The sequence below is a fragment of the Bicyclus anynana genome, chromosome 14 (assembly GCF_947172395.1).
Source record: "Bicyclus anynana chromosome 14, ilBicAnyn1.1, whole genome shotgun sequence".
NCBI classification, from domain to species: Eukaryota; Metazoa; Arthropoda; class Insecta; order Lepidoptera; family Nymphalidae; genus Bicyclus; species Bicyclus anynana.
The window spans coordinates 2,353,697-2,456,296 of record NC_069096.1 but is presented as its reverse complement, the minus strand read 5'-3'; the positions used below and the strand labels follow the sequence as shown (position 1 = coordinate 2,456,296).

Genomic DNA, 102,600 nt, shown 5'->3' with positions numbered 1-102,600 from the left:
TACGTATGAGACGCATCGAATCAAATAGATTTTTAATTTTACGGTAGATAAATCCGTTCGATGCGATCCGTATGATGCGTATTAGTGGACGCTCTTGAATGACATTCTATAAAATGAATACTAAAATCCGATCTGTGGACGCCTGCCATTAGCAGGTAACTTATAATCAGATTTTAGAAATAATTGTTGTAAAATATTTACAGTATTGTTAAAATCAGCGGGGATAGCCCAGTGGTTAATATGACCTTTTCCTTGGATTCCGAGGGCGTTGGTTTAAATATTAATTCTGAGAGAAGACTCTTGCTCAACAGTGAGCTGAATATGAGTTGTTAATGATGAATGATTGTTAAAATTAGTAATACCTACCCATTGCTTGTGATTTCAAAACTGTGTAAGATATTTCTCTTTTAAAACTATTCTATGTGATATTATTTAGTAGGTAGATTGATTTATATAAGTACATACTCAATTACCTAATAAGATTGTAATTTTAGATAATATTATTTAAAAATATAAGTCTTTATATTCGATTAATCCTAAAATCAGTTTTTACACAAAGAATATTTGCTATATTTTTTTATAAATATGACCAATATTCCCATTCCCCTCCTAGTCTACTAGTCGGTAAAGACTGTACTAAGAGTGGGTACGACAATAGACCAACGGGGTGAGGATTGAACCACCACCACTCGGTAATGAGTCCAACCGCTCTTACCGTTGAGCTATTGAGGCTTTTTAATTTTGACAAAATCTCAATAAATCATAGGCGCCATATTGAGACTCATTTATATTTCGGGTAAAACGTGTTCTAATCATAAAAAAATACTGATTTTGTAATCAAACAATGAAAGCTTGGGTAGACATAAACCCGGGGAAACCCCGCACGCTTAGTTGACCTCGTAATATCGTACATATTACCAGGCCCTGTAGCCAAGTAGCACGTCGATTCTCTTTCTACGATCGCAAACGCTTCGAAAACTAGAAAAATGTACCTATGCGAATGACAGATGTTCACGTGAACTGTCGATAGCAAAAGTCATTCCCATACATTTTTCTAGTTTTCGAAGCTTTTTGCGACGTCATAATATATTAAGTAATAAATCGAGCTTTAAAAAAGTAATTTATTAAAGTAAATACCTACTATTGATATAATTTTTAATTTTTTTATTTAATTGATTTTTTATTAGTAGTAAAATATTTAAAAAAAAATACTCCTTTTTGCAAACTATATTTTGTAAAACACGTGAGACATTACAGTGAGATTAGCTAATAATAATGCTAACTAAGTAAGTTTTAGCTATTAGGTTTATTATTCATTTTATTTGTATAATCATAAGTTGATCAGTTTTCCTTTACTGAAATGATCGATTTTCCTACATCTTTTGATTAAAAAAGACTCGTTTTATGAAGATTGACACCAATTCCGATCGCGAGTCATTCCGTCTCGAGAATGTCAAGGACTCATCGGCGTCAGAACTCCTGCTACTGTATTACGTAATGATATTGTAATCTAAATCATCGCGACTTATTCATATTAGTTATTTAATTTGAAGGACTCGAATCAGTAGCGATATTCTATAACTATGGTTCTAAAACAATAGTTTTAGAATATCTTTCTTTGTCTAAAATAATTCTATAGACAGGCAGCGATAAATACAAGTTCTATACGTGAATCATTGTAACAATCGTCAATATACTTAACGGTTCTCCCCATTGCTTGTAATGTGTCACAGTCCTCATCATAACGAATTAGTAGTCCATGAATTTTTTGAAAAAATTCGTTTGATAGCTAGGTAATTAAAAGAAGGTGTAAATGAATTTTGGATATAAATGATATAGCTGGAATACCAACCAATCCCAAATTTTGTTATTATCTGTTTTCAACATTGCTTCATATTCACTGAATGTTTTGACAAATAGGTAACTTATCATAAACCATAAGAAACGCTTTAATGATGCTACAGTAAACAATAGGGTTTAAGTATAGGTATAATCTGAAAGAAGAACGACAGAGAAGCATCTGTTTTACAGAAAGCATAATTATTTTCAAAAATAGTACCTAATAAAAATGCGATTGCGACGATCGTAATGGGTTATTATCATTATCTGTAATACAGGTAGTAGTTTATTATTTTGTGTTCAGAGGCAATTACATCGTATTTATTTACTGCATTATTTTATTGATAGCTGTAATTAAGAGTACTTAGTTTAAATGTCTAAACGCTTATTTTTTAATTAAGTATTTATTTGTTTTTAATTCTTACAATATTTTATTACGTGCTGGCCATAGCAAATGTATTGTTAGAAAAAAAATGTATAGTGAGATTAATTTTAAGTTAATATTTAATTCACAATGTTTAATTTATTTTTGTACCTATTTAGGCTACTTGGATACCTTTATATGAAGGTAAAGGTATAAGACTGAATAAGTGGGTATAGATATGTATTTTATATTAATTATGGCTTTAATTTTGTGTATTTGTTAATTAAATAAGATAATTAAAAAAACTTCAAATCACTTTCATTTTTATTGGAGGGAGATGGAGATTTTTCTAAATCAAAATTAATTAATTTCAAGTATCTTACAAGCAAGTGGTTTCAAAAGGAAACGTCAAGGTTGACTATTTGTAATGACTCTACCACCGGTTTTGGCAGGTCCTGCGGAGAAGAGCGGGCAGGAAGCCTTATCACAGTTTTTTCTAACAAATAAAATACTAAACTGATCAAGAGCAAGCCATAAAAAGATCACAACAAACTAGTTTGTGACGTAGAAAAAAACCACAACAAATTAAGTAAGGCATTCTTTCCTTTCCTACATCCAATTACATTATTGAACATAATTACATACTAACACCTCCACACTAGTTATTAAGTTGCCTATACAATCATTAATTATATTAAATGCCACAATTACGCTAGTTTATTACAACACCATATAAGGAAATAGGTAATTTTGTATCTTCACTATAAATACAAAATACGTATGTATATGAATGAAGTGGCAACGGATTACCGATGAATACTCAAGTTACTCGATAAATATGCTAAGCAGGCGAGCATTACACTGAATAAATACATACTAAAGGGAAATTACGGTTGGTAATATAACTTGGGGATGCCCTCATGCGTCCTAAGGTTTTATCTAGGGTTATATTATATAGTAGGAAAACTTTTTACTCCTTTAACGTAATGTAATCAAAAAATGTAATGTACTCAAAAAATGCTGGAATGGCGACCCCGCACTAGTAAGCGCAGTGTTGGTCGACCCCCCACTAGTTGGACTGACGACATCAAGCGAGTCGCAGGGATTCGCTGGATGCAGGCGGCTCAGTATCGTGATGTTTGGAAGTCCCTACAAAAGGCCTATGTCCTGCAGTGAACGTTCATTGGCTGATATGATGATGATGATGTTGATGATGACTCAAAAAATACAAATCAACCCACGACCAAAGGTTTAATAAAGATATGTCACTAGTGCGTCTAAACTGAGGCGAACAAAAGCGGCTAAATTTCATTGAGCCGCGTAAACAACGAAAGTTAATTAACCAAATAATACCTACATATTGATACAATGTCAAATTGTGTAATCAGGAACTTAAAAAATTTAATATACATAAATATATAATGGAATAAAATACAAAATTACGCATTTGTGCGCTCAGTAGAGTAGCTAATTTCGAAACACTTTTTGTGGAGATTTTGTAGGCAGGTAACAAAACAATTAATTCCTACAGGTCGTCATTGTTTATTGTCCTAGGTTACAATGCACATACATTGTATAAACATCTGGTCTGACCATTCCAAACCACGTATAAACCCAGATCCTGAGTAGCATGGTGGGTCTAAGCTCCATATACCCTCTCCTATAAGGAAAACCCGTGGCACTAATATTTGACCAACTATCTCGTAAAGAGAACTAATAGAGAACATTCAACCAATGGCGGTGCAACCGGAAATAACGCTTTCTCTTTTATTGCGTTAGTATGACGTCACGGATAGCAGCGACATTGATTGTACTATCATTTTGTGAGAGGAAACAACTCGAGCAGGTACAGGACTTGTGACCTTAGGCGTAGGTTTAAGGGATCCTTTTAGAATGCATAAACACCGACGACTCTCAACGACAACTCAACGAGTTGCGAAGCTGAAGTGGCATTGGGCGGGGCACATAGTTCGAAGAGCCAATGGACGTTGGGATCCCAAAGTGCTGGAATGGAAACCCCACACCAGTAAGCGCAGTGTTGGTAGACCCCAGGTTGATTGATGACATCAAGCGAGTCGCAGGAATTCGCTGGATGTAGATGGCTCAGTATCGTGATGTTTGGAAGTCCCTAAAAAGGGCCTATGTCCTGCAGTGGACGTCCATCCGCTGATATGATGATGATGATGATGAAACACTCACTTCCCCTGACTGACATGTTCTCCATGCCCACACTAAACAATTATGATCTATAATTACAATATCAGCAGAACTCCTGAAAGCGGGTGGAAAACCGATACTTAAGGTCCTTCAGCGGTTGTTTAATTCCGTCATTCACGAGGGTACAACACCTAAGGCGTGGCACAGGAGCGTGGTGGTTCTGTTCTTCAAAAAAGGTGACAATACCTTACTGAAGAATTACAGACCCATCTCGTTGTTGAGTCATGTCTACAAGTTGTTCTCGAGAGTCATCACGAATCGTCTCGCCCGTAGGTTTGATGACTTCCAGCCTCCCGAACAAGCTGGTTTCCGAGCAGGCTTTAGTACCATAGACCACATTCATACGCTGCGGCAGGTTATACAGAATACCGAAGAGTATAACCAGCCACTTTGCTTAGCGTTTGTGGACTATGAGAAAGCCTTCGATTCGGTGGAAACTTGGGCTGTGCTGAGGTCTTTGCAGAGATGCCGGATCGACTACAGGTACATTCAAGCGTTGAAGTGTTTGTATGAAAGCGCCACCATGTCAGTCCGTATACAGGATCAGACTACGAGGCCAATCCAACTGCAGCGAGGAGTGCGGCAGGGAGATGTGATCTCCCCAAAGCTATTTACCGCTGCATTGGAAGATGTCTTTAAGCTTCTGGACTGGAACGGATTTGGCATCAACATCAATGGTGAGTACATCACTCAACTACGTTTTGCCGATGATGTAGTAATTATGGCAGAGACTCTGGAGGACCTTAGTACCATGCTCAACGACCTCAGCAGGGTTTCTCAACGTGTGGGCCTAAAAATGAACATGAGCAAGACGAAGATCATGACTAATACTCATGTACCGCTCCACCCAGTTATTGTTGAGGACTCTGCGCTCGAAATTGTAGACGAATATATATACCTAGGACACACAGTCCAGTTAGGTAGGTCCAATTTTGAGAAAGAGGTGAATCGCCGAATCCAGCTCGGCTGGGCAGCGTTCGGGAAACTCCGCGACATCTTTTCGTCCGAAATTCCTCAGTGCTTGAAGACGAAAGTCTTCGATCAGTGCGTGTTGCCAGTGATGACATACGGATCCGAGACTTGGTCGCTGACTATGGGCCTTATTAGAAGGCTCAAAGTCACTCAGCGGGCGATGGAGCGAGCTATGCTTGGAGTTTCTCTGCGTGATCGAATCAGGAATGAGGAGATCCGCAGACGAACCAAAGTCACTGACATAGCTCAGCGAGTCGCGAAGCTGAAGTGGCAATGGGCGGGCCACATAGTTCGAAGAGCCGATGGACGTTGGGGCCCCAAGGTGCTGGAATGGCGACCCCGCACCGGAAAGCGCAGTGTTGGGCGACCCCCCACTAGGTGGACCGAGGATATTAAGCGGGTTGCAGGGAGCCGCTGGATGCTGGCGGCTCGAGATCGTTGTGCTTGGAGGTCCATGCAAGAGGCCTATGTCCAGCAGTGGACGTCTATCGGCTGATAAGGTAAGGTAAGGTAAGGTAATTACAATATAATACATTATTAATAATTACATCACAAACAATTATTGCACAAAATCATTAACGCGATTAGCAGCGTGACGGTGCTCACGCTGCCTTACAAAGAACTAAACTCAAGTCATCAGGTTGTTCGGTTGAAAGATATTTGTACCATCACTGTTGCAGCAGTTTCAAATATTACCTCTTTTTATTATAATATAACTAATTAATGTTAATATCATCCGGACACGTGAAATTCGTAACGTTGATACGAAAGAATTGGGATTGCGACAGCACCGCCGCCATTTGACGATATTTTGTCTATTTTCTCTTCACTGGTCGCATGTTCCAATGGCAATTAGGTAACAACAGGTAACATCACATCGAATAAAAATAAAAAACGAGATTTGAGTTAAATTTATTTAAGTCTACTTAATTACATATTAATCAACATAGCTTACGAACTACACAAAAGGATGGGCAAAGTTATTTGATGAGCAATTCTAGAATGTTCTGGTCGTAGTCCTGAAGGCGCAGACGGCGCGGGCTCTCCGCTTGAGCGCTGCCCATTTTGCCCAACAACCAAAATGTCTCCATAGAACCTTTACCCTGGAAAAAGAAGAACACACTAACAAAACTCCGAAGAGGTGATGTTTGAACATTATACCCTAAGGCCGACATTGGAGCATCGTGGTAGATCCAAATATCGTATTTTTTTTTAATTTTATGAATTTACACCTTAGCAAGTTCGTTGATGACACTCCCATGATATGCGCGCGACGGGGGGGAAAGACTGCACTGGTGTGAAATAGTTCGTCCAGGGAAGTAAGGTGTATCAGTCGCGGTTTTTCATTCATCGCTACAAGCCCCCCGGCCCGTGCGGACCATTGTTAGTGTTACGAACGAACTTGCCAAGCTATAGTAGGTAATAGCGGAGTTTTTTGACCGTTCTCAGGGAAAGGTTCAGGGAAGTACCTACTAGTAACTTCTCCAAGCAGCATTGTTGTGGTCCAGTCTGATAGACATGGTCTAATAGGGATGATGACTAAGTCTGAATATAGTGATTGTTATGATACATTCAGGTAAACAAGGTCAATGTTAACTAATTTATACATAAAAAGGAAAGATTGTCTGGATATTCACAAAATACATGAGATTATAAAATATCAAAATCTATTAAAAATCTTTTATCGTAATTAGATGAAAATTCATACAGTTTTACATTTTCCTTACATTAAATGTGACAATTTTTAATAAATGAACTATAAACATAAACGCACAAATAACAAAGATTTTTTATTAGTAATTTTATTTGAACGCACATACAAATCTAACGATCATTACATTTCCTACGTCATTAGTTCGTGCCATTTTGTATGGAGTGTCTTTCAGGGATCCGCGGCAGCGCCGCAAATCTTACCCTTTAAATCCCTGTAGCTCCAAAACTAATGATGGCAGATAGCCTGTTCCTTAAACAAAATTGCTTTACTATAAGCATACTCTTAATTTATATACAATTTAAAAAACTGTCATCATCCCTATTACAGGCATAACGCTTACACCCTCGCAATGGACACAGGGCAGCACTTTATAGGAATTGCTCCTCGCATGCCCTGCTAAGAGATGCTCTGTTTTTAGACGATGACTTTCTACTTAGGTGGGCTTTCTCTATGGTCCATTAATTATTTATTACTATAAGTTGATCAATAGTAGTCCAAACATAATATATAAATAATTATTATGTTTGGACAATACAAACAACAATACTTAGCCCGAAAGTAAGCGTAGCTAGTGATACGGGTACTAAGATAACTGATAAATATACAACTATACATGTACATTGTACACATCCAAATCGAACCTAAGGTCTTGGTTACAGACAGCATGCACTTCATAGAAGCAAAACGCTGCCTATCCAGAGGCCACATTACGATAGTCTACTGAAGTAGAAATTTTCAGTTTTGTGCAATTTGTAAGCACAGTGCCTACCCTAGTTATAAGTCCTGTACACGTCATTGGCTCCAGAAGGTACGGTCACTGTGTGTAAAGCTAATGAGGCTTCTACTCACGGGCACTTCGACGACGCCTCTTGACTCCACCACGTACTTGCCAATCTCGTCGAGAGCTTCCTTCGTAGTCTGCGATATGTGTATTCTCATTGCTGCAGGACAAAAAAATACCTAATAGAACAATATAATTACCTATATACATACTTTGGCATCTCTGAGAACCCTAGAGTTCTTGGATTTGATCTCTTCTTTCTGGTGGTTCTAGGCATACAATACAAGTTACTGGGTTATAGTTATTATTTTGTTAGGGGTCATGTTAAAATAGTCTCAATAGGTTAAAGGTCCGAACTCAGCTAAAATAACCGTTATTAGTTTTTCTTCCACAAGAAAGCTACTATGAACCGTCAAGGATTTCCCTTGACTGTCCTTCGTCTTCATTACCAGTCCCTTAGTATTAAGGTCCCTTAGTATTACCAGTCCCTTAGTATTAAGTATTAAGTCCCTTAGTTTTAGTCACAACCCGATTGGGTGGAAAATTCTCATCAATACAAATTTATCAAGTCCAAACACAAGGTTAAACTCGCAGAACATCGGGAGTGTAACGAACGAATTTGCCAAGCTATACTCACGGAACACTTCGTACTATGTCGATCCGATCGAATTACTCACTCGCGCCTGTGTGAGTGTGTCTTGTGATTGTTCTCACCTTCGCCCGTGCTCTCCATCCGGCTGGCGGTGTTGATGGTGTCACCGAACAGGCAGTAGCGCGGCATGGTGGCGCCCACCACGCCGGCCACGCACGGGCCCGTATTGACGCCGGCGCGGATGCGCAGCGGCTCGGCGGGCCGGTGCGGCACGCGCGCGCCCTGCACGCAGCGCAGGAGCGATAGCGACATGTCCGCTATCTCCGACGCGTGGCGGTTGCCTGCGCCAAGAGACTCTTTTGTTTTAGAAAAAAAGAAACATGTGCGTCTCGGCAAGCTCGACTGAAGTGATAACTTAAACCTGATGCCGTATGCGTAAAGAAAAGAGAAGCCAGACAGAGCGGCACCGTAACGCGTAACAATTACCAAGCGGATTACCCTCCCATAAGAAGTTACCTATCACTTCAAAAAAAATTTTTTACATGCAACTTTCTTAAAAAAAAGAAAACCCAATATACCTGGATTGCCACTAAAATAGTCATAAAGGTAGTATTTCGTTTTGGCGTATCATGGAAAGTAATAGAATCGCTAATGTTTCAGGTAGTATGCAGTACCTGAAACATTTAAAAAAAAATTTTTAAAAGAAAAAAAAAGAAAAAAGAAATTCATGGGTATGAATTTACAATTTGCGATATATTTTAATTGAATTTAGCAATGTTTTAATAGTTGTTCTGCCATTCTGGGCTAATACAAATCCACCAATCATAAAAATCAGTCCAAACGGTCTCGAATCCCGAATTCTTTTCATATTCATCATCATCATCATCATCATTATCAGGACGTCCACTGTTGGACATAGGCCTATTGTATGGACTTCCAAACAAAACGGTCTCGAGCCGCCAGCATCCAGCGGCTCCCTGCAACCCACTTGATGTCTTCGGTACACCTAGTGAGGGGTCGACTAACACTGCGCTTTCCGGTGCGGGGTCGCCATTCCAGCACTTTGGGACCCCAACGCCTTCAGCTTCGCGACTCGCTGAGCTATATTAATGATTTTAGTTCGTCTGCGGATCTCCTCATTTCTGATTCGATCACGCAGAGAAACCCCATCGCCCGCTGAGTGACGTTGAGCCTTCTAATAAGGCCCATAGCGTTGTCTTTTCATATACGTAAAAGATTTAATCTCAAAACGAAAGCTGCATTACCGTTTCTCTGAGGCAGCCCCGACACCACCATGTACGCGTCGCCGATTGTCTCCACCTTGTACACGTTGTACTGCTTTATTGTGTCATCGAACATCCTGAAAACGATACGTATACATATAGGTTCATCACCATCATTAACACCCCATATTCGGCTCACTGTGCAGCACGAGTCATAATGAGAGAAGTCAGGCTAAAGGTCCACCACGCTGGCACAATGCGGATTGGCAGACTTAACACGCGCAGAGAATTAAGAAAATTCTCAGGTATGCAGGTTTTCTCACCATTTTATACCCGACTACGGCGAAGCCAAAACGAAGGGTAACAATTTTATCTATGGATGTATGTACCTATGTATGTATGTATTAAAAAATCATTAAAACAACTTAAAAAACATGCTTTTTCATAATTTGTTTAAATTATTTTTTTTCTGTGAATACATTACTACCTATACTATAAGTATTAAGCACAGTTATTCCAATATTTGCACTATAATTTTGAGAATTTACTCCGATATTTTTTAAATTTGGCGGCCGATTTCAGTCTCTACTTTCATTAGCCAAACTCTAACATCAATCATCATTATTTATGTTATTGTAGACGCGAGGTATCAGAGTTTGTATAAACAAGAGGATATTTGATCACTTGTGGTTAGTTGTTTGTGAGGCAGCGTAGACATCGTCATGCTGCCAGTCGCGTTAGTGACTTTGTGCAATAACGTTTTGTGTTGTAATTATTATTTGAGTTTTGTGTTATAATTATTGTTTATCGTAACCGCATCGATCGCCCCCGTGGGATCCGCGCGCGTGACAGAAGTGAAATGAAAATACTAAAGACCAACTCACATCACATATTTTATTTCCTTATAATGTTACAATGTTATCCTACAATGTTATCCTATTCCTAAACTCATCATTAATCTAACCATTCTAGCCTACTCACAATAATAACTTGAGCAATAGCCCACCAATTCAAATCTCTGTGCTGACCACGATCGTAACAGAAACTGCGTTAAGTAACATGTATTTGATTTACACAACAGCCAAACTTCCACCAAAAACTCATCAGGAGTCCTAGATAGTAAAAAGCCCCAAGACCACACACGGATCCCTTATATAGATTTTTAAATATTAATAACAAAAGATGAATGAAATTCTCTGTTTCAATTTCTGTTTTGAATAATTACAATTTATTTTTAATTTTTCAAGTAGGTTTAATAGATACTTTCCGAAAACCATGACAGAAGCAGATAGCTCTTCTGCTTCTCCGCCATAGCTACTCGTATTGATGCTACAAATAATACATTACCTGTAAAGCATGTTGAGCATATTGATAATCTCCATGGGCGTGCTGTTGGCAGCGATGCTGGTGAAGCCGACGATGTCACTGAAGTATATCGTGACCGCATCGAACGCCTCCGCCGGCACCGTGCGCTCCGCGCGCAGTCGCCGCAGCACCGGCATGGGAAGCATGCGCGACAGAAGCAGATCGCTCTTCTGCTTCTCCGCCATTAGCTGTTGGGTGCTGTTCTCTATGGATTCTGTAAATATCTGAAAATCATTATTGTTTTACTAAATTAGCTTTGTAACTTCCGCTAGTTACTTAATGCTAAAGCGCTTTAAAGATGCATGGGTACGGTGACAGTCGCCTGTATGACATTCATAATACGTTCTACTATCGTGAATCGCGGCAAACTTTCAAGAGTGAAACGAACAACTGTTACCCGCACCATCCTACATGAAACGAAGTCTAAGTTTGACAAGAATGACGTCCTGTGTTCGATCCCCTAGGTAGGCTGATTGAGGTTTTCCTAATTGGTCCAGGTCTGGCTAGTGGTAGGCTTCAGCCGTGGCTACTTACCACCCTACCAGCAGAGACGTATCACCAAATGACTGAGCGTTCCAGTAAGATGTCGTGTAAAAACCGAAAGGGGTGTGGATTGGCCCGCTTCCATCTTAGGTTGCATCTTTACTTACCATCAGGTGAGATTGTAGTCAAGGGCTACCTTGTAAGGAAAAAAAAATATTAACCAGCGAATAAATAAATACACAACTGACCTGCAACGTATACATAATGTGCCGAAGAAGCATCAACAGCACCGGCGAAGCTAGCAGCACCACGCTAAATATCGCCACACCCAACGCGAGCGTCTGACGAGCGGCCCACACTTCGGAACTCGCAGACTCTCTGGAAAAGTTTCCGATATCTGACGTCATCCGACCTCGTAAGTCTAGCGTCTTCAAGAGTTACGAGGTTGATGGACCTTGTACCACACCACATAAAGTTCTAGTATGAGGTCAAAAAACCTCGTACCGCACCAGAGGAAAGTACAAAAAAAACAGTGCCGCAGCGAACGTTTTAACTCAATCTCGGGGGCGCCTGGACTACACTCAGGCCAAAATATCCTTCCCGAAATGCCTTCTAAGCCGAGGTCCGAGTCACAGAGGAGACGCCCTTAGAGAGTCGTTTCGCTCTGCTTCTGCCTTCGAGCGATGCTCCTGGGCTTGCCCAAACCCCCCGGTGACTATGTTTCTGAAACTGAATTCTCACCTGACAATAGCCCATAAATGCGTTTTTATATCCTTCAATTTCTCTAAGGAGATGGTTGTGTCTGCTATATATTTTTCGGAGACCTCCCTCGATTTATTGCTATTGATTTCACTCGAGTTCAGTGATGTGATGTTTGATGTTTTGTAACTGAAATTAATATTGTTTCATTGCTTATTTTATTTTGTTAAAGTTATATTTGTGCTTTCAACCGTTTTGCGGCTGTAAAATACATTTATCTTCGTACGAGTTTAAAGTATGAAGCTTTTTACTACAACGCACACATAGAGTTTGGCTAATGAAACGAGATATTGAAATCGCCCGGCAAATAAAAAAAAATTGGAGGACATTTTCAAAATTATAGTGCAAATATTGAAATTACTCAGTTTGATACTTGCAATTTTTTTTGCATCTCTACTTTATCAAGTGGGCTAACTACTTAACCTTTATACAGAAAATATATAATTTATTCGGAAAATCTAAGACGATAGATAGAAGTCGGAATACCTGCGATTAACACCAAAAGTGTAAATAACTTACTATTCATATAACTCCCTCATCACATTTACATCTTCCTCCGCCTCCAAGAACTGAAGAGTGGACTGCAGATGTTCAAGCACTGACCCCATGTGATGTTGGAGTGGAAACAGCACGTGGAGGTCAGTGTCCATCAATTTCAAAATAACTATCGTGACCGACATCTCGTCCATAGTTTTCACTAGTTCGTAACACGCTAGGAATTTCCTGAAAACTACAATCACTTACAATTGTTGTTCTGGTCTCAAGTATCAAGCTTTTTTTATTTAACTAAACGTCTCGAAATATATTAAAACGAAGGCATATTTCGCTCATTTGCAACAAGATAGACACAACTCAAAATTTATGATAATTGAGTTATTGATACAGCTATGTAGAAAATTCGATTTTCTATTTGCTGCAAAAACATCATTTATCTAAGGTCTTTTATTATAAAAGGGGCGCAAATTCTTTTTATAGTGTCGTTATAGCGCTGTCTCTTTAACTCTCGCGGCTCGCGACAACAGTGACACATGTTCAGTTGTGAATGAGGCAAAATAGCGGCCGGTTACACGGTACTCATGAAGGAGGACATCTTTTGAATAAGAACGTTCTTACAGGTAAGTTCAACACATTTTATTGATAAATGTTTTTAAGCATTTCGTCACAATATCTAATATGCCTTTCATGCATATAAATATTTATAATATCTGTACAGACGTATTTTGTGTTATAATATTACTGCAGAAAACATTATTATTACAACTAATAATAACAGTAATTATGTCGTTTTTGATAATAAGCAAAACATTTCATTCGTTGAAATTATAAATATGTTTGTTATTAAGCCATTATTGTATAAAATTAACAGTGAGTTTTTAATTAAATTTTAATAATAAATTGTTATGCGTCGTTTTAGTTAATAATAAAAATGTAATTTTCAGACAGACAATGTCGTTTCCAAGAAACTCGACAGGTAAAAAAATCCTAGCGTTGCACGATAAAAGAAACACAACCAATGAAGAAGTTGTACAGAAATCAGTGAGTACCTTTTTCATTGTATTTATTTATGTTTTAAGTACTTACTACACAATAGTAATAGTAATTCATCACAGTAATTTACAATTTCCTTACTGGAACGGTATTGTAGCCTGTAGTAATGGGACTGTAGGATACAATATCTTTAACTAAAACTTGAAATTCACATAATTTTTAGTAATATTCAGATAACGAAGAGAATAACGATGATTTGTCGTCCAGCTCATTATCAGACAGACTCTCATGATGATACTTATTGTGAGGGTTAGTGTTTTATATACTTGAAGTGATTTAAATAAGTAGTTTTTTAACCTATTATTACAGAATTTAATTGCAATTCCATCAACTTCATCACAAAATATTCCAAGTCCAAGCTAAAATAGAAAGAAAACATAAGCAAAATGAAGTTAGTTGGCAGAGAAATGTAATTAAAAAGCTAAACTGTTCGAAGACGTTTGTCTTCAGGCTATTGGCCAATTATATATTCGCTGATGATAACTGAGGTACACAAAACAAGCACCCAAAACTGGACGACGTCATAAAGGGAGACAGCATACGAAATTATATAAAGGCTATACCAAAAATAGAGTCCCATTAAACGAGAGTCAATACAACAAGGGTTTTCATAGACGGAAGTAAGAAAATAAGTGATATTCACAGTAATTATGTTGAAGCACAAAAGCAAAAGAATGGGAATTATGTTAAATTTTATAAAATATTTACCCAGGAATATACCATTTATACGGATGATAAAGAAAATAGAAAAGATGACCACGAGAACCATTTGAAAGAAAAACAATTATGTTGAGAATAAAAAGCTTAAGCAAGTTAAATGTTTTAAATTTTACCATTTGTGATTTAAAAACTAACAAGGTAGAATGATATGTTTGGGACGAGTCGAATGCCAACAGAGGAGTTTATGACTTAGGAACTTGTGTCTCTTTACTTTGTGCCATTCCTGTAATAATAACAATAGTTAGATGTAAGCCAATTCTTGATTTTACAGATTTAATACTTTAAACTACTATGTTTTTGATTTTCTTTATTCCAAACGTCAATAAATATTTCTTTCTATATCGGCATTTTTTGTGATAATTACTAACTATCGACTCCAAAAGAAGAAAATTTTATCGTGTATAGCGTCATAAGCCTACATAATTAAAAAAAAATATTTTGTTTATCTGCAATAATGACACTAGTGATACCTGGTGTCACAAAAACCTTCGTATCACTTTTAATAAATATGAAACTTAAAGTTTTATACTTTTATTATATAAAATGATAATCACATTGTCATGTTTAATCTATAAAAACAACAAAACTTAAGATTTTCTGCCGTAAATCGAATTATAAACATTGAAAATGCTCTCCTGTAAAACAGTAGTTTTTGAGAAATGTCAATGTTGTTGCAAATGAGCGATTTCATCATTGTTAAAATGCGTGCACGTAGTGGTCGCGAACATCGACTGTTTGCAACTACTATGTGCCGCACAAATGCAGGTAAACGGTCACCAATAGTAAGAATGACACAGACGTATAATAAGCACTTCAAAATCATAGACATTTTTGCCAGTCGAGTAGGTACTTTTAAAAAGTTGGTCATCGGTACACATAAAAGCGATTAATAATTTTGCTATTTATTTATATATTTTAATTTTTATTGTAATTGTGTCATTTCTTTTTTTGATTTTTTATTTTCTTTTCTTTGTATTTCTTAGATAATTTAATTTGAAAATCATTTTTATCAGCCCCATCTACATTTTGTATAATTACTTATGGATAGAGATGTGGGTTGTGTATGTAAACTATTTGTTTTTAAATTTACTTTAAGTTTTGTAAGATATTGTACGCAACTGTTTTCGATCCTAAATAAATAAAATAAAAAAAAAATAAAAATTGTTTTTCATGGTAGTTGAGAGTGCAAAAAAATATGTCACGAGGATTATAGCAAAACAAAAATACTACGTATAATCATTTATTATCATCATTAAAAGCCATTGGACGTCCACTGCTGGACATCTTCTTCTTTTTCTTTCCTAGGCCACTGCTGGACATATATCTTGCATGGACTTCAAAGCACAACGGTCTTGAGCCGCCAGCATCCAGCGACTCCCTGCAACCCGACCAACACTTAATTATAATAATTACTAGCGGACGCCTGCGACTTCGTCCGCGTGGAAATCAATGTAAACTTTCAAGCCCTATTTCACCACTTTAGGGGTTGAATTTAAAAAAAAATTAAATATATTTTTTTTATGATTTATAACCAAATTTTTAAAAGTGTACCTCTTATTTCACCCCCTTCTTATTTTAATTTCGCATTAAAAAGTATAGTCCTATAACCTTCTCCGTATTATGGTCTTAAACTGTCAAATTTCATTTGAAAAAGAAAAACACGGACAGTCAGACAGACAGACAGACAAAAAATCGAAAAAAAAATTATAATGCCCTTCAACAAAAATTTTCAAAATATCGTCAATGTACAGAATGTACAAAATGTACAGAATTCGTATTATAAGTATAGATTCTAGATGGCGCTGTCGTCCGTTATGCCACGCTAACTTTTGTTGTTACAAATGGTATAAGTAAAATCTCAAATTGTGAATAAATGTATATAATTCGACCAGTTTTATTTAAGTAGATATATATATAGAATGTAGATATAAAAAACTAAAAGCCTACCTCCATAACGGCGATTTTGTAGATCTTACATTTCTCATCATATAGTTGAGCAGCATATTATTTATTTGTTGGTAGATAGAAATCCTTCTCATTGATTCACTTTTCTTATTCCTGTAATAAATAGGTACAATGTATTAATAAATTTATTATATTTTAAAATCTCTGCTGTTGTTACTGATCTCCCCTAATTATAACTTGGCAACTTCGTAACACTCCCGATGGTCTGCGTGGGCCGGGAGGGTAGTAGTGATGGTCCGCGTGGGCCGGGAGGGTGGTAGCGATGCACCACGCGCACGACTTCATACTCGAGCAGTCCTTTCCAGTGCCCCGAGCGCACGACTTTACACCCCTCCCGTCACCCGCATATCATGGGAGTGTCATAAACGAACTCGCCAAGCTATAATAATATTTATATTTCTATTAATCAATTTAATAGTAAATTAAATTTAAATTATACCAAGAAGTCTTTATATATTGTTGATTAATTATGTAATATACCTAATTTAGAAGATGAATAATGCTGGATAACTTACAATTCATTCAATACTTCCTCCCTAAAGTCGCTGCATGTAATTTGAAAACATATTTTCGTAATTAGAGTTTAATATTACTCATATAATAATATGAATAAAATCTACTAAGCTATAAATCTATAAATATTTCTTCAACTGCCTTTACGTATATTAATCGGGACCTTAGATATTGGATAGAATGATTTTCTTCTACAATATTTAATAGGTCCCGACTGTTTTCTAATTGCTTTCTACACTTCTGGACTGAGCTTGTTTTTTTCTTTTCAGTTTTTTTATACTTTATACAGTCGGGTTTTTTTATTTGTTTAATTAATTTATTTATTTCACACTTTTTAGTTACGATAGATGGTTAATTTCGGATTTATTTATTACGTTTATTACAAAGTACGATAATTTATACGTCCAACCGAGGTTAAGCAAAAATTTAAAAAAATCTACAGAACGCTTGGTGGGCGAATCCGACTTAGCCGATTTTTATAATCAATATATTTAATTTAGTCTATTTATAACTTCACTCCACAAACCTGCTCGCACCTATAGTCATCCGCTTCGCGTATTTTGTACAGACAACTAATAAATAACGTTTTTCTAATTGTAGTTTTTTTTAAACATGGACATGATATACCATTTTAGAATCCTCACAAAAAGTTCTTGAATTTGATACCCATATTGCAATATTAGAAAAAAAAAATTTTTCGAATCTATAGCGTCTCACAGTCTTGTTATTTTTTTTTAGTTTCACCTATCTAAGAACACTTGGGTTATTGAGACAAATTTAACAATATCCTAATTACGTAAATCCGTTCAGTGGTTTGGAAGATATGAGGTAATAAATAATATTACATACTTACATACAAACATACATACAAGATACGCGCGAAAAACATAACCCTTCTTGCAGTCGGGTAAAAAGTACCTGTATAGCATTTTGCACTAATAACTCATAAAAAACAGCCGTTTTTAAGTCGCACGAGCGCGCACTGAGGGATTCGTACAATATTGAGAATGATTTATAATACTGAAAGTTTTCTTAAGCTATGAAAGCACTGAACATTGTTCTAACGAAATGATAAATTGGTTTGAGGAACAAACTTAACCTACTGAAGAACTAAAGATGTTCTATTTTATTTAATACTTGTAGACTCCCGCGAAAAAAAACTTTTATTGTTGGCACATGACCATTTCTTACTAGATATAATGTTTTGTTTTACTTATTATATCTTGAACTATTCGACAGGATTAGATTAGGCACCGTTTTCGCTCCCATGCGGTATGATTTTATTTCCGATACTCCCAACATTTATCGTCTTGCAACCCATTTACGCAAACTCCTCTTTCTATCTTCCTCATGAATATATAGGTGAAAACCGCATGAAAATCCGTTTAATTAATTTCGAGTTGCATCAGCCAATGGACACTGCTGGACATAGGCCTCTTGCATTGACTTCCAATCAATACGGTCTCGAGACGTTAGTGGCTACAACCCGCTTAATGTCTTCAATCCACCTAGACGGGGTCGATCAACATTGCGCTTTCCGGTGCGGGGTTGCCGTTCCAGCACCTTGTGACCCCAATGTCAATCGGCACTTCGAACTATGTGCCCTGCCCATTGCCAGCTTCGCGACTCGCTGAGCTACGTCAATGACTTTGGTTCTTCTGCGGATCTCCTCATTCCTGATTCGATCTTTGAGCCTTCCTATGAGCCACAATTAGCGATCCTCGGATCCGTAAGTCATCACTGGCAATACGCACTATTCGAAAACTTTCGTCTTCAGGCACTGAGGAATGTTGGATGTAACAAATCTTAGTGTATGTATTAATTAATTGACCTTATTTACCCAATAATAAAAATAAATTTATCATCCCTGCTTACTTACTGCAATCGAATTAAATTCAATAGTAGGGAACCGAAGATTTTATTAGGGAACCTTGAAAATAAAAACACATAGTTCCTATTCTCTAGGCTGTATCAAGGGTTGCCTAGGTAACGCTAGATAAAACACTGTCCATGTGGGCGCTGAAGTGGGTCGTACAGCCCATTCATAGAAAGCATTTCTCTATAAGTCGGCGTCTCATATTTCTCTGAATAGTGGAAAATAAAAGAAAGCTCTCTGCCCACTCTATCAAAAAATGTTGGAACTATGAAAAACTTTCGAAACAAAATTTGTCACCGCTTGCTCTGGCATTTTTATAACACGATTGTTAAAGTATATTTATTTTGAACCTGTAGAAAATCACAAAAAAAATAATTTCGTGACCTTTGATATTGAATAACTTGAATACGACATTTTCAGCGTGGTGGACTATTCGCCTAACCCCTCTCATTCTGAGAGGAGACTCAAGCTTCAGTAGTGGGCTGAATATGAGTTGATAACGACGAAGAATACAATCCCAGAGCTATGGGTAATACTCCCGAGCATCCTGTATATTCCTTTGCAAGATGTGATACGACTGATATATCTACACTGTGTTCAGAAAATTTACACCAATGGGTTTTACGGGACCATAAATAGAGCGAAGTACTCACTATAATGACATTTTCAGTAGATCAGGCACGAGGGACTGATTGTCACCCACCCACCGGTCCGTTGCGGCAAATATTTGCTCGAGCGTGCCCCTGGAATTGAAATAAACCCAAAAATAGATAGGTTATTTGCTTTTAGAACAGCGCACACTAAAGGACTGTGTATTAAAGGATCTTAACGATATCCGATAGGGCGCTGTCCAATAGGGATGATGACAGTTTTTTAAATTGTATATAAATTAAGAGTATACTAATAGCAAAGCAATTTTGTAAAAGCAACAGGGTATCTGCGATCATTACTTTCGGAGCTACAGGGATTTAAAGGGTCAGATTTGCGGCGCTGCCGCGGATCCCTGAAAAAAGCTCCATACAAAATGGCACGATTTAGTGACGTCGTTGGCTCGCTGATCGTTAGGTTTGTATGGGCGTTCAAACAAAATTACTAATATTGTTATTTGTGCGTTTATGTTTATAGTTCATTTATAGAAAAATGTTACATTTAATGTAAGGAAGCTAAAACTGTATGAATTTTCATCTAATTACGATAAAAAAAATTAATAGATTTTGAAATTTTATAATCTTATTTATTTTGCAAATATCCAGACAATCTTTGTTTTTTATGTATAAATTAGTTAACATTGACCTTATTTACCCGAATCTATCATAAAAATCAATATATTCAAACCTAGTCATCCTCCCCATTGTTTGTACATTAGTAGCAAACGCGTTTTCACCTGCGCGGTTATTGAGTATGCTAGTCGATCAGCATTGCTATTCTGTATCCTCTTCACCTTCATCTCTCCCTGTCTAACACGATACTATAGACAGAGAGCGATAAATAAAAATTAGCATGTGTAATTGGAATATTTGCTTTGAGTATGCTTATACAGGAGCATACTTAAAAATAGCATGCTTATTGCTACCAAATGTAAACTGATGATAAGCATGCTCGAATGGAGCATACTTAATAGCACGTTTTAGCATGCTATTTTATAGCATGTGTAACAGTAGGTACCTTTAGTATTTTAGTAATACATAAGTACCTACAACTACCTTTTTGGTTCAGTGGTTGTCCTATGTGGCTTCCGATCACGAGGTGCTTGGTTTGAACCCCGAAACGAGCTGTGAAACTCAACTTTCTGTAAATTTTTTGAACCCGGAGTGGGGAATTTGGTGATATTACGACTTCATCCCCGTGCCGGAGAACACGTTAAACTATCAGCCCTTGTCATTATCACTAACATGTATAGCTCCCATGATATGCGGGCAACGGGGGGAAAAGTTTGCGCGGGTGTGAATTCGAGTGCGCGGGGCATCGCTACCTCCCTCCCGGCCCGCGCGGACCATCGGGAATGTTACGAACGAAATTGCTATAATAATGATCGTTAAAATAGTTTAACATTTTTATCTTCAGCCCGCCAACCCGCATAGAACAGCGTGGTGTGTTTTTTAAAAGAAAAGAGACCCTCAAATTTATCTTGCCAACCCGGGTCTCGAACCCGCAAGATCCGAACGAAAAGCTAACCATTGAATCATCGAGGCAGTAAGTCCATTACATAAATATTTTAATTGAAGCCCTCAAAGATGGTCGAGGAAATAATAATTTGCTTGCAAAAGTCCTAAATAAAAGTTCATTTATTAAATGGTATTGGAACGGCGAACTCCAATTTTGTTTCAAAGAAGAAAATAAAAATAATTTGTCACATAAAAAGGGAAACGTTTTTCTTTGAAACGTGATTGAAATTTTTTATCTGTGGGCCTATTTACTTATTTTTTTCTATATTATCAATCTAGTAAAATAAACATAATATCAAATCAATTGTGAAACGTTATCTATCTACTGTATGATATCCATCAGTAGGCACAGGATAACATTTGTTACATAAGTTGAAATCGAAATAAAAGCACAACCTGAAATAATTAAACTGTATTCCAAATATTTTATTAGGTACCCTATTTCAATTTTTTTTTATTTTTTTTTTTTGAGATTAAAATATACATATATCTCAATAAATGAGTTTTTATATGTTATCTAATGTATATATAATTAAAAATCTAACACATAGAAACAATTTCGTAGATATCAACTAACAAACGTCAAATTAGTGAATTAGACTGCTACTAGTCTATTCTCTATTTTGGTCTTTATTATCAACCTGTTAACCCTTGCATGTAATCTCACCTGATGGTAAGTGATGATGCAATCTAAGATGGAAGTGGGTTAACTTGTTAGGAGTTGGGTGAAAATCCACACCCCTTTCGGTTTCTACACGACATGGTACCGGATCGCTAAATCTCTTGGCAGTACGTATTTGCGCGTATATTAACTAGCCACGGCCTAAACCTCCCACCAGCCAGACCTGGGCCAATTAAGACCAGGTCTTGTAAATTCACTGCGTATACCACTGCGCCACGGAGGCCATAAAATCTGTACCAAATAACAAAGTCTATTCCGATAATAATAGGAAGTTCGCGGGTGAAAAAGCGGGGAGTCTTGTAGTTCGACATAAACTTGCAATAAAAGTTGTAAGGTTGCCTGGTAGAGATCACTAATAAAGCTGCCTTTTGTATTCTACTCTATTCATACTGAGTTTAATGTTTTACTTATTCTTTTATTGTGGTGTAAATATAAAGTGTACGTAAGTCACATAAACATAATTCTAAGAATAATAAATAATGAAATAATAAGATTTTTTTTCTCCACATTATGATAATATGCACATAATTATGAGAATATAATTGTGTTAGGTTGTAATTAGATAATGAGACAATGTGGGGACTAAGGCACGCAGTGGGTAAAAAATCTTTTCTTCAATCAGTTGAAAGACACCAGGCCCTATCCCCGCACCAAAAGGTACTGTTTGTTTTAGCCACTTTGATATATTATTAAATTCTAGCTGTGTTTGGTACATAGGTGGGGTATATAGTCCTTGAGCCCACACGTAAAATATTTATTCGTTTACTTGTAATATTCATGGCAATTTGTTATCGGACGTGCCGAAGTTTGTAACGTAAGCGTCCACTGATCCGCATCGAATATGGATCGGATTTTATGTACCGTTTGATGCGATGCGTCCCATGCGTACGATGCGGATATGAGGACGCCTACCAATAGGCGCCATGAATTTCCTTGTGAATGAAATGAATGTATTTAGTCCCCTTTTTTATATTTAATTAAAAAAATCAATATTTTATTCACAACTCTTTTTTTATCCCGAAAATAAAAAAAAATATATGCTAAAACTAAAAATGTGATTCACGCGTATAAAGTCAACATCCAACATCGTAACAAACATCCATCCGAATACGGACCATGCGTATCGGGCTCATTGCATCGAACAGATTTTATCCTTATAAACGGAAGTATTCTTTGTTTAGAAAGTCATACAGTTGCGTCCACTGATCCACATCGTACGTATCGCATCGAACGGAATACGGGGATATTATATAGCCTATAGCCTTCCTCGATAAATGGGCTATCTAACACTGAAAGAATTTTTCAAATCGGACCAGTAGTTCCTGAGATTAACGCGTTCAATTAAACAAACAAACAAACTCTTCAGCTTTATAATATTACTAGCGGACGCCCGCGACTTCGTCCGCGTGGAAATCAATGTAAACTTTTAAGCCCTAATTCACCACTTTAAGGGTTGAATATTAAAGATTCTAGATGGCGCTGTCATCCGTTATGCCACGCTAACGTTTGTTGTTTCAAATGGTATAAGTAAAATCTCAAATTGCGAATAAATGTATAGAATTCGACCAGTTTTTTTATAAGTATAGATAAAATTAAAACTCCGTTTTGATCCGATGCGATACGTACGATGCGGATCTGTGGACGCCTGCCATTATTGAGTACCCAAACACTTACAACGCTTTTTTGTTTCAATATATGTATTAAATACAGTTTGTTTGTACATCATTCGCTTTGTGCATACATCAGTATAAATCTCAGTTAAGCAACTTACTTATTCAGGACGTTTGCTGACACGGGCTCAGACAAGTGCCGGGACACGGAGAGGCGCTCGCGCTCTATCGCAAGGATCATCTCCCCCAGGGAGAGTGTTCTGTTTACCTACAACAAACGTCACTTGTTGAATATTTAACTAACCCTCAGTTATTTATAGTACGAGATCCGGCATAAACAATTTATACACTCATCTGTTATTTATTTGGGTGAAATAAATGACAGAAAATATTCACATTGACACATCGAAAATAAAACTGCCGCCTGATACATGTTTGAATTTTTAATTAAATTTATTTAATCTACTTTCCGTTAATAAAAAAATAGTAGGTACACTAGTTAAAAGATCAGCTATCTAGTTGCCTAATATGTCAAATAAAAGCTTATTTTATTCTTAATTTTACTATGATAAGTTACCTTTGATCTAGTTCGTTTGCTAGATTTTCTATGAAAAATGTATCTGGCCGCAATTTAATTGTGCAACCTATTTGCAATGTGAAACTGTGAATATTATCTATCATTTAATTCTTACCTAATAAATAGCAGATGAGGGTATATATTTCTTAAGCCGGATCATAAACCATTTGTAACAAATATGCCATTAATTTTATATTATACACACAAACACACACAATATAGATTGACACACAAAGATATAATCCATCGATGCTAATCCGTTCTATTTGAATACGAAAGTCTGTCTTTTAACATTTCACGGCTAAATTCCTGAACCCATTTAAATGATAAATTTTGCTGAATAATAAATGGTTCCTCATAGCAGAAAGTATGCTACTGTGGTGGTCACACACACATAGATTGTAAATGAAAAATGCTACTTAAGCATTTTCGTAATTATGACGAAGTCAATACGGGCGGTTTGTCGCCAGTCGTTACCTAACCGTTGTAACTGATAGTCAATATAAGTGTTTTATCAGTTGAGCCTACTATTATTTATCACCCATAACCGCTACCCGGGACACGACATACCTTACTCAAACCCCAATATATAAGTATCCAAATAGTACTAAAGTGATACAAAAGTGGTGACCCGACTCGGTTTTATTAGCGGTTATTTTGCACGGGTAGCAACACGTAACGACTCACACATTGGAATTTAAAATGGCTCAACCAGAGGTGTCAGTTTCCGGCGTGTCTGTATCGGCGAGAATTCCTGAATTTTGGACGGATTTGCCGCGACACTGGTTCATACAGGCGGAGGCAGTGCTACACCCGCAGAAGATGTCTGACGAGGCAAAATTTCAGTTTGTCATATCGAAATTAGGAAAAGACGTTATACAACAAGTGACAGACATATTAGTCAAACAGCCGGAAAATGGTAAATATGATACATTAAAAACAAGATTACTTGACATTTATGAGGAGTCAGAAAATAGAAAGGTACAAAAATTGATATCTGAAATGGAGCTTGGCGACCAGAAGCCATCGCAGTTGCTGAGGAAAATGCAAGAGCTGGCAAGTGGCAAAGTTACAGATGAAACCCTTACCATCCTTTGGCAAAACCATTTGCCGGGATGGGTGAGAGGAATACTCACGGCATCAGGTTTAAGCGATATTAACGCTTTGGCCAGAATGGCAGACAAGGTGACAGAAAATGCAATGCCTATACAGGGGGTGGCCGCAGTACGGAGTGCAAGGAGTGATTCTCCAGATGTCATAGCGGAGATCCACAAGCTGGGCGAACGACTAAGAAAAATTGAAAATTCCCAGCGTAGCGGTGGGAGAAGCCGATCACGGTCACACGGCGCGCCACGTACGCGCAACACTAGCGGTAGCAGGAAGAGGACACCGGCAGATCCAGACTGGCTTTGCTACTACCACTATAAGTTTAGAGCCCGAGCACACAAATGTGTTCAACCGTGTACGTGGAAGACATCGAACCAGCCTACTGGCAGTGCGGAAAACTAGCTTCGGTCCTGTCTGCGGCGGGAGGCTGTGACCCGTTGATAAATTACCGCTTGTGTATAACTGACGAAAACAGTAAATTACGTTTTTTAATAGATAGTGGTGCTAATGTGTCAGTGTTACCCCGGTGGGCAGTGCGCGAGAAAAATAGAGCGTGCGAGGACTATAGACTGTATGCCGCGAACGGTACACCTATTAAGACATTTGGGTTGCATAGTTTAGTATTAAATTTAAAGTTAAGGAGAGCATTTCGGTGGACATTTATAGTTGCTGACGTTAGACAGCCTATAATAGGAGCCGATTTTTTAACTAAGTATAAGTTAGTGGTAGATTTTAGTAAACGGTAGTTTTATCTTAGGGAAAAATTCATGGTTCCTTTGGGATTTGTGAAAATATAATTTCCTGCGAACGAAGTCCCGACACGGGCGTGCTGTAGATAATGATCAAATGTTCCTTTTTGGGATAACAAGCAAATCCGTGTATCAACTCTGTAGTGTTTGTGTATATATACACCGGTAGTGGAGAGTATATAACACCACACTAAACGATATCATATATACAAGTAATATATACAAGTATAGTGCAAGTGTCAAACCTCTATACTTTTCGTCATCGTCGGTATAAGTCTGTGAACGTCTACTGCTGGACATAAACCTCTAGAAGGACTTCCAAACTCCCAAAGAAAGCCGCAAGCTCTCAGCGGTTCGCATAATGTCATTGATCCACCTAGTGGTCACCCAACACTGCCCTTACCGGTGTGGGTCGCCATTCCGGCACCTTGAGACCGCAATTTCTATTAGATTTTCGAACTGCTACAACTAAAAATCTGCTAAATATCTTCATACACACTTTACAACACAAATACAGCAGGCTAATTCACTAACTGACGTATATTAGTTAACATTACTCGTACGAAATTGAGATTATATGTAACAAATGTCATCCGGTGCCTACTGAAAACCCTTGGTGGATATCATACAGTAGGTAGATGACATTTCTCAGCTGATTCGATGTTCATTTTAATAGGTTGTTACTAAATGGACCGAGGACATCAAGTGGATTACAAGGAACCGCTGGATGCCGGCGGCTCGAGACCGTGGTGTCATTTCCATTCTATATATATATCTTCGGTTGATAATGATAATGATGATGAATAACCACCAAATTAGTGAATGAGCCAGCCAAAAATTAACATAATAACAAACTTTTTATTCCTCTACGGAGCATTCGTGAGAAATGTTGGCACGACGTTATCAAATTGCAAAGTTTTGTAATATCAAGCATTCCGATCTCGCGGCATCTTTCAGCGCAAATAATCTAATTATGTATTCTGATCTGATCTTTGCAAATTCCGTTTAACATAAAAATCGCTTTCAATATTATAATAGAACAGAACGCCTGTTTATGGTTAGGTCTACAAATCCGCACCGTACGTATCGGACGCATCGTATAGTACGGATTGCACGAATCTACCGTAAAATAAAAAATACGTTTGATGCGATGCGAATACGTGAGATTGTGTCAATCGGTGAGTTTGTAGTCAAGAGCTAACTTGTAGAGAATAAAAAAAAACTGAAATTTTATGAACAGTTCATGGTTCATGGTGTTTCAATCAACCCCCGTTTTGTTATATGTATCTTGGTTCAAACCTAAAAAAGTATAAAACGAGGTAGCCGTACAAAATTGAAAGTATCGGCGTGCAAAGAAATTTTCAGTGTTGCTTTTCCGGCTTTTCTTATCTCGGTGCATACTATTTGCTTTAAATTTTCAAAGGTAATTTTCATTTTACTGACGAATTAAGAAAGTAATATTAACTTACTGTTAGAAAACGAAAGTCTTCGAGCAGTGCTTGTTACCAGTGATGACCTATGGATTTGAGACTTGGTCGCTAACTATGGGTCTTATAAGAAGGCTCAGAGTCACTCATCGGGCGATGGAGCGAGCTATGCTTGGAGTTTCTCTGCGTGATAGAAATGAGTATCCACAGAAGAATCAAAGTCACCGACATAGCTAAGCGAGTCATGAAGTTGAAGAGGCAACGGGAAGGGCGCATATATCGAAGATCGAGCGACGGACGATGAGGTCTCAAGGAGATGAAATAGCGACACCGTACCAGAAAGCGCAGTGTTGGTTGACCCCCCTAGATGGACCGAGGACATCAAGCAGGTTCCAGAGAGCCATTGGATGCTAGCGGCCCGAGACCGTGATATTTGAAGGTCTATACAAGAGACCTATGTCCAGCAGTGGATGTCCATCGACTGATAATGATGATGCAATCTAAGATGGAAGCGGGCTAACTTGTTGGGAAAAATTAAAATCCGCACCCCTTTCAGTTTCTACGCGACATCGTACCGGAACGCTAAATCGCTTGGCGGCACGTCTTCCCACCAGCCAGCCCCACAAGCCTCCCGCCAATTAAGAAAATCTCAATCAGCCCAGCCGGTGATCGAACCCAGGACCTCCGTCTTGTAAATCCACCGCGCATATCACTGCGCAAAAAATGTTATAAAAAAAAACCAAATTAATTTTCATAACATAGTTAACCACAAGTTAATTAGATTTACTTGTCGGATTTATTTTTCTTTTTCTTGTGATCTCGGAGTTCTTGATAAATTACATAATTCTATTTAAATTCGAAATCTTCCATCTCTTTGAGATTAACATAAATTGATAGTAATCGTTTTAATTCTGTCGTACCTTTTCCATGGCAACTTTGAAAAGTTGAAAAGCTTTAGATTAATCCGTATAATGAATACGGGTTTTAATCATGCTACGTGCGTAAGAAAAGTTGAAAACTTTAGGCTCTTTGCACACGGGTCGTAAGCGTAGACGTCTCGTAAACGTATCGTTGAGAATTTTTTTTCTATAAAACTCATCATTTCACTTCACTTTTGACGATATTTCTGCTGATTTTTTTCTACACCTTTCCTATTAGTGAATGATTGTTTAGAACACGGAATACTCACAAGTTACAACCACTTTCAAGAACCTTATAACTTTATCAGAACCCCTTTTTAGAGATCTTCATATATAAATCTTTATGCCACTGTCATGTAATATTTTTTTGTTGTATATTGTTGTCTTTTACAGCACGAGTGATACAATTGCTAATTACGTGCAATGACACATAATACTTTTCTACAACCATGATAAGAAAATAAATAAAAGATATAACAAAACTTGCTAAATAATTTATAATTATTGGCGTTGGACATGGCCTTCTCGATTTTTTATTAGCGTGGCCTTTTAATTTTTGTAACCAATGCCATGGAGCTATATAAAAATTTAAAAAAAAAAAGAATTGTAGCACGGTTAACCCGTGTGGTAATGAACATTCAAACTACCTGTAGGAATTAAAAGCTTTGTGATATGGTTTGGGGGTTTATAACTATATTACAAAAAGGGAGTAAAAATAAGTATTTTCTCATCTTTCTTTTTTATCCAAGTCCGCTACGCCGGTACCGTAATAACAATATACGAGTAAATCTCATAAGATACTCTCCAATAATGCTTCGTCTGCGCTCTGCGGACTTGTTTGAAAATATATTATGTAGGTATAAGTATTGGTATTCTTCTCGTCTTACGTAGGTACTCGTATGTCTCACGATACGCTTATGGTACGACGCCGTGTGCGAGGGGCCTTAGATTAGTCTTCAGAAATGTTATGCAGAGTACCTATACCCCTTAATGGCTAAAAACTCGAGATAAAACTTTACGATTTTAATTAAAAGCCTGCAAGCCAGGTACGTGGATAATTGAAACTTTTTATGCCAATTTGCTGCCAAGAGGTAGGTGTTATTGTATTAAAAATCCGAGTTAACAATCTTGCCAAGTTTCCCAACGCTCGTGCCACGGTTAACACCATTTACAAAACAATACTATACTAGGTAAGAAGTTTCAGATTTCATCCGAAAGCGAAATGAACAATTAATCTTAGAAACACCTGTGTGTTTTGTTTACCTGGTATCTCAACACATACAATATGTTAATAATATATTTGACATAATAAATATATTTAAACAATACACACATCCCTCAAATAAATTAATTCGTAGGCTACGGCATAGCATAGTAGTTATGGGTGCTATGATAGCAGATTATATCATAAATAATTTATTTACTACATATATAAACACTTATAAAATTGTATGCAAACAAAATGTATTTAAAGGCAGCGCCGCAAAATTGACCCTTTAAATCCCTGTAGCTCCGAAAGTAATGATCGCAGATACCCTGTTACTTCTACAAAATTGCTTCACCATTACGAGTAGCCTTTTTGTTATTCTTTACAAGTTAGTGAGTATGCAAACTTTTAATTTATATGAAATTTAAAAAAACCGGCTAAGTGCGTGTCGGGCCACACGCAGTGAGGGTTCCGTGTAATTTTTTCACGTATCCGTAAACAACCGTTTAGCTGGTAGACACTTGAATCTAACGAAAACCAGCACGTAAAATGTTAATATTTTAGAAACGGATCTCTTAATCGAAAAATAGTGATAGAAGGCCTTTCATAACTTTTAAAGACCTATCCAATTGTATAAGTAAAACGAGTAAAAAAAATCATCCCCATTTTACATGTAGGAGAGGTACCCTAAAAAATATTTTTCAAGATTTTAGTTTTATGACATCGTTCATATTTTTAATGTTCATACTGAAGCTAAATTAAAGCTTTTTAATAGTAAAAGTCTCTGCGCTAAACGGACGGATGGACGGACAGACGGACATGGCGAAACTGTAAGGATTTCTTGTGGACTACAGAACTCTAAAAACTGTCATCATAATCATAATCATATTTTAAGTTTTCGACTAATTATCACCATTATTAAATCTTGACATAACTTGACGCGTTCTTAAGTGCTTGTAAACTAATTTACATAAATTAATATTGACTTTGACTTTAACTTCATGTTGATAAGATGAGAGTCATATGCCATATACAAATTCAAATTCAAAATTCATTTATTTCAATTAGGCTTAATGTACAAGCACTTTCGAAACGTCAGGTGATAATATTATTAAATAACTAGCTGCGCCCCGCGGTGTTACCCGCGAAAAATAAGTACACGTACAGGTAATTTAATTTAAACTGTAAACTTAAAAATGGTGTAGGTTTTCATTTAAAGCGTACGTTACAGTCTTTTTTATTAATTTTATTAACCCATAGCTCTGTCGTTTATTAAAAATTACAACACAGAAACTTTCGCCTTTATAGAGTGACTAGCGGCCCGGTACGTGCTTCGCTACGTATAAAGTGAAATAAAATAAACAAATCGGAACATCAAATTCATTTATTTAATCAAAAAAATATTTTATTTAAAATCGAAATCAATTGCTAGCTATTTACAACACACTTAATCCAAAACATTTGGATAAACAATATTTTTTGTTTTTCCATTTTGAGCATAAATAAACAAACGGCTGGGGGTACCGACTCTGGAACAGGCAACATATAACTGGCCATGTGAAAAACAATGTTCCTCCAAATTCACACCACAAACGTGAAGTGTTTGACCTTGGGCCTTGTTGATGGACATCGCAAATGATAAACGCACAGGATATTGTAAACGTTTGAACTCAAAAGGCATATCAGTTGGAATCATAGGTATACGCGGTATCAAAACAACTTCTCCTTTTGATTTACCAGTTAAGATCGTAGCTTCAATCAAATTTGGCAATAACTTTTTCACTGCCAATCTTGTTCCGTTACACAGTTTTGGTGGATTAATATTTCGCAATAATATAATCGAAGAACCAACTTTCAGATTCAAGCAATGCGGTGGCATACCAGCCGGCTCCAATGAATTTAAAAATTCAATTGGATAATTCATTGCCTCATCTTGATTCATAACACTGTCAATTGATTTATATTTCGTGACTACGCCTGGCAGTTTCGCTTGAATTTGAAAATTAATTGCATTGACATGAATGTTTTTCGGTGCTAAAATGGCGCGTTCTGTCAACCAATCATGATTTCTGTAATTCTGAACAATATTCGGAAAAACACATTCAATCAATTCATCTATCGATTGCGCAATTGTACAAAAATTGTTCGGTACAGCGATCAATCCGTTGGTTCTGTCGATTTGTATTTTGCCGTCACCAATTTCTAACAATTGTTTTGAGAACTCATGGGCAGCTGGATCATTTTGTAGGTGAACACGCATATTAATGTTTAGTGTCAATTTTTGTAGATATCTCCAAAGAACTGATGACTTCAAGCAGGCATTTATTTCATCAGCAGGAGTTGATCGAGGAATGACAGGCAATGTTTGACGAAAATCCCCTGAAAGTAATATCAAAGCACCACCAAAAAGCTGTTGATTACCACGTAAATCTTGCATTGTTCGATTGAATGCTTCTAGTGATTTTTTATTCGCCATTGTACACTCATCCCATAAAATAATTGACGTTAATCGCAGAACTTTTGCCATAGCAGAATTTCTCGATATATTGCAAGTTGGAGTTTCAATCACCTGTACATTCAATGGCAATTTTAATGCAGAGTGTGCGGTCCGACCACCTTCTAATAATGTAGCAGCAATTCCCGAAGATGCAAGTGCTAGTGCAATTTTCTGATCTGATCGAATAGTCGCTAAAATCAATGATATAACGAACGTTTTACCTGTGCCACCAGGTGCATCCAAAAAATATAATCCACCTGCATTATTGGAAACGGCTTGCATGATTGTATCATATACATGTTTTTGCTGAATATTTAATTTGGTTATATTCGATTGTACAAATAAACGCAAATCATTACAGTTGAATTCCTGCTCACGTTGCAATTCACGATCAAACAAATCATGCATGGGACGATTTGGTGCGGTCATACCCAATTGTACTAATGCTTTATTTGCAATCGTTAGACATATATCTTCAATTATTATCAAAGCTTCGTTGCACATTTCCAAGGTAATCAACAAATCAGGATTTCTTGCATGATGACGCATACGAATTAAAATATCTTCTGCCATATAATTTTTATATTTGTTCCATAATTCAAGTGGATTTGATGGCATACATGTCGATAATATAATGGCAAATAGCATTCGTATTTGTTGTGGATGAGCTGACGTAGATGCATCATTAAGTGTTGAATCCCAATGTGCATCATCCTCCAACAAATGCAAGAGTTGACATGCTTCACGATATGTTTGACACAAATGACCGTCGACTGTCCTTAATTCTTGAAATGATTTTGGGCCATTGACGTTAACTAATAGCAATCGCAAATAAAAACACTCAGCATTGTTTGGATGTACTGTATACATTCTCCCAATTGCATCTTTTTTGAAAATGCCTGAATGCCCATCGACTGCTGTTCCTTGTTTACGTCTTTGAAATTTTTTTGAAGACACATTCCATGTATAGTACTGAGGCACTTCGGAATATAACAAATTTCTAGCAAATGTATCAGTTTCGCATAATTTGAAAAAAGCTGTCAACGTAGTCGCTGGTGGGTGTGCTGCTCTTTCCAATGCATTTGCTTCATTAAAATAAATACGTTGGCCATTCTCAAGATGCACAGCTAAGTGAACAACCACAGGATGTCTTTCGTGCATTGGAAACGACAGAATCCTCCAGACAGCTTCATTACTACTAATATAGCGCCCCAGTTGATACTGAGTAATTTCATCATTTCTATTATCACCAGCTACACCGAAAACAGCCATATCGCTCCCTTTATTTACATACTTGCAAATATATTTAATGGATTTGACTGAATTACAATACTCCACATTTATATGAGCCTTGAATATTTTCGATAATAATGGACAATACGGAACCACCCAACGATTATCAACTTCAACGTCCTGGTTACGCATTCTAATGGTTGCCGTTTTGCCATTATCATTAGGTGATCTACGTCTATACAACGGATATCCGTCATTGCCCGTTATTGTGTCTGAAGTCAATTGTCTTGGGTATCGTTTCGAACACTTTCCATCAATCATACATGGCGAATTCATATTTAGTTCACCGCACGGACCATGTATCATGTTTTTAACGACAACATCAAATAACTCAGGATCAACAGTTTGATCAGGAATTTCACCTGATATAACGTTATCGATTTGATCCGGAGTTATTTTATTTACCAGCCAAATTAATATATGTGCGTGCGGCAATCCCCTTTTTTGCCATTCGATGGAGTACATATGGCAACGCACCTCTCCAAATACACGTAATTTCACAATTAAATCCATAAGTGCTTTCAATTTTCGCCGAAAAACACGTGCTGTAATGTCATGACGATCAGTTGTCGACTGGCCTTCAAATAAATTGTTCTTGATGTCATCCCACTGCGGATTACATGTAAATGTAATGAACAGATCCGGTCGACCGTATTTTCGTACATAAGACATTGCGTCTTGTGCATATTCGTTCATATGCCGTGGGCTACCAATATACGAAGATGGCAATATAGTTAAACGTCCGATGTCATTAACATTAGCATCATTCGCTATCGCATCTTGCAAATGAATATATTCTTCGGATCTTAATTTTGCTTGGTTGAAACGAATATAATTAAGACGTTCAGTCTCTATTTTGGCATACATATCAACGATGTACTGATGATATAGTTTACCACATTTTAAGATATAATTTTGTTCTTGTGGACGAATCATCAATCGATACGAATAAAAATTCATGGCACTAACTTTTTTCTGTATATGTAGACCTGAAAATAATTACAAAATGTGACTTTAGAAAGTTGTAGAAATGAAATGTCAACACACTAAAAATAGGTCAATTATTTACCTGTTCGTGGATCAATCATTGGTATATTGATATGGTAACCATCGTCACCTTTCCAATGCAATATTGGGTACTGTAATGCATCGTAACTACGATGAAGTTCCGAAACACGTTGCAATTGCTCATTTCTACGATGAAGTACAATATCACGGGATTGAAACTGATCACCAAGAATTACAATTGCAACCTCATCAATTGTTGGTGCATTAAATCGCCTTGCATGCTCTCCAAAAGGTGTTCTATCAGCTCTTATTACGATTTTGTGATTATCAGTTGGCATACGATCGAGAGCAATTTTAAACAATTGAACTAATGCGTTATGCTGATGGAAAAACCTTTGTAGCTCACGAATAATTTCTCGTCTTGTATTCGAAACAATTGCACAACGTTGATCCAATTCACGATTTTCATCACCAATAAAATAAATTTGCAAAAATTGATGATCAGCGTCGGGGTATGGCAATAACGAACCAGCTTGATGATAAATCTGGCCCTGAATCTGTAACATGTATACAATTTTAGGTAAATCTTATATCAGTTTTTTTTTAAATATACTTTATGCTTCAGATTGATACAAACATGGAATAATCCTGTTGAAGTATTTACCTTAAACGTCGGCATAAAATTATCTCTAATAATTTTAGTTGCACCAAAAGAAGTCATTTGAAATGCCGAATTGTATTGTTGAATATGACTCAGAAAGTGCTTCGACGCTTGCGATGTCCCAAAAATAAATGAATACAATGGTTCGGGTGGAGTTTCTAATGCTGGCAATCTCACTTTGCCATTAGCACAACACATGCCGGGCGTTTCACCTGGAAAGTTAGCCGCATCACAATGTGGACATATTGCGTCCATCATTCCAATGTATCCATACATACTATAATCAATCTGACTGTTGTAATTAAAAGCAGCACGCATCATTTCAGCCAAAACAGCACGACGTATTCGTGATGGCCGTGCAAGATTCAGTACAGGTACTGGGTTAACAAATCCATTGCGTGCATTACGTTCACGCTGCGATGCATTAGCTTGTGCGCGTTCATCTGCAGTCTGTGATCGTCTTAGTAATGCCACATCATTTGCATTACGCGTTCGCCGACCTATATTTGCTCGTCTGGCTGGTGGCATTTTTCCCGTATGCACATATGTTTTCGCTTAAAAATCGAAAAAAAAAATTAGAACAAAAAAAAAACAAATTCCCAAGAAGCTGTCGCATATGATGCCATGTGAAATCATATACGGCAACTTAGAAAAGTACACATAAATTCAGGACTCACCGTTTGTATGAATGCACTGCAAATGCAATTATGTGAAAAGAAATTTATCGCTGATAATATGATTTAATCAAACCACGTCCAAAATGAATTGACGGCATGAATGACATAACAACGTGCTTGTCCTGTCAACAAAACTTCAAAAAAGTTTCTGTGAAAAAACTTTCTATTGAATTCATTTATGACAAAAAATGTGACAAATGAGGAACGGCTCGACCGATTTTATGCAAACTTCACATAAACCATCTACTAAATATGCCGACCAAATCCTAAGCATTTGGTTTGGATAGGTGAGCCCGTTCTTGAGTTATGGAATTACAACGAAAAGTGGCATTGATTTTTATATATATAGATGTCATGGTGTGATTCGAGACGTTTAGTAACAATGTAAATTTCTTTTTCCGACACAATTGTTTATACCTTGTCCCATAGGAACTGTATAGTTTTCCGGGATTTAAGCATTCTCAAAGTAATTTCAGCAGTAAAAAGCAGCCTATGTATTAATCCAGAGTAAAATCTAGTCCCATTCCAAATTTCAGCCAAATCGCTTCAGTAGCGGCAGCGTAAACAACGAACAAACATACTTACACAAACTTTCGCCTTTATAATATTAGTGTGATAGTGTGATGTGATTAGTGTGATTAGTGTGATACTGTGATAGTGTGATACTGTCATATAATATTAGTGTGATGGTGATAATAAATAGTTGGTCGAAAACATAAAATTTAAGTAACGAGGGTTCCAAATGATCCGAGAAGAGCCCACAACAAACTCAGCCAGGGTTTATTTATTTCATCACCGGTATATCACCGTTTTACAAATCTATCTAGAACTAAATACATACTCGTATAGTGCAATTCAATACCAAGCTTTTTTAACCTCTAGGATTATATAAGCTTGTATTTAATAAAAACTTTGAACTTATTGAGCTAACATAACCAGAGCTTAGTAAACGTACCTCGCTGTCTAGGAACAGTGAGGAGTCGATGGTCTGCGCCAGCTGCGCCATGATGGTGCAGTTCTGCAGCACCAGCGCAGCGTGCGGCACGAAGCAAAGCACTACCATTTGCAGCAAGAATACACGACGACCACGTCTGGGGAATGAGAAAGTTTATCAAGTACCGGCCAATTGCGAGTCGGACTCGCGCACAAAGGGTTCCATACCATCCTTCTTCCTCATCATCATCATCATGAACCTCAGACCAATTATTGTATAGGACCTGCCTCGCTAAACGTTACTTTCTGTCAAAGTATATGATCAACGATTTAATGCGATTATAGAAGCTGTCTGTATAGTATCGATGTTTAATAGTTGTAATCGTGTTCGTCGGTTAAAGAGCTCCGTAAAAATACCTTTTTGTGTAATAGAATTGTGTAATAAACGGGCAAAAACTTCTAGTTTAGTACAAAATATATATCAAATCTAAGCTCATTTTCTTCAGAAAATGACAGACAATTTTGTTCATGACCATGAGTGCGATACATGTCCTTCTATATTTGGTCTGAGTCATAAACCCATATTCGCTGCTGAGTTCAAATCTCCTCGCAGAATGAGAGGGGTTAGGCCAATAGTCCACCACCCTGGCCCAATGCGGATTGGCAGACTTCACACACGCAGAGAATGAAGATAATTCTCTGGTATGCAGGTTTCCTCACGATGTTTTCCTTCACCGATTGAGACACGTGATATTTAATTTCTTAAAATGCACACAACTGAAAAGTTGTAGGTGCATGCCCTGGACCGGATTCGAACCCACACCCTCCGGAATCGCAGGCAGAGGTCATATCTACTGGGCTATCACTATGTTTGTTTGGATGTTTGTTAATCTTTAACGCCGCTACTACTGAAGCGATTTGGCTGAAATTTGGAATGAAAATAGACTTTACTCTAGATTAACACATGGACTTTTTAACCCGTTCGTCAATCAAAAATGAATGGTTTCCTCGGGGTTTGTAAAAAACAGAATTCCACACGGACTAAATCGAAGTTATAAAGGGCAAAAAATCACGTTTGTTATATGGGAGCCCCCTTAAATATACATTTTGTTTTATTTTTCACAACGATTTTATACTATTCAATAGATATTTAAGCTACGTTCCTACAAAATCACCGCAAAAAATAATCTGAATTTAATTATTAATTGATTATGAAACACGGCTAAAACTCACGTGATATTAAGTCGGAGTATGCCGGAGAGTTTGGATCGTGTTGCGATGCAAGAACCAGCTCATGACTAAGGGCCCCGTATGGGTTCGAAACTAGTCGGGCATACTCCGACCTAATATTTCGTGAGTTTTAGCCGTGTTTCATAATCAATAAATATGAATTTAACTACACCACTGAGCATGTGTGTGCTCAGTGTAGTTAAATTCAGATTATTTTTTGCACAGTTTTGTGTTTATTTACATTAATATTTATGTATATATATTCGTAATTAAAATAACTGAATTAGGTGAACGAAATTTCCCATACTGTGGCATTTAGGGTCACTACAGTTTGTTATTTTTTAAGACCATTTACAGATCGCATAATTTGTATATTTGATTTATAACCAACGTAACCCATGTTTAAAGCAAATAAATAAATTATTATAGTAATAGTTTTATTTTTTGAGGTTTCAAAACAGTAAAGTTATGCTAGTTCTAGACTAGACTAGACGGCCTCCGTGGCGCAGTGGTTTGCGCGGTGGATTTACAAAACGGAGGTCCTGGGTTCGATCCCCAGCTGGGCAGATTGAGAATTTCTTAATTTGTCCATGTCTGGCTGGTGGGAGGCTTCGGCCGTGGCTAGTTACCACCCTACTGGCAAAGACGTACCGCTAAGCGATTTAGCGTTCCGGTACGATACCGTGTAGAAACCGAAAGGGGTGTGGATTTCCATCCTCCTCCTAACAAGTTAGTCCGCTTTCATCTTAGACTGCATCATCACTTACCATCAGGTGAGATTGTAGTCAAGGGCTAACTTGTAAAGAATAAAAGAATAAAAAAAAAAAGTTCTACAAACAGATAATAATTAACAAAATAATTAACTAAAAAATTTTTGTTAATTATTTTGTTAATTATTATCTGTTCAAAAATTAAAAATTAAAAATAATTAACAAAAAAATTTAACCGACTTCAAAGATGCATTACTCTAAAAAGCGAAAAATAACGTCGTACCTATGTCCTTTCTATTGATCGTTTTGATGACGGTGCCAAAAACAAAATAAACTGTAAGAGACTATATAAAAGGATACCCCCAAACCTATATAAAATATTGAACAGTGTTTATAACAGCAAACACAAGCCAATTAAAGTGACAATGTGCAATTGGAGGCAGTAGCCACAACAATCAACACAACCACATAGCAACTAACTAGCGACAACATGACCACAAACATTCAATAATGACCACAAAACAACTACTGGAAGCTGTGAAACTATCCAATGTTAGTCCACTTACTGTCGCTGCAATGTGGTAAAGTTGTCAGTTGTAAATTTACTTATGATCCAGTAAACTTAGGCTTTAGGTATAAATCTCGTGATATTCAGCCGAATATATTTGTACAAACTTGTATTTAATCATATGAAAATTTGTGTCAAAATCTATACTTATATGTAGGGTGTCTTCGTCTATTAAAACTTGAGGACAAAATTAACAAAAATCATTTTTTTTTGCATTTATATACCATCAACTAGCTGACGCCGCGCGGTTTCACCCGCGTGGTTCCCGTTTCCGTTGGAGTGCGGAGATAATATAAAGCCTATAGCCTTTCTCGATAAATGGGCTATCTAACACTGCAAGAATTTTTCAAATTGGACCAATAGTTCCTGAGATTAGTGCGTTCAAGTAAACAAGCTCTTCAGCTTTATAATATTAGTATAGATTCTATAGGTTTTTGCTATTTGTATACATTTACTTGCAGACCCGGTCAAGCTTCGCTTTGACTTAAGTGCACTTTATCCCTATCCCTATCCTAACCCTACTCTACCCCTACTCTACACCTACCCTAACTCTACTCTACCCTACCCCTGCCTTACCGCTACCCTAACTCTACCCCTATCCCTAGAAGTGGGAGTAATAAAAAAAATGTTATTAAAAAAATAATTGACCTTACCATTACCATGTAGGTTTTGAGATAACATAAATAATACCAAAATACAAATATATACAAAGATTCAGCTGGGAATCTCGAATTCCGTGGTAAACTTACTAATTATTTCAATGGATCAGATCAGTTACGATATGCCACTTGTAGATCACGTTTAACGTAACTAAACTTGTTTAACTAAATATCTTTGGCGTACCTAATAGACTAAACTCACGTGCATAATTAATTTTGCATTTCTACGAGAACGGAAACCAAAATAAATGTAATGAACTCTATTTAAATGGACTAAAGTGTATTTTGCAATGTAACAAATTAACCAGCGAAATGTGCACGTACACATAAACGCAATTAAGGGATCCCTGTCTACAATGATTTATGGGTTCCGCATACAGCTGCAAATAAACTATTACTAGGTTAGCGCGCTCCATTGCTGCATTAGACATTGGATGCAGTTGATCATCATTCATTCTCTACAAATATTAATATTAAAGTTCTTATCTCTTGTTACTTTAATACAAAAAACAACTAGCAGATGTACCGTCGTTTCACCCGCATATTTGGCGTTCCCATGGGAATACGGGGATAAATATACACAGGGTCAATGGAAACGTATAGCGATCCCTTTAAGGGGTGATAGTAGGAATCATTAGCTATCAAATTGAATTGGGTTACATGAGGCAAAGATGTACCGATTTGGAAAAAAAAAAGCTTTTCCTTTTTTTTTCACGAAATGTGGGTAAACGCTACTTCAAAGTAGATTTAATGGTTGTTTTTGATGTTTTTTGTTTGCTAACACCATAATACGTAATAATAATATAAAAAAATATAAATGCCATACCATTTGTAAATGAATTGGATTACATCATAGATTTACGAGTCGGTATAATTCATTCTGTTATCGCCGTTTAGTGTTGGAAATAGTAGTCTGTGACGAATATGACGTCGCTCGAACTCGTGTTGGCTTCAATGTGCTCGTGGCGTTCGAGCCGTCCACATCTCTTGTTGTGTAATTCTTTATGTGTTACTTGGGATAGGCGGGGAGAGTGACTTGAGTGGAAAAGGGGAGTGTTTGTATACAGTAAAAGGCGCCTTTAACCCTACTCACATCGTTCACAAGTACGTGACTCCACTCAAGGTCATTCTCTGCCATTCTAGGGTCTTAGTTTGGTTACAGTTTGATTTGTTAATTAAGTTGTCCTGACAAGTGTTGTGAATCATAACCTTTGTTCGACATTAGTTTTCTTATATTTGCAATCACCTTTGAGTCCACTAAAAATTCTATGGATTACATGGGGCAGGACAGACATCACATCTAGGTGAGATGCCAGTGGCAAATCAAATATCTACGAAATTTGATTTGCCACTGACTCAATCATAAGTTTCTTCTAACTCAATCATAAGAAATACTAAATACGTAAATATTTACGAAGTTATTTAACATACTTATGAGTTTAGATATCCAAAATAGTTTTCTCCGCATGTTTGGTCCATGTGTCGACGAAATGAGGTCATAAACGTCAAAGAGGTCATCGAAGCGTGCCTGAACTTGATGACATTAATATATTATTTTGAATAAGGCACCTCGTGCACTAAGCGACCACGAGCACGACCTGTGGCCACAACGACAAAGACAAGTTAACTTAAGGACAACGAAAAGTTAAGGATTTCTCATCAAATTTAATTTAAAAATCATGTTTTGTGATTGATTCAGTAAATAACACGTCACAATGTTCCTTGTATGTACTACAAAATGTAATTGTCAAAGTAATTATTAACTTATATTTTTGTCAAAAGCTTCGTTTGTAAGGGATTTGTTATAGTGACGTCATGTTGAAATATATACTATCAAGGCTGACAGACGTTTTGGCTCCTAGTGTCAAAACATATTTAAAAACTAAAATTTTCATGTAATCACGTCCCAAAAGAATATGAAAAAAAATCAATCTAGTAGAACGATAATGAACTATTTAAGACCGTTTAAAAAATGAGTCAACTACCCTATTGGCCGCTTTACGACCGATCGTGGTCGTCGCCTCAAATCTGACCACAGCCAAATCGTACCTTTTGCGAACGATCACGACGCGACACGAATACTCATGGTCGTAACCGCCTAGTGCGTGAAAGCCCTTAATACACAATGAATAAATTCATAAGCTCATCGAGTTATTCAACCAACATTATCAGCCAATTTTAACGGCCCATTGCAGGGACTCGCTCTTTATAACCGACTTAAAAAAAGAGGTTCTGTGTTTGGCTGTATATGTATATCCAAATTTTCCGTCATTTGAGGACGTATTTTGAAAATTCTTTTTTTTTTGGGAGGGGTATTATACTTCCAGGGTGGTCCCTATCCTGGATAGGTCGAGGGAAACTCGTCCAAAAATCGTAGAGACGACTTGTGCGTTTGTTAATACACTTGTAGTGGTGGGGAGTGAAGGTTCCGTTACACTCTCCGACGGTTCATTAATGTCATCTTCATTAGACTCGTCTTCTTGTAAGCAAATCGAACTAATGCTATCTTGTTCCAAGTTTCACTCAACCCCTCTCCGCGCGCGCAATGCCTGCAGCAGGGCGTCGCGCAGCCGCTTCGCAGTTTGGATCGTGCCGCGATGCAAGAACCAGCTCATGACTAAGGGCCCCGTATGGGTTCGAAACTAGTCGGGCATACTCCGACGTAATATCACGTGTTTCGTAATCAATTAATATGAAAAAGAAAATCTTGGAAATTTTGGATGAAATACACTTCCAATAACTTTTATCTCTGTTTATTTTTACAAAAATATTCTCTGAATTCAGTCTGCCCTTGCGTTATCTCTGATATTAAATTGTGGCACTGAATTGCTCGAACGAAATGTTTCACGTCGGATCTTTTTTGTAAAAGTCATATTTCGAGTCAAATACATTATCTTTTATAAACCTATAAAAGGTGTTTTTGTATCGTCAGAGCAGGTACATTTTATATATTTTCTCACTTTCCAAACGTATCATAAAATTTGTCTGTTGTGTAAAAAAAGGTATACAATAAACCGAGTCAGATTTTTTTTCTAAGATTCCGTTTGACAAAAAGGTTTACGGCATTTTATCTTGTGAAAATATGTTGGATACACAAAAGTACGTTAAAACGAAACGAAATCAGGCAAAATTTAATATATTATAGGCAACTATCACCCAGCGGTCGATGGAGCGAGCTATGCTTGTAGTTTGTCTGCGTAATCGAATCAGAATTGAGGAGATCCGCAGATGAACCAAAGTCACTGACGTAGCTCAGCGAGTCGCGAAGCTGAAGTGGCAATGGACAGGCCATATAGTTCGAAGAGCCGATGGACGTTGGGTCCCAAGGTGCTGGAATGGCGACTCCGCACCGGAAAGCGCAGTGTTGGTCGACCCCCCACTAGGTGGACCGAAGCCATCAAGCGGATTGCAGCTGCTGGATGCTGGCGACTCGAGACCGTTTTGTTTAGAAGTCCATGCAAGAGGCCTATGTCCAGCAGTGGGCGCCCATCGGCTGATAATGATGATGATAAGGCAACTGTAGGGTATACAGGATGGCTTAGGATATGGGTTTGGGAAGTCATTCATCATTATAATATTTAACAGCCATCTAAAGGGCCAGGCCTTGCTCCGCATACGAGATAAGATATGGTGATAAAGTTTGACTATTAACGATCACTATCAGATGTTAACTACAGTATTTTGCCCAAACTTACCTATGGCCCACAAACATGGTCATTAACAAAGAAAACTGCAATTCAAATAAATGTTGCACAACGGAAAAAGGAAAGAGCATTATTCAATATTCGTCTTATAGATAAATATGAGTACACAAAACAAGAAATCAAAAAGAAACTTCAAACAAAAGACGCAATAACCATGGAAAATATATGGAATAGGGAGGGCATATAATGTGAAGGAAGGATAACAGGTGGGTTAGAGAAATTAATGCTTCGTGCCCAACTTATAATAAGAAAAGAAGAGGAAAACCATCATGTAAACGACGAGACGACCTAGTAGTATGGGTCCTTTAAGGGACCAAGAGACGAATGCAAAACTGAGGAAGAGTTACGTGTCTCAAACGGTGAAGGAAAACATCGTGAGGAAACCTGCATGCCAGAGAATTGCTCAATTCTCTGCGTGTGTGAAGTCTGCCAATCCGCATTGCGCCAGCGTGGTGGACTATTGGCCTAACCTCTCTCTGTTTGAGAGGAGACTCGAGCTCAGCAGTGTGCCGTATATATAAATAAATAAATAACCAGTCTAAAAAATAAAATAAAAAATCAAGTGTTAATGATAATGAACCAACGACTTAACATGCTCTTCGAGACACGGAGGCACGGAGCCACCAACTTCCCAACTCCGGGCTTGGAATTTGCACTGAAAATTTCTAGGAAGGATATTTCAGGAGTTTTCTCCCTAAAATTATTACGTTTGTGTAACCCAGTAGTGTGCTTTAATTAATATACAACCCCTCCTTCCTTCATTGTGTTATCTTTAACGTAACACGGGTAGCACGAGCCCACTCCCACGAAACGGCTTTGATCTTCATAATTATGTTTTCTTCACGTTTGCGTACTTAAGACATAATTATGTATATTGTATATACATTTTAAAGATGCTTATATTATAAATGTTTTGTATTACGTAACGTGTTTATGTGTTGTTTATATGTTATTTCTTACACCTAGGCGAACGCCGTGGCATTATTTTATGCCACGGCGTTCGCATAAAATACCAACAACACGAGAGTAAGCATAGGATGCTTACTCTCGTGTTGATGATGTTACGAATTGTGATGATGCTACGAATTGTTTTCCTGTGAGTCAGAAAGTACTACAACAATATTTTATACTAGAGATCAACTCATGGCACTAGCGCATAAAAACTGAGGCGGACAAATGTGCATAATTATTGTCTTAATTTCATTTAGTCGATTATTAAACAACGAAAGTTATTTTTTTAATTCTTTACAAGTTACCCCTTGACTACAATCTCACCTGATGGTAAGAGATGATGCAATCTAAGATGGAAGCGGGCTAACTTGTTAGGAGGAGGATCAAAATCAAAATCAAAATCAAAAATCATTTATTTCAAGTAGGCTCAGTTTACAAGCACTTTTGACACGTCAGTTGACTATTTGTAAAGATTCTACCACCGGTTCGGAAGGCAGGTTCTGCTGAGAAGATACCGGCAAGAAACTCAACAGTTGCTCTTTTGAAAAAGTCATACAGTAATATAATTTACAATTGATAACAATTACAATTTCTTATAGTTTTATTTCCTGTGTGAAGGTGGAAGCTGATCCAATGGCCTCCAAGCGCTTTTATCTTTAAGGAACTCATCAATGTTGTAGTAACCTCGACTAAGTAAATGTTTTTTAACACATTGCTTAAAGCTATGCATTGGCAGGTCCATCACAGTCTTGGGGATCTTGTTATAGAAGAGTACACCCAAACCTACAAAAGATTTTTTTACTCTTTGGAGACGATATGCAGAAATAACTAACTTATGCCCGTGTCTAGTAAGACGTGGGTTTAAATCTTCTTTTCGTTTGTACAAATTAATATTTTGTCTTACATAGACTATACTGTTATATATATATTGACAGGCTACTGTTAGTATACCTATTTCTTTAAACTTTTGACGAAGGGACTCGCGTGATTTTAATTGATATATTGCTCGAATTGCTCTTTTTTGAAGTACAAATATAGATTGTATATCGGCAGCCTTGCCCCACAATAAAATTCCGTAAGACATTACGCTGTGAAAGTACGCAAAATAAACTAGCCTAGCTGTATCAACATCAGTGAACTGTCTTATTTTTCTCACTGCAAATGCCGCTGAGCTGAGTTTACCAGACAGTTTTTCTATATGAGCACCCCACTGAAGTTTACAATCCAAGGTCACTCCCAGGAAAACTGTGGAACTCTCAATTTCCAGTGTTTCACCATCGATCATTATAGACTTTTCTAATTTTATTACATTTGGCAATGAAAACTCAATACATTTAGTTTTCTTGGCATTCAAAAGTAGATTATTTGCAGTGAACCAATGCGACACATGCGACATGGCACGGTTTACGTCGTCAGAGTTATCTTTATTTCTGTCCGTCTTAAAAATTAAGGATGTGTCATCAGCAAACAGTACAATCTCACATATGCCGCTGACATGGAATGGTAAATCGTTTATGTACACTAGGAATAAAAAAGGACCCAGAATTGAACCCTGTGGGACGCCCATTTTGGTAGTGGAACCGTGCGACTTTATATCATTTATGCATACCTTTTGTGTTCTATCACTGAGATAAGAGGCAATGAGATCGAGCGCAACACTTTTGATGCCATAGTGGCTTAACTTGAGTAAAAGAGTGTTATGGTCAACACAATCGAACGCCTTGGACAGATCACAGAACACACCAATAGCATTCTTAGAACTTTCCCATGCTTCATAAATATGTTTTAAAAGTTTAGCCCCTGCATCAGTAGTATTGCGACCTTTTGTAAAACCATACTGTTCAGGATGAAACAAGTTATTTAAATTAAAATGACATAAAAGTTGATTTAATATGATTTTTTCAAAGACCTTGCTAAGTGTTGGCAATATTGTAATCGGTCTATAATTATTAAGATCTGATTTGTCTCCTGATTTAAAAAGTGGTATCAATTTGCCATGCTTCATTAGGTTCGGAAAAATACCTAAGTCCACACATTCATTAAAAATAATGGCTAAGTGGGGAGCAATGACATCAATTATATTAGATATTACTTTCACTGACATGCCCCACAGATCTCCAGTTCTTTTTAATTTTAACAAATTGAAAGATTTTTTAATGTCAGATACAGTGATATGGTGAAATTCAAAAAGATCGTTGCACTCTTTAACATTGCCTCTTAATAGTCTCTGAGCTTCCGTAGCAGACGAATCCAGTGAATCTGTTAACAAGATAGGAACATTCTGGAAAAAATCTTCAAAGGCATTAACAACCTCGTTATCAGTGTTTACCTTTTTGTCATTGACAATTAATTTAAAACTCGTATCACGCGGTTTGATTTTTCCTGATTCTCTATTAATTATATTCCAGGTGGTTTGTATCTTGTTCTCAGACTCAATTATTTTCTGTTTGATGTGTAACGATTTCGCAAGAATACAAACACGTTTGAAAATTTTTGAGTAACTTTTTACATAATCTAAATAAGTTCGCGTTTGAGTATATTGTTTTTCCTCGTACAACTCGTACAGTTTGTCTCTACTTTTGTAAATGCCTAGCCCATTCGCTAAACTTTAATTTTTGGCTAGCATTAATGCGTTTGAAGTTAAAAATTTTACTAAACTCTCTGTCTATTGTCTTGAAAAGTGTACCAAAGATCAAGTCTGGATGACTATTTTCAAATGCAAGACTTGGAATTTTAGAAATAATTGTGTTTTTGAATCGCTCTAATTTACCTTCAGTTATTGGCCTATACTTTACCCATTGATTGTTATTGGTTTTATTATTTAAAATAGTAATTATTTGACCACTATGATCAGAGCTTAATTTATTTATTATCTTCTTTCTCTCAAGCACACAATTATAAAATATATTATCTAGACAGGTACCTGAAGTTGCGGTTATCCTAGTAGGTTCGTTAAAAGCGTGTGTCAAATCAAAACATTTGAATAAGTTAAGAAATCTAACAGACTTTGAGTTTTCTGTTAGAATATCAACATTAAAATCGCCGCAAATCAGTATTTGTTTGGAAGATGTGCACAATGATGTGGATGAAAATCCACACCCCTTTCGGTTTCTACACGTCATCGTACCAGAACTCTAAATCGCTTGGCGGTACGTCTTTGTCGGTAGGGTGGTAACTAGCCACGGCCAAAGCCTCCCACCAGCCAGACCTGGACCAATTAAGATAACCTCAATCGACCTAGCTGAGGGTCGAACCCAGGACCTCCGTCTTGTAAATCCACCGCGCATACCACTGCGCCACGGAGGTCGTCAATTTAAACACATTATACCTAAATATTGTATACAATGTCGAGTTGTGTGTTCAGGGAGTGTAACAACTACATATACATAAATGTACAATGTAAGTAAACACGAAATAAGTGCATGTGAGTAACTAAATTCGGATCACTTTTTGCGATGAATTTTTAGGCACATAACATATCTATAGTATAAAATAATCATTGCCTGCAGGCCAATTCACTACTTTGACGTATGTTAGTGAACATATTATACGACAGCCAACTAGCTAACGGCTTGACAGCAGATAAAACTGATCGCGTGTTGGTCACGATGTGCAATTGTGCATGACATGCCGATCGCGACTAATACACGGTCAGTTTTATCGGCTGTCAAGCCGTTAGCGCTGCAGGCATGTGAGCTTACTTGATCGTCAGTGAGCCGACTTTAAGTAATTTAGTTAAAAGCAAACTTCCTGATTTATTTTTAGTGCCTACCTGTTTAGGTAGTTAATAATATCTTTAGAAAAAAGATATGAGAAATGGACAAAAAGGATTTTAGAATAGTGAAAATGGATTCCTAGGGATGGCAAGAGGAATAAGGGACGGTAGGTGAAACGTTGGGAGTAGGATTTTAAAAAGGTCGCCGGTCCCGAATGGATGTGAATGGCGAGGGACAGAGAAAAGTGGAAATCGATAGGGGAGGCCTATGTCGAAGGACATACTGCTTATTAATTAGGAATTATGTATATATAAATGTAAATGTAACAAAGGCTTGATTTATTTATTTTATTTATTTATCTCTGAATGCTTGTTACTAGTAGACTAACCACTTTAACGCCCCGGGACATACGTATCCCGGTAATCAATCAATCCTTAAACGCCCGTGGGTCGTACGAATGCCCAGTAGATTTAGCGCGGCAATACTTTTGTCGCTGTAAATTTTATTTAAATCATAATCATTGATTGTCAAAAATATTAAAATTATAGAATTAAATGTTTTTTTATTGTATTTTATCTCACAAAGATTATTTTATTCATAAGATGATGAGCACTTATCTGACACAAAAACTCTTTGTTAAGATTTTAAAAAGTACCGTTCGTTTTTAGACGGATGATTTTGACGTTTTTAGAAATTATATTACAACACATGTGCGTAATGAGATAGATTACGATATAAAAATTGGTGAAATAAGAGACACTTTACAAGCAAATGTGTGTTATAAACATAATATTTTACTTGAACAAAATCTCAATCAAATTTCAAATTAAACTAATTTCTGTTATTTTCAAAAGAAAATTAACGTTATATTTGCTTTGCTTTTGATTGAAACTGGTCTGTCTTATCTACTAAATAATACAATTCGCAATTGTAATTGTTTACTTAATCATTCCGCCATCTTGGAAAATCGTGACTGAGTTAAATAACAGACTGTTTCTCTATAGAAATAGTCTGATATGATTCCTGTGAATTGATGTATTAAAAACCCGATTGTTTTGTTCTGCACAAGTACGAGTAGGTATTAGATTTTCAGGAGAAACGCACTATTTCCGTTTCCGTTTAATCCCAGTAGTAAAAAGGCTTTATGATAAATATAGCCGACGCCCCGCGGTTTAACCCGTGTAGTTCCCGTCCCCGTGAGAATATGCGGATAAAATATAGCCTATGATACTCACAAATTACGTGGCTTTCTAATAATAATAATTTATTTGCTAAAACATGAGTAACAACAGATACAATGAATATAATTCAAAATTATTAATGGTCCAAACATGTTTTGCCACAAATTAAGCACACACAATTAATACAATATAAATGCTCAATTTATTGTTATATGCTACATGTAAATTTGATTGAAAATAAAATTACTATAACCATACCAATACTGAAATTCTAAAGTATTAAAAATAATAAAATACTGAATTAAAGTTTATGTCAAAAAAAATTTGAAAATATATTATATTAGTCAAATTGATTTTAATTTAATAAAGTCATTCAATTCGTAAATACTGTTTTGGCTGAGTGCATTAAAAATATGTTTTTTAAAATCTCTGTTTAGTGGTAAAAGAATTTTCAAAATCGTTTCAGTAGATCCAGATAATAAAGAGATTACATTATTAGTGTATTAGTGATCTAATGTAGTAAAAAGAGCAAGTATATATATATATATGCTAATAGTAGAGCAATTTTATGACCTTTCGGAGATACAGGACGTTTTTGCGGCGTTGCCACAGATCGCTAAAAAAACACGCCCCATACTAGTGTTATTGAGTGACGTCACAGCGACGAAAAATCGTTAACTGGTATGGGTACAAACAAAATTAATATCTTTGTTATTTGTGCGTTTATGTTTATACTTCTCATAATAAAAAATGTCACATTGATTACAGGGACTCTAAAACAATACGATTTTATATCTAATTTTATTTTAAAATTTTCAATTATTTTTAAAATTTTAGAACCTTATTTATTTTACAAATATCACCGCAATTTTCGTTATGTATTAATTAGTTATTACTTAATTTCCCGAATGACTCGTAAAAATCGAATATACCTACATATCAGCGGCGAACAGTTCAAGCAAGCCAGTTCCCGACAGGTTACCTTTACAATCCATGCATATTCATTGTTGTGCTGTATCTAGATATAAGAGAAACCGGAGTTTGTATCACGCTATATGAATTTCCTTTTCTTTGGGACGGATTACCTTTATCTAAATTCCATCCTTCGCCACTGCTACATATATTCAAAGGTAGTCAAATACCCAATTATGAAGTCCATGCGGTAGAAGTCTCGAGCGTCGCTATCCATATCCCACTCAGAACAATTTGGTCAGAGGCATAATACATGGAGCGGGAAACAATGTTGGCTAATTGTACCTACTAGTTGAAATTCACATCGCGTTTTGCAACGAAATAGCCATAGCCATGAGACGTGACAGCCTAGTGGATATGACCTCTATTGGCCTAACCTCTCTCATTCAGAGAGGAGACTCGAGCTCAGCAGTGAACCGTATATGGGTTGATAACGACGATCCGCCGGTTGTTTCAATAATTTGTTATTATTGAAAGGGATAATATAGCACCCGACCGCCAGATATGACAATTTTATTCTTTACAAGTTAGCCCTTGACTACAATCACCTGATGGTAAGTAATGATATGATGGTAGCTAAGATGGTAGCGGGCTAACTTGTTAGGAGGAGGATGAAAATCCACACCCCCTTCGATTTCTACACGACATCGTACCGGAACGCTAAATCGCTTGGCGGTACGTGTTTGTCGGTAAGGTGGTAACTAGCCACGGCCGAAAGCCTCCCACCAGTCAGACCTGGACCAATTAAGGGAACCTCAATCGACCCAGCCGGGGATCGAACCCAGGACCTCCGTCTTGTAAATCCACCGCGCATACCACTGCGCCACGGAGACCGTCGATGTCGGGCCATCGGAATATCGGAATGTCTTCCGTCTTCAATAAAACTACTGCAGTTAACTTTATATCCCAGCTAGACTAGAATATAGTGACCCATCTGGCGCCAAATGACTTTTCTACAGCATGCGACTTACAATAATAATAATTCAGCACCCTAAAGGCACAACAAGAAAATTGGGTCGCTATAGACCCCTAAACTTTAATCTTTTAACAGTGTTTTACGAAAGTTGCCAAGTGGGGACTGAGGACATAATCCCGTGGGAACCATGGCATAAAAAGTAGCCTTTATGTTGCTGAATAACAACCCCTATTTAACTCAGTGGAGTATAATGGAGTAGGGTAGTGTAAGGTAGGGATAGGGAAGAAGTGCAAATAAATAAATTAATAAGTCAAAGCGAAACTTGAGCGGGTCCGCTAGTAATGACATAAAATTGTTTGTAAAACCCCCGAATGTCATAAAGTTTTCGCCCGTAAATCACCTTTCATACAAGTAAAAACTAAATCAGAATCGCGTCATCCGTTCAGGAGCTATGGTGCCACAGACAGAGATACATACATACAGACATACAGACAGACAAGTCAAACTTATAACACCCGAAGGTTAAAAAAATACAAATTTGAAAACGTATGCTATTTTCACTTTATAGTGACTATTACTGGATCAGACAGCAAATTCTTCTAAAGCAAGAAATTGTGTTGGTATTTTCTGCAAGGTAAAGTGAATGAGACAAGTGCTAACATTTTTGTTACCATTAACACTTACTTTCTTCCTGTAAAATACAGAGCTTGTGTTTCTTCCAAGATATTTTCAGTGAAAATCCTCAGCCCGGAGTTGGAAAATTGATTGGTACGCCCGTACCTTGGAGAACACTTTAAATTGTCGGTCCTAAGCTAAGAGTCTAGCTAAGTTACAACTCAATTCTCTTTCTACGAACCATAACGCTTCGAAAGCTAAAAAGTGTGAAAGAAATGTGCGATAGATATGTTGATCACGTGACATATCACTGTAGAACGAATGACGATGACGAAAATGAAAATCATTCCAATATCTATACTAATGTTATAAAGCTGAAGAGTTTGTTTGATTGAACGCGCTAATCTCAGGAACTACTGGACCGATTTGAAAAATTATTTCAGTGGTAGATAGCCCATTTATCGAGTAAGGCTATAGGCTATATATTATCCCCATTTGTACAGGAACGGGAACCACGCGAGTGAAACCGCGCGGCGTCAGCTAGTTTTTTTATAATATTAGAAGCGTTAGAAAGAGAATTGATGTTTTACTTGCCTACATCACTGACCAGCCCCTGCATTCTGTATAGTTACAGCGACGGGACATCGCTCGTTTCCATGGCAATGTCGTTGTTATTGACATTTAATTTTTGGCATCCCATAAAAATAAAGTTCTAATTGTATTATAACTTGTTTTAGGCCAATATTACATCGACGAGTATAAAGAACAAGAATCGATCTCCAGAGCTATCACACTCGCGGATTGCGAGCTCGCAACGTATATGTTACAGGCGCGCAACGAATACGCCGCGCATCTGCAGCGAATTCGTTGCGGACGCTTTTGTACTGTCTCGTACAAACGCCAGTCCATCCCAGTGTTGAAATCGTATTTGTACGATTTTTTGGCTCTTGTACTATGTCGTCGTCATCAACCCATATTCGGCTGCTGAGCTCGAGTCTCCTCTCAGAATGAGAGGGGTAAGGCCAATAGTCCAACACGCTGGCCCAATGCGGATTGGCAGACTTCACACACGCAGAGAATTAAGATAATTCTCTGCTATGCAGGTTTCCTCACGATGTTTTCCTTCACCGTGAAGGTGACACGTGATATTTAATTTCTTAAAATGCACACAACTGCAAAGTTGGAGGTGCAAGCCCCGGACCGGGTTCGAACCCACACCCATCCACTGGGCTATCACGGTACATGTACTATATACTATGTACGGTCGAGTAATTGAAATCGTAAGCAAAACGATCTTTTCAAATCTTAGGCCCATCATCATCATAACTAAAAATATTAACTAGTCGACGAAAAATAAACCTGTGTTAGTTTGGTAACAAAAATACAAACAATATAAACAATAGTTTTTTTAGCCAGAAATCTGTATTTTTTAAATAACTTTTAATAAATAAAACAGCAGTATGTAAGCATGAAGAGAATAAAATTTCAATTGCTAAATTCAACCCAAACAAAAACCAGGTCCAGCTAAATAAAAACCGTTATAAAATAAAAATAACATTGAGCGCTTCTGCCATTAAATTCCGTTCAACTATTTGTATAGTCCGTCCATCCGGTAAAAACAACCAAATTTTCATACTTGTATTATTGTACGATATATTATTGTGTCAACAGAAAACCAACTGAGGTCACCCTTGTTTGCACTCGGTTCAACTCTCGACACAAAAATAACTCGGAAAATAAATACTGTCGTGAGAGATGCTCGAGGATTTCCCACATTTTCTAACTGAAAAATGTGTGTACAACCACTTGAAAATTGGTTAAATTTAGTTTTTCATTCAATTTTCTTTTTCATATTTACTTTTTTGCTGAAAATTCTGTAATGCAGGTAATTTGAAAGATAAATAATTAATATTATAAAGTTAATTATACAATAAATAAATATTATAAAGCTGAAGAGTTTGTTTGTTTGATTGAACGCGCTAATCTCAGGAATTACTGGTCCGATTTGAAAAATTCTTTCAGTGTTAGATAGCCCATTTATCGAGGAAGGCTATAGCCTATATATTATCTCCGTACTCTTACGGGAACGGGAACCACGCGGGTGAAACCGAGTGGCGTCAGCTAAATACAAATAACTAGCGAACGCCCGCGACTTTGTCCACGTGGAACTCAGTTTTTTACGAATCTCGCGGGAACCATTGATTTTTCCGGGATGAAAAGTAGCCAGTACTAAATCAAAGTAGTAATCCAGTAATAAACAGTAGTAATCCAGAGTAAAATCTATTTCCATTTCAAATTTCAGCCAAATCGCTTCAGTAGCCGCAGCGTAAAGGAGAAACAAACATACTTACACACTTACAACCACACAAACTTTTGCTTTTATAATATTAGTGTGATAATAAATCTTAGCAACAATAAAGCATATTTATTAAATACTAGCGGATGCCCGCAACTTCATCCCTCGGAACCATGAATTTTTCCATGATGAAAAATAGCCTATGTGTTAATCCTGAGTAAAATCAGTAGTTGCGGCGTTAAAGAGTAACAAACATCCATAAAAACTTTCGCGTTTATAATATTACTCGTGGACGAAATAGGCAACATTTCTTTTCTTACACTAGGCCCCATTGAAATGCGTTAGAATTAATAGTTTTTTAATTATATAAAAGAAGTATTTATATGTAAAAATAAAATATAAAAGCCGCGCTTTTCTACCAAAGAAATTATTATTACTACACAATGATTTTAGCCGTATACACACAGGTCCAGTTGCCTCGCGAGGCAACGTCTCCAACAGTGGAATTCATAGATGTTGTAGGGGCACCCCCAGGGATCATTCATCCGCTGAGTGACAAATTCTCAAACAAATAGAGGTTAAATTCGACACTCAGCGGCTGAATGATCCCCTGAATGATTTTTATTTTTTTTATAAAATTAATGAAATTGTTGACTTTTACTCAAGTCGGCTTAAATATCTTGATCTGAAATTTAAATTCAAAATACTTCAAGTAATTCTGCAACGTAAGATATGAAGTAAATCTATGAATATTGATACATAATGGCCACTGATCGAAAATATATATATACCGTTTCATGTATTATATATATGATATATATATATATATATAATACATGAAACGGTGTACTTATTTTTCAAATTTTAAAAATGTTTTGTTAATTTTTTAATTTCTTATTTTAATCAAAACAATATGAAAGACCAATGTCTGAAGAAGTTTTGTGATTTTTTTCAGATTTTTTAACGATGTAAGTAAGTATTTACATAATATAACAATTTACATTACGCTCCACGGCCCGCGTGATGCATAGTAAGCAAGAAAATACCGATAATCAATTTCATAGATTTTTATAAATAAAATAAGCAATATGTACAAAATGTTGTAAACATTATAATTATCTTTATGTAATAGCTATAAATTGTCATATTATGTTGTGTACGCTATAAATTAATATTGTACCATACCACATAAACGATAATGATACTTAAAATAATGATAAATAAAGAAATTCGTGTGAAATTATTCTCAAACCATTCCAACATACTCAAAAACACACAACGTAATGTTCGAGTTTTCACTTCTGCCGTTGTTTCGTTGCAACGCAAAACGCTAAGTGTGGGCCCGGCTAAATTCTAGTACATATTTTCATACTTATACCCACATATTTCATGAGGGAAAAGTAAATGAACTGGGAAAACTCTCTGTTATTGTATAATAAATTATCCTCGCAACAATTACGAGATAGCTCGAGGCTCGTAAGCTGTTGTTTTATGTAAAATTGAATGAATCCTACATGATTAACACGCAGATATGCTGTCTGCCAGATTGCTATCAGCTTTAACATTTCGAAAACAATTTTGTCGGCTCGTAGGTAAGGAATTAATTTATTACTAGCGGACGCCCGCGACTTCAACCGCGTAATTAATTTTTCACAAATCCCCTGGAACCATAAATTTTCCAGGATGAAAAGTAGCCTATGTGTTAATCCAGAGCAAAATCTATTTCCGTTCCAAATCTCAGCCAAATCGCTTTAGAAGCTGCAATGTAAAAGAGGAACAAACATACTTACACACTTACACACAAACTTTCGCCTTTATAGTATTAGTGTGATTAGTGTCATAGTGTGATAGGCTTGCGCTTGACTACAATAAGCCGGATGGAAAGCATTAATGCGGTCTAAATTGGAGCGAGATTACCTAGAAGATTGCCTATTCACTCTTCCTTTGAAGGTGTTTTATTATAAGTGTCCGGAAACACAAACGCCGGAAGGGTTTTTTTCAAATTTTTGCTGTACGAATTTGTAAACATTTCGTACGAGTTGCCTGGACATCCACAATATATGATGCTTACAACTGGCACGCTGCGGAAACACAAAAATTATTACAGCGGCGTTGTCAACTGCACTATGACAGTGCGGCGACTGAAGTTGTTTGCTAATTAACATAGTTTTAACCAAAAAATTAATTAAAATATAGAGCCTCCGGCCGCGCGTATGCCCGTGCGTATGGCTAAGCCTATAACCACGTGCGCTCTCTAGCCGCGCAACTGTCCTCCAGCTGTGACTTCGCCTACCCGGGCATTGACTGGAACGCCACCCACCCCAACCAACTAGTGGTTAAGGCTTACAGTTACATCCCCGATACCAACGCTGATTGTAGATCTAGACGCCCAAAAAACGTCCTTTACGATCTTGACGATAACATAACGAACGACAATGCTTCCCAGGCAACACAAACACAAGCTACACAGCGTCTTCGCCGGCGAAGACGAGGTCCCCGATATCTGACGTCACCCAGACGTGGGCTTTTTAACTCACGATCTCGGGGGCGCCCGGACTGATACACTCAGGCCTAACACCGAACCGAACGGCCCTCTAAGCCGAGGTTCGAGTCTCCGAGAGAGGAGACGCCCTCAGAGAGTCGTTCCGTCCATCTACTCTGCTTCTGCCTTCGGGCCCCATCAGGCGATGCTTCTGCGCTCGCCCAAACCCCCCGGTGACACCACTGAGGTCCCATAAGGAGTCTACGGCACTTACACAATCAGAAAAAAAAAGCTTTGACTAGGGATTTCAATCATGTATAGATACTCGTATTGTATACCAACTACGTATCACGTACAACGATTCGGCCATGTTTTCTTCTAACATCATTGACTACGAAAAAGGAAAAGTTGTCATAAACTTACCCTAAACCTTTTGACGTGACAACGTCTTATAATTCGATGGAGTTGCAAACTCGAAAAACGATGACGTCATGCGTCGTTCCCTCGCTCTAGGGTTGCCAACTTTTTTTTACAAGAAATAAAGTATATTCTGGTATATGAAGTTTATTATACAGAATTTTAGAATAACGAACAATTTCTTTTGATAAATGCAACCATTCCACCAGTATTTTTTTATGACGTTGTCACGTTCATCTATCGTCAGTAAACCGACTCTATAGACAACCGATTTTTTAATACAAAAAAGGGGGCAACCTTTTTTGTATACTGTTGATCAGTTCAGTGTATTAGTACTATACTTACATGGAAGCAGGGTTGATGTGGAGGCATCCCAACTTCACGGAGACCAGCGGTGGGCCGTTTCTGTCGGAGGGCGTGGTGCAATGCGACCAGTTGTCCACTTTCAGCGCGTGTGACGTCATTGTTGCGCTGTCAAAGAATACATTTTAAAATAATATTATATAACGTTAGTTACGATTTTTAAAATTCTTTCACCAATGGGAAGCATAATGTATGAGCGAGTATCTTAAACTAAACCTTATCCACGTATTTCCACAAGAATGGGAACTACGCGAAAGATCGAGGTACCACTTTACTTGTCTAGTAATCAAAAACGAACTTTTGTTTTAAGGAGTTCCTATGGACTGAGACTTTTCGACTTCATCATCAAACCATGATAACCATGGTACCATATTAGAGAATAGTTACAGTAGACACGCAAGTAGCAAAAATCATGACTTAGGCTGCCTGTCCACCAGAGCGGAGCGAGGCTGCGGAGCGAAGTGAGACACTAATGCGAAGAGGTATGTATTAAAAACCCCATGTCCGCTCAGTGCCTGCGTCATTAGCTTGTCGACTTTACCATGTTTCCTATTTTTAGCGGACTCAGAAGTGATTACAAAATAAGTATACTAATGTCGAACAAAGGTTATAATTCACAACATTTGTCAGGACAATTTAATTAACAAATCAAAGTGTTACCAAATTAAGACCCTAGAATGGCAGAGAATGATCTTGAGTAAATTCACGCACTTGTGAACGATGTGTGTAGGGTTAAATACGCCTTTGACAGATATCTAACACTCCCCGTTTCCACTTAAGTCACTCTCCCCGCCTATCCTAAGCAACCCATAAAGAATTACACAACAAGAGATGTGGACGGCTCGAACGCCACGAGCATACTGAAGCTGTCCGTACCGCAAACCGTTGCAACACGGCGATAACATATTGAACCATTTTTGAAGATCTTGAATGAGGTCTGGGGTCTAATGCCCTTTTTCTTTTTCATTTTAATCTGTGAAAATAAAATAAAAGCTTGGGAAAAACTGAATGATACATTTATCATATCAAACTAGAGATAGAGTGTGAAATATGTTTCACGCATTTGGATCCGTATTTTAGCGTTAGAATAAACGCGAAAATTGCGAACTTTTTGCAACTGTTGTGAAAAACATAGGAAACATTGTCATGTCTACGTTTCACTAAACGCATTGTAAATATGGAAATACGCAAACGATCGGCACATTTTGGCATTCGCGGCCATTTGCAATGTGCTTGCATACGTTAATTTATTGCTCGTGAAAATTTACTGGAATATTCGTATTAACATAATTGGGATGACTTTTTAAATTATACGTTTAAAATAAATTAAAGGTAAAAAAGGGACTTTTTTGGGGACTTTTAACATAAAAACTTATGGAATTTTTAAAACATTTAATCGCGATTTTAGTATTTATGTATGACAGTTTGTATGGCACGATAACGTTTGCCGAGACAGCAAGCATATATAAATATAAACAAAAGTGCGTCTCGGGTCATGCACAGTGTAGGGTTCCGTAGATTAAATTAGCACAAAAATACCGATAATGATACCCCACACAATGGGATAGACAATAAAAAATTTACTTTGCATGTAACGAACCCCAAAAATTCGTATTTTTTTATACCATTTTATAGACGTAATTAATATACATACACATACCAAATTTCAGCTTTCTACTTTTAATAGACACTGAGTTATCTGACAACTTTATCTTTTTAATTAGTACAACGGAATTATTATGCAAGATTTCCAGTTACGTTTTTTAAGCTCTACTCTATATATTCTTCAAATAGCAATTGCTACTCAGCTGTAATAGTTTTTCTTGTAATTTCATTATAATATATCCTGCTCTTGTGAAAATTTTCACGTATCTATAAATAAGCGTTTAGCCGGTAGAGGACGGAGACACTTGACTCTAACAAAAATTAGCTGTTATTTTACTAATACCGGCCCTTTAGACGTAGAGAGAGAAAGTAATAGACGCCTTCATAGCATCCGTCGCATAATTTCAAAAGAAAAGAAATCAACTTATGTATGGACTCTGTAAAGAAACGAGACAAAGCGATTCGGTGCTAAGACTAGAGGTCGTTATTCCGGACCTTGAGGTTGTCTGAAAAGATGTCAGATGGGTCAAGGTCATGTGTTGTGTTGAGGAAATCACGTCCAAATCAATCTCAAGGCAATCTTATCATTATCAACGATGTCTCATACTAGAGACTATAACAGCCTTTCTTGATGAGTACTGTTTACCAACAAACAAATTAAAAATGTGGGTATAAATCACCAGTCATTTACACCTAATAATAATGAAATTGTCCTGAAATTAATGAAAATAAATTTCATTAATAAGCTTAGAACAATTAGATATGGTTAACATATGTTATATAACATTTTATGAACAAACTATACTTAATTTAAAATAAATAAGTTATGAAATGACATACGTTTTTAACTCCATTTCTAATTTTTTTGTTGGTTAACAGTACTCATTAAGCTTGTAGTAATATTGCCAAGCCAGCGGCGTATTCATTATTATTTAAAACCGTTCTGAAAGTACCACGGGAAAGGACCGTCTGAAAATCCTAATCCTTTATGATTTAAACGGCCTGAGTTAATGCATGTGTTGGCACCGCCTTCGAAGTGCTCAGAAGGTAGCACATACGATGTTATTTTTCGCCTTTTAGATTATTTTTGTGATTATGAAGTCTGTTGAATTTTTTTGGCAATAAGGTTTTATTTTTCTGTTTTTAGTTGTCCTAGTGAACGAAAGCGCCACAGTACGGGCAACTTCGTTATTTTCATTTTAACACAAAATTACTGAACCGATTTTCATGAAAATTAAATGGGACCAATCCGGAAGTATACTCTTTTAAACAAAAAAAGAAATTTCTCAATTGGTTGAGAAACGACGAAGTAAACATCAGAGGTTAAAAAACATACGCGTCTTAAAAAGATTTGATTGGAATTTATATCCCCATCTCGCGCAACTTATGAACCCGCGGTAGTTTACATGCATAGTAAAGGGCCCTACTCACACATCTGCCGCAGGGGCAATCTAGGGTGCACGGCGGTTGTGGCGATATCGGGAGTATCTCTACACACTTGCCTGCCGTGCAGTGTTCCAGAATAAGCCGAGCTGAGCACACGTATTGAGAATGACAGCCATATTATCAAAAGATTGGAGTAGCTTTGGCGTTTTCTGTGGTGCTACCTCAAAAAAAAAGTAAAAGGTGATACTGGGTGAAGAAATGGCTACAGAAAAGAAATGAGTTATGCCACATGAATATTATAAAAGAACTGGAAGTAGATGACTTCAATAACTTTTTACGGATGGATTTTGACTCTTTTGAAGAGATTTTTGCAATGGTGGCACCATTTATAGAAAAAAAAATACATTGATGCGGAATGCCTTTTTGATTCTACGGTGTTTGTACGTGCACTCCGTGTGACAGCTACTGACAAACTGACTGAGAAATTGCCCCAATCGCGCCACACACGCACCGACGGCAGGGACGACCTAGGGATATAGGATAGTCCCGCGCCCCTGTCGCCCTGCCGCAGGGCCTTCCTCCCAAATTGCCCCGGCATGCCTACACACATCACAATTAAGGATGCAATTAAGGGTCATCCCCACTCCTACACTCTAGATTGCCCCTGAGGCAGATGTGTGAGTAGGGCCTTTTAGTATGCATTTGACAAATTGCCAGCATTTCCTCACTGGGAGCTATTTTACCGCGTTCAGGAATTTGCAAATAAAGTTGGTACACGACTGAACGATCAACGAAGTTACGCGAGGCATTTCAGAACGAAATACGCACCTACGGTCATTTTAGGGTTCCGTAGACAATACGAAACTGCTTCAATCGTCCAGTGATTAAGCCTATGCAGGTGGGCATTCCCCTTTCAAATAGTAAACATGGCTAATAAACGAAATTCCTTTAATGTTGTTTCATAGAGTTTTCACTGTAGCTCTAAAATGGAAGTCAATTTTCAAAAATAATTCTGTTTCACTAAATGCCTCGTAAAGTACGGAAGGCAGGAACATGCAAAACAATGCATTTTGGCAGCCACGACCATTGGCAATGAACCTACCTACGTTATTTATGCCTTTGACAATTTGCAAGAATATATTTTATACTTGCTTTAATTAATTTAACATCTGCATAATTCGGAACGAGTTCTGTAGCAAGATGTTAATGTATTTCATTGGTATCATCTCCTCTGGCTATGCTTATGAATTAATATAATACCTACCGGTATAGGTCCCGACAATCAAGTTGAACCATAACGACAGTTGTCTACGAAAAACAAGTTATAGAAAAGGGTTAAACGAATGCTCCGTTGTTGCCCAGAAAATAATAAAAACTTGAAGCTATTAACTTAACTAAAACGTTGGTGTGGTAATGGTTATTATAATAAGAAAATTTTAATATAAAAAAAAGTTAAGTTGGTATCTACTTCTAGATGTCGTTGAGTGTTGGAATTTTCACGTTTACTTTCTGTTAGACTTACCTATGTACAACTGTTGATACAGATTTTTTCTTAGCTTTCATTGTATTATTTAAAGAATCGGTTTATTATTATTTTTTTATATTTAAAAATAATAGTAAACATCACAACACAATTCTTCTTGCTCTCTTTAAAGTTGTTTGCAGTCAAGTCATTTTCTTAAAATAAAAATAATAATAAATGGTGAATCAAATAATAGTTTAAAAAATTAAGATGTCAAAGAACTGAAAATTACGTAGGTACGTGATATTAATGGAGACAACGTTGCCATGGTTACGCTCTAACACCTGCAAATATGTTACTGTGTATAATTCAACTTACAGGCCGCGACCTACACCTACTCTTTCCACTAGATTGATGAGATATACGAGTAACTACGTCAAACACATTACTGTAATCGCTTCGCTCTGAATCGGCTCGATCATTTTTCGTTATTTATATCCCCATTTCGAACAGCATTTGGAACCAACGTAGCTAGCAACATAATAAGTATGCATCTGACAAATTGCCAGTATTTCAGCATTGGAAGATATTATTTTGGATTTCTGTATGCAGACATTTGCAAATACATGGGGCATTTTGAAATGAAATGACGCTCTGTTTATAGATTCGTAGACATTATGGACCCCTTTAAGTTTAAGGTTAGGTAAGGTAAGGTAACTAATTAGGTTCATTTATAGTTTTGCCATGTCCGTCTGTCTATCTCTATGTCGGTATGTGACTTTACTCAAATATTATTATAATAGAAAGCTGTAAATTATCAAAAATATAAATTTTATTCAAGCCCAAATTGAAAAAAACCTTGTATAATAAGATTTGGAATAAAAAATACTAGCGGACTCGGTCAAGCTTCGATTTAACCTATTTGCACATCTTCCCTAACCCTACCTTACCTCACCCTACCCCTATCCTAAAATAACCGATACGCTACCCTACCCCTCTTTTAAATAAGTATCGAATCGTTTGTATGAGAGTACAGAAAAGTGTTGTTTATAGACATTTTGTATAATTTTGTATAATACTAACGAATACATAAAAAAAAAAATAAAGAAATACAACCGACTTCAAAATAATAAAAATGTTTTTACTAAACTAAAACGCCAAAAATAACATCGTATGTGCTACCTTCTCAGTTTGCTCAGTTCGATCAGTTCAAAGGCGGTACCAAGGTAGTGCAGTTTTTATTAAAGCCGTTTCTGAAAGGACTGTCTGAAAATCCTAAATCTAGCTCCTAAGCCTAAAAGCAGCGGCGTCGGCTTATCAATTCCGACGAATTGATAACCTCCTCCTTTTTTTGAAGTCGGTTAATAACCAAGAATCATCTAATTTGTCGTTCGATAGTTATGGGCACACATACATTTCGAAGATCCATTTTCATTTAAAAATATCTTCATTTTAATAAAGCCACTTCCCGCCGTCAGTATCTCAGATCAGACTACCCAGTGGATTTTAATGCGGTTTTCATCGGATACATTCGGATAGAGTGATTCAAAATGAGATTATACGTATAGTTTAACATTATTATCCACACGGAAGAAGTCTCGGACCTCTATAAATAAATAAATAGGTTTATGAGTAAACTATGCCAAATAAAAGCTCCTAGTATAAAGAACCTAGTAGAAGGTCGGACATGCGAACATTTCATAAAATAAAGGATTCCTTGTTAACTATACGGAACCTCGAAAAAATAATAAAGCGCTTATTCCTTTTGCATAACACCCTCCATTTACTTCTACAACTTTAATAGATTTCTGGTGTAAGTGTTTACTTATAAAACGTTATGCCATTCCACAGTTTATTCAAGTTGCATTGAAAGTTGTATAACCTCCCATTCTCAACGGCTTATCGGTTTTAGCACATACGAGTAAACAACCACATCTCGGGAGAATATCCAGAATGAGATTCAAATGAAATTGCCGTAATTTGAATTGCAAAATGTTCACATTGTTTCAACACTAGCTGACCCTTAGCCCCCATTCGCACAAGCGTTTTTTAACGGGCGTTAAAAAAGCGTTCAAATATAGTATGAATTTAAATCAATGGTAGGTACTCAACCTTTTTCTCAAAGGGGCCACAAACACGTGTTAGTCATGGTTTCGCGGGCCTCAAAAAATAAATAAACTATTTCTTAGGTTTTCGCATTAGCAATGATAATAGGTTAAATAATACATTTTTTTTTCTCTGCAGTAAAGTACCAATTTGGTACTTCAAAAAATTACGATCTAGCCTACTTATGTGACTTATTAGTAATTTAACTTTAACCTAAACTTCTAATATATTATTATTATAGTAAGATAATGTCCAATAACTTAATCTTAGTCTTTTACTAACTATTACGTCTTTAGGTCACTTTGTTCACGTGATCTTCCATGTAGCACTTAACACTACACTATCACTAGTCACGAAACACTATGACATATTTAAAAAAAATATATATAATAGGGTTTTATAAATTGTATATAAATTAAGAGTATGCTAATAGTATCATCTCTGAAACCAACTACGCGCAGGTAATAGATTACAGTGCACATTTAAAACAAAACAACGTCAACGTCAAGCTATTACTAACGTTGGAAATAGACCTTCATTTAACCTCATACTATGTTTGAACGCTTTTTTAACGCCCGTTAAAAAAACGCTCGTGCGAATGGGGGCTTACGGCTTCACTTGCATAATATCATTGATTTTACTTGATTAGGTGAATACATACTCCTAATGTGATGTGCTTTCTTGAGACAGAGTTTTAAATCCCGCTTCAGTTAAAATTCAACTGGTAAATAAATACAGTACAATACAATTGTTGTCTAAATTAATTTAGATCGCAATTTAACTAGGCAACCTATTTGCAATGTGTCAATGTTAATATTCTCTATCATTTATTTCTTATCCCAAGTAGACGTGAGTATATATTTCAATCAAGCCGTCATACACATCGTGACCAACACACGATGGTAGTTATTAAACGTTAAGAAAGCTATCTGTCTCTTCCTCTCTTCCTGAAACCTCCTTATTAAGTATATTTATCATCCGCTACCTCTCCTTCTCACACACAACGAACTTCTGAGTACCAAAACGGAGCATCAAACCGCCAATGCTCTTGGACAATCTTCCGTACACACCAACCTCAAGATATGGTGGAACGGTGAACGTTGAGACATAAATAGTGAGTTATTCCTGTCTGTTCCCGTCCAATATTCCAATTAGATCCCTTACAGTCCTGTCTACAGCTATCGCAGTATTTTTGGCGTTAAATAACCACCACAAAATAAGTTTTACAGAACGTCAACCCGGTAGCGCTGCAGACACGTGGGTATACCGTATCGTGGGTGGCTAGCATTAAGTAACTCCCGGAAAAATCCATGGTTACCGCGGGATTTGTGAAAAATTTAATTCCACGAGATAAAATCGCGGGCGCCCGCTAGTTTTTTTATATAGATATTCAAGCTAAATTACAGCTTTCTAATAGAAATAGTATTTAAGTTAAACCGCGGAGGGACATACAGGCGTACCTAACGAAACTATAAGGATTCTTTGTTGACTACAGAACCCTAAAAAGGAAGTTTATAAACGGAAGCAAAAAATATTCTCATCTCCGTCTGATGTTATTTTTAGTACCTACGTATAGGTATACCGTATCGTGGGTGGCCAGCATTAAGAGTGTGCAATATGTAATTTGGTGGTTACAAATGTTTCTGGATCTCAGATTTTGGAAAAGTTAGGAGCCTGATATTTGGGTAAATGATATTTCAAAGTGTTAGCTTCGTTATGACCATACAAAATACACAATTTGTAAAACTGTTCTCGATAGTTTATTTTTTTGAAAAATACATGTTTTGCTCACACTTTGCTTTCAATCTCAGGAAAAGCAAACTTATTTTCTTAAATTTTTGTTTTGTATAGAAAATTAGGTATATATCTTGAACATGGCCATTTTGTTTTTCGTTATGTTGTTTAATTTACTTGCAATTAGGTAAAAATGGTTTTGGCGCTCACGTCATAAAAATTGCGTCGCGCGTCAATCGCTCCGTGCTTTTCACTCACGTGAAAGTCATAATTCGGCGTCTCGTTTGCGCTTCGAATTTTATCCATATCGCACCGACGTGCTGCGCGCTCTTAAGTAACTCGATACCACCTCGTAACAGTTCAAGATAACATCAATAAATTGAAACAACGCCCTTTTTAATCTGCCCACTTGCTAATAACAAAGGGACGTAAATAACCTATTAAATAACACGGCGCAAGACAACGGCTGCTCGTAAATAAAATTAGTTATTTAATCTATGGTTCCCTCAGACTATGTATCATGAATCCACGAGGCTAAGGCTCAAGAAAAACAGTTAAGAAAGTTAGATTGTTTTTAGATATAGTAAACGCTTAAGATAATGTTATTATGTTAAAAAAAGTTGGCTTTATTAAAAAAATACATAAAATAATTGAACCGACTTCAAAATCAGAAAATGAAACAAAAAGAGAAAAATAGCATCGTACGTTTTGATGACTTCGAAGGCGGCGCCAACACAGCGATGCAATTTCTAAAGCCGTTTAAATCGTAAAGTTTTATGATTTTTAGACGGTTCTTTAACGTGGTTGTTTCAGAACAGCTTTAATTAATAAGTCACTGGCTTGACACCGCCTTGAAAGTGATCAGAAGGTAGCACGTACGATGTTGTTTTTCTTCACTTAGTTAATTTTCTAATTTTGAAATCGGTTAAATTTTTTTAAGATTTTTTTTTTACATTTTTAGTGATAGGTAGGTATAACCTAAAGCTATAACCTAAACTAGCTTCAGGAGTATAACTGAAAGTATACTCTTTCAAACAAAAAAATAATTTTTAAAATTGGTTAATAAATGAAGAAGTTATGAGTGGATAGCATAGGGGATGAAAGTTTGTAAACTTTGTTAATTTTGCGGCAATTTGGAATGAAAATAGATTTTACTCTGGATTAACACAAAGGCTACTTTTCATCCCGGAAAATCCATGGTTCCCGCGGGATTTGTGAAAAATTTAATTCCCGCTAGTTTTTAATATAGATACTCAAGCTAAATTACAGCTTTCTAATAGAAATAGTATTTGAGTTAAACCGCGGACGGACATATAGACGTACCTAACGAAACTATAAGGGTTCTTTGTTGACTACAGAACCCTAAAAAGGAAGTTTATAAACGGAAGCAGGGCGTGCGGTGTGACAGGGCTTATTATTATCTTTTTATTAGTTCTTTTCTAATTAACGAAGAAACTGAAAAGTTTCTTTACAAAGAATAAAAAAAGAAACTTGACCCTTGACTACAATGTCACCTGATGGTAAGTGATGATGCAATCTAAGATGGAAGCGGGCTAATCTGTTAGGATGCGGATGAAACTCCACACCCCTCTCGTTTTCTACCCGACATCGTACCGCAACGCTAAATCAATTGGCGGTACGTCTTTGGTAACTAGCGGAAGCCTCCAACCAGCCAGACCTGGACCAATTAAGAAAACCTCAATCGGCCCAGCCGGGGACTGAACCCAGGACCTCCCTTGTAAATCCATTGCACATACCACTGCGCCACGGAGGCCGTCATAAGAAACTTAAGTTAAGTTGTTAAAACTTAAGTTTAAATTTAAGTTATTTCACGAGGTCGGGTTTTTTTTTTATAATTATAATTTTCTTAGGACAGTGTATACCTACAGTTTTTACCGTCTTGTTCAACTGTAAAGATATCATACCTCTGAGTCAACGCATTCAAAAGATACGACTGTTTTCTTATAGGAAAAGAATCAAAACATATAAAGTACTTACGGTTGACCTACTAGTATAATAATAAAATTTCACAAAAGCAATATCTTATAGATTTTGTGCTTCTATAAACTTAGTTACTTTGTGGAAAACAGAATTCCAACGGCAAAGTTATGTTTGCCCTGAATCTAGTTTATATTTTCGTTAGCAATTTTCAGCTCAGTGCATCTACACGGGGTCACATTATATTTAACTAGCGGTCGCCCGCGACTTCGTCCCCGTGGAATTAAGTTTTTCAAATTTTCTAAACGCCAATTAACCCTGTCGTCTTTTTTGTGACGTCACAATGTTACTTGATGTACTAAACGTCAAACTAATTTTTTAAATAATATTTTTGTCAAACGCTCGGTTTGATAAAGGATTTGTTATTGTGACGTCATGAAACAGTTAAATTAAAATATTCATTAACTCTATACTAGATTGAAAAAAATTATCATAGTTTTTAAGACATGATTACATATAATAATTAATTTAAATTTTTAAATATTTTTTTTACAAAGCGCTGTCGGCCATGATGGTCTATAGGTTCTCAACGTGGGTGTAATGCCCACGCATGGCCAATGATGGCTACGTGTGGAAGTTTATTTCAGGATATAGAGATTTTTAGGAAGACATTAGACACACAAAAGGGTAATGGTCAGATTATAATAATATACCTTGTCTATTGATCTCAAAAGATCTCTTTATCAAAAAGTAGATGAACAACAGCGACCAAAAAACGTCCCCATTCAATGAGTGCCAAACACAACTTCTTGGCACTCAATTCAAGTAGTCGCATTGGCAAGTTGAACCTTAAGGTTGAACATTAAGGTTGAATTTGCTCTGAATTTGGGATTTTATTAATATTCGACTATATTCAAAGGCATAAAAGGTATAATTTTCTTTACCAATAATTCTAAAACTGTCAAAGCAAAATTGGCCAGTTTTTAAGTAAAATTTTCTACATGATTGTGCGTCCTTTTATTATAAGAGATCAATGAACTTATCTAAAAAAGACGACTCCCAAAATAACATGATTATAACGAGTGTGAAAATTCACGTAAATTAGATGAAAATTTCAACTGACGAGTATTTTTATTTTAATTTAGAATTTAATTTTTAAATCGATTTATTTAGAGATTATGAAACTGGGTGATTCAGATGAAGAAATATTCTCTAAAGTGCTGTGGGCAAAATATTGTTGAAAATACACTACTAGAATTCATTTATATATGAAAAAGAATGATATGTAGGTAGTAATAATGTCATATTTCAAGATGGAGGTTGAAGCTACAACGGTGTTGTAATTTATAACATGAAAATTTTACAAGCTAAACAAAGACTTGGTTCCCCTTGGAATGCTTTTGAAAAGTCGAGCACCTTTTCTTTGAACCGCTCCATGCCGGGCGGCACTTGCGTCTTTGATGAGCTCAAATGATCAAGTCGCTTATTGAAGCAGAAGACAGAAAGAAGTACCTACTGAACAAACTATAGACTAGTGGCCTCATTAAAATTCGTTCAGTGTTGCCACTAAGCTACAGTTACCACAACCTTATGCAAAACCATCCTGATATCTGTCCATCTTATTTATGGGCGTAAGTTCGCAGTGGTATGCGCGATAGACTTATTGGCTCCTGGGTTTCGATCCCCGGCTGGGCCGATTAAGGTTTTCTTAATTGGTCCAGATCTGGCTGGTAGGAGGCTTCGGCCGTGGTTAATTACCACCCTACCGGCAAAGACGTACCGCCAAGATTTAGCGTTCCGGTAATATGGCGTGTAGAAACCGAAAGGGGTGTGGATTTTCAGATCCTCCTCCTAACAAGTTAGCCCGATTTCATCTTAGATTGCATCATCACTTACCATCAGGTGAAATTGTCGTCAAGGACTAACTTGTAAAAAAAAAGAATTACTTCAGTAAGTGGTACAAATTGAGTGAATGAAATGGTCAATGACGTCCAAAATCGCTAAACTAAACAATCCTGTCCAATTACGCCCTCAGGGTACGAAATGTCGTAAAAATTGCGGTAATCGTCAAGCGAAAAAAATCTGCCACCAGAGCTATTGCCTGCCGTCTTATGCCATATTGATTGAGATCACACTAATATTATAAAGGCGAAAGTTTGTGTGTAAGTGTGTAAGTATGTTACACACTTTCACACTTACACACAAACGCAAACATATATGGTAATCTGGATTAACACATAGACTATTTTTCATCCCGGAAAAAATCATAGTTCCCGCGAGATTTGCGAAAAACTGAATCTGAACGTAGCCTAGAGAGTGCAGCAATAAATTCACCCTTGGATGATTTTACACACAAAGTTATTGGCCACATACCGTCTATCCAAGCGTGACCAAACAATTTGTGGCTTTCAGATTTTATCTGTTTTCAATGCTTCTTTAGATTTCATACTATTGAATAAAATTTAATTAAAATGAATCTGCCCACCGTACTTATTAGAAGTGGTTGCTAATACTTATGGTGGTTTGTATGGCCTGTCAAACTTCTGGCCTGACTATCATATGTTCTTAGTCAATGACGTCCAACTATAAAATATATAAAGTAGATTTTATCTGAATTTAGGGATGAGGAGATCCGCAGAAGAACCAAAGTCACTGATATAGCTCAGCGAGTGGCGAAGCTGAAATGGCAATGGGCAGTGCACATAGTTCGAAGGGTCGAAGGACGATGGGGTCCCAAGGTTGGTATGGCGACCCTGCACCGGAAAGCGTAGTGTTGGTCGACCACACTAGATGGACTGAGGACATCAAGCGCGTTGCAGGGAGCGCGCTGATTGCTGACTCGAGTCCGTTTTGTTTGGAAGTCCATGAAAGAGGCCTATGTCCAACAGTGGACGTCCATCGGCTGTTGATAATGGTGATGAAGATTTTAGCACATTATAGCAATCTGACAAACTCTCATTGTAAAATTTAGCCTCTAAGTTTCGCATTGCGTTCAATCAGAATTCGACTCGAATTCGGAATAATTTAGATGTAGGAAACTTGGATCGGATTCCCATTAATATTTTACAGTACGTCTGTATTAGATAGAATAGAGAGCCTGTAATACCCAGATCTTTGTGATTGTATATAATCTAAATGTATGTTTGTTTTACTAGGTACCATGTATCTAAACGTAAGAATTTAGGTGTTACGGTAGATGACTATGGAATTAGGACTCTTGTAAGCTGCTCTCCCAAAGACACCACAGTCCCAACTCCATAGCTGCCTACTGTACTAATTATGGTACTAAACAAAAACACCACACCCACACACCACAGACTTTGCTTGTAAGAGCAAGAGCTGAAACTTTCTGCTTTATTAAAATAACGAAGGTCTGATCATACTGGCTTTAAATCTATAACTAGCGGGAACCTTAGATATTCCCGGGATGAATAATAGCCTAATAATAATATATATGTAAAATACCTATATATCCATTAAAAATGTATGTATTTATTATAAAATTATATGTTGTATGTAATTATGTATTGAAATAATAGTATAATATTTTTGATTAGGTCTATAGTTTAACTCATTTTAGTTCTTTTTGGTTATTAATTATTAAGTTTATTTTTCAGTTTAATGTCATTGTAGGTATTAGTTTAGATCATAAGGTTGTGTTGGCTGTGTTCGTGGCGTTACCCAATCTGTGGTTCCAACTGAAAATCAGCGCTACGTGTCCAAATTCAAATGGTCACGTAGCAATATGTTGAGCTGGGGCCATTTTCTGGGTTATGCCACACGTCGCAAGGTATTGTCCTGGATATCATGGTGTACTGGAGATATTGTGATGTGTGGCATAATTTCGAAATAATCGCATTTTTCTTTCTTTCTTTCTTCTTTCTATGTGTTAATCCAGAGTAAAATCTATTTATATCCAAAATTCAGCTAAATCGCTTCAGTAGCCCTGCCTAAAGGAGGCACAAACTTACACACTTACAAACACACGAACTTGCGCCTTTATAATATTACTAGCTGACGCCGCGCGGTTTCACCCGCATGGTTCCCGTTCCCGTAGGAATACGGGGATAAATGAGCAATCTAACACTGAAAGAATTTTTCATATCGGACCAGTAGTTGATTCTTGAGCAAGCTTTAAATAAGCATGCTCATTATTAGCAATGTCGCGATACACATGCTAATAAATAGCAACTGCTCAATAGTAGCATGCTTTCGTGCTTGAAATGAGCGTGTGTAACAGTAGCATAGACACTCGGCGCCATTAAAGCGCTTCAGTTGTTTGACAGCTATTACACCGTCTGCCTATTTTATTAGTCTATGGAGTCATTCATGTTTTTTCTTGAATGGTACTCCATGCCAAGTATATTTTGTAAAAAGAAAATATACACATCTCGTATAGTTTTTCAATTAGAAGCAAGAAATGTCAAATTTATAACTGAACCGCAACACTTAAAACTGTAACACCACCTTAATAAAAGAGAAACGCGTAAAATAAATAATTAAAAACGTAGGTACTTACTTAATTACATATTTGGTACACCGATAAACTATGCACTAAACTTTGATTAATTTTAGGACCTTATAAATTTTATATCTGTTTTTCTTTTTTAGAATTAATTATCTACGCACTGATAACTGAAACAAAATGTTGTGTTAGCGTTGAATTACATTAAAAATATCGCATAAGCAATCTCTAATCGCCTGACACAATTGTTCGATTTACGAATTCGTTCCCATAGACAAGAGTGGTTGAGTTTTACGCGCGCCTGAGGCAAAGGTCCCGGCTAAACTGCCTAACGGAGCAGTTTCAGAGACTTCGTAGCGCAGCCTCCGACACTGCGTGTAGGTTTGCGTTGAAACGAGCTTTCAGTAATCAAACATTGCGACGCACAAAGGGAATTTCTACTGAGCTACGAGTATGAGGAGTATTTGTATATAGATTGTGGCTTGTAATACTGTAAACTGTTAACATTTACAATTACACACTTTATTTAAAGACTAGCTGACGACATGGTTCCCGTTCCCGTTGAAATACGAGGATAAAATTTAGCCTTCCTCGATAAATGGGCTATCTAACACAGAAAGAATTTTTTAAATCGGACCAGTAGTTCCTGAGATTAGCGAGTTCAATCAAACAAATAAACAAACAAATTCCTCAGTTTTAAAATTTTAGTATAGATTCACACGAACGAGAGGAAATATTATATATAAATCCATCATCATATTCAACCTATATAAAACTCTTTAAAAGAGAGGGGATATTGATCTAGAGGTGATAATAATAAATTGTTTAAAGATAATAACAAAACTAGCCACGGCCGAAGGCTCCCACCAGCCAAACCTGGACCATTTAAGAAAATCTTAATCGGCCCAGCCGTCTTGTAAATCAGCGCATACCACTGCGCCATGGAGGCTATCAAACTTCCAAACACCACGGTCTCGAGTCGCCAGCATCCAGCGGCTCCCTGCAACCTACTTAGTGTCCTCGGTCCATCGAGACCTCAGACTAATTGCATGAGGACTAGTATCGCACTCAAATTCACGAACAAAACTGTCTGTCATATTCTGTGGAAAACGAGCTTAGATTTGGCATCTATCTTTTACTAAACTAGAAGATTTTGCCCGTCTTTTACACCAATTAACTACACAAAGAGGTATTTTTACAGAGCTTTTTCACTGATGGAACACGATTACAACTATGAAACATCGATTCTATAGAGACAGTTTTCATAATCGCATTAAATCGTTGATCATACCTACTTTGACAGAAAAGTGACGTCTAGCGAGGCAGGTCCTTATCTAATTAGTCTGAGATGGAGACCAACACTGCGCCAGAGTAAATGACTGCGCTTGTTGTCGAGTCGCCATTCCAGCACCTTGGGAGTTGGGACCCCAATGTCCATTGGCTTTTCTACCGTAGCTTTGTGTTTTGTGGGTTCCGATAGTATTAATTAAGTATTTGGTTATATTTATCAAGTATTTTCCTATGCATCCACTATTAAAAAGTTATCACCAACCATTAATTCAAGCTGTCTTATCAAGTTAATGCGCCCATAAAATATAACAGAAACATGTAACAAACTAAAATTATCATAAACTGGAATACCTACGTGAAAATAATTAACTATGTAAAACTGAAATATTTTTTTTCAATTATGTTTTAAAGCAAATAAATAATTTGAATTTAGAGATCCGTTTGTAGAATATTAAGGTTAAATGTGCTAATTTTTATTTGAGTCGAGTTTCCCCCTTTAGGCGTGGGCTGCTTTAAATGGTAGTTTATGGGGACGTTTAAAAATGCACAGAAGTAGTACCTACCTTTTTTTATTTTCTACAAGTTAGCCTTTGACAACAATCTCATCTGGTGAGATTGAGACTTCCTCATTTCTCTTATTTGCGATTTGGTAAGATTTACACCTAAACACATCACATAGAAAATTTAAACCTTTAATTTTAAAAAAAAGTTTAAACCGTCAAAGAGAACTGCTACACGAACGGTGTTTCGAGCAAAAAGCTAATAAGCGATATTTGTCTGCTTTGAAATATTACGACCAGCTTTTGTGAAGTACTTGACCCAACTTGAACGTTTCTAATTGCCCGCCTCTACTGCATAGTTTAGAAACTAGAACAAAAATACTATTTCAATTTCATAGTGGTTCAAATACAATGTTTTGTACTGCGATTGTGAAGGTCCACTTCTAGACCTCTAAAGGTCTCTAAAGCAATTTGTATCTTCTATCCGTAAATAAATCTATCGATCTGCTTATAAATTATAAATAATAAAGGCCCAAAACACAGAGCGTGTGTACCTAAGTTAGTTCCGCGTCGAGCACTTGGGCGGTAGGTACTAATATGCAACGTTTAGCGCACAGTGGGGTACACGCAAGTCTTTAGATAAAACCAAACTTTTTAAAATGTTTAGGACACGGCGATGAAAGATAGTTCTGGGACAAATGAATTTTTACTGACCATTTGTAGTATTGTTTAGGTATTTGAATAAATATTTTTATTATTATATTTTATCGTTTTGAACAGAGAAAATTAGGGATGAATTCGAGACCTTCGAGTCATTACAGAATCGCGCTAACTGAATGGTATAGTTGTTATCACTGGCAGCTATGCCCTTTATTTGGGAAGTCTGGAATATACTTAGTATTATTGCTCGACTACAAACATTGTAGTAATAAAAATAATCTGAATCAAGATTTATCAAAATTATACCCCTAAAGGATAAAAAAGGGTTGAAGTCTTGTTTAATATAAATCGTACATGTTTGAGTTATATATTAATGATTAGTGGACTATTTATTATATATATATATATATATATATATATTAGCGAAAATATTAATAGAAGATGGTGAAATAGGGGTTGAAGGCTAGCATCGAGTATCACGCGGACGAAGTCCCGGGCGTTCGCTAGTTAATATAAAATAATGTGCTCGTTTGTAGGCTGACACGAGGAAATTAACTATTCCTACTTGTTTTTTTATTACATAATACTATGTTATCACGTTCGCCACGAAATACAATTTATTGAAAATAATTTAATTATTTCTATTATGCGAGTAGTACTCGTAGATAAAGATTCAATAAAAGTATACCAAACGAAACTTGTTTTGAAAACAATAATCAACATCATCACAACCCATGATCGGCTCAACAATACAATGCCACAGACAGACAAACATATAGACAGACACATCAAACTTTGTCAGCCCCAATTCCAACGCCGATTGTATATCTAGCCACCCAAAAGACGTCATTTACTATCCTGACGATGACATAACGAACGACAATGCTTCACAGGCAACACGAACACAAGCTACACAGGTCCTGGATATCTGACGTCACCCAGACGTGGGCTTTTTAACTCACGATCTCGCGGGCGCCTGGACTGATACACTCGAGCCAAAACACCCTTTCCGAACCCTCGAAGCCAAGGTGCGAATATACACGAGACGCCCATAATCGTTCCGCCCATCTACTCAGCTTCTGCCTTCGGGCCCCATTGGGCGATGCTTCTGCGCTCACCTAAACCCTTCGGTGACGCCGTTAAGGAGCCTACGGCACTTACACAATCAGTAAAAACAGTCAAACTTTTTACATCCAAGGCTAAAAAGCCTAAAATAGTGTTATAATTTAACTAGAATAGATAACATAACTGGTTATATCATAAAGGTTTATAAGGCAATGTTTAATAGACGCTTGTACCATTAAAAACGTTCGCGCTAGTGCCGAACGCAAGATGGCAGTTTTTAAATTGTTGTCCTTTTTAATTATAGTGGGCACAGCATTGTGCCAAAGCCAAGGTCCCAAAGTTAGACTAGCGAACGGCGTCCTGCAAGGTACATGGAGGGAATCCACAAAAGGGAGGAAATTTGCCAGCTTCTTCGGTGTACCCTACGCACAACCTCCTGTTGGAGAGAATAGGTTTAGGGTAAGTACACTAGAATGTACATTATCAATCCATATTTGGTTCACTACTGACCACGAGTCTCCTCTCAGAATTATAGCGATTAGGCCAATAGTCTACCATGCTGGCCACACACTAGAGAATAAAGTATTTTTTCGGATATGCAGGTTTCCTTACGATGTTTTTCCTTCACCGTTTGAGAAACGTGATATTTAATTTCTTAAAATGCACATAACTGAAAAGTCATATCATCATCATGCTGAGTTGCATATTTTAAAGCCCAACCTAGCTAAGGCTAGGGCTAGGTGACAGGAGAGAGGATATGTGGAGCTAGGGCAGACCATGCTGCACCAACGCAAGTTGACTGGTTTGGCAGGACAATGTTAAATAAATTAATGAATCACATTGAATAAATAAATGCAGAATACACAAGTGTGCAAAGGCGGCCTTTTTGCTAAATCAATCACCCTTGGTTGATATGATTAATTGTGAAAATATTTATTGAGCGCCGTGTGAAAGAAAATGAAACCAAAAACGTATTTTTGTCTGTCCGTCTTTTTGTTATCACACCGAAACTACTAGATGAATTCAGGTTAAATTAAAAAAAGAAAGTTCCTACGATGAGGTAGGAAGTAGATTTTTTAGGGACTTGAGTTTTTAAACTCTTAAGTAGAATAATATAACATATAAATTATATTTTATCGGTGCCTTTGGGAGAGATCTCTTCTCTCCCAAAGACACCGATGAAAGCTAAAATGTCTACTTAGCTGGTCTTTAGAAAGTAGTTCGTTTTCACTCATAATTTTTTTGTTAGGAGGTATCTACTATAAATATTGAAATGTTGTCTGTGTCTTGTATTTTTGGTTTTCTAAGATTTTCACTACATTCAATTCCAACAAAACACAATGAAATACTATTTTTTCATACAATTGGAGCTAAAATGTTGCTTATGATTTTGTCTAGGAGCCGCAAGCCTTGAAACCCTGGCCAGGAGTATGGAACGCTTCGAACCTTCTTTCCCCGTGTCTTCAATACGATCCCATCCAAGATGGAATCATAGGTAGTTATTATTATCCTACTTCCTACTTATATTATCCTATCCTACTAATATTATAAACGCGAAATTTTGTATGCATGTTTGGATGTTTGTTACTCTTTTTCGCCGCTACTACTGAAGCGATTTGGCTAAAACTTGGAATGGAAATAGATTTTACTCTGGATTAGAGAGACAAATATCTTAGCATTCCATGGATTCACCGTGCAGGTGCCGGGTCCATACTCCTACTTTTTATCCCGAAAAAATTCCATGGTTTCCCGAGATTTGCGAAAACTAATGATTTTGATGATATAAATATTTGTTACTCTTTCACGCCTCGACGACTGAACCGAATTACCTGATATTTGGTATTAAGATATATTATACTATTGATAAACACATTGACTACTTTTTATCCCAGAAAAATCCATGGCTCCCGAGAGATTTGTCAAAAGCTAAATTCCACGCGGACGAAGTCGCGGGCGCTATCTAATCTAATAATATTATCCAGAGAAAATCCATTTCCATTCTAAATTTCAGCCTTTCGCCTTTATAATATTAGTATGATTAAGTCAACGGTGTATTGGGGAAACGACTCTCGACTTCGGCTCGAAGCTTAAATAAAACCTCAAGCGAATATTCCGCTGTAGCACTAAAAGCCAAGCCGTGGATAACCATGAAGAACGAACACGCGATGCTGCATTATTCAGAGTATTCGCATTTTACACAATACTAATTGACGCCGTGCGGTTTCACCCGCGTGGTTCCCGTTCCCGTAGGAATACGTTGATAATTTATAGCCTATAGCCTTCCTCGATAAATGGGCTATCTAACACTGAAAGAATTTTTCAAATCGGTCCAGTAGTTCCTGAGACTAGCGCGTTCAATGAAACAAACAAACTCTTGTATTTTCCCGTATTCCTACGGGAACAGGAACCACGCGGGTATAACCGCGTCAGCTATTGGTTCAATAAGTTTGTTCATCATTAAACTCTTTTCCAGGTAGTGAAGACTGTCTCTTTGTGAATGTCCACACGCCCACACCATGCGATGATGCTCTGCTGCCCGTGGTGATCTTCATCCACGGCGGAGCCTTCATGTACGGCGCCGGGGGACAGTACGATGGAGTCCACATGATGGACAGAGATCTGGTCTTCGTCACCGTCAACTACCGTTTAGGACCTCTAGGTAAGTTGTTAAACAAAATATGGAATTAATAGAATAGTAGCATTTGACAATACTAATCTTCCCGCCGTCCATAATCTCATATTATTATTATAATCGATCTAACAACCTTTTTTTATTTGACTTATTAATTGTTGATAATATTATTGAAACTGATTGATTCTCCATTGCATAATGATCAATGTACATTGTACGTAATGGAATATAAGTTCATTTTGAGAAAAAAAATATTCTTGTTACAAGAATAGGAAGAAAGTTTCATCAGTAACTTCATTAACAAATCCTCAGTGCCAGTCAGGTATCTTCGAGCAGTCCGTGTTGCCAGTGACGGCATACGAAACTTGGATAGAGTTTTGTTAATTATCGTATTCGATACGTTTGTTCGTTCAGAGACTAGCTATGTTACCAGTACCTGTCTCCGTGATCGAATCAAAAAGGAGGATATCCGCAGAAAAACAAAAGCTACCGACAAAACTCAACAAAACGCAAACTTGATGAAGTAAGTAAACAATGAGCGGGATACATAGTTAAAAGAGCCGATGAACATTGAGGTCGCAAGGTGCACCCTAAAGCGTAATGTTGGTCCACTCCCACTCACTAGGTGGACCATTGACATCGAACGGATTACAAGGAGGTGCTAGATTCAGGCGGCTCAAGACCGTATTTGGAAGTCCATAATAGAAGCTTTTGTCCAGCTGTGGACGTCCATTGAATGAAATGATATACATAATTAATATTAATTATCTGTACAATTTCACAACAATTTCTATTCCAGGTTTTCTAAGCACAGGCGACAAGCAGATCCCTGGCAACGCAGGTCTGAAGGACCAGTCCTTTGCTTTGAAGTGGGTGCGGGATAACATCTTGAAGTTTGGCGGCAACCCTGACAGTGTCACACTCACTGGTTGTTCAGCCGGCGGCGCTAGTGTGCACTACCATTATCTTTCTCCACTTTCTAGAGGTAATACAATCAATCATTAAAATAAACCTAATTTTTATAACCACGTCAAGGGCAAGAGTTAAAGTAGTAATTTTGATGCTTAGACCCATCAAACTGCTGCAATGCTAGTTGGCGGACTTATGTTATTTTTAATGGGGATTGTATCTATATGCTGAGCTGAAGCTTTTTTCTATGTAGTGCTACACATCTCAGGGTATTTTCCTAGCGCATATTAGGAAAATTGGGATGTGTGACATAATCTACACTATTATTCTATTCTTATTGAGGAGTTTGTTTGTTTGAACGCGCTAATCTGAGGAATTACTAGTCCGATTTGAATTTTTTTTTCAATGTTAGATAGCCCATTTATCGAGCAAAGTTATGGGCTATATTTTATCGCCGTATCCCTACGGGAACAGGAACCACGCGGGTAAAACCGTGTGGCGTCTACTAGTGTTGAAATAAAGATTTCTGTTGTCACACTGTATCGCCATAATTAAGCTAGAAGTTTATTTTATTTTACATATTTTTAGGAGTTTTACGATATTCCCCCTCCCGTCAAAATAGTCTGAAAATCTGTATGTCTGTGTGTGGGTACGCAAGCGCACTTTAGGGTGTTCTATGGGCAGAGGCGTCTTTACCAATGACACAATGGGTGCGTAGCACCCGGGCGACGGATTTGGGGAGCCCCGGCTATGTATACTTGTTAGCTTTTTTGTACGTATTCCATTTTGACCGCAGTCCTTTTTAGTGCTAGGTAATGCTTGCATCCAGGCGCTACATATGTTAGAGACAACTGAGGGGTCTATCTATCTCTGGGTACAACAATAGTCCATCGGGTGAAAGTAGAACACTAGACCTAGATTTGAAACTATGAAACTATTAAGTATAACTGTTCGTTTCTAGGTACATTCCACCGAGGAATTGCATTCAGTGGCTCTGCGTTTTCGTCGTGGACATATTCAGTTAAGCCTGTGGAACAGGGTAAAGCTCTTGCAGCTATCGTCGGTTGCTCCACCACGGACACTCGGGAAATGGCCGAGTGTTTGAGGAACAGACCTGGAGAAGTTCTTGTCAATGCCCAACTGCAGATGTTTGTAAGTTTCTTCTTGTTCTTCTTCTTCTCTCCTGGGCCTTTTCCGCACTTGGTCACTGAGGTTGGCCGATGTTTGTAAGTTTTTTGCATATTCCTTTCCGATAGGTTTAGCCGCAGAGAGCTGTGATAACCCAAAAGATATGACCTCCATCTTCGATTCGGAGGGCGTAGGTTCGAATCTGGTCCGGGACATGGATCTTCAACTTTTTAGTGACGTGTCTACATTAAAAAAAAATTAAAGACCACGTGTCTCAAACGGTGAAGGAAAAACATAGTCAAAAAACATGGATACCTGAGAATTTTCTTAATTCTTTACGTGTGTGAAGTACGTGACCAGCGTGGTGGACTATTAGCCTAACCCCTCTATTTCTGAGAGGAGACTCGTGTCAACAGTGAGCTGAATCTGGGTTAATGATGATACCCGCAGAAGAACCAAAGTCACCGATTTAGCTCGAAGAGAAGCTGAAGTGGCAATGGGTGGGGTACTTGGTCAAACGCTTGTCTGTAAACCTTAGTTCATCTAATGACAAATCTTTCTCCGAAAATAGAAAGAAAGACAAGAATCAATAAATAGGAGATTTCGGATTTGATCACATAGGCATAGATGCTTATGGTTTGTTCATTCAAGAATTGTAAATCTTTATCGTTAGCTTATTACATAAATAATAAATCCAAATATTTCAGACCTGGGATGTGAACTGGTTTACCATGTTCACTCCAACAGCCGAGGCGCCAGATGTAAAGAACCCGTTCCTTACTAAGTACCCCTACACTGCGACCCAGGCTGGTGACATGCAGTCTCTACCGCTCATCACATCTGTCACTTCTGAAGAAGGATTATACCCTGCTGCAGGTACGATTAATTTTTAAAGTAACAACTTCTGTAAGCAAGCTGAACATTTTTGGGATATGGAAAAGCAACAAACTCGCTCGAGCATAATGATCGAGGAATAGGAAGTTTGTCTTATGGCATGAAGTTCAAGGATTGACTATTTTTATAACAATAGTTTAAGATTTCAGAAACCAAGTTATTGTTGCACCCATTAACTGGGGTATATATGTTAAACCTCATGTACTCTGCACCGAACTCACAAGAAGACTCAGAGTCACTGAGGGAGATAAAGGGAGCTATTCTTAAAGCATTCTTGCGAGATCGAATCAGAAATGAGGAGATCCACAGAAGAAGAAAATTCACCGACAAAGCTCCACTAGTACTAGATGACATATATGATACAATGAAGACAACAAGTGGGTAAGAGGGTCTGAATACATGCAGATCGCTGCCTTAATCTGCATGTATCCAGAAAATGTTTAGAAATCTGTAAAAAGGGCCTACAGCAGTGGATGTCCATCTGCTAATACTGACGATGATAGCGATGCCGATGATGATGATAATTATAATTATTCTAATGTACTTCCCCAAAGCCTACCAAGCCGACCCAAGCGAGATCTTATCAGAGCTGGAGGCAAGATGGGAAGAACTCGCCGTCTACATCTTCGAGTACAACAACACCCTGCCACTTAAACTACGCGCCAAAGTCGCGCAAAAGATCAAGGAACAATACTTGGACGGCAGACCTGTTAGTCAAGATACATATGATGAGCTTGTTCAAGTAAGTACCTTAACTGTCATATGTAATGTAGGTACATTATCTATACTAATATTATAAAGAGGAAAGATTTGATTGTTTGTATGTAATGAATAGGCTCCGAAACTATTGAACCGATTTGAAAAATTCTTTCACTGTTAAGAAAATACCCTGAGTGACTGACCCTTCCTAAAACTCCAATAATGTAACCCAAGGTGTTAACATTTTTTTAATTATTTGTATATTAGTATTATTTCTTATTAATTTATTGTTGAAACTAGCTGTTGCCTAGAAAACCGCTTGCTGTGATCTATATTTTATCGAACTTTTATCAGATTTCAACTAGAAGGTATACTTCAACTACTCGGATAGAGTCTTTGTTTGTATGTAGATGATTTTCTCAAATATCTTATGGATTCTCTCAAACGTCAAAATAGCATATAAAACGGCGTAAACAGATCCGCATCGTCCACATCGCATCAACGGATTTTTTCCGTAAAATTAAAAATCCGTTCGATACGATACGGCAAGGACGTTCGGACAAAATGAGGTCAAGTGCAAGCCTATAGACATTAGATCAAAGTTACAGATGAAATAAATGCGAATTTTTAATTTGAATTTTTTTATTCCTTAAATAAATTAATCAAACTAATTTATTTTCGTTCAATTCCCTTTATTTGTAACGATACAGGAACTTATTAATTATTCCAGGCTCTGGGAGACCGTCTGTTCGTTGCCAACGTCGGCAAGCTTGCTCAAATTCACGCTCAAAAATCACTCCAACCGACATGGGTTTACCGTTTCTCATACAGTTGGCAATACAGCTTCTCTAATGTAATGGCCAAAGATGAAAACAATTATGGTAAGATTTCTTGTGTCGGTCCAAAAGTAAATATTAAAGACAGCGACAGCCAGAACTTCTTCAATATATTATTGTTGGTAGAGAGTAGTCTGAGAAGGATGTGACGTCACCCGTCGGAATCATTCAGTCGGCTCGCGCTGACGCTAGGTGGCGCTGCTAAATTTTTCCGTGAATAGTGGTGTTTAGATAGTGGGGACCAGGGTTGTTGCGAATATCAGCATCAGCATCAGCTGATCATCATCATCATCATCATCTCCTTACCCTTATCCCACTTAAGTGGGGTCGGAAAAATATGTCAATCTTTTCCATTCGTCCCTATTACTCGTCAACTCATCATCCACTGTTTTTACACACGTCCTCTTTCACACAATCCAAACATCTCTTCTTTGGCCTTCTTCTCCTCTTATGTCCTTCCACTTGCACATTCAACATTTTTCTAGTAATATGACTTTCCTTTCTACGCATTACATGTCCATACCAAGCTAACTGTAAGGGCCAGGCTTAATAATACACAGGTTTACTTGTTAAAAACGGCTTAAAACGGGAACGTATATGGTGACGGTTAGGCACTTGGCGTAAAAGTCGTTTGTATGTTTAAACGGCTGTCAAAGTATGACGTATGCTGTCACCATATACGCTGCTTTTTTGCCTCTTTATTGTAAAGCACAGATTAAATAATTAAAGGCGTTTGCGTCGCTAACACACTCCACCCCAGTGCTGGGTCCAGCACTCTAACCCAGTCGGCGGAATATGCGACGCGTATCGTCGGCCACCGAAACGGACGGAGTGCCGCTCTCGTCCAGTACCAGCAGGCGGCCGTGCCCGCCACACTGCTCCATCTTGATGACGGCGCGGGTCCTCGCGCCTCTTGCCACGTTGAGGTCGCTCGTGGATGCTTATTCGTTGACCCCCTAAGGCCTGGAATCTGTAGTAGGGTAGCAGCGCAAGAAGTAGGCATGCCACCCTGCGATGCCTGGATCGGTAACTGTGGTCCAAGCCGAAAGTCATTTCGCGTAGTGGAACATTCAATGAGGTACCTGAAACAAACTGATTAAAATTTTCAGCCCCAGTTGTCGCAAGCTGGTTCCGTACTAAGGTGAGTGGAGCATAATTTTCCTTTAGGTCCATCTCTGACATCAAGATAAGTGCCCGCTCTGTGGGCCCCTGTATTTTAAATTTTGCTATTAGATGATTTTGTGCTCCACCCCAGTGTAGGCTACAATACGGCACATAGCTTTGTTTAGCATCGTAATCCATGATTATAAAATTACAAATTACAGGCATCGGCTTTATGCGATCATCCATTGGTAATAATTCGTCCTTTGTAAGACGGGGGAAGTATTTTTTCTTTACCTACTATAATTTCTAATTTTCCTATTTTTACGTTTTTACGGTCAACAAAACATTTAAAACCCAGTACGTATGACGGTATTAAAAGAATCTCCACGCGCGACGTATCAGTGCCGATAAGTTTATTGTCCATTAAAATAACGTTGTCGCTAAAAACATCAAATTGAAGCGTTCTCAATGCGTACGCGCTGCTGTTCAGTGCACGGACGGTAAGTGTCGGTGCATAATTTGCTGTCTCAATCGACCGCGGTATCTCTCGCTCTCGTCCCGGCACATCGATGCTGCACATTTGTGTATGCGATTTTGGTCTGTCAGTCGTTCTGCTAAAAAGTTCAAATTGCTTTACCATTTCGCTATAGCATTCGATCGTATTGGTGTCTATTACGCAGCGCACATCTGTGATGTTTCTATGTCCGCGTAATTCCACTCGTTCGGCGAGGTGCGACCAACTTAGCAAAACAGTTTTCTCATTACTAAGTGAAGCGGCTGTTGTCTCTGTTCCCGTCGGCCTGTTTATTTTAACGTTTATAATATTAGTTTTTGATTGTTTACATGTATTGACATGTATTGTTTCGGTGCTCGGTCTGATGCTCAGTTCGTTTCTACCGGTGTAATTTTCTGTTTTCTTTTCCTTGTAGTCGAATGTGTAGGCGAATAACAGGCATTGATCCTTGATCATTGGCTTAGTGCAATAGTTATTTTTGCTACATACCGTTGCCGAGCAATTGCTTAATGTGAACGTTTTACCTGAAAATAAAACGGTTATTAAACATACTTACCTTATTTTAAGCCTAATAACAAATGAGAGAGACACCCGTGTTTCTGTCCCTTTCTTTCTCTGTTTCTACCTTCTATTGCCTTCTCTTTCACACATTCCACCACCACCAGCAGAGGTCGCCTTGTCTTTAGTAGGCGCTTTTTGAATCATTACGTCGTTTATAGAAATCACCAGGCAGTGTTTCAATTATTAGGCTTAAAATAAGGTAAGTATGTTTAATAACCGTTTTATTTTCAGGTAAAACGTTCACATTAAACAACTTGACCGTTATTTTAAGCCTAATAACAAATGAGAGACGTGTTTGTTATCGCCTGGTGGTGGTGATGACGTCAATGTGATTAAGATTTTGTCACACTGATATATTGTAAACCAACTTACAGATGTATATTTAATAGTAGCCAATACTGAACTATAAATTTAGAGCAGTACATGATTGTGCAAGTAATTTTATTCGCAAAGATGCTTATTGAATACCAAATTCGAGGTAATGGAATGTAATATCATCATAGTATCAAAGTATCAATTAACCATTTAACCATTGACTGGATCAACTGTGTAGCCGTCACTGACGGGTAGATACGTAAGTCTACCTTTGATTAGTTGTTTTGCTAAATAAAATAATGAGTAAATAGTCGAGTATTGAGTTGCTTCTAGAATTAATTTTGTGTAGTAGGGAGTTGTAACTGCAGCTTAAATACTGCTAGGTGAAGCATTACTCCTGACTCCTTTAACATATTCTTAATCAAATCGCTTTGACAATTCGAGAAGCGGCTTACGCCGGACCACATATACTTATGAACACGCTCTAGCAAATTTCTAGTTTCCTTCTATCTAAGCAAGCTTACCAGTCAGACTGCCGAACATCGGGTGAATCTGTTCTTGACCCCAAAAAGAGGTCATAAGGTTAAGTGATTGGGTGTTATGTTACAGCAGTTTTCATTTACTTTTGGCAGAGTACAGTCATGTACACGACGTCCGGAACATAGTAGCAAAATAGATGCAATGTAATTATATTTTCTTGACATGTGCTTGACAAGGGGATCAACGTCCCAAATTGGTGCTTTAGAAATCTTAGGATTTGCTATTGCAATATAATTCAACATACGCTTTACTAAAAGGTGGCCACTAAGGGTGGTCAAATAATTGCGGATCGTATAGACTAGAAATTGCTGATTCATAGGTTAGTATGCCGTGATAGGCCTGCATGAGCTCTGTCTTCGATTTGGACGGCTAATGGTTCGAATCTGGTATAGGCATGTACCTCTAACCGTTCAGTTATGCGTCTTTATAGCTTAATCCCTCTAATTCTGAGAGGAAACTCGTGCTCAACAGTGAGCCGAATATAGGTTGTTAATCGTTTGACGATAAAACAACTTAAACTTAACCGTAGTAAAGTTGCAACAGTCACGGAGCTAGATACATGGCACTGCTCACTAAATAAACACCTTCCGGTTCTAGGTGCTGAGAGGAGACTCGTGCTCAACAGTGAGCCGAATATAGGTTGTTAATCGTTTGACGATAAAACAACTTAAACTTAACCGTAGTAAAGTTACAACAGTCACGGAGCTAATGACAGGGCACTGCTCACTAAATAAACACCTTCCGGTTCTAGAAGAAACACCGATACTATGCTTAGGTATATATGAACAACGAGCAGCACACATTGGCTCCCCAGCAATACTTCATTAAGCGTTCTGCGCCGCCCAGGTGGCCTGCTAAGCTTCTTGAGTGAGCTCGGTTGGCTGAAGTGACTCCAGTGAGGACCAACATCAAATGGACCGTTAATATATTATAACTAATATTCAATTCACACCCACAATTCCAGATTTCCAGAATCTTCGACACATTTATGAATGTCGCTCGGTTGACGTGTCTATCGGGAGCTTAAAGTAGATTTGAAGGTCCTGTAGGTCCAGGAAGATACCACAGATCTGTTCTTCAGTTCTGGCCCCTAATATACTATTGATTACCTCGGGGCTATTATTAAAATATGCCTCCGCACATGTTTAGGTGCGACAGAACCTTGGGCATTAGAAATTGAGGTGGAAACACGTCATTGGCTACTCTGCGTGATAGTCCAGAGAGCGATAACTGGGAATTACACAAGCGTTCCGAGACGCAAACAGTACTTGGGAATGCTCAGGTCCCCATTTGGAAAAATTAGAATGGCTGCTTGAGGAAGCGAGTGCCATTTTGGAATTCCACTCAGGCGAGACAAGTGATCTGCTTCCTCGTTGTCAACTCTTGGTACGAATAAATGATGAACTGTAAGGTGTATTTTGTGTAATTTCAGCAGATCCGGAAGGTAGTAAGGTTCAGCAGTATCTGGGAACTCGTTCGTCCTTCGTTCCGTAAATATGATACCGCAGTTTGGTTGCCTAACTACAAAAGTCGGGCTCAGACCTTGCATTTGTAAAACTTTTAGTACCTACTGCAAGCAATTCCTTTTGACTACAATGAAGATTACTTTTCAACTTAGCCCAATGTAATTTGTCATTTCTCAACAGACGTAATTTGTCTACATGTGCGCCCCACGTAAGATATGACGCCTCGGTAACCATATTATAATGGGTAGAGGAGGCAATTGGATTGATGATGGATCCTTGTGATGTACAAGCCCTCATTGCAGTTCCGTTAGAACTGGTTGGGGTGATAGTACGATTTTCCTTGTTGTATGGTTGATTCAGATTCGATGAATCTGGCGTAAATTTAACCTCTTGCGAGGAATGATAAAATTTGCAAAGTTCAACATTCCCGCTAAGCTTTGTAGAACCTTTAGAACGATTTTCGTCTTGTCTATAATCTGACTACCATTCCTTCTATTTTCGTGCATATCTTTATGGTTTAGCCGGGAACTCCATAATCTAGGTACTCCAGTATCTGACTGCATTGTGGAATGGGTTTTGTATAATTAGTTTTCCAGCCCAGATGTTTTAATATGTTTACTGTGAGCATAGCATGACTCTCTAGAACTTGGTGACGTTGGTTGACGATCAGTTAATCGTCTAAATAAACAAGCACTCATAAGCCTATGTGATTACGTAGGACATTTTCAATTCAATTTGTCACCGACGTGAAAAATTTCGACACCAAACTAAGCCCGAATAGTCAGCAGTTCATTTGCAGTAGGTAGGTAGCAGTTCATTTGCAGTAGTTGTTGTTGCTGGTACAGAAACCGTAAAAACCGTCTATTGGCACGTGAAAGAAATTACGCCTTGTTTTAAGTGTATTTTGAATATCCAATCATACGTCGTATGAATTGGGGTATTTTCTGCTTACTGATTAGTCAGAATTAAGAAGCATAGATGTTTCAATTTCAGGCTTCCAGATTGTGTATGGGTCTAAAACTTATGTTTTCTTTTGGCACAAAGTACATCGGTGATAATCAGCTTTGAGACGGCGGAACCGTCGTCAAAACCCCTTCCAACTTCATCTTTTCTATAGCTTTGCTCATCTTTCTTGAAGGAGACGTAGCTTATGAATTTATTATGTAACACGGCTAAAACTCACGTCATACTACGTCGTAGTATACCTGACTAGTTTCGAAGCCATACGGGGGCTCATGAGCTGGTTCTTGCAACGCGGCACGATACAAACAGATTGAATAGGGCCGCAAGTTTCAGCCGTGTTTCATCATAAATCAATATGAATACCACTTACGATAGCTTAAATTCCAAGAGGCGTAGCTTGTATGCTTTTGTAAATATTGAGTAGATGAAGAAGTTGCTATATCAGAAAAGGTATGCGATCCCGTTAATATGTTATCTAGTACACCTATTTGTTTTTATCGGTCAAGATTCAGGATCAGCTGACCGGTACGGAATCGACTCGGTGAGTCAATATCCACTAGTTTTACCTCTCCTATCCCGGTGGGATGAGGGAGAGCGCAGTGCGTATTGCCGTAAGCATCTCATGGTAAGGTTTGCCGCCGAATTCCTTTCTCGAATTGGGTCTTGGAACATGCGATTGCGTCACATCAGGTTTTTGACTCAACATATGGCTGTCACGTTTTTGAAGGTCCGTGAACAGTAACATTTCTTTTAGGAAGAAAAAGATAAATATTGATCGGTCTGCGGTGCAGAAACACGATCCATTTCACGCGGGCTTTTCTTACTCCCCCCCCGCTTTTTCAAGAGTGACTGTAATTTTTTCAGACTCGAATAAGTTTTGGCATGATGGTGGTATCCCATTACGAAGACTATTAGTGTGAAGCTAGTGCTTAATAAAATATAAAATAGACTATATTCCGAGTTCATTCAGTTCCGCTCTGTGGCCGCAGACCAGCTAAAGAGCATCATTTGATATCAATAGCTTCTAAATTGTCTTTGACTCACGTCAAAAATCTTCGTAGATCCAATTCCAATTGTTTATTCAAAATAAAGTTTAAGGCTACAAAATGCTTACTCTGCATTGCCCAGAGTGTGAGGTGTCATACCGCTTTACCTCTTTGTTTGCCTCCAAATCAGTAAATCCTGAACTGAAAAAATTCTATACACAAGAATAGCGGACGTTACGCTGATTAATATCGTCAATTTGCAAATCTTCTTTCAGAAAATTGTAAGAGTATTTTAGAACATTAGGATTTACAGTAGTTTTCGGTTCATGTTTACTAGAATGATCACTAATATGTTCACTAGTAGCGGAGCAATAGTGTTTATTGGCCCCAATTTGAACTGGAACTGCTCAGTTTTGACTTTCGAGAAGGCACTTTATTTGTATTAGAACAACGTGATTCCAAAATACCTTTGGTATTCTCTAGATTTTCCATTACGACTTAGTAGTTGTAGGTACCTACCTTAAAATGTATTATAATATTTGTTAACGTTATAGTAAGTTGTACAAAAACCAACAGGTTAAATTAATAATTTTCCGTAGAAAGAACAATAAAATTATAACGGTAGGTCGAACATACGTTCAAAACCATCAATCTAAAAATATAAACTTTCTAAGTCGATCAAAGAAGGTAGAAATATAAAAACAAAAATAAATTACTTTCGAACGGCATCGCCGTTAACAATATTGCAATTTGATTCATCAAATATTCTGAAGAAGTAAATGAAATAATACTTTCATCTATATCATGCATAAAAAATATGAACTTTATGGTGAGTAATAGAAAAAATAACTTTACATACCATAGCACTTGTACTAACACTTGTACACCTCAAATCATTTTTACATACCTTAATAATGGTAGACGCAAACACTTTTAACAAAGTTTTAGCAAAATTAAGTATTCGTTATAATATTTAAAACACTCACAGGTCTTGTCACTTGTACAATTAGCTACCAGTCCTTAGGACTGTGTTGACGGGACGGAAACAACGACGTCAATGATTCAAAAAGCGCCTACTAAAGACAAGGCGACCTCTGCTGGTGGTGGTGGAATGTGTGAAAGAGAAGGCAATAGAAGGTAGAAACAGAGAAAGAAAGGGACAGAAACACGGGTGTCTCTCTCATTTGTTATTAGGCTTAAAATAACGGTCAAGTTGTTTAATAAGTGCGTTGTTGTTATTAAGCGTTCATTTTGTAATATCATATTATTATAATATTTACTCACGACCTTTGTGGGATATTTATCTTTATTTTTACTCGTAATGTCTTTCGTTGGTAACTTAGACAACACGGCCGATGTAGAATGAGTAACTTTCATGATTTTTAGGTGTTCTTCAGTGTCACCTATGTACTGGATTTTGGTGCTGCCCGTGTATGCAGGTAGGTTTTCCTTGGTGCTGATATTGCTAAGCTTAGCGTCGGATGCGTTGTGGTTGGAGTTGGCTGTACCATTAAGTGCGCTAGTCAACACTCGAACAGTCCCATCAGTGCCACCGTCTGTAGCGGCGGGCGTGCACAGCTCGCCTAAACGTGAACCATAATGCTGGTCGAGCTGCGCTGACTGTTTGTGTTGCCTAGGCTGCAACCAACTACCTACACTATCCTTAAAAGTACGCACCTTATGCTCCTTTGATAGCGGACTGTATTTTTCTTTTTCTAGTGCCGCAATATCAGCTTGCAACCTTTTCTCAATTAGTTGCATATCGATGCGGGCTTTCGCCTCCGCTGCCACTAGTTCCAACTGTGTTTTCTTCGCAAGGTAGGCTGCTGCGCTTAGCTTTCTAGACCTACTTGTCCTCCTGTGCGTAGAAGCTCCATCCGGTGCCACTGCGTGGCTGCTAGTGACTTTGCCACTGGTGCATGCTTCTAGCTGGTCTAGAAGTCGTTTTGTTCCTTCCTCTGTCATGAGCGCCTGGTTACCTGTTCGTGCTGCCCTTGCAGCTCGCTGGATCTGCTCCTGCTCCGTTAGCTGCTGTTTTTCAACAGAGCTCCATCGGTTCACCATAATTGGCGGTGGAGTATGGAACATACCACAATGATCCGACTCGAAGACCAATTTGTAAGGGCCAGACTTAATAAAACACAGGTTTACTAGTTAAAAACGGCTTAAAACGGGAACGTATATGGTGACGGTTAGGCACTTGGCGTAAAAGTCGGTTTGTATCTTTAAACGGCTGTCAAAGTATGACGTACGCTGTCACCATATACGCCCCGTTTTGCCTCTTTATTAGAACGCACAGATTAACCAAACATAGTAGCATTTGCGTCGCTAACACTAACCTTCTACTCCTCAATTTTTTTGTCACTGGCGCCACCTTCAGACTTCCTCTTCTCTCTTCTCATTCCTTATTTTGTCTATTCTTGTCACACCACACATCCATCCCTACATACGCATTTCGTTCACATGCACTCGTTTACGATCCGACTCGATCGCTAACTATGGGTCTTATTAGAAGGCTCAGAGTCACTCAGGGCGATGAAGCGAGCTATGCTTGGAGTTTCTCTGCGTGATCGAATCAGACGAACCAAAGTCACTGACATAGCTCAGCGAGTCGCGGAGCTCAAGTGGCAATGGGCAGGCCACATAGTTCGAAGACCCGATGGACGTTGGGGTCCCAAGGTGTTGGAATGTCGACCCCGCACCGGAAAGCGCTGTGTTGTTCGACCTCCCACTAGGTGGATCGAAGACATCGAGAGAGGGACCGCTGGATGCTGGTGGCTCGAGACCGATATGCTTGGCAGTCCATGAAAGAAGCCTATGTCCAGCTGTGGACGTCCATCGGCTGATAATGATGACGATGATGAGTCAGGGAGAATGTCTCTGTCTCGAGTAGTGAACTCTGTTTTATTTTGATTACATTTTGACTTGTTAGTTAAATTGTCCTGACACACATGTTGTGAATTATAATCTTTGTTCATCATTGGTTTTCCTTATTTTTATAATTCACTTTAAATAATTTGCTAAAATTATAATATATTCTGGAAAAATAAATCGTATTTGAATATACAAATTAAACCTTACAGGTGTAAGTCACGCTGATGACGTTATCCTTATCTACAAGTTTCTTTCCAAGGACACAACTCGACCGGAAGATTTAAAGATGAGAGAAATCCTTCTAGATATTGTCTACAGTTACGCTTCGTCAGGGTAAGCAATAAGTATTAATTACCTTAACACAGCGCCTCACATTTTTTTACATACTTAGTTATTATTATTATTGCGCTAGCAGACGCCCGCAAGAATGTTGATTTGTTTCATTTCATTTTTTAGAAAAAAAGGTAAAAAAGGTAGATACATCTCAGACTTTTTTGATTTTTAAAAGAGAAATGTTATACGAAAAAAACATCAAAAAATAACTTAACAATGCTTTGTTATATTGGTCCACTAAAAATATACCTCCCGAAATATGACAAACAGTGCTTTCTATCGATGGAAAATACTTTCAGTAAATATTTAAAGTATCCAGCCAAATATACAAGAATTTTAGTACATTTCTCACTTCTGTATCCCTCTGAAAAGTGGATTCAAATTCGGATATCTCCTTTGGCTTTTCTAAAATATTTGTGAAGTATGATTTGGCGCATTTCAAATTTAACATTTTCTTTTTCCAGAGTACCAAAACTACGGAACAAGACAGCCTGGACACAGGTCAAGCCAGGACAAGCTAAGTTGGACTATCTAGAAATAGCTGGACCAAAGAACATTAAAATGAAATCCAGCGCTAACTTTGGAAATAAAATGTTCTGGGACAGTCTAGGCTTTACTGAAAACGAAAACTATAACAGTGACGCAAAAGAATAGTCAGTAATATTTTAGAAAACTTTAGTAAACTGGTGACAACAATTGAAACCCTTAATTATAGCTCCTAGTATGATTTCCCTTATAATATGTATTTGTTTGTTAATATACTTAATAATTGGAAAATAAAAATGAATAATTGGAAAAACCGTGTTGGATTTTAAACCAAAAGATCCCTTCTTTATCCTTTATGGCGTTAATATATTTCCGGATTTTGACTTTTTAATGCAACTTTCCCAAGCAATAACTTTATTCATCATCATCATTATCAACCCATATTTGGCTCACTGCTGGGCTTGAATCTCCTCTCAGAATGAGAGGGGTTAAGCCTATAGTCCATTTTAATTTTCGTATACACCTTTATTACGGCGTTTTCATCCAAGCTCACTTGGATTTTTTCCGCAGAAATGGTAATAAATTGCCTAGATCTAGTAATGGCTATTTGACCATTGTTTTGCTCCGTAATTTTATTACTGTATAAAATTCCGTATTTATACTGTAATAATATTTTAAAACTGACAATATATTTTTAATATTATTTTATTCTCTACAAATAGACCTTTCCTACAATCTTACCTGATGGTAAATGATGATACTCAACAATGAGAAACCTATGGCTCGAGTCATAGGGTTCATAGTTCGTAGTAGCGTCGTTCCGTACGCAATATGCTCGAAATGCCCCAACTAATCGGGTACTGTCGATGCTCAATTCGTTAATTGCTCAGCGCCAAGATCTAGATATTTTTGATATAAAACTTCATGTATTTATTGATATTGTAAACAGCTGTGAATTTTAATTTTTATGGAAATATGCAATTTATGTGTTTGTATTGTATAGTGATTATATTGTAATTTGTTTATCTGTTATATTGTAAGTCTGTACTTTGTATGCGTTTTGGCTTAGCTGTAAGCATACTAAGGATATATAATAAATAAATAAATAAATAAATAAATAAATAGTTCTTTCAAGTTGTTTACTCCTTCGAGTTGTTTTGATCGCAATCGTCGAATTGGGTAGAAAAGACAATACGTGTATAGATGGTACTAGAACGATCTCGGGCCTGGATAAATACGCGACTGACTCAACGGTCGGGGCAGTTAACTTCAGAACGCAGTGAAGTGAACATCGGAGTGACACAAGCGATTCAAGTGAACATAACTGAACTCGGCTACGATTTTGGACAACGAATAGGGATGATGACAGTTTTTTAAATAGTATATAAATTATACAAATACAAATACAAATACAAATAGCCTTTATTACTGATAATAAGATACATTTCATAATTATTATTAGTATTTTACATTTCATTATAATCATCATCATAATTTATAATTTAGCAAAGTAATACCCATAATGTAATTAATACTTATTTCATGCATTTAATTTTGAAGTTATTAATATTATTTTATATAGTTATTTTATAAATCAATTTATTCTATTCTTCGACATCGGTATCAGAATTATCAATTTGCCTTTTGGCATAGGCCTCCCCTAGGCTTTTCCATGTATCTCTGTTTGCAGCTTTTCTTTGCCATGTTGTTCCAGCTACCTTTCTGATATCGTCCTCCCATCTTATTTTTTGTCGTCCTTTCTTCCTTTTTCCATCTCGAGGGTACCATTCAGTAACGTTCTTTGTCCATTTTTCCTTTTTATTTCTTATCATGTGGCCCACCCAATTCCATTTAAGCTTTTTCACTGTGTAAGTGACATCTGTGACTTTTGTCTTACTTCTTATATTTTTAAGTTTAATTTTATCTTTTAACTTGAAGTTTAGAATGCTTCTCTCCATTTTGTTCTGACACACTCTGAGTGCTCCACCCTGCTTGCTAGTAAGGGCCCAGGTTTGTGCTCCGTAGGTTAAACATGGTAATATGCAGGAGTTGAACACTGTAGTCTTGTCTTTAAGGGGTATCTGTGGGTTCTTCATTACTTCCTTTAAAGACCAGAATCTTTTCCAGGCTTTATTTATTCTGATGTTTATTTCTTTCTGCATTTGGTTTTCTGGTGCAATGATTTGCCCTAAGTATGTATATTCATCAACATATTCTATTTGATGTAGGTTTAATAAAATGGGTGTTTTAGTATTGTTTGTCATTAGTTTGGTTTTATCTAAATTCATAGTCAGACCCACATTTTTGCTTTCTCTTTCTAATTGCTGTAGCATAGTTTTTAAGCCTTCTTGGTTTTCGTTAATCACAATCAGGTCGTCTGCGAATCTAAGGTGGTTAAGCTTTTCGCCATTTACATTTATTCCAAATTCAGTCCAATTAATTTTTTTAAATATATACTCTAATACAGCCGAGAATAACTTTGGTGAAAGGGGGTCGCCTTGCCGTACTCCTTTTTTTATTCTGAAGGCAGCACCTTTCCTTTCAGTTTGAATTTTTGCAGTTGAGTCCTTGTATATGTTTTTTATTATTCTGATATATTTTGGATGTACTCCTTGAGAGTTTAAAGCGTCCCAAATATGTGCATGTGTTAAAGAATCGAATGCCTTACTGTAATCTACAAATGCCAAATAGTAAGTTTTCCCGTATTCATTGCTTTTTTGGATAATTTGTTTTATGACATGAATATGGTCCATTGTAGAGAAGTCGCTTCGGAATCCAGCCTGTTCTCTCGGTTGATTTTCGTCCAATACTGAGCTAATTCTGTTCAATATTACCTTCGCAAATACTTTATATAAATTGGAGATCAGGCTGATTGGCCTGTAGTTGTTTATTTCTGCCTTGTCGCCTTTCTTATGGAGCAATATTATGGTTGACGATGTCCATTGTTGTGGTATTATTTCTTTAGATATTATTTCGTTGTATATATATGTTATATCTTTAATTATGTAGTCTAGGCACCGTTTTAGAATTTCATTTGTTATCCCATCATCTCCAGGGGCTTTGTAGTTTTTCTGGGACAATATTGCGGTTCTTACTTCGGCTTCTAATATAGGGAGAATATCTTCTTCGTCATTTCCTTGTAAATATTGAGTGTTTTTGTAGTCTACATCATCGTACAGTTTGCTATAAAATGTTGTTGCTATTTCCATAATTTCAGGTCGTTTTGTTTCTTTCCTGTCAGATGGCTTGCTTTTGATGTACGGAATCCAACAGGTATTCTCTCTCAATTCTTTCAGGGCTTTCTTTATTCCTCCCGATTTTTCGATGTGGTATTGGATAGATCTATTTCTAATCTGTTTCCTATGTGACCTAATTTTTTCATTTATTTGTTTGCTTAGCTGCGTTATTTGTGATCTATTTTGTTTTCTATTTCCCAATAGAGTTTTCCTGGCGTCAATGAGATGTCTGGCTTCCTGACCAATCTTATCTCTATTGTTTTTCGAGATATGTAGTTTTCTAGAAACTTTTTGAAGCGCTTCCTCTAGTATATTATATTTTTCTTGTATACTTTCCTTCTTGTTGTAATTCAGAAAATTATCTTTCCATGTTACAAACAAGTTTTCTGGAACGGGGAGTGGAATTTGATGTGGTGTACTTCCTTTCTTGGTGTACTGTCTTCTCTTCTTTACCTCATTTATGTAGATTGCTCCTCTTACCATTCGGTGGTTTGTGTTGAAATTTAACTTATTAATTATGTTTATATCCTTGAAGAATTGTGGTTTATTAGATAACAGGAAATCTATTTCATTCTTCACATTTCCATCAGGAGACATCCAGGTCCATTTTTTATTTTTGTTTTTCTTGTAAAAGCTATTTAGGATCTTTAGGTTATGTGCCTGGGCTAGACGTACTAGTCTTTGACCGTTATTATTTCTTTTTCCAGTGCTGAATCGACCTAGTATACTGTCTTCGTTTGTTAGTCTCTCACCTATCTGTCCATTGAAGTCCCCCATCAGGACAATTGCTTTGTGTGCACCTGCGAGGGTCCTTTCCAGGTTTTCGTAGAAGTTATCTTTTACGTCCTTAGATGCTACCTCTGTAGGTGCATATATTTGGATTATTGATATAGTTTCATACCCAGGCAGGTTAATATTTAGTTGTGCAATTCTTTCTGATATTCCAACGAAGGACTGTATATATTCACTGTAGCTTTTTTTAATAATGAAGCCGACACCGTGTAGGCCTGGTGTGTTTCCTATATGATAGAAAATGAAGTTTTCATGCTGTTCAATTTTTTCGCCCATTCTCCTCACTTCGCTTAGGCCAATAATGTCCCAATTTATAAAACCCAAGGCATATTCCAGTTCTTGTAGGGATTCGTCTGTTCTTAGGGTCCTGGTGTTAAGAGTTGAAATGTAAATGCTTTTTCTCTTATCTTGACTACATATTTTTCCTTTTTTATTGGTTTCATGTATAGTGTCGTGTTCGTTTGTGTTTTGCTTTTTAGGGGGGGGTGATCCTAGGGGGTTTTGGTCTCTTGCCCCACGGTGACCAGCCGGGTTGGGGTGCTTTTTCTTTTCCAGATGGTTTTTGTTTATTGTCGTTGCGTTTGTCCGGTTACCGATGCCTCGAGATTCCTATGCTTTTGGTTTACTTGTTTCTGTGAGAGAGTGGGATCTAGACCTCATATATGCGAATGGGTCAGTTCTGTGGAGTTTTGCAGGAGCTATTATGTTTTTGGCGTTACCTCCTGACCCGCTTTGACTTTGTTCTGTCGGTGATAAAGTGTTCTCCCTTTTTCTTTTTTCGTTTCCTTTTTGTTTTATTACAATTTTGTTATTTTTAATGTATGCATCGTTTCCTTTTTCCTTCTCTTGGTGTAATTCTTGTTGTAATTCTCTGCGTTTTTGTAAAGTATCTTTAGAAAAGTCTTCGGTAATGTATGTTGGTTCTGTCATTTTCTTTTTATTTTTAAGAATCTCGATTTTTTTGTTGTATGTTGAGGGTAATTACTATAGGCCTTATTTTTTCATTCGCCTGTCTTCCAATTCTGTGTAAATTGTTTATATCCGAATTATCAATTTTTATTCCCAAATTTCCAAGTAATCTTAAAATGCTGCTAAATAATTCAGTATAATTTTTTTCAGTCTCATTCAATCCATGAATTATAATGTTGTTCCTTTTGTTTGCATTTTCTAGAGAGTTTATTTTCCTGTTTAATACTTCAATTTCTAATTTTAGGATTTTATTTTCTTGAATTAATGGTTTTATTTTATCATCTATGGTCAACATAATTTTTTCTGTATTATCTTTTATCAGAGTGGCTTGTTTCTCCATTTCAAGTTTCATCATACTGTAGAGTGTGGATATTGACATTTCTTCAGCCATCGTTGTGCAGCAAGAGTAAATTAATTTAAGTGATTTTGCAGTGTATTTATTCTGTGCAGTTATAAAATCAAAGATTATATTATTCTCAACGAGAGAACAAAAACGTTTCGTAACTGCATAAATTGGAACGCAACTTTTCTTTGTTGTTCATATGTTGGCTCTGAGGATATATTTTATTGGGAGACAGTATAATTTTTTATTTGCTATGACAACACTGAGTTCTTCTGTTATGTTGGTAATATGCGATCTATGACTTTCTGGTATTTGACAACTGTCAAAGTTAAAACGAGGTTATGTTTACCAATTAAATAGCTCTTGCTTCTTCTTATAATTGCAAAGTGCCACACAGTTTAATAACTTAACTTGCTTGCAAAGTATTCTTGTTTATATTTCACTGTTTGATTGTTTTTGTTTCGTTTGCACTGAGTTTTTAATTTTTTTTTTCGGATAGCACTGACACACGTTTGCACTGTTTGAATGCCGGAACCGGAAAAAAAAAAAAAAAATAATAATAATAAAAAAAATAGTATATAAATTAAGAGTATACTAATAGTAAAGCAATTTTGTAAAAGGAACAGGGTATCTGCGATCATTACTTTCGGAGCTACAGGGATTTAAAGAGTCAGATTTGCGGCGCTGCCGCGGATCCCTGAAAAACGCCCCATACAAAATGGCTCGAACTAATGACGTCATAGGCAATGTAATGATCGTTAGATTTGTATGCGCGTTCAAACAAAATTACTAATATCTTTGTTATTTGTGCGTTTATGCTTATAGTTTATACATTAAAAAATGTCACATTTAATGTAAGGAAGCTAAAACTGTATGAATTTTCATCTAATTACGATAAAATATTTTTAATAGATTTTGAAGTTTTAAAATCTCATTTATTTTGCAAATATCCAGACAATCTTTGCTTTTCCCCATTGCCTTGAACCCTAGTTCGTAACAATACAATACAATGATACATTCTAAGATGGAAGCTGGCTAGCTTGTTAGGAGTAGGATGAAAATCCACATCTCTTTCTACACAACATCGTACCAGAACGATAAATCACTTGGCGGTAATAATCGCTAATCGACCAATTAATTATCATGGTCGATTAGGCGGAACACATTACACAGAACAACTTAATATTAATACCAAGTTTGTTCACAATTGCGACGAAATTATATCAGGCGTTCATCATTGTTACCATTTTTATGTGTGCTTGGCAACTTCGTTCATAGCACTCACGATAGTCCGCGCGGGCCGGGGAGAGTGTTGCGATGAATGAAAAACCCATGACTGATGCGCCTCACTTCCCCGCACGAGCAATTTCACACCCTTGCAGTCTTACCCCCCGTCGCCTGCATATCATGGGAGTGTCATCAACGAAGCCAGACAATAGCAGGTAGTGGCGTGCACTTCATAGATGCAAAAATGCGCTGTCTACCCTAAGGACTCATTACAAACCTAACAAAGAATTTTCCAATTTTTACTTAAAGTGCATATACCCTAGTTAAAATCTTATGCACGTCACTGCTAGAAGGACCCACGTAGTCCCTGTTCCCGTGGGATGGAACACATGTACTTTGACACTCACAAATAACGTGGCTTTCTATTAGTAAACGAATTTTCAAAATCGGTTGAGTATATCCAGAGATTACCCCTACAATCTCATAAACTTTACCTCTTTATTAGTATAGTATAGATTTATTTCTTTACTAGCGGATGGCCGCGACTTCGTCCGCGTGGAGTTCAGTTTTTCACATATCCTACGGGAACCATGGATATTTCGCTGTCCACGTCAATGGTGGCTTTGGCCGTAGCTAGTAACTACCCTACCAACAAAGACGTACCTACCGCCAATCGATTTAGTGTTCCGGTACGATGTTGTGTAGAAACTGAATGGATTCCATCCTACTTCTAATAAAGAATCCACTTTTTTACGCGGAACCCTTTTAATTTTACTACTTTAATTATCACCGTTAGTTTACAATAACGTAAGAACTTCTTACTGATGATTTAAAATAATTTTCACAAATTTTATTGAATAAAAATAATTTTACTTTAACTTCAATATTGATCATTCTCTATGAATATAAAATACAAGCGGACGCCCGCGACTTCGTCCGCGTGAAACTCGATGTAAACTTTCAACTACCCCTATCCTACCCCTACCTACCCCTACCCTACCCCTACCCCTACTCCTACCCTACCCCTACCATATCCCTACCCTATCCCTACCCTACCCGTACCTAACCCTATCCTACCCCTAAACTACCCTTACCCTATTCCTACCCTACCCCTACCCTTCGTCGATTCGAAAGTACCTCGAAACGTTTCATAAATATACCTTACGCACGCCTTGGGCCGTGCAGCAGAAATCATAATATTTTAATTTCGCCATAACTTCAAAACCAAACGTCCAATTTCGATCATTTAAAGACCAAATATTATCTACATAAACTATACTTAGTGATAAAATAATATTTTGATAAGGATTAATATCATGAGTAAAATAAATGCGTTTAAATGTATGTCGCGGACTTTTTTGTAGATATTTATAAGATCTACAATTAATTAGAACATTTTATGGTTCTATCTTTTATAGTTTAGGCAGTGTACGCAAAAAAGTAATTTTTCTGGTTGATTTTTTACACCTTGTGTCCGAAAACCGTAAATATCTTAGGGAACCCTATTTTTTATATGTTACTTGTGGATAATATAGCTTACGAATGGTGACAGAATTTTTAAAATCGGTCCAGTAGTTTTTGAGCCTATTCACAAACAAACAAACAAACAAAAAAACATACAAACAAAGTTTTCCTCTTTATAATATTAGTATAGAAAATAGGCTCGTTTGTAGGACTCGTGTAACTTAACTACACATATTTGCGATACGCTGTGGTGGCCGCTATGAAATATTATTTTAAGCTAAAAACAAAAAAGTTGTAATAGGTACACAGATCGACAACGTCTATAATTTGATTTTCTTAATTTGCCTTCTCTAAATTTCTTTTAGCTGACGTATATTTTGTGTATAATATTTTTGGAAAGCTTATTTATTAGACTAAAAGATACTCGTAGCATAAAACAGAATAGTAGATTGTTATACAAGGGGCTAAAAAGACCCATTATATACGAGGTATTTTTATTGCCCGAGACGTAAGGCGACGGCCGCCTAAATAGAAACCGAGTTTATAATGGGTTTAGCCCCACGTGTTACACTCTGCTTTTCACTACGATTGCGAGAAAATAAAATAGTTTAGTACAATATTCAATGATTTATTTTAATTGAAAATTAAATTTACAAAGTCTACAATTTTGGATATTAAGATAAATGGATAAATTGGCAGAGCGACATATACAAAAAGATTTCAAAAATTTTTGGAAAGAAACTAATAAATTAAATCCTAAATCGAGCCTCCCTGTGAGTGTGGATGGACAGACGGATGCGGAACGTATAGCCAATATATTTAAGGAACACTTTAGAGTTCGATCAACATTACAACAGGACCGGCAGGTAACAGGAAATAAAGTGCCTAGCTCTAGTTCTGTGCTCTCATTCAGTGCTAAGGAGGTGAAGCTTGTTATAAATAGCCTAACAAAGGGAAAGAGTCCAGGACATGACGGTTTGGGTGTGGAACACCTGTTGTTTGCTGGTCCTCACCTCTATCGTGTTCTCGCGATGCTCTATACGTTTTGCATACAGCACTCTTATCTTCCTGCAGATCTAATGAAGTCCATAGTTGTGCCAGTAATTAAAAATAAAACGGGGGATATTTCGGACAAATTAAATTATAGACCAATATCCTTGGCTGCGATACTGGGCAAGGTGTTTGATGGTTTGCTTGACCGCCAGCTTAGTGGATACTTGAAATTAAACGATGCACAGTTTGGATTTAGAAGTGGGTTGTCTACTGAAAGTGCTATAATGGCACTCAAGCAAACTGTCAGATACTATACGGACAGAAAAACTCCCATTTATGCAGCTTTTCTTGACCTTTCGAAAGCATTTGATCTAGTTTGTTATGAAAAATTGTGGACAAAATTAGAAGACCTAAATGTACCTGTAGAGTTAATAAATATATTGAGATTCTGGTACAGTTCACAAACAAATCGTGTCAAATGGGCTGGTGTCTATTCAGACGCTTACCTGCTGGAATGTGGAGTTAGACAGGGTGGATTGACATCTCCTGCTCTGTTTAATGTCTACATTAATGAACTAATTGATGAACTCCGCAGTACTAGAATCGGATGCTCAATTGATGGTATAGTAATTAATAATCTTAGCTATGCAGACGATATGGTTCTGTTGAGTCCATCAATTAATGCACTTAGGAAGCTGCTGAAGATATGTGAGTCATATGCTGCGTCACACGGACTCATATACAATATTAAAAAAAGCGAACTCTTAGTATTTCAGAGTAAGGGATGCGCCTTAAATTATATTTCTCCAGTGACTCTTAACGGTATGCCGCTAAAAAGAGTCACAGAGTTCAAATACTTAGGGCACATTGTAACGGAGGACTTGTCTGATGTTAATGACAT

General features: G+C 37.3%; 3 protein-coding genes across 3 annotated transcripts; 1 reads left to right on the top strand and 2 right to left on the bottom strand.

Moving 5' to 3' along the window:
- Positions 1-6,288: 6,288 nt before the first annotated feature.
- On the bottom strand, positions 6,289-72,232 carry LOC112057875 (uncharacterized). Its single transcript, XM_052885298.1, has 15 exons — positions 71,975-72,232; positions 57,207-57,332; positions 36,467-36,602; positions 23,550-23,656; positions 19,585-19,674; positions 17,058-17,087; positions 16,525-16,635; positions 12,829-13,032; positions 12,292-12,438; positions 11,799-11,928; positions 11,050-11,291; positions 9,745-9,839; positions 8,602-8,820; positions 7,956-8,047; positions 6,289-6,495 (listed from the first exon to the last, which is right to left on the bottom strand). The coding sequence occupies exons 2-15, from the start codon at positions 57,323-57,325 to the stop codon at positions 6,373-6,375; spliced, it is 1,845 nt and encodes a 614-aa protein (XP_052741258.1). The 5' UTR covers positions 57,326-57,332; positions 71,975-72,232; the 3' UTR covers positions 6,289-6,372.
- On the bottom strand, positions 30,745-34,830 carry LOC128198708 (uncharacterized). Its single transcript, XM_052885296.1, has 2 exons — positions 34,235-34,830; positions 30,745-34,154 (listed from the first exon to the last, which is right to left on the bottom strand). The coding sequence occupies exons 1-2, from the start codon at positions 34,737-34,739 to the stop codon at positions 30,823-30,825; spliced, it is 3,837 nt and encodes a 1,278-aa protein (XP_052741256.1). The 5' UTR covers positions 34,740-34,830; the 3' UTR covers positions 30,745-30,822.
- Positions 72,233-75,702: 3,470 nt separating the features above from the next.
- On the top strand, positions 75,703-92,947 carry LOC112057911 (venom carboxylesterase-6). Its single transcript, XM_024098524.2, has 10 exons — positions 75,703-75,894; positions 76,834-76,930; positions 77,909-78,094; positions 78,867-79,052; positions 79,938-80,128; positions 80,812-80,980; positions 81,553-81,740; positions 82,428-82,578; positions 92,066-92,189; positions 92,654-92,947. The coding sequence occupies exons 1-10, from the start codon at positions 75,703-75,705 to the stop codon at positions 92,841-92,843; spliced, it is 1,674 nt and encodes a 557-aa protein (XP_023954292.2). The 3' UTR covers positions 92,844-92,947.
- The last annotated feature ends 9,653 nt before the right edge of the window (positions 92,948-102,600 follow it).

Bases quoted from the DNA above. Each gene is read 5' to 3' on its own strand.
- LOC112057875 (XM_052885298.1), bottom strand. From the start codon at position 57,325: ATGACGTCACACGCGCTGAAAGTGGACAACTGGTCGCATTGCACCACG. The intron at 23,657-36,466 runs GTACGTTTACTA...CGTTTGTTGTAG, and splicing joins CACTGTTCCTAGACAGCGAG to GTAAACAGAACACTCTCCCT. The intron at 9,840-11,049 runs GTAATGTATTAT...TATCGTTTTCAG, and splicing joins ATGCTCAACATGCTTTACAG to GATGTTCGATGACACAATAA.
- LOC128198708 (XM_052885296.1), bottom strand. From the start codon at position 34,739: ATGTTACAGATTCAGGGCCAGATTTATCATCAAGCTGGTTCGTTATTG. The intron at 34,155-34,234 runs GTAAATAATTGA...AATTATTTTCAG, and splicing joins AATGATTGATCCACGAACAG to GTCTACATATACAGAAAAAA.
- LOC112057911 (XM_024098524.2), top strand. From the start codon at position 75,703: ATGGCAGTTTTTAAATTGTTGTCCTTTTTAATTATAGTGGGCACAGCA. The intron at 81,741-82,427 runs GTAAGTACCTTA...TAATTATTCCAG, and splicing joins CATATGATGAGCTTGTTCAA to GCTCTGGGAGACCGTCTGTT. The intron at 82,579-92,065 runs GTAAGATTTCTT...TAAACCTTACAG, and splicing joins CAAAGATGAAAACAATTATG to GTGTAAGTCACGCTGATGAC.